General features: G+C 41.1%; 4 protein-coding genes and 1 pseudogene across 10 annotated transcripts; 3 read left to right on the top strand and 2 right to left on the bottom strand.

Moving 5' to 3' along the window:
* Nucleotides 1–7,780: 7,780 nt before the first annotated feature.
* On the top strand, nucleotides 7,781–7,899 carry LOC133384777 (5S ribosomal RNA; annotated as a pseudogene).
* A 1,731-nt stretch (nucleotides 7,900–9,630) lies between these two features.
* Nucleotides 9,631–27,063, top strand: QPCT (glutaminyl-peptide cyclotransferase). The gene is made up of 7 exons (XM_061624662.1): nucleotides 9,631–10,069; nucleotides 17,069–17,215; nucleotides 21,579–21,860; nucleotides 21,950–22,129; nucleotides 23,752–23,851; nucleotides 24,860–24,976; nucleotides 26,875–27,063. The coding sequence occupies exons 1-7, from the start codon at nucleotides 9,953–9,955 to the stop codon at nucleotides 27,018–27,020; spliced, it is 1,089 nt and encodes a 362-aa protein (XP_061480646.1). The 5' UTR covers nucleotides 9,631–9,952; the 3' UTR covers nucleotides 27,021–27,063.
* A 7,255-nt stretch (nucleotides 27,064–34,318) lies between these two features.
* On the bottom strand, nucleotides 34,319–60,539 carry SLC30A6 (solute carrier family 30 member 6). Of its 3 annotated transcripts, none has more exons than XM_061624672.1 (14): nucleotides 60,372–60,539; nucleotides 58,443–58,529; nucleotides 55,734–55,818; nucleotides 53,857–53,899; nucleotides 52,016–52,081; nucleotides 49,996–50,076; nucleotides 49,274–49,309; nucleotides 46,332–46,426; nucleotides 42,894–42,942; nucleotides 41,210–41,329; nucleotides 41,018–41,120; nucleotides 38,903–38,950; nucleotides 35,549–35,617; nucleotides 34,319–35,334 (listed from the first exon to the last, which is right to left on the bottom strand). In XM_061624672.1, exons 1-14 carry the CDS (start codon nucleotides 60,372–60,374, stop codon nucleotides 34,837–34,839), a joined length of 1,383 nt encoding a protein of 460 aa, XP_061480656.1. In that variant the 5' UTR covers nucleotides 60,375–60,539; the 3' UTR covers nucleotides 34,319–34,836. The 3 variants fall into 3 exon arrangements, with proteins under 3 accessions (XP_061480656.1, XP_061480658.1, XP_061480657.1); XM_061624674.1 differs by lacking the exon at nucleotides 60,372–60,539 and adding an exon at nucleotides 60,122–60,329; XM_061624673.1 differs by lacking the exon at nucleotides 60,372–60,539 and adding an exon at nucleotides 59,965–60,078.
* An 8,963-nt stretch (nucleotides 60,540–69,502) lies between these two features.
* SPAST (spastin) lies at nucleotides 69,503–110,403 on the bottom strand. Of its 4 annotated transcripts, none has more exons than XM_061624669.1 (17): nucleotides 109,776–110,402; nucleotides 106,361–106,444; nucleotides 104,167–104,250; nucleotides 96,940–97,035; nucleotides 92,323–92,510; nucleotides 89,517–89,650; nucleotides 89,099–89,192; nucleotides 87,387–87,461; nucleotides 85,657–85,728; nucleotides 80,945–81,020; nucleotides 80,457–80,548; nucleotides 79,868–79,947; nucleotides 78,347–78,389; nucleotides 76,008–76,087; nucleotides 75,723–75,793; nucleotides 74,150–74,190; nucleotides 69,503–70,680 (listed from the first exon to the last, which is right to left on the bottom strand). In XM_061624669.1, exons 1-17 carry the CDS (start codon nucleotides 110,170–110,172, stop codon nucleotides 70,558–70,560), a joined length of 1,830 nt encoding a protein of 609 aa, XP_061480653.1. In that variant the 5' UTR covers nucleotides 110,173–110,402; the 3' UTR covers nucleotides 69,503–70,557. The 4 variants fall into 4 exon arrangements, with proteins under 4 accessions (XP_061480653.1, XP_061480652.1, XP_061480654.1 ...); XM_061624668.1 differs by having other exon boundaries at nucleotides 106,361–106,447; nucleotides 109,776–110,401; XM_061624670.1 differs by lacking the exon at nucleotides 96,940–97,035 and having other exon boundaries at nucleotides 106,361–106,447; nucleotides 109,776–110,403.
* A 3,937-nt stretch (nucleotides 110,404–114,340) lies between these two features.
* On the top strand, nucleotides 114,341–123,418 carry DPY30 (dpy-30 histone methyltransferase complex regulatory subunit). Of its 2 annotated transcripts, none has more exons than XM_061624660.1 (5): nucleotides 114,341–114,629; nucleotides 115,482–115,548; nucleotides 115,642–115,695; nucleotides 116,399–116,541; nucleotides 123,239–123,418. In XM_061624660.1, exons 2-5 carry the CDS (start codon nucleotides 115,513–115,515, stop codon nucleotides 123,309–123,311), a joined length of 306 nt encoding a protein of 101 aa, XP_061480644.1. In that variant the 5' UTR covers nucleotides 114,341–114,629; nucleotides 115,482–115,512; the 3' UTR covers nucleotides 123,312–123,418. The 2 variants fall into 2 exon arrangements, with proteins under 2 accessions (XP_061480644.1, XP_061480645.1); XM_061624661.1 differs by lacking the exon at nucleotides 114,341–114,629 and adding an exon at nucleotides 114,654–114,849.
* The last annotated feature ends 20,761 nt before the right edge of the window (nucleotides 123,419–144,179 follow it).

The raw sequence follows: 144,179 nt of genomic DNA, 5'->3' as shown, positions 1-144,179 counted from the left end.
CCAACCCACAGTGCCTCTGTGTCACTAGGAGTTTCGCCCTCAGTTTATTGGCCTTCATCCAGCCCACCACCGAGTCCAGGCAGCGGTCAAGGGCTTGCATGGCCTCTCCCCGATTCAGATGTTACAGAGAAATAGATCTGGATATTGTCAGCATACTGCTGACAGCTTGCCCCAAATCTCCTGATGACCACTCCCAAGGGCATCATATAGATGTTAAACAGCATGGGGGACAAGATGGTACCCTGCGGCACCCCACAGCACAACTGTCAGGGGGCCAAAAGACAGTCATCCAATGCAATTCTCTGAGAGTGACCCTGGAGATAGGATCGGAAGCACTATAAAACAGTGCCTCCAATACCCATCTCATCAAGTCAGCCCAGAAGGATACCATGGTCAATGGTATCAAAAGCCACTGAGACATCAAGTAAGAATAACAGGATCGCGCTACCTCTGTCCTTCTTCCGATAAAGGTCATCCATCAGGGCGACCAAGGCCGATTCAGTCCCATAACCAGGCCTGAACCCAGACTGGAATGGGTCAAGATAATCTGTTTCATCCAAGAGTACTTGCAGTTGCTGCGCCACAACCCTCTCAATCACCTTCCCTAAAAAGGGTATTTACAACCTGTCAGTAGTTGTCACAAACCAATGGGTCCAGAGTGGGCTTTTTCAGGAGTGGTCGGATCACCGCCTCTTTCAGGGTGGCTGGAACCAATCCCGCCCGCAATGACATGTTGACCACACCCTGGATCCATTCAGTCAAGCCCCCTCAGTAAGCTTTTAAGTGGGCCTTCTTTGCCACCTTCACCGCCACACAGTAGGCACGGTTATTATATTTTACTCATGTCCAATCAGCCTCACAGCATGTCTTTCACCACCTGTGCTCTAGCTGTCATCCAGCCTGTTTCATTGCCCTTAGTTCACTGGTGTACCAAGGTGCAAACTGGGCTCCACAATGCTGGAGAGGGCACTCAGGGGCAACCTTGTTAAGAGCCCAACACGTCTCGTTGTTCCACAGCTTGACAACGGCTTCAACAGAGTCACCTGCTCTATCTACTGGGAACTCCGCCCAGGGCATTGAGAAATCCAGTGGATTCTATTAGTCTCTGGGGGTGGATCATCTTAATCTGTCCACCACCCCTGCAGGGAAGGATCAGAGCCATAAGTCTAAACTTCACCAGGAAGTTTGCTTCCCTTGCTGGTGTTCTTGCTGGAATAGTAAATGGTGGCTTTTGCTCTTCTGGTGGATGGATGGCACCAAAGCACCCTTTCCCCTTGCTTTGGCAATCCCAGGGCATCCGGAAGCTGGGACTGGATGTTCTTTCTGGCAGGGAGGGCGGAAAGCAAACTTCCTGTAGGTGTTCCTACTCTGGCCAACAGATGGGGCCAGGTTGGTCTTCCCTCGGCTGTGATGTTCTTCAATCCCAATGGCCCTTAGTTGATGACAAAGGCCGAAGTCTACTGCCCTTCAACTCTGCAATCCCAGGGCTAAGGTTTATGAAATCCTGGCTGGGAAGAGTCTGACTGGAAGAAAGGTTTGCAGGAACAGTTCCAGAAAGGTTTTGAGTCTGTTGCAGTATCAGTCTGTCTGCAGGATGAGCACGGATAGCATGGAGTAGATGGCTGGGAGATTAGGGCTTAAAGCAAGAAGTAGGTGTTTGGAATGTAGGTTCAGATGTACCAGCTGAATCTGAAGCAGAAACACTCGCAGGAAAAACTGATTACACAAAGAACTTCCTATGAAGATGAGCCAAAACTGGCCAATAAGGTTAGCACAGTTCCTACATGGTATCTGCATGCTTTGGCAGGGCAAACTGAAGGTTAAAGAGGGTAATGGGCTATTGCTCAGTGGTCGAGCATCTGTTTTGCATTCAGAGGGTCCTCCAATCAATCTCCAGCATCTGCAGGTAGGGGTGGAAAAGACCTCTGTCTGAAGTCCTGGAGATATGCTGCTTGTCAGTGTAAATAGTACTGAGATGAATAGACAATTGGTCTGACTCAGTATAAGGCAGCTTCCTATGTTTCTGTGTGATTTTATATGGGAACACAATGCAGGGAGGAATAGTGAACCCCTTTCCCTACCACTCTGCTCTCAATCCAAGATGAAGTGTCCTGCAGCTGCTATTCATATTTAAAAAACACAGGAAGCCCCTGAAAAGGATCCTCCATATCACATCTAACTGCAGCATCAGAAATCAATACAGAATGCAGATTCTCATATTCACCATGGGAGCACTGATCAATCATTTAATGCAATGCCTTTACATTTTCCTATAAAGCTCTGGAAAAAAGGATTAATGAAGAACAAGTTTACAGTGTGGCTACAAGGTAAAGAAATGTTATTGGAGCTCAGACATTGAAACTTGGGAGTGAGGTCTGCTGAATGATTACAAAGGTGGGTTACTGACAACACTGGTCTCAGACTCCAGCCTTGCAGGTGAGCACAAGATCTGAACAGGGTGGTTTATAACAAATGCTGTTGGAGGTCGCTGATTCACAGGGTTGCCATAAGTTGTAATCGACTTGAAGGCACATAACAACAACAAACATGGTGAACAAAGCAGCCAAATCCACAACAGGATGTTGATTCAGAACTACTTCACACAGCACAAGCAGCTTACCTGCAGCTTAGTTAAGGGCCTCCCTTCAATGTGATTGCTCTGATTTTTCCATTTTAAGCAGAATAACCTGCCTAGAAAGGAAACATCCAATTCCTCTTTCAGCTACTAGACATGATGGAATAAGACGATGTTTGTTTATAGGAATGCTGGATCAGATGTGCAGCATAATCTATGCTGTGGTGGTGCCAGTGGTAAAAAAAATCTCAGATCGAGGGCTGGCACCAGATTGTATAAGGCCCTTGGGCACCAGACTGCAGTGGGCCTTCAGCAGAGGCAGCACAGCATGCTGGCACGATAATGTGGCAACATGAGAAGGGGCGAGGGGTGTTGCCTGGGAGGGTGGCTCCCGCTGTGCAATCCATGCCAACATTGTGTTGTGGCATGCATGGTCCATAACTCTATGCTAGCATGGATCACAGAACGGAAGCTACATCTACCCATCCCCAGCAGCAGGGGCCCCTCTCAGCCACAGAGGCCCTTGGCCAGTGCCCAACTTGGCTGCCCTCTGGCACTGGGCCTGTTCAGATCCCTGTCTCAAAAAGCTGTTTCAGGTGATGCTCAGGCTGTTTAGTTCAGCCTGTTCCTACCTAAAGAAAAGAACCATCCGCAGCCTGTTGATTAATTTGCTAGGTATCTTATAGATAAAGTTAAATGTATTTGGGTTGACATGGAGATTTGGTGCTTGATAGCAGTAGCTGAATGGATCAAGTTCAGTGTCTGACTTTCATTAACTAAAAGATTGCACAGCATGGTTGGGGAGTCTGAGGCTGTCCAGATGGTATTGGACCCCAGCTTGCGAGATCCCTGACCATTAGCTGTAGTGGCTGGGGCTGATGGCTGTTCAAGTCCAACAACCTATTCAGTGTCACAGACGCTTCATCCCTGTTCTAAGGAAGTACAGGTTGGTGAGCTGGACCTTTACCTTGTGAAATCTGGTTTAGAGTAGCTGGTTTAGAGTAGCTGGGCCCTTGGATTACTGCAGATCAACCCAAACCCCAATCCATCATGCTGGAGGGGGTGGTGGATGAGCTGGAGATGTCCCATTGCCAAGTTCTGCCTAGATCCGCAGGCCTCTACTGGCAGGGAAGCCCTGTCAGCAAGGAATACCCCAATGGATCTTCCCAAATGGTGGTAGCCAGCAGAAACCCCTGAAATGGTGTTTCAGAGGCAGGATGGAACTGGTCCAGCACAGGATGTGCTGGATCCTGAGCCAGCCCTGCTGCCATCACATGACAGCAATGGGCCCAATCTAAGACACTTTACTGCACCAGCCTTCAAGCTGATTTAGCAAGGAAGCATTTTTTCCTGTCCCCCATCTTTCTCCCTAGCTGGCGCAAGTAGAGGAGCTGCTCCCTTATGCCCCACCACTGATGGCCAGGGGTTTAGATTGCCTCCCTAGGTCCAAACTTGGCATGATGTTGGGAGATCTGTAATTCCCCCCCCCCGGCTTTCATGATACAAGTTCAAAATATATATGAGAGTGGGGAGAGATTGGGTGCAGGGGGGGAGAAGAATCAGCCCTGTTTCATGTATATAAATTGTTCACCCCCTGAAGCTGCCTCACTGAGGAAAACATACAGGTATCAGTTTTGTGTTGCCCTGGGCTCCTGCTGGGAGGAAGTGCGGGATATATATATATAAATAAATAAATAAGCAAGCAAGCAAGCTTTCCCCTGTTGGATAAATAGCAGGTTCAGGGGGTATTTAGACTGAGAAAAGGGCATGCAGAAAAGGATTAAAATCCCCTTCCCCCAGCACCATGGTCCCAATTCAAACGAGTCTTGCTGATGCCTCTTTTGAACCTTTCAGGAGGGAAAAACAAACCCTGGAGATTCAGTCATGGATCTCTCTTGTCACATATGATTTGTTCATTTATTTAGATTTTATATCCTGCCTTTGATTACAAGAATCCCCAAGGCTGCTTATAATTTCATGAAAATACATAGACAAAAAGATCAGATTATCACAACTGAATACAAAATAACAGTGTGAAAAAACTGGGCAACCCTAAAAATAGTTTACCCCTAATATTATTGGCAGTTCCTTTAAAAAGAGATTATCTGAGAACACAAAAATCAACCTTTCCTTGAAAGACCATTAAGTAACCAGTACGTTATTTATTTAGTTTGTTAATCTGATGATTTATAATCTGTTTTGAATTTCAATGAATTATCAAAGCAGAGAACACTATTATAAAAGCAAAAGCAAAAATCCAAAGAAAACGTATCTTAACAGCTAGGAGAATAATAGAAACCCATGTAATACTAATCAGGCTTGGAAAAGCCTGCTTGAAAGAAAGACTGTCTAAATGTGCCAAGCTGTTGGAACTAGTAGATCTCAAGCAGTAATTAATTCCATGAACATGGGGTGTGCTTAAGGGAGTAGATGCTCCCTCGGGTATTTTGGACACCAGTTGTATAAGGCTTTAAACGTAAAATCCAGCACCTTGAATTTACCATGGAAATAAACTGGTAGACCACAGAGCTTCTGCAGAATTGATGTTATATACTCTGTGGGCTAACAGCCATCACCTATTTGGATGCTGCATTCTGGATCAACTGAAAATAATTCAGACACTTCATTGGCACCCCAAATATAGCATGTTGCAGTACTACAGTTGTGAAGTTATCGGGACATGTACAGCTATGGCAAGGTCTGTCCTGCTCTAGAAGGGACATCTCTGGTGTATCAGTCAAAGCTGATAAAATCTGTTCCTGGCCACAGCACAGTTTCCACCTGAAAATCCAGAAGGAGATCAGGATCCAGGAGCCCTCCCAAGCTGCATCCATTGCCCCCTCCCAACAGATGCCAGAACTAGCTTGAGATGCCTCACCTTACCTCCACACCATCAGGGAAGAACAGTGTTGCAGATGAGAAGCAGGTTGCCTGGGGAAACAACCCTAGCTTCCCAGCAGATGTGTCGCTGCTGCTGATGGGGAGGGGGAAGGGCGAGGTGGCATGGAGGTTGGTGTGGGTGTGGGTGCACTGAGGAAGCCAATCTAGTGCTCCTGCTGGTGCCCGTGCACTGTGACGACCTCCCCACCATCTTACCCCTTCCTCCAAATCAGCAGCAGCAGCACACCTACCAGGAAGCTAGCGTTCTGTCACACAGGGCAAATCATTTCTGTTGGAGATACCACCTATGCGGGACCAGCCCTTCCATTGACAAGGTGAAGCAATTGCCTCAGGCAGTAGATGCTGGGGTGCAGCAGGGGCAGCCCTTGCAGCCAGCCCTTCCCTTCTGTTGGAGACCAACAGAGCATGCATGCATGAATGCATTTATTTATTTATTTGGTCAGTCTTCCTGGGTAGAGAAGTGGTTGAGAAAACCAAGATATTAGTGTCACTGTGACTGGGCAGCACTCAAAAGCAAAAGGGTAGCAAAGACAGGAGCTCTTTATAAGGCAAGTTTAGCTTGATAGGGTAGGAGGGGTGATTGCTTGCCCACCCATGGGGGAAAATAGGATTCTTGGGTGTAGGCTGTTGCTGCTAGTATATGTCAGCATTTACATGGGTGTATTCATGTCAGTGGCTCAAATCCTTTTTGCTCAAAAACAGGAAAAGAAATGAATTGGGTGGCTATTTGACTTGTTCTGATAACACTGCTGTACTGTAGTTATGAGGTATAAATAAATAACCACAATAAAAGCTCTTAGAATACACTGCTTGCCTTTTCACAATTTTAATATTGCATTTGTCCAAGCATCAGCATTTGAACCTTGGTTGCTGTAAACCTTAAATCTCGTTTTGCATGCGTACACATGCAGACATACACAGCCATCTGAAATACCACACCTGATCTTACATCAAAAGTAGTTTTGCCAGCCTAAAATGATCAATTGATGGAATGCCTTTCGTAACATAAATGGTTTACAGCTCATGAAACGTCAGTTCTTTGCATGGATTAGGGCTGGCATGGGAGAAAAGCAGGGGTCTTGTGCCTTTAACAGCTGTGTGGTAGGTAGAAATTCAACTGGTTAAGCCTTTTCTAGTGTCGACATATAATTATGGGGAAAGCTTCACCTCTTGACATTCTGTCAGGCATCTTATCACATGTGTGTGGCCCCTGATTTATTTTTGGGTCTTCCATCTACAAAAGAGGATACAGAATTTGCATGTGACACAAAGTATGTGCATATTTTCCTCATTTTTTGAAAGTGCGGTGGAGAGTCCAATCCACATATAGTGAACTGGCCCCAGAAAAATCTTGTTGGCAGGCACCCCTAGAGACAGTCCAGAGCTATGTGTCCACTTTTTAAAGTGGAAGACACTATCCCACTGCCAGTGTTGACATAAGGTTCAACTGCTGGTCCAGTCAGCTTCTGTGCATGGAATGAGAGGGTGCCATCTTGTTCTTTGCCTCAGCCAGGCAGCAAAATATCGTAGACCTATGCCGATCACGCTTGCCATTTTGTTTCTTCCCAAGAAGAAAAAGAAAAGGCAACAGCAGTAGTGAAATAAGGGTTAGTTAAAAAGCAAAAGTATGGGCCCCCAGAAAAGTCAGAAAGTTTTGTACAGTCAACAAAGCTAGCTGACTTCACCTCTCTTTCCAAGTGCCTGGAAGCCAATGCCACAGGAGGATAGCCTGTAATGTGGAGATTTATGTTTAGAGTCATTCTCTCCCCCTGCCCTCCCTTCACATACTTCTCCCTTCTACTGCCTATCACATTTCACTTCCTGTCTTCCATGTCTATCTAGCTAACCATGACAGTTTCTAGCTTCTATGCCATGGACATCCTTGCCTTCCAATACAGTGTACCCTCTAAACTAGAGGATGCAGTATAGTGGAAACCCAGCATGTAAATGCCAGCAGATAACACAAGAAGAGCCTTGCTCAGTCAGGCCAAAGACCAATCTAGTCCAGCATCCTGTTTTCACTGTGGCTAACCAAATGCCTCTGGGAAGCCCACAATCAGGATCTTGAGTGCAAGAGCGCTCTCCCCACTTGTGATTCCCAGCAACTGGTATTCAGAAGTGTACTGTAGAACATAGCTATTATGGCTTGAAGCTACTGATAGCCTTATCCTCCATGAATTTGTCTAATCCTCTTTTAATGCCATCCAAGTGGTGGCCATCACTATCTTTTGTGGGAGCAAATTCTATAGTTTAACTATGTGCTGGATGAAGAAGCACTCTTATTTGTCTGTCCTTAATCTTTCAACCCATGGCCATACTACCCTGAACACACTCAATCTTGTCTGATCTCGGAAGCTAAGCAGGGTAAGGCCTGGTTAGTACTTGGATGGGAGACCGCCTAGGAATACCGGGTGCCATAGGCTTAGAGGAAGGCAAATACCTCTTACCGTGAAAACCCTATGAATATATATAAAAAAAGATTCATAGGGTGGCCATAAGTCATAATTGACTTGAAGACATATAACTTCATAACTTCAGCTTCATAGGATGGCTCCAAGGACTAGTATTTTGAGAGAGGGTGAAAAACTTTTCTTTCTCCACACCATACATAATTTTATGCTCCTTTTTCATGTTTCCTTTTACTTGCCTTTTCTCTAATTAAAATCCTCAAATGCTGTAACCTTTCTTCACATGGGAGTTCTTCCAACCATTTGACCATTTGGGCTGCCCTTTTGTGAACCTTTTCCATCTCTAAAGTATGTAATGAACTACTTTGTCCTCTGCCTCAGGTTGGCCTGCCAACAAATCTCTATCACCCATTATGCCTGGGTTGCCTCACCAAAGGAGGACCAGCTGCAAAGGGATCATCTGGCCTTCAGTGGAAGAAAGATAAGGAAGTTTGTGCGATGCGAGGCAGAACTGTCCTTCTATCCATGTGCCCTCCTGGTCCCAACCAGGCCCTTCTTACCAGCTTTGTTCCCTAAATCATAGGAATATAGGAATCTGCCTTATACTGAGTCAGGCCATCTAGTCCAGATGTGAGGAACATTTGGCCCTCCAGATGTTGCTGAACTATAGCTCCCATCATCCCCAGCAAGCATATCCAATGCCCAGGGATAATGGGAGTTGTAGTTCAGCAACATCTGGAGGACCAGAGGTTCTCTATACCTGATCTAGTCTGTTTAGCTCAGTATTCTCTACTCTATGCTGACTGTCAGTGATTCTCCAGGGTTTCAGGCAGGAGTCTCACCCAGCCCTACCTGGAGATGCTGGGGATAGAACCTGGGACTTTAAACATTCAGGGAATGTGCTCTGCCACTGAGCTATGGCTCAGAGAAAGGAACTAGACAGAGGCCACAATGCAACCCATCAAACAGATTCTTTTTCTTTGCAAAGACTTATGACACAATCCTATGTATATTTATTTGGAAGTAAGTCTCAGTATGTTCACAGAGGGTTACTCCTAGATACGTATGCGCAGCATTGCAGCCTTAGATAAGTGTATTAACAAGGCTCATGCAGAAGCTTAATGTAACCATAACAGTGCATTTTCTTTTTAAAGGACAATTAAATCAGGCTCTTAAGCTTTCTGTAGATTAAAATAAGGGGACTTTCAAAAGAAATCTGTAAACTCATGCTAGCCCTTGGGGGCTAAACTGAATAAAATGGCACTCTTATCAATAGAAATAAACAATATGCTTTGATTCTCTGCCACTTATTTATTTATTTTTATTATTTATTATTAAATTTATGAGTCGCCCATCTGGCTGGTTGTCCAGCCACTCTGGGCGACGTACAAGGTAAAAACAGTACATAAAACAATTAAAAAATTTAAAAGACAGTAAGAACCTAACCCACCCCAAAAGCCTGCCTGAAAAGCCAGGTCTTCAAATAAAAACAAAAATGCACAAAGTGGACCTCGCTGGGCATTTGCTGATGAAAAACGCCATCCTCTGTCTAGCAGTACTGCTGCCCTGTCTCTCTGGGGAAAGAGGAGAGGAAGCGAGGGAGGGGAGAGACCATCCTGCTGTGGCTGCTGCCCAAGGTTGAGGGATTAGTCATATGCTGTCCTCCTGATGTTGCTGACGTGGTGCCAGGGATAAAATTCACTTCCCTGAGGAAATGATAGGCGAAGCTGGATTGACTGTATATGTAATAAACATCTCTCTCTCTTTTCTGTAGACCGGGCAGACAGATAGGAAGCATAGAAGCCAAAGGCACCCGATTCCTTAAAGCAGATGCAAAGGTAGAGGCTGCTGAGGGAATCGCCTGCAGCCAGTCATTGCATGCCTGCTTGCCCAGCTGCGAGGTTGCACAGTCCTCCAGCACTGCCCCCTTTCCCCCCTCCTCCTCCTCCAGCCTAGTTCTTTAGCGCTGTCACTTATCTGCACAGAGAGAGATCTCCTCTTCAGTGAAAGAACTGGCAGCCTCAGTCCTTGCCACATCAGTAGGAGAGGAAACGGCTTCCGAAGAGGCATGGCCGGGGGAGGCTTCAAGGCTGCAGCATCCTTGTGCCTGGCCTGGGCCCTCTCCCTAGCTCTGGCCTCTTTCCCTCAGCTTGTGAGTGTCAGGGTGGACTGGACTCAGGAAAAGGTGGGTCCACGGCCTTCCTCTGCTTGCCTTTTTGCCTTTTGGGAGGGGGGATGCAGTGTGTAAAGGAAGGGAATGACAGGGAAGAAGAGAATTGGCGTGGGAAGAGGTCACAGGCCTCTCCGCTTGGGTTTGGGGAATGAAGGATTTAAAATAGTCACAATCATTTCTCCTTCCTTAATGGCAAAGCATTGGCGCAAATGTGCAGGAAGGGAAAGGACGATAATATGGGTACCTGGGAGGACTGAGCTCTGTGTAATGTTTTACTATTATTATGGCTTTTGCATTTCATTTTTTCTCTTATTGTGTGTGTTTCTATATGTGGATTTCTCAGAAGGGGGTTTGAATACCCTTAAGACAGATGATCTAGTGAAAAACAGCTGATCTGGTAGGGTGATATACAAGTAAATGCCACCTACTCATCCTAGTTATCTTGGCACGAAGCAGAGTTCTCAAGACACACAAAAAGATGGGTAGGAAGGACGACAAGAAAATGCACACTAGATACAGGCTCAGCGAATCAAAGCAGGGTATGGTCTGAAGGTGCATGATACACCAGCCTTTCTGAAGCTAAGCAGATCTTGGTCTGGGTGGTACCTCAATGGGACACTGCCCTGCTGTTTGTGTGCCTTGAGTACCATGATGGAAGAAAAGCAAGGTACAAATATACAAAATAAATAAAACAAAATACAACTTCAGTATCCTACAATGTATATGAAACAGCCCAATTCTTCATATTCTCAGAAGTCTCAATGAGTTCAATGGGAATTACTCCTAAGCCAGAATTGGGCACTTTGCAATAAGAGCACAAACTTGGTAGATAACAGATACCTCATGAATCTCAAATTAAGATAGGGAGGCATTTCTAATCTTCTCAAAATCTAAAATGGTGGTTGATTTTGTAACTAGGCAGGAGTTATAAGCAATGTGATATCTTGGGTTCTATGGATCAGATTATCATTATCTGTATTTCAAGATGCATGTTGATGGAGACAGACCCTTAAAGGGCAATCCTATACATGTCTGTTCTGAAGTAAGTCCTACTGAGTTCCATGAAGCTTTCTCCAAAGAAAGTGGGTATAGCAGGGGCCCTCAACCTTTTTGAGCCCAGGAGCACATTTTGAAATTGAAGTTGTTGTTGGCCCCACAAAATCCCCATGTCACAGAAGAAAAACTGGCAATGCTCAGAATCAATGGACAAAATACCTACATACTGCAAAACAAATAAAACATGAGGAGGGGAGCCAAAAGACAGGCACCTTCCACCACCTCTGCCAGCCCAACAACACAAGAAAAACCAAACTACCATTCAAAAAATAAAAAATTAGGAGAAGCAGGTGGCCTTAGTAGGCACCAAGAGGGTGTTTGGTGGTGTTATGGTGCCAACGGCCATCACGTTGGGGACCCATGTTGCATAGGATTGCTTATGTATTTTACAAAGCACGCTTTCCCCCCTATAATAACCATTATGAACCATTTTGGATAAGACTTCTAGAAGATACAGTGAGCTGTCATGAACTGTGGTTGTAGAAGGCCTGTTCCAGTCAGTTATGTGAGTGCAAAGCTCCATAATTAACACAAACTGCATTGTGTTTTGGGGAGGGACTCCGTGTAGCCAATTAGCATGTTTTGAAACTTCATACAAACTTAACGTATAAAGATTAACTTTAGACACATATGTACTGTTCTACTATATTAATGCATTACATTACATTCGAATAATGCTACATGTTTACTGTCTAGTTAGCATTCTTTCTGATGGCATAATGTAAATGTAAATTAGTCCCTTAGACTCTGAGATATCAGGCCTCCTGGGTACAATCCAAATCCTTTTGAAGGCACTGGGGAAATTTGTATTCTTTTTAACTATGGCGGACTATACGCCTAATACTAGTGTGTCACAAAAAGCCCAGATGTGTCTTTAAGCCTTGTGTTTTTAAGGACATCCAACTGTTTTCTCGCTCCCTAGTTTCTTGCAAAAACACAGTAAAATAGGGCCCCATGCGTACGGCAGGTTACGTTCCAGACCCCTGCCGAAAAGCGGAATTAATTCAATTGAATGGCGCCCAACACCCGAAAAATGCTGTAAAAGCGGAACAAGTGCCGTATGAGTGGGGCCTTACTCTAATTGAAAGCTGCCGTATTAGCGGGCTGCCGAAAAGCGGGCCACCGAAAAGCAGGGCCCTACTGTATTAGGAATCCTGTGGTAAAAAGGGGGAAATCCATGTTTAGGGTTGGACCATGCCCCAGGCTTGATTAACTCTCTTTAGAGCAATAACAGGGAACCTGTGGCTTTCCAGATGTTGTTGGACTCCAACTCCCATCATCCCCACCTAGCATGGCCAATGTTCAGGGAAAGGTGTAGTCCAGAACATCTGGAGGGCAAGTTCCCCAACCCAGATTTAGGGCTTCTGCAAGCAAGATAGCATTTGTAACCTCCTTATTACAAGATCATAGTCGAACCATAAATGTGGATTTCCTCCTTTTTACCACAGGGTTACTAATACTGTGCTTTTGCGATATCTTTGTCTTGAAATCTGTGACAATTATGGCCTACATTAACAGCTGTCCTCTTTGCTTGTTCTTTGGATCTAGATAGGTCATCCAGTTTAAGACAACCTAGAGCTTCCTAATACCAAAATATATTAAAATTAATGGCTGTGTCAGGTTGTGAAATTAAGGTGCGTACAAGGGGGGCACAGATTCAGTCTAGGATTTATGCCAAAGGAGGAAGAAAAATAACTTTTGGCACAGAATTTATCCTTGCAGAAGCAAATAAACATGATGTTTAAGCATACTGGAATTAATGTGTGTCAGTTCTAAGTGTCCATGCCTACACAGAAAGCTTGCAGTGTTCCAAGGTGAGAACCCAAGAGAGTCATGCTACAGCATATAACAGAGCCCTGATGTCATCTTTTTCAATGCAAGTAACTTTGGAGAGGGATTTAGAATGGAGCAGAAAGGATGCTTAAACCCTCTCCTGACAGCTGTTTCATTACTCAAAAGCCACCAAAGGTGTATTTTGAACCCAGCAAGGTGGGGGTGGGGGAGAGATGGGGGAATGATTTTAAAGTGGCAAAACTGCAGGCATGGAAAGGGTTAAGCAACACTCTTCACTCTCCCACACATCCTGCTTCTTTGCTCTAAAATCTCTCTTCTCTTCCCAAATCTTTTTTTAAAAACAAAACAGCCCAGCTATTATACACATTCAAGTGTGATGTGTAGTTACCCCCTGACTGAAGTTATAATGACCTTAGAAAAGGGTCATCAAGGGGACCAGATCAGGAGTCTTTAAAACCTTGAAGGGCGTACTGAAGGAAGACATGAATGGCTGGGTGTGACGAGCCAAGCCAGAAAGAATATTTAAAAGAAACCTGTATGTTTTCACAGCTTCCATTTGTCCTTTCTAAATAAACATTTCTTAAATTTCCTATAATTGTTACTTTTCTCTAACTCTAGGGAATTATGAAACCTTGCATTGCTTCCATCAAGACCAGTCACTGTTTCTGCTTGTGAAACAGTGACTAATGGCCAAGCCACATGTGATGCTCTGTTGTGTGTTTTCTCCCAACAGTGTTTTGCTATTGTTGTTTTAACAAGAAAGGAACTACTTCAATGGAGAGCAGGCTGGTTAGCAAATGAGGAAGAAGAGGGGCTTTATAGTTCTACACTTCCTTCTTCTTTTCCCTTTCTGGTTCTCTGGGCACTTCCAACTGATTTGCCTATTGAGCATTCATCCTGACTGGTTGCAGGGAGGTGAGACAGCAGTGGCTATTTCATGAGCATTCATCCTGATTGGTTTATGGGCCAGTTAGATGACATTGCATCCAACAAGTGTTACCCCACACTTTGCAGTGCATCACAAAATGACGGCACTTTTGGGAAAGCGGGTTTGTTGCACAAGACATCCCAATAGTAGTGCCTGGTGACTCCATGTCAGTGGAGCAGTGGAATCTACTCTGGGTTTTAGTATGAACTTTCAATGAGCTGTCCAAGGTGCTTCAGCATGACATGGAGCTACCAGCCAGCACTGCCTCCCAATCAACTATAATTGCGCAGCTTGAATTTGCCAGTATGTGACTGAATCCCATAAAAAAAAAAAAAAGCAACAGTCTAGGAGCGTGTTTTCCATTGATGCTATTTTTGGTTTTGGTTTTAAACAAACCCATAAGAAAGCCATGTAACTACATATAACAAGATGAATGATATAATGTGAATATAATATACTGCATGCACACACATCCTACCCTTCCACTCAAAAGGGGGCCTCGGGGTGTCTTACGAAGTAAAATTATAAAAGGGGTGGATCTTAAAACATTTTAAAGCTATCAAAACTACAGACGTGTATAACAGCAACAGTAAAAAGTTTGGCTTTAATGGACCTGCTTTTATTGTTCTAATCAGTGATCAACCCTAGTCATTCTATTTCTCAATTATCTATTGAACTTCCAAAGAAAATGTTTAGTTCTGCATTAGCGTGATTATAGCATTACTCTATTTTGTCTTATAATGGCAATGATTGGCTTTAGTAAGTGCTTGTTCTGTTCTATCAGGAAGATTGCTGTCATCCATGTCTTTTATTGATTTTCATGCCAAGTGTTATTTTATTTTTATTTCCTACAAGCACTCTAATCTCACTTTGGTTCATAGAGCCCTGCTGGCTAAGATGCATAATGCTTTCTATGATTCATACTTCAAGAAGGCTATAATTTAGGTATAATACTAAACAGATCATGCTAAACATTAAGAAAACAAGACGATGGAAATAAACAAATACCCCCCAGCCTTTTAGAGTCACCTTTTTGTTTATTTATTTATTAAATTTATTAGTCGCCCATCTGGCTGGTTGTCCAGCCACTCAGGGCGACGTACAAGATAAAAAAACAATACATTAAAACGTTAAAATTTAAAACCATAACAGTAAAAACCTAACCCACCCCAAAAGCCTGCCTGAAGAGCCAGGTCTTCAAGGCCCGGCGGAAGCTCATCATAGAAGGGGCATGGCGGAGATCATTTGGGAGAGAGTTCCACAGGGTGGGGGCCACTATTGAAACAGCCCTCTCTCTAGTCCTCACCAGTCTAGCTGTTTTAACCGATGGGATCGAGAGAAGGTCTTCTGAGGCTGATCTCGTTGAGCGGCATCCCTGATCTGGAAGGCTTCTCCACCAAACTATTTGCATAGCTTTGTACCTCTCAAATTATATTATGCATCTATACATGCACACTGAGGACCCACAAACAGGGATACTGAAATTATTGGGACACTTCCTCAAGAGCCAGAGCTTAAATTTGACACATGTGAGTTTCCAAGTCTACTCAATCATGATACAAATCTGAAAATGAGACACTTGCATATAACTGCAAAACAGGGAACTCACAGTATGTTCCAAAATGGCTAGGAAAGCTAGAAAGCAGACATTTGTAACAGACAGAGACAAAGATTCCCTAATTACAAGAATACGACATGATGTATACATTCCAATGTCTATTAGAACACACTGTGGTGTATTCACACTTTTCACAACATAGACATATGTGCATGCTTATTTGCCTCAGCAATATGCATAGCCTGATCATTTCCTTACCATCCTTCTTAACTTCCCCATATGCTATGACTTGGCCCCACCCTTGCCATACCATCGGCATTCCCTAATGTTGAAATTCTACTTAGCTTTCAGAGGTGCCAGATGAATTAGGACATTGTTGCACATGCACCACCCTTTAAAAGTCAGCCCATGGCTGGTGGTACTTGTGACACAGTGGAGCAAAGTAACAGGAAACGAATGTTTGTGCAAGTAATTAATCTACCAATAAGATCATCATTATTAGAGTTTATTATTTAAGATTGCCATACTTTGCATGACAGGCAGTTGGGAAAAAAATTGAGGACCAAAAGAGATGGACCACCAATCTTTGATTGGTGTTTTGATATTTATTCTCATGGTGATTTCTAACTTGAGTCAATCCCTTCATGTGTACCAAAATTTGCCATATGTGAAACTGATAGTCTTTGCAGAGAATGGTAAATTCACAGCCCACTTCATGCACAGCTATAGATATGGGGTGGGTGGGGGTGGGGACTTCCCTGTAGAGCAATGCTATGTGGCTCTGGAATATGTGTAAATAATTCTAGAATTGTATGGGTGGTACTGATTGTGTGGGTCTTTCCCGTGCAGTCATTGCCATCTCACCCAGAAGGAGGTGACTGGGTGGTGACTGGGTGGTGACTGGGTGGGACTGGGTCTGATATTCACACACTTACAGTTGCCATGTGGATTCATGCCATGAGGAAGCAGTTTCCACAAGGCTGTGGTGGGTGTGTAGGCAGACCACCTACGGGCAGTGTACACTCCATGCATTTAAAGTACATTTAAAGCACATGACTTTCCCAAAGAATCCTGAGAACTGTAGTTTGTTAAGGGTGCTGAGAACTGTAGCTCTGTGAGAGGTAAACTACAGTTCCCAGGATTCTCTGGAAGAAGCTATGTGTTTAACTATGCTTTGTAGGCAGCCTGGGATTGATTGTATGCAGCATTGTATCCTACGTTTTCTTGTATTTACACGTTTGCATGGCCTGTCTTTCTTGATACAGATATCCCAAAATCTGACACAATGGGTTGGATCCATATTTTTCTGTCCACAGAAGGTTTATGGTCCCATGAGAGATGTTGCTGGCAGAGGACAAAGAGAATTTTTGCTGATTTCCCCTAACCATGCAACCCCCAGGACCACCACCTATACCATTCTGGAGGATCCCCAACTCTCTCTCTACTGCTGAAAGCAAAGTCTGGATCCAACTCATTATATGTAGCCATTATTATCTGATTTGTTTCTATTCCCCCCCCATTGTTAGGTGCTTTGGATGATTAATTCACAAAAAGCAGGCAATGAGTATTTTTAATTAAAGAAAGAGTTCTTTCACTACTAGCAGTTAGAAAACATTATAGCCACATTTCCTATGGTAGCCCATTATCACAGTCTTGCCTCCGATTCCTTCCACAGTACTCCCACCGTCCAACCATTTTAAATGCAACTATCATCCGACAAGTTGCTGGGCACACAGATGTCAATCAAATGCGGCAAAATGACCTGCACCCGATACTGATTGAGAGATATCCAGGATCACCTGGCAGTTATGCTGTGCGTCAGGTGAGACAGAAAAGCTGAAAATGTAATCCATGCTGATGTCTGTAATAATCCTTCCCTTTTTGTTTTCCAGAACCATCTAACCCTCCATCTCCTAGTTCTAAGTATACTGGCTGGCACCAGTTTTCAGTAAATTGCTCCATATGATGGTCTGTTTTAACACCCTGATACAGTATATGTCACAGCTCACAACCAGAATCTCCCTCTTCGCTTCCAGCAGTGTAAGAGCCCTCTGACTCACTAGGAACACAGGAAGAGCCCTGCTGGATCCAGCCAAAGGTCAATCTAGTCCAACATTCTGTTCTCACAGTGGCCAACCAGATGGCTCAGAGAAGCCTGCAAGCAGGTCCTGAATGCAACAGTGCACTCCCACTTGTGATTCCCCCAGCAACTGGTATTCAGAGGCATACTGTCTCTGATCGTGGAGATAGAACTTAGCCATCCAAGCTTGTAGTCACTAAAAGCCTCTCCCCCTCTCTTTCTCTCAATATCCTTAATGCTGTAATCCTACTATCTCCAGTCTAGCACCAGTAACATAATATCCCAAACAATAAACTGGAAAGCGATTGTTTAGTCTTAGGGGGAATAAAGCCACACTGCTGTTTTCACCACCAGAAGAAACCTAGCAAACAGTGCTGAGTGAGGACAAATGTCAGTTTTGAAACCGCATTTCCTAAGATGGCAGGGCAGTTCAGTAAAGAGAGGGAACACTGAATTAGTGTGCTGTAGAAAACATGCGGTCATAGAGGAAAGACTTTTTTTTAATTACAGAATTAAAGGATGGAGGGAGGGAATTTTGTTCGGTATTATAAAAATACCAGAGAGAAATAAGAACTAATTTGGTTGGTCCTATTTCTTAGCAGAGATATAAAAACACAAGCAGCAGAGTGAGAATGTAACCAGCCCCACCTTTCTCTATATAAATAACAACAGACACAATCTTCTTAGGTAAAAGATAAAAACATTTACTCACAACCTCCTCATATGTTAGAAACATAGGCTGTAGCTTAGATGAAAGAAAATAGAAGTCTCAGTTCATTTTTGGTGTTTGGTATTGATGCTCTCAGCAGAGAGCATCATTTGCCATGCGGCCTCTCTCAATGGTGGGTTGATCAGCAATGGAGAATATTCAAAAAATCCTCCAGGACAAGGGAAGGAGGAAACCAGGTAACTAACCCCACCCATAAGGAAGTTACATCATGGTGAACAGGTACATGGGATATTTCCCAAATATCCCCCCCCAAGTGAACATGCAACATTTGCCTATTCCGACAAATTTTGTTATCATCACTAGTGACATCATAGATAAATCTAGCTAATAACAACTAATGTGCTACCTGGGGGAAGAGCTGTATTCTCCATCTACAAAAAAAATAGCTATATCGCATATTGGGAAAATCAGAAATTCAGTGTAAGTACATCTTTGAAGGAAGTTGCATGAAGTGGCACAGAGCATGTGACAACAACTGAGCATTTATCAATTGAATATGGTGAGGCATTTTGGTCCAGCTGGAACCTGAATACAGGTGAGTTTAATTATCTGCAATTGATGAAGGGGGGGTGCAGGGGGGAGAGGGAGCCTGTTTGAAAGAGTGTATCTTGCAGCTGGTTCTGTAGTTTCCTAGGAGATTTACTGGCAGATAGCCTAAACAAAGAAAACAGTGACAACTCTGGCACAGCAGCCATTAGGCATGTTCAGGCAAGAACCTGTACTGCTGTGGGAGAAGAACAATATCTGAAAGTAAAAACTTCCTGTTACATTACATTACAATATTACATTCTACAATTGACATGGAAATTGGGCTTGCCCGGAGGTAGGGGGGTTAGGGGTGTGTGTGTGTGTGTGTGTGAGTGTGTGTGTGTGAGAGAGAGAGAGAGAGAGAGAGAGAGAGAGATCAGTCCCCACCCTAAGATGGGTGATCTATTGCCTTGTAGAGGTTATAATATAACAGGGGTTTTCCCTCTTATATTTGATTTTATTTGTATTCTGTTGTTTTTTCAATAATCTCTGAGGTGTGTGCAAGGGTGACATCCCATCAAAAATGCTGCTCAGTCCTTGATCTGTTTAATTTTGGAGATGGCATTATACCAGGCACCTTCTCTGGACTTTGGACTTAAATGTGACTTTTGGGCAGAGCTTGGAAAAGTTACTTTTTTGAACTACAACTCCCATCAGCCCTAGGCAACCTGGCCACTGGATTAGGCTGATGGGAGCTGTAGTTCAAAAAAGTAACTTTTCCAAGCTCTGCTTTTGGGGGGTTTCTCCCCTAGTAAATGTACAGAGGGCCATATTGTTAATCTTCTGCTCATTGCCAGTAGTCTGTCTTATTTAATTACAGATTTTGAGGATTTTATTTTCGTAAGCATTGAATGGAAGATTTCTTATTTGTTGGTTTGATTTCACGGAAGTAACAATGTGTATCCTTCTGAATAAATAACTGTCCTTTAGTCACATCTCTTTTAATTTGTATGACATGATTCTTATGGATGAGTATCAGTGTGTCACATAGGATACTGGAGGGCCTGTTAAACCTTGATTCCAATGACATTAAATGTGCCACAGGGACCATTTCTAAGCAGATGAGAAATGTTGCTAAGGAAACATCAATGGGGGACAATTAAATGTCATTAACTGACAGTAGCTAGGGTCCAGAACTGATTGCCTTCTGTGTCAGACAGCACAGACTGTAGCCTACATGTGAGAGGAAAAGAAGGCAAGCCAGCCAAATACTCCATCTTCTTCACTTCACCATTGCCCCCAAGTGGATACCTTTATTTCTCTCCAGCTGCCCCCACTAAACAGCACTTTAACCTTCTGGACTTCAACTGGTCCAATGTACTTCCACTAAAGTGCAGTGTTATGATACATTGATGAGTGAATAACAAGGCCTCAGACCCAATTTTTCCAAAACAGACAATGGTTTTAATTAAGGTTTCAGTAAAGCAACAAGTTTTGAGAACATTACTTTTTGGGGGAGGGGGGGAGAAGCTACTTTTATAGTTTGGTAGTTACCTGTAAGATCAAATAAAAATTAAATAGAAATAAACATATCCAGCTATCCCTATTCTAGATGCTTCCCTGACCACAACAATATAAATGCTCATCTCTCAGTTCAGCTTCTAGGTCCCTTCATGGTCCTTTCCTCCTGTGGCACCCAGTGGTGCTCTTTAACACTTTTCTGTGTTCCAGCTCTCTTAAGTGTTTCAGCCCATTTTCCTATGAATTTTTCACCCTCTCATGCACTTGAGCCTTTAGGGATAGACAATGTGGAGCCCTCTAGGTGTTGCTATTGGCCATGCTGGCTGGGGCAGATGGAAGATGGAGTCCAACAACATCTGGAGGACACCACATTAGCTATCCCTACTTTAAAGCAAAAAGCAACCATTTTACAACCAAAACCCCAATACACAATAGCTGAAATTCCCTTTACTTCACACCTTCATAAGTATTCTTTACATTTCCAGCTGGATTTATTGAATGACAAATGTTCAATTCCTTCACACTTTTAAGGGCTTCCATGGCTTTTGCACTTAAGAACATGTAGGTGTGTGCGCACTCTTGTTCGGGGCTAGCCATAACTTTTTGGTTATTCAGAGTTGCCATAGCCTTTTGTCTGGCCCACTCACACACATGCCTCTCTGGTGCACCCTGTTCCTAGTTATCACTTGTGGTGGGAAGGAATAGAATCTCCAAAATGATGTTGCATGCGTATACAGTATCCTGTTGGCCTTCGGGAAGAGTTGTAGCTCAGTGGTAGAGCATTTGTATGGCATGCCGAAGATCCTAGGTTCAGTCCCTGACATCTCCAGGTAGGACTGGGCAAAGATTTATACCTTAAACCCTGGAAAGCCATAGCCAGTCAGTGTAGACAATACTGAGCTAGATGGACCATTAGGCTGAATCTGTATGAGGCAGCTTCCTATGTACCTAAGAGTTATTTTATAGGGGAATGGCTTTCTTAATAATGGAAAGGTGTGGTGTTTAGATTCTCACTCCAAAATTCGCCTCCTCTTATATAGCAACCCAATCTGAAGTAGAGCACATACACACCATGCTTCATCAACCAGTCCTTGGGCTTTCTTGTCACTAAGAAAAATGAAGTGTTGATAGGAAAGCCCTAGGTGTTAGTCATACTCACAGTAGACACATTAGAACCAATGGACTTGAGTTCATTTATTTTAATGAGTCTCATCTGAGTATGACTAACATTGGATATCACCCATGAATGGATATTCTTCCAGTGTTAAGTGGAGAATAGTAAGGTTTTCTAGGCAGTTTTCTAGCTTGTGCTGAGTTGATATATACAGTTTTGCTTGACAATAAGAAATGTTAATCCCCTTTGCCTTGTGGCTATATATATTTCAGCATATCAAGCACCGTTTGCAAGGACTACAGGCTGGATGGGTGGTTGAAGAACACACGTTTCAGAGTCATACTCCTTATGGATACCGCACATTTTCAAATATCATCAGCACCCTCAATCCCCTTGCCAAGCGCCATTTGGTGCTTGCTTGCCATTATGATTCAAAATACTTTCCACCACAGTTGGATGGCAAAGTGTTTGTTGGAGCCACTGACTCAGCTGTGCCCTGTGCTATGATGTTAGAATTGGCACGTTCCTTGGACAGACAGCTTCACTCTCTGAAGGTATTGAGTTTTCTCTGTATTTGGTGCTGCCTTCACCATGACCCTTGGCATGGTGTTTGACATTCCATTTTGTTTCCTTCATTCCACAGAAGACGAGCTCAAGTGCCAGGCCAGATCTCTCCCTGCAGCTCATTTTCTTTGATGGTGAAGAAGCCTTTGTTCGATGGTCCCCTTCAGATTCTCTGTATGGCTCTCGGCACTTGGCCCAGAAAATGGCATCTACACCTCATCCTCCAGGTGCCACACATACAAATCAGATTCAGGGCATTGTAAGTGAGAACTTTATGAAGAGAGAAGGAAGAGGGTGGGGCACATGCACTAAAGTAACTGACCTAGGCAACAGATCTGATTTGGGGGTGGTAGTGAAATATTTTGTCTGATACAGGTATCTCATTGGTGCAACTGACTGAAATATTTTGAAGCAGTACCAGAAAAAGCCTCTCAGAGAAGAATATGAGCTAAATAGAGGCAGAAAAGTATATTGCACTCTTTAGATGGATATGATTAAGGGATGTAGACCTCAGTTTAGTTTAAATTAGCATGACATATTGGTTCAGTCTAGCCAAAATTAAGCATTTTGAAGTCTCCTTGATTTTGAAGGGAGGCAGTTAAGTATGCAACTAACTCTCTCACTGGAATTAATTGAATGGCTTAAGCCCTTGTTTTGATTAGCAGTAAGCAGCTATTTGGCCCTATATGAGCAGCTGTTCACAATGGATGTCTAAAAATGTGAATGGGTGTGGTCACATTGCAGGATGTACAATATGGCCTAGCACAGAACCAGGGAGTTGCCATGGAAGCCCATGAATCTGTGCTCATTTTACAACCTCCCATGTTTCCAGCACTCATGCTTGTGAAGCCCCCAAAACACGTGCTCATCATTTGATCAATGCTCAGGGTTACTAGGAGGTTGTGAGAGTAGAATCTCAGAACCCACAATATAACAAAGGCAAGGCAAGTAAAACTAGGGACACACGGTTTTATGGAGTATGGGGCAGGGGGAATAAGACTGGTAACTCTAAGAGGGAGGATAACTGCATGCCGTTAAGATGACTCTTACACCTCATTGCTTGGGACCACCCATGGACCATTTCAGCTAAAAAAGGAATATCGGAGACAAGTTTCCTATTTCTTTGTTATATGTAACTGATTGCCATCATCTGGGCCATTCTATTTCTGAGGGCCGTATTGTAATTTTTCTTTCAACTGATCCTTGTATAAAGAAACATTATCACCTCCACTATTTATTCTAGTAGCCCAGGGGTTCCCAAACTATGGTCTGTGGACCACCAGTTGTCCATGAGATTCATTCAGAGGGTCTGTGGCATGTCTATAAAAATACAATGAAAAATCGTACAGTATCTAGCGTAGTGCATTACAATTGCTACAACAGGCAGAAAAATCATTAAGTGGTCTATGGGAAAAAAAGTTTGGGAACCAGTGTTCTAGCCATCAAAACAAGAAATTCTCAGTTCCTTAGAAGAATAAAGAGAAAGAAGTTAGACCTTCCATTCATTTTTACTAGCGTTTTCAGTAATCATGGTGTATTTGTTAAATAAATGAAATTTTGTGATAGTTGTTATTTATGTGTGAATGTTGACATGCCTAGATGCCTTAATTTTGTGACTGTTCAAAAACTCAGATGCACCACGGAAAGCTAATAGTCAATCCTGTCAGTGTTGACTCAGAAGTAAACCCTACTGAGCTCACTCAGAGTATGTATAGGACTACAGCCTTAATAGGATTGTCAGTGTATGGTCAATGAGCAGGACATTCATAAAATTTGTCTGGATCTGTCAGTGCTCACTGATTTTGGTCAGTCACTACAACATATCTATAGGGCTGTACAGGTGACATTTAAAAGGCTTATTTTTTTACTGATTCCTCATAGGATCTTTTTGTCTTACTGGATTTAATTGGAGCTCGGAACCCAACTTTTCCCATTTACTTTCTGAACACAGCTCGGTGGTTGGGGAGACTGGAAGCTATTGGTAAGATCAACTATGCAAAGCATAACAGCTTAAAAAATAGTTGTCATAGTAGGAGCTCTGAGCTCTGCTAGTTGTGTGTGCAGGAGTTAAATTCTTGACGTAGTTAAATCCTTGATGTTCTCAGCATTTTACAACTCTGTGTATGGCCATCATTTTTGCCTTGAGGCAGAATCTCAATGAGAAAAATCCTTTCTGATTACACTATTAACACATCAAATTGTAACTAGTCTCATATTTTATTTATTAAAATATTTATAACTCAAGTTGATCTCAGGGTGGGATGCAAGAATACATTTAAAATCAACCAATTCATTCATAAAAAAGCAGCTGAAACAATAAACCACCACCTTAAAACACAGAGCAGCTGATTCCCTTATCACAGTAGAGTTAACAATTCATAAATGCCTGAAGAAAACAGCCAGGTTCTGACTTTCTTTTTCAGCCATCCAGACCCCCCTCTTTTAAGTACATATTACCCAAATGGTTAACTGCTAACATGGCTACTAACTAGTCAACATTTAGCAATACTTTTTGGGAGAAGCCCAACCTGAGTAGTTGGGTTTTTTTTCTGGACTATGATTCCCCATCCCTGATTTACACGTGGCCTTAAGCTCCCATTAGCCCCAGCCAGCATGGCCAATAGTCAAGGATATTGAGAGTTGAAGCCTAACAACATCTAGAGGGCCACAGGTTCACTAACCCTGCAATGATAGCAATCATAGCAAATGGGACTGTACCATTCACAAGGTATTGTATGAAATTATGGGAGGAACTGTGTCAAAGTCAGCCTTCCCCATTCTTGCATCTTCAGATGTTATTAGACTGCCTTCCCCGTCATCTCTAGTTAGCATGGTCCATGGTCGGGGATGGTGTAGTCCAACAACATGTCAGGACCCCAGGGGTAGTGAAGGGTGATGAAAATGATGTATTCATCAGGCTTGGGGTCTTTGCGTTAAAAAAGTATCGCCATTCACTGACTAATTTTTTTTTTAATTAAAAAACCTGCAGAACAAAACCTTCATGATTTGGGTTTGCTAAAGAACTATGCTCCTGAAAGGACTTATTTCCGGAGTGACTTACGAAGACATCCAGTAGAGGATGACCATGTCCCGTTTTTACGAAGAGGTATGAAACCTTTTACAAAATGTTTTCTAGCTGGCATACAAGGACATACATTAAAGCAATGGAACAACATACATGCCAGGAAGTTAATTTTGTCCCCAGCCAAACAGTGTTGTAAACAATGAAGCAAGTGGGCTGACTTTTCAAGCATCGTGGATCCAAAATGAATCAAGTTACTTATTTTAGGGCCAGGTCACAGGAATGCCAAGCTTGGTGGTGATTACCTTTCCCTCCCTCCTCCCAACCCTTGGTGACCCCTGACTGTGGGAAGTGACTCAGGCAACCTGTGCACCACAGATGGAAGCTCCCAATTTTTAACATCACCACAAACCAACTCTGTGTGAGCTGGCAGTAAACATAAGGAAAGACCTGGGGGAGCAAGCCAAAGGCCTGTCTTGTCCAGCATCCTGCTCTCACAGTGGCCAACCAGATACCTATGGGAAGCCCACAAGAAGGTCCTAAGTGCAACAGTGCACTCCCTACTTGCGATTCCCAGCAACTGGTATTTAGTGGCGTACTGCCTCTGATGCTGCAAGTAGAACACAGCCATCCTGGCTAGTAGCCATTGATAGCCTTTGATGAGGCTAGGGTACAAAAGTTGGCACACAAGTCACACAAGCAGGAAACTACTTCAAACTGATAGTACCTTGTAATATTTACTTTGAGAGATAGCTGATCATTAAGTTGCTTTATGCTTCCTTAAACAAGGCGTTTCTGTTAATGTTTTGGTAACATGCACATTTATTTAAGCCTAAATCAAGTAATTAGTCTTAAGTCAATGATTATGTATCCATTATTCAGTAATTTACCAATCATTTGTTTTAATTGGCTGACAGCTCTGTTTGTAGGTATCTTTCTAGCAGCAATGGAAGATACTTAAGGAAGGAGGCTGTTATTAATACTTGCAGGTGTCAGCCTACATGGTATCCCTTTCATTCAGGGATGGCTAACATTTCTGGCCCTAAGGGCCACATTGCAACCTTCCAACTCCTCTGGCAGCTGTATGCTCTACAGCTGGCTAGCAGACACAAATGCCATATACATATCACATACCAGAGCAGGAGCACACATAGTATGCAGATCCACCCTTCCTTCGTCCACCACAGGATTAATCTGGTGAGCAGGGGGAGGGAGCAATGTCAGTCCAGATGGTAATGCCGGGACAGATGGGAGAGGCTTTATATAGGACCTATATAAATATAAAAGGAAGTGTGAATGAAACACTAGGTGATATGATGGAAGCCATTGTTTTCATGTGGTGATCCCCTGCACCTATAAAGTGAGAGTGGGCAAGGGGCATTGAACTTTACTTCCCCTCAGTCCATTGCTCCAAATGCTTCTCTCTATTCACAGCTCATTTCTGGCATCAAAGTCTGAAAGATAAGGACTTGGGGCAATTAGCAGAACAGATGTTAAGGCAGGGATCTATGGATAGCCATATTAACATTAAAATATAAACATATTCAGGGTTAACTAATGTTGTGATATTCTTGTTTATTCTGTTGTATAGGGGAAAACAGGGCTTGAAAGGTGGACTGAGTGTACAAGTGGATCCCACTGTGAAATGTTTAAATATTTAAAAAGCACTGGCCTAAAACCATAATTACCGAAGTCTCAGACCTTAACTTATTGCCCATTTAATTTTTTAACCTCTTACCAGTGAACTTTGGAATCACTTCTGATCTAAAACTCACTAGAAGAAATAAGTAGTTGCCTAGAATATAACACTACAGTGCCATCGATTTATATACCATGTAACACAGCCCGGAAGTAAAGTAATCCTTGGCTCCTACTGGGAAGAAGGGTGGGATATAAAATTAATAAATAAAAATTAAAAAATTAAACATGCAAACAAACAAGTTTGATAATGTCCTCAACATTTTGTTGTCTTTTCCCACCAGGGGTTCCAGTTCTACATCTGATCCCATCTCCTTTCCCTAGAGTGTGGCATACCATGGAAGACAATGAAGAAAATCTTGACATGCCTACCATTGACAACCTCATCAAAATTCTGCAAATGTTTGTGATGGAATATCTTAATCTGTGATGACCCACTTTTGGTACTCACTAAATGGCTGCTCTGTTTTAAATACTATTGCTAGTTCCTCTTTGGTTGCTTCCAAAGATAGGCTTTAGTATACTATAGGAATAACATATCCTGCTTTTTACTCTTTGCACCTTAGACGAAAACGGAAAGGAAATCCCTCAAGGCTTAACAGTACTATATATACACACATACATGAAGTATAAGGCAAATTATAGCTCTGTGAAAAAAGCATCCATTTATACCAAACTGTTCTAATAAAAGGAGAAACAAACATTAATTAAACACAATCTATCTTTCATTTGGGAAGAAATAAATGGAAAGTCTTAGTTTCATTATGCTACACAGTGATATTCAGTATTCCATAATTTTGGCTGCAGCAACATTCCAAAGAATTGAGAAAGCTCTATTTCCTTTAAAATCCAGATATAAGAATTTACAGCACACTTAACATGCAGTTCACTAGGATATATGCATAGAAGATAGAGAGGAATCTATACTTGTGGGTTATTTCTTTCAATATTCTGTAGTCCAGATGAAACTCATGAACTGTTCTAGTTTGAGGTTCCAATATAAATTTCCATCTACTGTGCCATAGCTTGTGTCTAAAAATGGATACTAGTGGGGTTTTTAAAGAGTCCCTGTGCCTGGATTACATATACAGTGGGAGAAATATGGCCTATATTAAATCATAATGTTAGCACATGATGCCCTGAATGTATGACCCTACAATCATTTGTTTAGTGAAGGGTCATCCCATTTCACTGTTACCTCCATAGGCGATTATTCAACAATGGAATTCAAGCTTGGAGGTAAATCATAGATGCAAGGATTGCTTGGTGCCTAACTGAATACTGCTAATTATATGAAGTCACCCTGAGTTTGAGTGTAGACATTTTCAGGCTCCATTTTTCTATCCTTTTGAAAGTACAACATATTCATCAATGTGGTATCTTGCTAATTTCATCTTGCAATACCATCTCATAACCGTGCTTTAGTTGTACCAGTGCAAAATAATGGTTTGGCTGCTATACCTAAAGCATCAACATCTGATTGGCTCGATCGATTGCCAATTCCCGTCCCCCTTCCCCATGAAAAATGGAAATGGACTGCCTTCAAGTTGATCCCGACTTATGGTGAATAAGGTTTTCATGGTAAGTGGTATTCAGAGGTGCTTTACCATTGCCTTCCTCTGAGGCTGAGAGGCAGTGACTGGCCCAACGTCATCCAGTGAGCTTCATGGCTGTGTGGGGATTCAAACCCTGGTCTCCCAGCTCGTAGTCCAACACCTTAACCACTACACCACACAGGCTCTCACACCACACATTCAATATTCCACCATTAAGATGCAGTGTCTGTCTCCACTGCACTCACTCCCTACCTCCTTCCTTCAATCTAGTTTATACAGCAGCCACTTCTCAGTACTTGGACCTGCTGGGGAACATAATGCCAAATCATATGAGGATTTATTGCTGTGCCAGGATGTCTGTAAATACACTTGAGCTCTAATATCTCAAATACACAAGCAATGTCTATAGAATTATATCCTAGAAAGTTGTTAACAGTGGGCTTTAATATATATGCTTGATCAGAAATAACCCTTTTCTACGGGAGTATACTTGTTTGAGTGACCATTTCAATTTTCAAAAATCTACCAGGTATGTGCTGGATAAATAGCGTTATCTTATGGTTGTTGGTAAATCTACCAGTTTGGTTGGTTGCTTTACACTACCAGTTATTCTGCAACAACAGTCCCTGGGAATTGCTTCAGATCATGCACTGCTTGGAGGAACATATGAGTGCGTCTAGCTTAATGCTATCTACATTAACTGGCAGCAGTTTCCCTGACACAGAGATCTTTCCTCTACCTACTCTTATCAGTGAGTTACTGAACTGTGATTTGAATTTGAACAATTCCAAATGCCTAGAAAAACCCCTTAGATATGCAGTTACCATTATGTTCCAATGACATGACTTTACTACTGGTGTTGGTATAAACACAGTATAGTCAGTCATAGAACTATAGAGTTGCTTTTCAATGTATCATAATACAAGCAAAACAAATGTTTTCTGAAATTATAAACTGATTAGCATCGTACAGTCAATGGTTACTATTTTTAACAGAAATAGTCATTTCTGTTCTTATCAACCAACATCATTTTGGCTCTTAAGTTTGATTTGTATCTAATTAATTAAAATTTAATGACCTGGATGTAGTCTTTAAACAGAGCACCATTTTTTTGTGTTTACATTTGGGTAAGTAAGCATCTTGAAGATTGTCACTGTATAATAAAATAAACACTTCTTAAGTCAGATGGAGCCTATTTTCTCCCTTGTGTTTAGGTTCCTAGAGTTATGCTTGTTTGAAGGGCCAAAATAATGTATTTTACTAGACCAGCCTCTATTGGCAATACAGACTTTACAGATAAAGAACTCTTAGTAGAATACAAGCAGCCACAAGGAATGTATGTTTTCAATTCCACCCATATCCAGTGAGTGACCCATTTTTATTTATTTATTTATTTGTTAAATTTTTATACCGCCCCACTAGCATAGCTCTCTGGGCGGTGTACAACAGAAAGTATATACAATAAAATCACATAAATCGGTACAAAAACATATATATAAAAATCCACAAATCTAAAACCAATTTGAACATATTAAACTAAAATGCCTGAGCAAAGAGAAAGGTTTTAACTTGGCGCCGAAAAGATAGCAATGTCGGCACCAAGCGCACCTCAACGGGAAGACTATTCCACAATTTGGGGGCCACCACTGAGAAGGCCCTGGTTCTTGTAACCATCCTCCAAGCCTCTCTATGAGTCGGAACTCGGAGGAAGGCCTTCGATATTGAACGTAGTGTACGGGCAGGTTCATATCGGGAGAGGCGTTCCAGGAGGTATTGTGGTCCTGCGCCGTATAAGGCTTTATAGGTTAAAACCAACACTTTGAATCTGGCCCGGAAACATATAGGTAGCCAGTGCAAACGGGCCAGAACAGGTGTTATATGTTCGGACAGCCTGGTCCTCGTTATCAGCCTGGCCACCGCGTTTTGCACAAGCTGTAGTTTCCGAACCGTCTTCAAAGGCAGCCCTACATAGAGCGCATTGCAGTAATCCAATCGAGAGGTTACCAGAGCATGGACAACTGAGGTGAGGTCCTCCCTGTCCAGATAGGGACGTAGCTGGGCTACCAACCGAAGTTGGTAGAACGCATTCCGTGCCACTGAGGCTACTTGAGCCTCGAGTGACAGGGAAGGATCTAAGAGTACTCCCAGACTACAAACCCGCTCCTTCAGGGGGAGTGTAACCCCATCCAGAACAGGGTGCATATCCACCATTTGATCAGAGAAATCACCCACCAACAGCATCTCAGTCTTGTCTGGATTTAGCCTCAGTTTATTAGCTCTCATCCAGTCCATTATCGCAGCCAGGCAACGGTTCAGCACATTGACAGCCTCACCTGAAGAAGATGAAAAGGAGAAATAGAGCTGCGTGTCATCAGCGTACTGGTGGCAGCGCACTCCAAAACTCCTGATGACCGCACTCAGCGGCTTCATGTAGATGTTAAAAAGCATGGGGGACAGAACTGACCCCTGCGGGACTCCACATTGGCGAGCCCATGGTGTCGAGCAATGCTCCCCAAGCACTACCTTCTGGAGACGACCCGCCAGGTAGGAGCGGAACCACTGCCAAGCAGTGCCCCCAACTCCCAACTCCACGAGCCTCTCCAGAAGGATACCATGGTCGATGGTATCAAAAGCTGCTGAGAGATCAAGGAGAATCAACAGAGTTACACTCCCTCCGTCCCTCTCCCGACATAAGTCATCGTACAGGGCGACCAAGGCTGTCTCGGTGCTAAAACCGGGCCTAAAACCCAGTTGAAATGGATCTAGATAATCAGTTTCATCCAATAGCACCTGGAGCTGGGCAGCAACCACTCGTTCCAAGATCTTGCCCAGGAATGGAACATTCGCTACTGGTCTGTAGCTATTAAGGTCTTCTGGGTCAAAGGAAGGTTTTTCCAGAAGTGGTCTCACTACTGCCTCTTTCAGACAGCTAGGGACCACTCCCTCTCATAAAGAGGCGTTTATCACTTCCCTGGCCCAGCCAGCTGTTCCATCCCTGCTAGCTTTTATTAGCCAGGAGGGGCAAGGATCTAGTGTAGAAGTGGTTGCACGCACCTGTCCAAGTACCTTGTCCACGTCCTCGAGCTGAGCCAACTGAAACTCATCCAATAAAACATGACAAGACTGTGCTCCGGATACCTCATTAGGATCAACTGCTGTAAACTGGGAGTCCAAGTCCCGGCGGATGCATAAGATCTTATTCTGGAAGTGCCCAGCAAATTCATTATTTATGTGCCTTCAAGTAGATTATGACTTATGGCGACCCTATGAATCAGTGACCTCCAAGAGCATCTGTCATGAACCACCCTATTCAGATCTTGTACATTCAGGTCTGTGGCTTCCTTTATGGAATCAATCCATCTCTTGTTTGGCCTTCCTCTTTTTCTACTCCCTGCTGTTTTTCCCAGCATTATTGTCTTTTTTAGTGAATCATGTCTTCTCATGATGTGTCCAAAGTATGACCTCAGTTTCATCATTTTATAGCTTCTAGTGATAGTTCTGGTTTAATTTGTTCTAACACCCAATTATTTGTTTTTTTCGCAGTCCATGGTATGCACAAAGCTCTCCTCCAACACCACGTTTCAAATGAGTTGATTTTTCTCTTAGCCGCTTTTTTCACCGTCCAACTCTCACATCCATACATAGATCAGGAATACCATAGTCTGAATGATCCTGACTTTAGTGTTCAGTGATACATTTTTGCATTTGAGGACTTTTTCTAGTTCTCTCATAGCTGCCCTCCCCAATCCAAGCCTTCTTCTGATTTCTTGACTATTGTTTCCATTTTAGTTAATGACTGTGCCGAGGTATTGATAATCCTTGACAAGTTCAATGTCCTCATTGTCAACTTTCAAGTTACATAGATCTTCTGTTGTCATTATTTTAGTCTTCACTTTTATATTTGTAGATGTAGTTGCCCACCAGCCTCTTTGACCTGGATGGGACGGGGCATCAAAGAAAGGTGCCCATATCACTGAACAACCAAGGAAAATGTGCAATGGCTCTGGTACAAGTTTGCTAGTCCACAGGGTATTGTGTGTTCATTTACCACTGAATGGCCATGTCTCATAACCAAAGTAACCAGATATCTGCCAGAGGGCTGGTCATAAAGGTACAGGGGAATGGGGAACAGGGGAACTAAAACCTCCACCACACCCAGGTCCTTCTTGCAGAAGGGTCCTCTGAATCACAAATGGGAGAGAGTATGAGCGGAAATGGCTACGTTTAGTCTTGGAGAGAAATTATACAGCCACAAGAGTGGTTGTATACTATAACCGGTGTGGATTTTTCACATTCTGCAATGTTGAATTGAAAATACCCCCTTGCCATTCTGCTGCTTTCCATAAGCTCATTTCAAAACAAAACTTACAATCCTGACCTCAGAAACGCTTAACAACCCTCTGTGGTACACAAAACACTCAGAGAATTCAGAGTTCAAAGTCTAAAATGAGGGGAGAAATCCAGACTCCTGTTGGGACTTTTTTCTGTCAGTGGTCTCATAGTTCATTTACATTAATTAAAAATCAGCCATGTTCACAAAATACCTGTAATCCTATTACTGACCTTGCCCCATACTCCAACCTTCATCTTCTGCAGTTTAAAATTTTAAAAAATGCATGGTTGATTTTTAATTAATTTAAGAAATTTAACATTGGTGTCTATGATAATGCAGGCAAGTTTAGTAAGAACCAACTGACAGTGTTATAAAAATCAGACTAACAGCTTTTTGGCTTGGCCAATTAAGGGGCCACAGCAAACGTTTATTCCACTTTCAACAGTCATGGCTTTTCCCAAAGAATCCTGAGAAGTGTAGTTTGCACCACTCACCATACGCTCAGAGGCATGTTACCAAATTCTTCCAAGCTACACAGGAAGTGGGTTGGACTGTGAAAGACCAACCCAAATTGTGTTTGCATTTTTACAAATTTGTAGGGCAGTACAGTATCTCAAAGAGGTCAGATATCCTGCTCCCCTGGTGCATTACTATAGGTGCCCAATTTCCCTACTTTTTAAGGTTTGAGAGAAATATCTGTTGGCTATAGATACATTCTTAAACATTCCTGCTGCAGCAATGTGGTTCCAAACATACTATTAGTATGACACGTGTGTGTGTGTGTGTGTGTGGTGTGTGTGTGTGTGTGAGAGAGAGAGAGACAGACAGAGACAGAGAGACATACTGGTCTTTTGTGGTGGAAGAAAAGTTGATGCTGGCCACCAAGTAGCCTTGATCACCTTCCCTAGCAGGTGAGGACTCGTTGAGGGAAAACTACTCGCAGTATATAATGCAAGCATAAGGTATACATATTTTAAATGGCAACAGCACCAAAGAAAAAGTATCACAATACTTATTAGCAAGACACATTAAAATGTTTTAAAAAGAGCCAGTGTGGTATAGTGGTTAAGGTGTTGGGACTACAACCTGGGAGACCAGGGTTCGAATCCCCACACAGCCATGAAGCTCACTGGGTGACCTTGGGCCAGTCACTGCCTCTCAACCTCAGAGGAAGGCAATAGTAAATCCCCTCTGAATACAGCTTACCATGAAAACCCTATACATAGGGTCGCCATAAGTCGGAATCAACTTGAAGGCAGTCTATCCCTTAAAAATATGTACTCTAATCAGTTACTGATCAAGCTACTTAACACCACTAATGAAAACCAGAGGGACCAACCTGTTGCTAGACCTTCCATTTAAGTCTCTTGATTGCTGTCATCCAGTGGTAACATTAATTTTAAAAATCAGTTGGAAACAGATTTTTAAAAAGGTATTTTCAACAGCATCCTGATATTTAAGGATTAATTTATGGATTCACCAAAGCATCCATCCCATACACAATGGTCCTACTCTGAACTCTTCAAATAGAATCAATAATAGTTTAAAATCAGTACCCTAAGATCAATACTTTGGTCAGCATGCTAACTGCTTCTGCTAGCGCAAGGATTTCCACTTGCACAATGAAACTTCTCCCTCCCCTCTCCCTGCATGTCCCCCATATCTGGTCCAGAGGGGTAGGGGAACCCCTAGAGTATATTTAGGGGGCACATGGGGGAAGTCCCATCACACAGCCAAAATTCCTTGCACTGGTGGAAGCACTTCCTTGGATACTGCCCTTTGGATACTGGCAAATAGTGTCAAACACAGATGACAAAAATAAAAACGAATCAGCAATAGTGAGTTGCTACCTCTTGTAAACCTGGCAGTCATATAAAATATTTATTGGATTTCAGGACCTCTGTTGGACCTCCAAATGCTCATTTTCATATGATACACACTGTTCCAATTAAGGAAAAATAACTTTTTAAAATGATCATATGATTACATCACAGGCAAAGAAATTTTAGAGAAATTTGCTAATAGACAGCACTCTCTTCATCATCATCATCAGGTTGAGAAAACAATACAGAATCTCACTCTCAAGCAAATTTGTTGTTTTTTGGAGTTCCATTAATATATAATGGAATCTTTTACGAAACCAGCAATAAAATATGAGTAAGCTCACTGCATGTAAAGTTACAACTTTTACAGTCAGGGAGCAATAACTGTATGAGATATTACATGAAACCATGACCACACATTTGCATGATTGGAAATATTTGATCCCAGTCATTTAGAAAATTCAAATAGTCTTGTAGAAAAAAGTGAACAATAAAATACCTGAAAAATAAACAATAAATATGGAAAATAGTTTATTAGGGCCTAGACTGACCACGAGGGCCAGTTCCATATCTGTGGGGGGCATTTATTAAACCAGTCCTGAATCCCTGGGTTGGCCCCATCCCAGGGACTCCAAATCCTTGAGTGAAGGTACTGCTGTAAGGTACTGCTCCATGGTTGAAGCCTAGTCTGTAGGGCCTTGTCTGAGTATTCAGGAGAATGACCGGATTCATATTTTTGCCTGGTGTGTTAAAAGAGAATTCTGGAGGTGGACTGTTTGGTTTAGCTGGAGTAGATGTAGCAGCGTTAGAGTTTTCTGCAGTCTTTAGAGGTGGCATTGGAATGATGTGATGGTCTGAAAGATTCAGCATATTGGTTGTAATAGGTCCAGAGGCCAAGGTAGGTCTGATCCAGTCATCTTTGAAAATCTGAACAGTCAATGTAGACACTAATGTATACAACCGATTGGTCACATGAGCAAGTACCATTTGTTCATTGGCATCTCTTCGAATTCTCACATGCACTGATCCAGCCTAGAAAGCAAGTAGAAAATAAGCTTATCACTCCCCTGTACATGAAGGTTGTAGGCTGTTTGGTCTGTGTGCGACAAATATACTTTAAAAAATATATAGTACATAATCTTTGTCTACATCAGAAACCATTGAATTTTACCTGTTGAGTGACATGATTAAAAACATACTTTATTTTAAGGACCAAAGTCATTATTGTTGGTGGTGTGATACATACCAGAGAACCAAATCCCAATGTCCAGAAGTGTTCGTTTCGAACTTCTAAGACACCATCCAGAGTAGAAACCTAATTCAAGACATACAATGTTACAAAAAAACAGTATTACATACTAATGTTTCTAATAGTTTATTCATAAAACCCCAAGGGCTGTGTTAATAGTAGTAGTAGTAGTAGTAGTAGTAGTAGTAGTAGTAGTAGTAGTAGTAGTAGTAGTAATAGTAGTAATAGTAGTAGTAGTTTATTACGGTCAAAGACCAGACTAAATACACTCAGGGTCAAATAATCATAAAACAGATAATTATGACAGGACACACATTTTTTGGATAAAAATAATCACTAAAAACCCAAACTCAGGTCTGTATTGGCAGTTGAGTTAATTGTGCTCTTCAGAGTGAAATAGCAGCAGCACAAAATCTCGCTACCTTAATTGTGACCTGCGAAATTTGGTCAGATAAAAGATATCCAACATGGAAAGCAGTGTCCCTGCCTGGGAGATTTTGTGTGATCAGGGTGATCAATGTGTGTCGGAGATCATTATAAAAACCACAGTCCAATAGAACATGTCCCACAGTCTCTACGGCACCCACTCCACAGGGGCATAATCGCTCGGCATAGGGGATTTTTTTAAATCTGCCATCTAAAAAGGCCGAGGGTAGTACATTAAACTTGGCCATCGTGAATCCTTTCCGGAGCCTCGGGGTAGGAAGGGAAGAAAAGTAACACACAGGGGTAAAGGGTCCAGGGCAAGGTATAACTCCAAAATTGGGCACTGGTCGAGAACAATGATTTTGGAGTTCAGTGTCGAGGATTCGTTGAGAGATTGCCTCCAGCGCCTTGGTATGGCCTAACAAAAGCACAGCAGTAGCCAAAAATCCTAGACTGGAAAGTTTCATAGTTAAAGTTTTCTTCCACCTCGACTGGAAGACATCTGACAGGACAAGAGGGGCCAGACCCACAGGTAGAAACAGGAGTTTTAACCAGTACTTAAACTTAAGTATCCATATAAAAATAATAATAATAATAATTTAATTTGTGGGTCGCCTATCTGGCCAATGGCCACTCTAGGCGACGTACAATTTAACAACAATACATTACATCATAATAAAATACATCATAAAATACAATATAACAATAAAAACAATAAAACAGTTCCAGTACAGAGTAGTAGGCTATTCGTCGTAAAAATTTAACCCTCCCCGTAAGTCCCAAAGGCCTGTCTGAAGAGCCAGGTCTTCAAAGCTTGGCGGAATACATTCAGGGAAGGGGCATGCCGAAGGTCATATGGGAGGGAGTTCCAGAGAGTGGGGGCCGCCACTGAAAATGCCCTCTCTCTTGTCCCCGCCAACCTAGCTGTTTTAGTTGGCGGGATTGAGAGAAGGTCCTGTGTGGCTGATCTTGTTGGGCGGCATGGTTGGTGGCGCTGGAGGCGCTCCATCAGGTAAACTGGGCCGAGACCGTATAGGGATTTAAAGGTTAATACCAACACCTTGAATTGGGCCCGGAAAATAACTGGGAGCCAGTGTAGGTCGAACAACACTGGGGTGATGTGTTCCCAGCGGCGACAGTTTGTAAGTAGTCGAGCCGCAGCATTTTGTATAAGTTGTAATTTCCAGACCGTTTTCAAGGGTAACCCCACGTACAGCGCATTACAGTAATCCAACCGAGAGGTGACCAGGGCATGTACCACCAGTGGGAGCTGATGAGCAGGAAGGTATGGCTGCAGTCTACGAATGAGGTGTAATTGATACCAAGCTGCCCGGCTCACTGCCGAAATCTGAGCCTCCATGGACAGCTTGGAATCAAGAACAACCCCAAGGCTGCGGACCTGGTCATTCAGGGGCAATTTCACCCCGTCGAACACCAGGTCAACATCTCCCAGCCTTCCCTTGTCTCCCACGAGTAACACCTCAGTCTTATCAGGATTCAGCTTCAGCCTGTTCCTTCCCATCCATCCACTCACAGATTCCAGGCACTTGGACATGGTCTCCACAGCAGACTCTGGTGAAGATTTAAACGAGAGATAGAGCTGAGTGTCATCTGCATATTGGTGACACTGCAGCCCAAATCTCCTGATGATTGTCCCCAGCGGCTTCATATAGATATTAAATAGCATGGGAGAGAGGATAGAGCCCTGTGGCACACCACAATTGAGAGGCCAAGGGTCTGAAACCTCCTCCCCCAATGCTACCTGTTGATGCCTGTCGGAAAGAAAGGAATGGAACCACCGTAGTACAGTGCCTCCTATTCCCAATTCCTCCAGGCGATGTAAAAGGATACTGTGGTCGACAGTATCAAAAGCCGCTGAGAGATCGAGGAGGACAAGAAAGGTGAATTCTCCCCTATCTAATGCCCTCCTCATATCATCAACTAGAGCAACCAATGCTGTTTCAGTTCCATGTCCAGTCCTGAAACCCGATTGGTATGGATCCAAATAATCCGTTTCATCTGTTTCATATACGGGCCTCTATCGAGGGAAGCCCAGTTTCCAGGCGAAGGTAGGCATTAGGGACGCAGGATGGAATACCCAAAATCATCCTCAGGAATTTGGTTTGGATCACTTCGTATGGTGTGTATTTATCATACACACTAATCTGGGAGCCGCATGTCATTTGTGAGATAACTTTGGCAACAAAGACTTGTATGACAGAGGGAACATGTTGCCCACCTTTGGTGAAAAAAAAGGACAGGAGAGCCTTAATGTTCCTCTGTGCATTAGTAATGACAGTTTTAGTTTGTAGTTGCCATGATCCCGTAGAATGGAAAGTTACTCCCAGGTACCTTAACGATGGTACTTGTTCAATTTGGCAGCCATTTCATGGTGTAGCCTCCATGAAATCAATGTGTCTTCTATGTCAACATGCATAAGATCAGAATGGAAGTCTATTTATACTTCCACCAATTGCAGTTTTCAAACAGCCGTTCCACTTACATATAGGTAGCGTTCAATACATTCCCATAAGATTTATCTGATCATTCTATTATATATTTTAATTTGTTAGTTCAATATTTACAAGTGAACTTTTTATTTTGTGGTTGAATAGATGCAATGCATATACAAAATAATATAAAATTAATAATATCAACAATGGGATCACTGGGAATGATGAAGAGATTTAAATTATGAGACATTCACACTGATGCTTTTTACCTATACAGATGCTGATTACCAAGTTCTAACAAAAAGCACCATGTTTTATATATACAGAAAACTGAGAGACCAATATTAGAAGCTAAGGAAATATTGCCCCTTCCACACATGCACGCACAGCACAGAAGCATTTCTTGTGCATTCACTGGGGCAGGCGTGGTCCTGGCCACTAGATGCAAATGTAGCATTTTAAACTAAATTACCTCTCTCAGAAGTTTATCTAGCTGTCCAATCACATGAGGTGGTGTTGTCTGGAAAAACAAAAAATCGTGAGTTGTGTTCAAAAACTGCCACAGATTTTTTAAAAAAATGTTTTTAAATCATTCAGCAATACAGAAGACCAGGTGTGGGAAACTTTTGGCCCTCCAGATGTTGCTGAACTACAACTCTCTTCATCCCTGGCCATTGGCCATGCTTGCTGGGGTTGATGGGAGCTGTAGTTCAGCAAGATCTGGAAGGCCAAAGGTTCCTCACACATGCAAAAGACAATCAACTGTGACAGTGCTGCTGAAATTTAAGCAATTGAAGTATCAAGTAACCAGCTGGCTAGTTGTTTTACAATCTGTGAGTGGGAATGGCTAACATATTAGAATTAAAATAAGTTTTTCTAAAAGAAGCACTGAGGAAGCAGCAGTTTCTGAACAGTGTCCTTGTTAATTTGCTGAATAAAAACATACCAAATTGCATAGAATGAGTTTTGATCAGTTTGTTCTTTCATGGCTCCAAGTTAATGTGTTACGTTTTTCTATCAATGCGATGTGCCACACTCTTTTGATACCACTGCTCCATTGTGAACTGATCAACAGACTTCCATTTTTTACTGAGTACCATACAGGCAGCCATGAGAAAAGGTGTGCCACTAAGCTTTGAGTTTTACTGGGATGTAGCATGTGCTGAGGATTAGAAGTGGCTCATTGGAAGGGGTAGAGCCACTTTGCTAGCTTCCCAGCAGGTGGGTTGCTGTTGCTTACCAGGAGGGAGAGGGGTGAGGTGGCAGGGAGGACAGTGCAATCGCACCAGCAGGAGCACCTGATTGCCTCCACCTGTGCATTTGCACCACACCAACCTCCTGTCCTAATAATCAACAGCAACCCACAGCCAGGAAGCTAGCATAGTGGCTCTGTCCCACCCAGTGAGCTGCTTCTGCTGTGGATGCACTACAGACTAGCAAGTGGGATGGCAAAAAAAAAAAAGTTAAGAGCGTATCCTCATATCTTCAGAGAAGTGTTCTTGCTCAGTGCTCTAGCTAGCTAGCTATGCACTCCTTCTAGGAGACGCCATTCAATCCCTTCCCCATCCTGGTTTTCTTTCCTAACTAACACTCAACATTCTGTGGCTGCCGGAGTCCATGAACATGCTCAGTTCTCATTAGACTCCCCACCCCCCAGTAGGCTTTTAAATATATATACAATTAAATATTTAAAAAATGTATTTATTTATAAAATGTGTAGCCTGCTTTTCACCAGATGGTCCCACAGCACTATTCTATGGTCTTAAAAGATATAATCATAAAAACAAATAAAAAATTACAACAATAGAGCACCCAAACTCCAGAAAAGACTAATTAGATCCTTCAAAGGTCTGGGGAAAGAAGACATTTTAACTAAACGATGGAAAGCCATCAGTGACAAATTCAATGCCATCTGCCCTCCTAGGAGGAATTCCAGAATTGGGCCACAATTACCAGGCAAGGCCTGTCTCGCATCCCAGCATGGCACACCACACTCACCACTGGGACTGTGAGCGAGGTCCCTTCAATTATCTGAGTGTGGGCTGGTTGATAAGGGGAGAGGTGCTCCATCTTGTATCCAGGCCCCATGTTATTTAGGGCTTTGTATATAAACAATAACATCATAAATTGAGCCTGGTAACATAGGCAGCCAGTGCAGATCTCACATAATAGGTGCAACATAGCTCCTCACTGGAGAACGTGTTAAAACTCTAGTGGCAACATTCTAAAACAGGTGCAGTTTCTGGACAGTCTTCCAGGACAGCGCTACAAAAAGCACATTACAGTAATCCAAACAGGCGTTTACTAGACCATGTAAAACTGTGGCCAGGTTATCTCGATCAGGAACATTTTTAGCATTTCATAAAGTGAGAGCCAAAATGTGTGCATTCTTTAAAAAGTGACAGATTCAAAACCAAAACTCAACACTGTCTATAACTGAAATTCTATGATATACTTATAATTGCATCAGATATAGTTTAAAATATAACTTTTGCCCTTTTTGCTTTTTTTTTCTGAATTCAGCAGGGGATGCCAATGTTGGCTATACTGAAAAATGCAATCACAAAGTCGCCTCTTACTGGCTCACCTGAAGCAATACTTTTCCACTGTAGACACTCATGGGATACATGGTACCAAATGTCATCAAGGCAATGGCTACAGCAGAGGCAGTATCAACAGCAAAATAATTACTGAAAGAAACATGTGTAACATTAGAGGGCTCACCTGTTTCCCAGTTTCAGTATCTATGAAAGGTTTTCTTAAATTCAAGTGAACTTACTTAATTTCAATTAGCATATACGTAATGCAAAGAGCTAAAGCCCCTGCAAGTTCAATCAAGATGAAAGGATTCATGCGTGGAAGAAAGATGCTGCTCAGTCCGGGAATTATACCACACAAACTAAAAGAAAGCAAGAAATAACATGGCAGTGGAAACATCAAGTTAAAAAGCAACACACCCTATTTATATGTACAGTGATAGCTCTCACAGCAGCCCTCTGCAGACAGGGAGCTGCGATTGGCCCAGTTGTGAGCCTTATTGTTCAATTATAGAGGGAAACAATATAAGGGACTGGAGCATATCCAAACGGCTTGTGACCATCTTCTGAAACAACATCAAGGGAAAAGCTGTTCAATTTTAATCACATGCATTTCCTCACAGCTTCTATAAAAGGTTTCAAAAAGGTTTTAGCTTTTTCAGTTACATGACGGCTATCCCAAGTATAACTTGTTTATTTAGTGGCACATGCCTTGCATTCAGATGATTCTTGATTCAGCCCTTGGCATCATTCTCCAGGATCAGGTAGCACATGATGGGAAACAGACCCATCTGAAATTCTGGAGAACTGCTGCTAGATGGTGTTGACAGAACTGGATTAGATGGACAAAGACCCTGCCCTACTACAAGGCTGTTTTTTTTATATGGAAGTGGGCAGGGTGAAGCATCTCATTTGCTCATATATGTATTTCAAGAAGCTAACACAAAGGCTGTCACCAGCCTCAAGAACTGATGACAGAATCAAAGTTAATCAGAGCATTTAGGTTCTGCTTGATTTTACACCCACTCACAAGACGCAAGGTATGGCAATCAGAGCAGAGTCAAATACTATCAAATCTCACAGATTCAAAACACTTTCACATTACTGTGACTGCAGGACAAATTGCCGGGGAGCTTCCTCAAATTTTAAAAAAAATATTCACACGAAACTTCCCTTCTCGGAGACAGTGGCTATGAACAAAAAAGGTAGGAAGACTGACACATCAGTAGATCAGACTCCCACTGCAAAAGAGCAGAGCTCCGAAACAAAATAGAAGTGATTCAGATATGGCAGCAAAGCCGAGGAATAAAAAGGAGTCATATCAGGAAATATAAAAGGGTTGTGTTTGTTCTCTCTCTCTCTCACGCACGCATGCACGCAGCCAAGCAGCAGAAACTGTCCAACTAACTTCAGAGAAGGATATTTCAAAATAATCTAGGAAGATTTAGCATAGGAAGGAACATGTGGTGCATACATTTCCGCTTCTATTTGAGCATTTTTAATTTACTTGCTACCTGAAACATTTTCCTGGAAACTTCCTCTCCAGAGACCGGTTGGAAGTCTAAGACAGCTGGTTTAGCAAGCATGTCAAGTTTCTAAACCATTACACAAAACTAGAGCAAACAGACCACCACAACTGAATACTTTAGCAAAACACAGGAATCGCCTTGCTTGTCTTCTAAACTGTGTGTCTCTCTACTAAATAACTAATTTTATAGGAAGGCCATTTTAGTAGGGAGAGTAGGGTGGCAGGTCAAAAGCACCCCATGTCTTGTCAAAGTGCACTATTAGCAAGGCCCATGGCCACATTATTCCTTCTGTATAACCCTTGCCTTTCACTTGCAGCTGGGAGAGGGGCAGACTTGGCCAAAGGCTGACAGTTGCTGATCCCTAATATATAAGTAGCATGCCATCCTTTTAACTTACCTTCTGCTGAGATCTGCAACATGTTCCTGAAGCCAGCTTGTACTTGCAGCTACAGAAAAAACAACACAGTACTGTGTAAGTCACATGGTACAACTTCAAGCAGGTACAGCTAGTATTTGTACTCTGCCAAAGGCGGCTTTAGAAACCCCTCCCAGGGACACTATTATTATGCCTAGGGTTGTGAATACTCTGTCAATAAAATACACAAGACACATTTTTAAAAAACTGCAAGTACAATCCCACATCAGGCCTGCATAAAGGGAATAGGAATATATGTATCCTTGCTCCAGGTCAACTCAGTTATTGTGCCAGCACAGCTATGGTATTCTTTCCACATCAGTACTCTTGATAGAGTTCTGATCCTGGCCAATATACAATGTTACACTGGTGCAAGTCAAGGTTCAGCTGCAGATATTTACTTATTTAAAAAACATTTTAAAATATTTCTAGGTTGCCTTTCTGAGCAATGGTCATACAAGGTGGCTTATAGCAATAAAAAAATACAAAAAGAGGAAACAAGCAATAGAAAAGCTAAAGCCATCAGAGCCATCAGAATAGCATAAAAAGATACTGGCATATTGTGTAAACCATCTTCCTGGTTGCCAGAAGAAACCTATGATTTCAATTCAAGAAAACCAATATGAGGGACATTCCAGTTAAAAGCGAATCCAGGGACCACAAACCATCTAATTCCCATACCTTACCAGATAAAAATGAACCTAAAGGGCACCACCCATGTAGGATGAGAGTTTGAAAATCCTATCAACCATAGAAAATATGTTTTAAAACATTTTCTCACATGTGACACTGCATCTGCAATCTATGCTATTCAATGCACTTGTCAGAAAATCTATGTCACGGGACAGAGACTGCCTTGGTTGCCCTGGTTTATGACCTACGCCAGGCATCAGATAGGGGAAGTGCATCCTTGTTGGTGCTGATGGATCTCTCAGCAGCTTTCGATACCATCAACCATGGGGCGTCTAGCTGAAAAGCGCCATTTTACAGCGGCTCCAGTCCTACCTGGCAGACAGGTCCCAGACAATGGTGCTGGGAGATTACTGTTTGACTCCCTGGCCGCTGGCCTGCAGGGCCCCACAGATTCCATTCTGTCTCCCATGCTCTTTAACATCTGTATGAAACCACTGGGAAATGTCATCCGGAGATTTGGAGTACAATGTCATCAATATGCTGATGACACACAATTCTATCTCTCCCTACCACCTGATTGCAAGGAGGGAATGTTCATCCTAAACCAGTGTCTGGAGGCTGTAAAGGGCTAGATGTGGGCTAACAAACTGAAACCTAATCCACACAAGACAGAAATGTTGCTGGTGTAGTGGAAAGCTGTGCCAGGGATACGGCTGCAACCTGTTCTGGATGGGGTCACACTCCCCTTGAAGGAACAGATCCAGTTTGGGAGTCCTCCTGGATCCTGCCCTGCTGCTTGAATATCAGGTGGCTGCGGTAGCCAGGAGTGCTTTTGGCACACTCAAACTGGTCTACAGCTGCCCCTATTCCTGGAAGTGGTTGACCTGGCTACAGTAACACATGCATTGGTGACACTGAAGCTTGATTACTGTAACACACTCTATGTGGGGTTGAGTTTGAAAATGGTTCGGAGATTGCAGTTGGTTCTAAATGTGGGAGCCAGAATGTTATCTGGACCACAGCATACAGATCATATCATCCCTGTGCTTTATTGACTCCACTGGCTCCCAACGTGTTTCCAGGCCCAAATCAAAGTGCTGTTTTTGACCTTTAAAGCCCTAACTGGCCTTGAACCAATGTATCTGAGGGACCGCTTATGCCTATATGTACCTGCCCATGATTTAAGATCAGCTGCCTCTGGTCTCCTCTGCATGCCTGGAATGGAAGATGTTAGACTGGCAGGCACATGGGAGAAGGTCTTTTCAGTCATGGCCCCCAACAAATACCCTACCCCAACAAACCTACTCTGCTCCCTTCTTGATGATGTTCTGGAGACTTCTGAAAAACATCTTGTTCCGGAGAGCCTTTGGGAGGAATTGAAGGTATAGCCTGAATCTGACTTTATTTTCCCTCCTTTTTAGCTTTATCTCTTTTGTCCCCTTTTAATATCACTCCCCTAGATTTCTTAACTGTATTTTATGTATTTGTATCTATTTTAATGTTTTTGTGTTTTTATTGTGTATGATTCTGTTGTGAGCCACCCTGAGGGCCCTATTTTCAGGCAGAAGGGCAGGATAATTTTTTTTAAAATAAATAAATAAAATGTGGGGGAAACTTATAGAATGGCTAAAATCACATAGGTGAACACCTTAGCAATATCAGAAAAAATTGGGGGTTCCCCTGGTTGAGCATTTCCTAGAATTTAATCATTCTCCTTCAGGTTTTGGGTTTTTGAAAAATTACGTACAGAAGATAACAACATCCTAAGAAAAGAGATGTCATGGATATTAGAATTAAAAACTTTGACTTTTTGTAGGTTTAATGTGGAATTACGAGTTTCCTTCCCTTTTATAGATAATAAAAATTTCAGCCGATTCCTCCTTTTTTTTACATAGTCATGTATAACTCCTTAATGGTCAAACAGAAACATCAATATCTCTACATTTTGCAATAAATAGACCTGGATGTCTTCAATTTACATCTTTTCAAAATGGAAATGGACGGCCTTCAAGTCGATTTCGACTTATGGCGACCCTATGAATTGGGTTTTCATGGTAAGTGGTATTCAGAGGTGGTTTACCATTGCCTTCCTCTGAGGCTGGGATGGCCCAAGGTCATCCAGTGAACTTCATGGCTGTGTGGGGATTTGAACCCTGGTCTCCCAGGCCGTAGTCCAACACGTTAAACACTAGTATTACAACTCTACAGGCAGTTTTAATTTCATTAATTTTTTCTGGATGAAACAATTGTATTTTAATCCTGTATTCTTCATTGACATTTACGATTACTTACTCTCATGTATTTAAATATAGTGTATTGTTTTTCTTGTAGCCCCTGATAAAGGTCAGCTTCTACATCTGAAACTGAATACTTAAAATGTACAGACCTTCCATAACTGTTTCTTATATAAATCATCATCTAGATGTAAAAAACTATTGTTCAGAGGCACCTACAAGTCCATTTGCCAGGAACAAGTGCCCCTGGTCTTCAGGCAGGTAATGACACCCAACAGCACACAGATCACCAGAACACAGCTCACGTTTGCAGTGCAATTTGGAGAACATAAGAATGAACAGGAACTTCTTTCAAGTATGAAAGACTCCTGATGTTCTTACCTTCTTCAGCACAAATAAGAGAACACTCCACCTTTCCACCAGGCACTCTACAATATTTGGGGGAGGGAAGGGGTTCAAGTGGCAGCCACAAATAATGGCAGCTAACAGGAAACGTTTGGGAACTCATGAATATTCACTCATTTTAGTTTTTCCACATTTATTCATTACGTACCTTCAGAGACATAAGCAAAAGGTTTATTCCTAATAGAAAGCATTGTAAACAGGTTGAAAGAGAGTGCCACAAAGGTACCAACCAACAATCGGCCCCTAAAGAGGAAAGGAATTGATTGTATGTAATTGACTCAACTTTATTTTATTTATTTATTAAATTTATTTCCCACCCTCTTCTTTATTTATTATTTTATATCCCACCCTTGTGCCCAGTAGGAGCCCAGAGAGGCAAACAAAAACACTAAAAGCAGTTTGAAACATATTAAAACAAAACATCTTTAAAAAACAACTTAAAAAAAAATCTTAAAAAGCAATTCCAGCACAGACGCAGACTGGGATAAGGTCACTTCCTAAAAGGCTTGTTCAAAGAGGAAGGTCTTCAACAGGCACCAAAAAGACAACAGAGATGGCACCTGTCTAATATTTAAGGGGAAGGAATTCCAAAGTGTTGGTGTCACAACACTAAAAATCCGCTTCCTATGTTGTGTGGATCGGACCTCCTGGTAAGATATGTGCAGGAGGCCCTCACTTGCAGAGCGCAGTGATCAACTGGGTATATAAGGGGCAAGACAATCTTTCAGGTGTCCTAGTCCCAAGCTGCATAGGGCTTTATACACCAAAAACAGAACCTTGAACTTGATCGAGCAGCTAACGGGCAGCCAGTGCAATTCTTTCAGCAGCAGTGTCACATGTTGGCGATACCCTGCTCCAGTGAGCAGTCATGCTGTCACATTTTGTGCCAGCTGCAGCTTCCGGACCAACCTCAAGGGCAGCCCCACATAGAGCACATTAAAGTAATCCAGCCTGGAGGTTACCAGCATATGGACAACAGTGGTCAGGCTATTCCGGTCCAGAAACAGCTGCAATAGTCTTATCAGCTGAAGCTGGTAAAAGGCACTCCTAGCCACTGAGGTGATATGGGCCTTCAGCAACGAAGATGGATCCAGGAGCACCCCTAGACTACAAACCTGCTCTTTCAGAGGAAATATGATCCCACTGAAAGCACGCAATTGACCCATTATCTGAACTTGGGAACCACCAACCTACAGGGCCTCGATCTTGCTAGAATTCAGGCTCAGTTTAATGGCTGTCATCCATCCCTCCATAGAGTCCAAGCACTGGCCCAGGGTTTGCATGGCCTCTCCCGATTCAGATGTTGCAGAGAGATAGAACTGGGTATCATCAATGTACTGCTGACTTCTTGCCCCAAATCTCCTGATGACCACTCCCAAGGGCATCATATAGATGTTAAACAGCATTGGGGACAAGATGGTACCCTGTGGCACCCCACAGCACAACCACCAGGGGGCCAAAAGACAATCACACAATCCTATTATTTGAAAACGACTCTGGATATAGGATTGGAATCACCGTAAAACAATGCCACTAATACCCATCTCACCAAGTCAACTCAAAAAGATACCATGGTCAATGGTATCAAAAGCCACGGAGATATCAGGTCATTCATCAGGGCAACTAAGGCCAATTCAGTTCCATAGCCAGGCCTGAACCCAGATTGGAAAGGGTCATCCAAAAGTACTCACAACTGCTCAGATTGTTTCATCCAAAAGTACTCACAACTACTGTGCCACAATCCTCTCAAGCACTTTCCCTAAAAGGGAGTATTTGCAACCGGGCAGTAGTTGTCACAAACCAATGGATCCAGGGTGGGCTTTTTGAGGAGTGGTAGGATCACCACTTCTTTCAGGGTAGCTGGGACCACTCCCTTCCACAACAATACATTGACCACACCCTGGATCCACTCAGTCATATCTCCTCCATAAGCTTTAATAACCCAAGAAGGGCAAGGGTCAAGAGAACATGTTGCTGGCCACATCGTTGCAAGCACCTTGTTCACATCATCAGGCCGCATCAACTGAAACTGATCTCAAGAAGTTGTGGCAGATGCTGTACTGGAAACCTCACTGAGGACTACAGTAGATGTAGATGGGGCATCAAGATTGCTGCGGAGGTGAGCAACTTTACCCTTGCAAACAATTCACAGTGGGTTTCATAGGGTCTAAAACTCCATTTCTTGGAGCTGATGTTAACAGAGCCCTGACAATATGAAAATGCTCCACTGGACAGCTTCTTGAGGATACTATGCAGGCAGAGAAGTGGGCCTTCTTCACCGCCCTCACCGTCACACAGTAGGTGTAGTTATGATGCATTTACTTGTGCACAATCAGCCTCAGAGCATGTCTTTTGCCACTTGTGCTCTAGCTATCATCCAGCCTGTTTCTCTGCTCTTAGTTCACGCTAGTGTACCAAGGTGCAAACCGGCTCCACAATGCCAGAAAGAGTGCACAGGGGCAACCATGTTAAGAGCTTGACACATCTCATTGTTCCACAGCATAACAAGGGTGTCAACAGGGTCACCTGCTCTATTTACTGGAAACTCCCCCAGGGTACTCAGGAATCCAGAGGATTCCAGTGGCTCTGGGGATGGACCATCTCAATCTGTCCAAGATAATATATTACCAAGTACAATTACTAGCTACGTTAGCCAGTTCTTTCCCCCCCCATACTCTGTTTATCATCCTGTTTTTCAGTGGTATTCCAATTAGTTTTTATATTTAACCAGCTTTTATTGAAAGAGAAAAGTAATTTCTTTAATCCTATCCTGATAGCTAAAATTTAAGACAGACATATACAATATATATTACAGTTCTCCTATATATCTGAGTTTTACATCCTCAGCAGAAAATTTATAACAATCTTTTAAAAAATATCCCCCCACTACTAACAATGCAAGTTAATCTATAACTACAAATACAATCCAGAGCCATTAAATTCAAATGGAGTTTTGCCAATGGCCTCAATATCATGTCAGCATAAGCTTTATTCATAGTTCTGTCCTATGCAAAATTAACACTGCATTAGTAATGTCACTTTATTCTAGAAATATTTGATTTAATACTTTTGCATATTAAAAGCACTTACGTGTGAATTTCTGGTTGTTCCAGAAACCGTTCCACACTACAAGACACAACAATAATAGTTTTACAGGAAACCGTTAACTTTTCTTTTAAGACATCTGTTACAGAGTAATACCTACTGGGCAGAGAAGGGAGGTACAGTGGAGGATGAAAAGTTAAATCCAAAGCCCTTCTGGGCTCATGCTGGCAGGGCAGAAAATGGGGACTTGTCAGTTTTTCTTCCTCCACTCCCTCAAGAACAGAAAATGCATAATTAATCTCAGGGCCTGTGTACTTATCCCCACCCCACTCCTGGACTGGTCAGGGGGAGGGCTCCAGATCCAGCAAATCCCATCTGTCCCTGACATGCCCCTGGAACTCCTGCCTTTTGCCCTCTCTGCTATTGGAGCACCAATGGCAGAAACAGAAACAGCCTTTGCTGCTGCTGCAGAGAGGACCCATGACTGGACCTCCCTCTCTGCGGGTGGCTCTTTCTCTGCCTACAAGAAGGATTCTCTGAAGACTCCTATGGCCCCAGGGACACTCTCAGGGACCAAAGGATCGCTACCTTAGTCATGCATCAGATTTATGTATTCCAGTAAAAAACAGGAGCATATCAAGATTGCTGTAAATAAATAATCATACCCATCACTTAGAACTACTGCTAAAAAAATTATCTTATAGCTCTTGAAAATTATTTAGTTCCCCTTGTTACATATCAGTCATAAGTGCAATCAATATTCCTACCTTTCTTTTAGTATAAAAAGTGCTCCAAGCTGTGCCAGAACTGTAGAAGCAAATACTGCTAGGACTTCAAATCTCTCAAACCTGAAATTTGAGATACAGAGTACATGCACTCTGGCCACATTCACATTGTACATTTATTCCACTATTAGTCCACTTTAAGTAGCCATGCCTTCCTCTATACTGTTTTAAAACATTTAAAAATCTACATGAACAGACAAGTATTGTCAGGCGGTAAATTCCCACCATATTCAGAGGAACTTGCTTCCAAGCAAGAAAGTCTTAAAAAGTAATTTATCAGGCTAATTATTCTATTTGCCATTTTTTTTCTAATTAAAAAAAAACAAGTAAAAGTGAGTGGCATTTGCTAGGAAGGATACAGAAGTTCTGTATGCTCAGGAATTACTTTATTATCTTTACCGCATATGGCCAACTTATATTCTTTGGAGCTATACAATTCTGCCGAAAATGCATTTTGCCACAAACTGGCTACCTCAAGAGAGTCATAAAGTAAGTACTTCAAAGTTATGGACTGTATGAGCCCAGGGACAGACATGCCATTAGATGCAAACACCAAACAGCAACATGTTAGAAAAATTCTGTCTTACATTTGCAAATATTTTCTCCTTTTTTTTTTTTGCAGGTGGTTCTATGAGCAAGGTTTTTACCACATCCAATTAAAATTTGGTAAGGTTGTCGGGTAAAATAGCTCCAGGACCACAGCTGGCCAACCCTGATCCAGAAAGAAGTGCAGGGGATGGAGGTTTATTCTGCAACACTAGCTGACCCCACCCCCTCAGGAGCAGTAAAGACTTCACAGATACTGAGTACATACACTGTGGCTACATTCACATTTGTACATTTATTCCACTGTTATTCCACTGTGAGGCAGCAATGGCTTCCCCTAAAGAATCCTGGGAAGTGTAGTTTGTGAAGGGTGCTGAGAGCTGTTAGGAGACTCCTATTCTCCTCAGAGAACTACAAGAGTGATTTAACAGTCAGTCCCTCTTCCCAGATAATTCTGGGAACTGTAGCTCTCTGAGGAGAATAGGAGTCTCCTAACAACTCTCAGCACCCTTCACCAACTACACTTCCCAGAATACTCTGGGGGAAGCCATGACTGTTTAAAGTGGAATAATAGTGAATGTGGCCTCAGACATAGCCAGGACAATATTCATAATAATAATAAATAATAAATTTAATAATAATAAATTTAATTTCTTCGTCGCCTATCTGGCCAATGGCTACTCTAGGTGACTTACAAAATTATTAAAATACAATTAATAAAATACAGTAATACAATAAAAACAATAGATCTGCAACATCAATATTAAAACTGGGTAGGAGGCATTACAATTATATCAATTAACCCTCCCCGGATACCCCGAAGGCCTGCTGAAAAAGCCAGGTCTTTAAGGCTTTCCGAAATACATTTAGGGAAGAGGCATGCCGGAGATCTTGTGGGAGGGAGTTCCAAAGAGTGGGGGCCGCCACTGAGAATGCCCTCTCTCTTGTACCCGCCAATCTGGCTGTTTTTGTTTTTGTTTTCATAAACTTTGAAAGAGCAATGTGACATAAAACAGTGAATCTCTAAATTTCTTTGCTCTGTAAGATAAACTGTGGGGAAATTATTTTCTCATAGATGGGTTAAAACTTGAGGAAGGCCTCCAGAGACCAAATAAAATGGCAGCAGAGCCAGATCTGATCTATGAGCCCACAGGCTGGCAATCCCTGTGCTAGCAGCCCCACATCTGAAGGAAACGTATACAGTATATTGGTCTCAAGCACTAATTTCTCAGGCAGAAACATGCTTACACACAATACTATTTTTGTATGTAAATTCCAGACTTCTTTACATATGGCTGAAGAGCACTGCACGGGTTTGCACATTTTCATAAACAGGCTTTGAAACAACTAAAAAAAGTATCCCTTAAATGTTTATTATTATTATTATTATTATCTCATTCTTAAGAACAAATCATTTTTTCAGGACATGAAATATCAACATATTACTTAAACTTACCCAAACGAATAGGCTGGACTGGGCTTCTTCATCATTACCCAGTAACTTATTAAGCATGTTATTAAGCTAAATTTAAAAAAGCAATGAAAATTCAAATAAGTAAAATCTAGCTATTAAAAACACAGTTTCACACACACTTGATTATAAATTTGCTCTGGCAATGCAATCCCATATAGGTTTGCAGAGATTTCAGTCCCACTATTCAAAAGGGCTCACTTCCTGGTAAATGTAGACAGATGTATCCAACCAGCTTGCTGACCCTCTGAAATTGGTGAACCCAATTAGTCACATCTATTGACTTCCATGGTCTACCATGAGTATGACTAACATTGGACACAACTCACAGTCTCAGTTAAGAATTGCAAAATGCTTGCCATTTATTTAGCAAGCTGAAAACCTTGCCTTCCAAACAAGCATGCAAGGAAGCTTACAGCTAAGGGAAAGAGACAAAACATACACAAGAAAGCAAATGTTAGAACTAGGGGTGGAGGACCACCAATCAGTCATTGGGACATCAGCAGGGTCAAAACAGGCAATGCAGATATGCATTTCAGGCCACTGCCTGAACAGGATGCTGGACTAGATGGGCCACTGATCCAGCAGGCATGTTCTTATTACAATCCCAGTGTGTGGTCCCTGTCAAAAAGGACTGGTCTTCATTGAAGGAAATAGTGTATTTCCTCTTCTTGGCACCAGTAATGCTGGCACTCTGGGGCAAATAAATAGGCAAAGGCTGCAGAGTCCTCTCAGGCGCAAATGTAATGCTACATATGGTATGGATCACAAAAACAGAAGACTTCCTATTTTTCTCAGAGGTGCCAGCAACTTATATTGGCCTTTCTTTGAGAATAGAAAAATGCAGCACATCAATGGAGCAGTGCAAGCAAGTGCTTGCAGTGAGGGACATGGGTTATGTATGGTTCCTAAATTCAACACACAACAGGCCCCATGCATAAGTTTGTGAACAGGAGAATTTCAGCAGGCATCTTTTATCCCATCTTAGCAAAAATGCTCAAGCAGAAACATCAAACCTGTTCTTAGAGCAACTCACCAGATACTCAGATGCCATTCATAAAAGGTTTATATTCATTTGCCATCAACAGGATTTAAGCATGCTTAACCATATCTTGATGGCATCCAGTATGACAAAACTGTATATTTTGTCTTGCTGGAAGCATCTGAACATGGGCTCTCTGGGAACACATTATTATTATCATTATCCCCCTCCCATCCTCCCAAAGTCCCAGGGCAGTAAACAATAAAAATACACAGAGTTTGAAAAACAAACCAAATATCCTCATGACTAATACATTTCAACGTATCTGGAAACAATGCCTGGATGAACAGGAATAGTTTTAATCCACCAAAACATTAATAATGAGGGGGACAGATGCACATCACCAGCAAGGGCCTCTCCTGCCAATTGTAAGGGTCAAGATGATTGATATTGGGGGAAGCAGTATTTTAGGTACTTCAGTCCCAGGACATTTAGGGCTTTGTACACTAGTACTATTATGAGATTGGGTGCGATATGGAAAGGTTTTATAAATTCATCTCAAATACAATGAAAACATATTTAGTTTGCAATCCTATACCCACTTACCCCACAGTAAACCCCACTGAACTCAATAGGACTTAACTTCTGAAGAAACATGTATAGGATTGCACTGTTAGCCTACTCATAAGCAGGATTTATCTTTAAATATAAATATATCTACTAAAATCTATTGTTTTAGATACTAAAGAAAGTATCATATACATTACATGGAAGTGTTACAAAGGGTGTAACAAAAAAAGAAGTGTTACAAAATAAGATCAAGGATATAAAAAGTAAAACATACCTGAAAAGATCAAAGATTGTTAGGTAGGTATATGCAGTTAAAGCTGTAGAAAAAAAGGTTTACACTTTATTCTCACATAAATACATAATAAAGAAGCTTCAAGGTTTCTTGCCTGCAAAAAAATATATAGGCTTACTTTCAAGGTTAAAATTTTAGTAAGCTTTTTGCTGTTACCTACATAAATCCATTTCTTCTAAAGATAATCCCTTTACAATAATAGTGGGGAACCTTTGGCCCTCCAAATATTGTTGGACTACAACTCCCATCACCCCGACCACTGGCCATGCTAGCTGAGTCTGATGAAGTTGGAGTCAAACAATATCTGTTTGGCTACAGGTCCCCACACCTGCTTTACAATCACAAGTCAAGTTGTCAAACAGTAGGTTGCAAAACACCTCAAGGGAACTGCAAGCCCTAGGATTCTGGGACTGATCCACTGCAGCTGGAACACAGCTGAAGTTGCAAGAAGCTACAGAAAGATCTACTCCTGGTGTCCCCAGTGTGGAACCTGTAGGCACCATGGTGCCCTCAGACACCTCGCTTGGCGTTTGCAAGGCCCCTGGCCCTCCAAACTTCATTATTTAAAAATGAGCATTTTGGCTTTTGGGGAGCTTCAGAGGAGGGTGCCTATTTCAGTGGGGTTCCTACTTTTTTTGTCTATGTTTATTTGTTTTAGGGTGTTTAAATGTTTTGCCTGTTTGGGGATGTCCTAAAGATCTCCAGATTTTTTCTGTGAAAAGGCCTGTGACAGTTTCTTATATTTCCAGATGTGTTCCTGGGCCCAAAAAGTTTGGGAATCTTGAGCAACATTATTCCTATCCTTCAAGCCAATGCCTAGTGCGTAAATGGGGAACCTGTAACCCTCCAGATGTTAGGAACAATGGAAGCTACCTTATACCAAGTCAGGCCACTCGTCTATCTAGCAGTGCCTCTCCAGGGTATCAGCCATGGCTCTCTTCCAGCCCAATCTGGAGATGCTGCAGATTGAATCTGGGACCTTTTGCATGCAAATGTGTGCTGTGTCACTGAGCCACAGCCCTTTCCTTTAACTCCCATCAGCCTCAAGACAGTATAACCCATAGGCCAAGAAGATGAGAGTTTTAATCAGTCCACCAACATCAGAAATGCCACTGGTTCCCCATCGCTGGCCTATAGCAGTGTGATGTGTCCTGTTGCCAGGAAACAAGGAGTGTACTACGTGCAGAGGAGTACCATATATGTTAGAATAATTTTATCTATTCACCCACAGATTTAACTTTTTTAAAAAAACCTAAATAAATTGTACCACTGCACAAACCACACAATGCAAGAATGGCGTGTTCATGCAAAACCTAAGAATAAAAATGGCAACCAAGGCAATAAAGCACACAAGGTCATGAACAGCTCTACTCTCAAGTAACAGTCATAATATCCCATTTGTGGTATCCTGATCCATGAACATTTCCAATGTGGGAAATATTCCCCTCTTTAAACTGGAAAATATTAAAGGCATGGAAATAGCCTGATCCAGAGATTCCTAGATACTTTCAGCACAAACAGTGCCAGTGTGATCAAGCAGCATTCATTGTACAGACGTGGCAATAAACTGTAAATAGACAAAGCCTTAGCAATTGTAGGATTATTCTGAATAAACCCCACCTGAAGAATACTCCAGGGGAGAAACTAGAAGAATGACTGCTCAAACTATTTAGAATACATTTTGGAAAAAGTACATGATGGATACCAATAGATATCACATGATGCTCATAGATCTAAAACTCATCCGACTATTGTATCAACTGCTTAATTCTGTTCACACAGAGGATACTGCTTCTTTATATTAGTACTAATATCAATTTACTATCCAGAAGCATGTAAGTGCAATAACGGAAACATACCTATACTGTTTGTAGAACTGCACCACATAAGCAGGCAACCAGTACACACTACGTTTATTGCACCAAACAGCAAGATCTTCCATGACTGTAAATGACAATGATTAAAGTGACTACTTAGCAAGATAATTACAGTAAAGCTGCAATGAAAATCTATAAACCTGCAACACATACGTACAATTTTGAATGAGCTTTTCATACCACCATCAGCTTTAACTTCCTTGCTGATCTCAGAGGCAGCACTGGGATATATTCTAGACAAATGTATTTACATTACATTGGACAATCATCCAAGGCTTCAAAAACAGTTTATGAAGCCATGGCTGCATGCTCCTCTCTCCTCTTGTATGCCACCTTCAGTGCATAGATTCTGGCTTGCATTAAGACAGAGTTCTGCTTTACATCCAAACTGGGAAATTTTGCTAATCAACCAAGAACAGAAGGCAGAACAGAAGGAGATGGGCAAGGGAGGAGCATGCAGCCAGGGTGCTTGTCCCTAGTTTTATAAAACCATGGAGATCTAGGAGACTCTCACCAGTTTAGAGGGCAGTATGCATAAAATTAAAACCAAACAAAATTAAACAAAGACAGGCAACTTGCACCATAAACATTGTTGAAAACATCCCAGAAATCTCAGCCAAAAATCCCTCTGAAACAGAACTGTCTATATCTTCCTAAAATATTGCAGAGTACGCTTTCAACAGTACAGAATTTCACCAGGAGGATACCACAGTAAAGCAGTCCCTGTTCCTTACTGCTATTAGCAAAACTTCATCTAATTAAGGCACTAAGAGCAAAACCAGACATTTGTGTCTTAATTATTACATGCTTTTTCATATTATCTGGTTTTTCAATATTTTTGCATTCATTCTTATATGATGTTTGCTACTTTAGGCTTCCATTTGAAAGGAAAAGCAGGGTACAAATAAAACAAATAAAAGAACTTGCCTATTTGGCTTTAAATGGGTAGTAGCTTTTTACATGAAACAGAGAATGTGGAAAAGAGCATAATTCACCCCTCCTCTTATATGCATTTCACTGCTATAAGCAGTTTTCTCCATACTGGCTTACATCTAGTATCACAGTTCAGTTGGGGGAAAACAGTTCAAAGCAGCGGAAAGCAGCGAGGTATACAGGAAGCTGCAGTATTCTGACCATTCATCTAGCATGGTACCCTCCAGATTTCATTTTCAACTGCCATCAGTCCCTGACAACACAGCTAATGGTCAGGGATGATGGGAATTGTAGTCCAGGATGTCTGGAGGGTACCACATTGGCTATCCTGGTCAACACTAACTAGTAGCAGCTCTTCAGAGTTTCAAAAACAAGTTTTCCCCAGCTTGACCTGGAGACTGAATCTGGGACCTTTTGCATGCAAAGCATGTGCTCTACCACTGACCACACTAATAGGAGAGGGGAAGAGTTTTGCTTCCCTCTACTGCATGCTCTGTTTAATATAAAAAAGGTAACACCTTCCTTCCACTGTTCTTTAGCCAAATGGCCAAGCATGTGTTTAATAAACCAGGATCTGGTTTGGGTCTCATGATATGGGCAAAGAGTACAATGGCTTAAATGAAATAAAAGAGGTAACAGAATAGTGAAAGATTAACTCTAAAGTTATTTGGCTTGTTTAAAGCCAAGCAAAAGAATATTTGCAAGACCTTTTCTCTCTTGGCTATGAAATATATTTAGATCCCTCTCTCCCAACTAATATTTAGCACTGCTTAGCACTAACAGTGTGCTAGGTGCTGTTCAAAACACAGAAATGACAGAGCTATTATCCAGTTTGTTGACAAGGTAGGGAAAAAATGAACTGGGCAAAAAGTAAGGAGAAGACGAAACATGTGAAACGGACAGCAGTTAAAGGACATATCATGTAAGTCCAAGCAAAGTTTTAGAGAAGCAGATTTTAAGGAGGGATTTGGAGAGGAAAGGAGCAGTATGGTGAAGCAGCAGGCACTGGAGATGGGTTGAAAGAAATCAGCTAATGGTACTCAGGAACCAGTTCACAAAGGAACATTAGCGTGATGCAGCTAATGTATAGAAATGGCCACAAACCATTTCTACAATCATTTTTCCAGCCATTGCAATAAAAAAACCCTGCAGGACAGAGATAACTAACGTTGTGCCTCCAGAAGTTGTTGGACTCCAACTCATCAGCCCCAGCCAGCATGGCAAATGGTCAGGGGTGGTGGAGAGTTGTAGTCCAATAATATCCCCAATGTAGGACATAGTCATATAGCCTGGGTCACGCTAATAAATGATGGCATCTGTGTAGCCAAAGAACAGCTGTAGCTACTCATATGTAGGGGGAAATGATAGCGTGAACCAGCCCCCCATGATACAGAGATCAGCAAGTGAACACCCTGGAGGCTTCAATCCTATACATACTTACCTGAGAGTAAGTCCCACTGAGCTAAATGGGTCTTACTTTTGAGTAGGCATATATAGGATTGCACTGTAGGAGAGAAGATCAATGACATAACCAAAGTAATGAGTTCGAATAGTAAAGAAAGCCGGCACAAAATCATTAATTAATGTCATATATTCTAATGAAAAATAATTTAAATTCAGAGTCCTATAAACAAATATATATTGGAATCTATTTTGCTATTTTTTAAAAAACAACACAGCAAGTTAACAGATATTTCTCTGAAAAGATGTATTACTGAATACACTGTTATTTTCTGTATTGTAAGATAAAAGTCTCACCCTTCGATCAGCGGCTACTGATCTAAATTCCTGTGTTAACTTGCCAAATAGAGATCTCTGTGATTTGCGAAATAAATGTATTGTCCCCTGCAAACAAAAAATAATAGTGATAATCTGTCAAATTCTTAATTACAGCCCATTTCTTCAATCATATTTCCATGAAATGAGCTTGATTTCTGAACACAGCTCTTTATTACAAAGAAAGTTGTTCCATCAATGTTACCCACTGTTGCAAATGAAAAGTGTGTGATAGCACAACACTTATGTAGGGAACAAGTGCAGTTAACACTGACTAGCGGGGGAAAGCCCCAAATTTGAAAAAAGTGAGGATATAGAACCTCATCCTGGTAATTCTTCAGGATATATTATATATAAACACAAGGCAGTTACAAGGGTTGCCACCTATTTGTGAGCAAGCTCATGTGCCTTTAAGAGCTGTATAACAGGTAGAAATGCAATAGATCAGTGGTTCCCAAACTTTTCTTCCCACAGACCACTTGAAGCTCTTGGCAGACCACTTAAATGATTTCTCTGCCTACTGTAGCAGCTCTAATGCACTGTGCTGGGACCATCAAGGGGCAAGCATTTCCACCTGCCTTGCCCCGCTCCTTTGCCTGGGCCTTATCAGAAAGAGCTGCAGACTGAGACATGCTGCTGCAGGGATGGGACTGTGCTGGGACCATCAAGGGGCATGCTTTTCCACCTGCTTTGCCCCCCACCCCTGCTCTTAGTGATGTTTTTCTGGGGACTGCCCTTTACCAGGAAGATGAATGCTTTTGGTTTGCTGCTCCTGTTTTTTTAGAGATATTAGGACTTTGTTAGTTTGATTTTTTTTTTTGTGGAAATTGTATTGTTTTTATTTGTATTTTGATTTGTGTGTAAGCCGCCTTGGGGACCTATTTGGCCGAAAGGCGGCCTAGAAATAAAATGTAACATAACATAACATGCTGTATGATTTTTAAATTTTTAAAGATGTATTTTTGCAGACACACTGTGGAACACCTGAAAGAAGTCTGGGGACCACCAGTGGTCCACGGACCAGTTTAGAAACCCCTACAACAGATTAAGTCCTCACTGTCACTGCATCCCACACTGAATTTTTAAGGCTCAATCCAATACATACTTACCTGGGAGTAGGACCCATTGTACCCAATGGAACTTACTTATGAAGAAACATGTACTGGATTGCAGCCTTAATAACTTCTATTTATCACATTTCCACCCCTCTCATCCTCTAAGGGCCTCAAGATTTTGAGATGGTTATATTAAGAGATGGTTACTTGGTCAGGGATATCCCTTAACTTTATAGCTGAAAAAGAGTTTGAACCCATATTTCCTTACTAAAATTGCCAACTGCTCCCCAAACCCAGCTCTTTTCTCTTCAACATAAATTTGATAAACATTTAATTATTACTAAAACGTTATACCCTGCCTTTCAAACAAGTTATCAGGGCAGTTTACAATACAATATTAAAAACCAGCAGGTGACACTTTTTAACGGTATGGAGCGAAATACAACTACCTTGCTAATTGCTGCAGTTCAAACTGCCATTAGAGGAACAGCTACACAGGCTGGTTCAAAAGCTGGCGACTTTACGCTTTGCTCCAAATCAAGCCCCATAACCACTGACACCATAGTGCCTTTGTGGAAAAAAAACTCACACTGCACAGAATTCTACCTTTAAAAGGTGACGTCAAGGTTAGCAACTACCCAATGAAGAGAGACAAAACCTTTTAGAATTGGGAAGCCAGAATGAGATTCTGAAAGGTCCCCAGCCAGAGGCAATCTCGCCCTGCACCCCATCGCTGGAACACTACAAATCTTATCTGCGCGTGCGCGCTAGCTGGCCTCACCAGCTGAGCCCAAGGCCTTAACCATCCTTCGTCCCTCACCCCGCTCCCCTTTGGGGTGAAAAGAAAGCGACTCACCATATTGAGGGACAAGTGGCTCCCCAAAGGGGCCGGAAAGGGCAGGCTCTTCCTGTCACCATGGAGATGAGGCGGAAGTCAAATTAGCTGACGTGTAATTGGCCGAGCCCAACATAGAGCAGGAACTGACGCTAAGGCTTCGTCCCCGCGCTGCCTCCGTCCTCCAGATGCCGCAGCGCCTCCGTCGGCGGGGTGGCAAGCGGGTAGAGGTGACTGCGCACGCGCAATCTCCGAATGAAGTACAATACAGTAACTGGGAAACCACAGAGGAGCCTTCTAAAGCGGGGAGTGTTGCTGCAGCTGTAAAGGTAAAAGTGTCCCTGCACTTGTAGCGCGAGTCGTTTCCGACTCCTAGGGTGACATCTTGCGACGTTTACTAGGCAGACCGTATATATGGGGTGGGATTGCCACTTCCTTCCCCGGCCTTTCTTTACCCCCCAGCATATGCTGGGTACTCATTTTATCGACCACGGATGGATGGAAGGCTGAGTGGACCTCGACCCCTTTTACCGGAGATTCGACTTCCTCCTTCCGTTGGAATCGAATCGCAGCTGTACTCAAGTCTAAATGGAGGTTAGCTGAGGATCTCCGTTGGCCCAGTTCAAACTTTGACTGATTTTTTTCCTAATACCATGACTCTCTCCCTGGGGTGCATTTTTAAACTTCCAATTAACTGCTGCTACAAACCGAAATGAACAAGGAAATCCCTACCCATACCTTACCCTCGGTAAATGCATTGTTGTTATAGGTAGACGGTGTGTATAAATATGCACAATAATAAATAATAAATTTTATTTTTCAGTCGCCTATCTGTCCGGGTTAGGGACACTCTAGGCGACGTACAACAAAATTAAAAACAATACATATAAATATCAGCATAACCAAATTTAAGCTAAAAAACCATCCTTCAATTCATAACAACATAAAATTAATCTGTCCCAATCTGGTAGGCCTGCCTGAATAGCCAGGAAAGCTGGACAAGGAGGGAGCATGTCTGAGATCAAAAGGGAGGGAGTTCCAAAGGGTGGGGGCCACAACAGAAAATGCCCTCTCTCTGGTCCGTACCAGCCTAGCTGGCTGATCTTGTCAGGCGGCATAGTCGATTCTGGAGACGTTCCTTCAGATATACTGGGCCGAAACTGTATAGGGTTTTAAAGGTCAACACCAACACCTTGAATTGGGCCCGGTAAACAACTGGTAGCCAGTGAAGATCTAATAACACTGGGGTGATATGATCCCAGCGGCGGCTATGCTTAATCAAGCGTGCCGCCGCATTTTGTACCAGCTGTAATTTCCGGACCGTTTTCAAGGGTAACCCCACGTAGAGCGCATTGCAGTAGTCTAAGCGAGAGGAGACCAGGGCATGTATCACTTGGGGGAGCAGATGAACAGGAAGGTAGGGTCGCAGTCTCTGTATCAGATGTAATTGATACCAAGCTGACCGGCTTACTGCTGTAATCTGAGCCTCCATGGACAGCTGGGAGTCAAGAATGACCCCAAGACTGCGGACCTGGTCCTTCCTATTCCTATTCCTATTGCATTCTTCTTGATATTGACTTGGAAATGGTTTTAAATCGTAGTTGTTGACTTGGAAATGGTTATTAATCACCACTTAGAAACTATGGTATTAAGTCCTGTACAATAAGTCCTGTACACATTAGAGTCTCTGTTCGTTAGAGAACTGGAGAAACGGGAGCAAAGGCAGCCTCCCCTTGTCCTGCTCTCAGTAAATGTCATCCACAGGGTGACCAAGGCTCACTTGGTTCCAAGGCCATGCCTGCACCCAGATTGGAATGGGTCTAGATATCATCCAACACTGCCTACAGCTGCCCCACCGCAACCCTCTACAACCCCTTTCGTAGAAGGTAGCCCAGGAAATATCAACTCTGGGTCGAACGGTATTAAATAATAAGTTACCCTAACCCTCCGTGGCGCAGAGTGGTAAGCGACGGTAACGTAGCCGAAGCTCTGCTCACGGCCAGAGTTCGATTCCAACAGAAGGAGGAAGTCGAATCTCCGGTAAAAGGGGTTGAGGTCCACTCAGCCTTCCATCCATCCGTGATCGGTAAAATGAGTACCTGGCATATGCTGGGGGGTAAAGAAAGGCCGGGGAAGGAACTGGCAATCCCATCCCATATATACGGTCTGCCTAGTAAACATCGCAAGACGTCACCCTAAGAGTCGGAAACGATTCGCACTGTAAGTGCGGGGACACCTTTACCTTTTTTTAACTAAACTTTGCATTGTAATCTATAGGGCATTTCCAAATATATGGGGAAAATCTGCGTGCTCTGCTTTACACCTCCAACAATTACTTGGTACCAAGAAATAAATCTTACTTAAGTTATACCGTGTTAAACTCCATTGACACTGAATTTCAAAGAAGCTGTTTTTAAAAACAATGGCTATCGAGCTTCATTAAACACAGGAATGGCCCAATAGTCCAATATACCCACTCTTTTCTGCTTGGTGATTATTCAACAGATTAATAGATTTGATCATAGTTAACTTAGTATTAATACTTATAGTAATAATGCCATCAATATATAACCAATAGTCATATGTACTGTTAATTACTATACAGGAACATTAGAAGATCCTGCTGGATCAGGCCAATGGCCTATCTAGTCCAGTATCCTGTTCTCACAGTGGCCAACCAGATGCCTATGGATGCTCTGTAAGCAGGATCCGAGGGAATAGCACTCTCTCCTCCTGCAGAAGTACTTTATTTTGTCTGTCCTGAATCCAGGCTCCAACATTCAGCTTCATTAGGGAAGAAAAACCTTTTTCTATCCCCTTACTCCATGCTATGCACAATTTTCATTCATTCATTGGCGATCACTTGTGGCCGAGTAAGATTGTCTTCCAAGATAAGGTCTTTTAACAGTGGGTCCGTAAGTAACTGTGGAGGCCAATTCTGGATCCACACAGCCTCCCACAGTGAGGACATAGGTTTCCAGATGGAAAATGGTCGCGATGAGGATTTGTTTTATACACTTCTATCAAGTTATCTCTTACTCGACAATAAATGTCCCTGTACCTCAAAACCGCTTTTTGGGGAAAGTAAGCTTTTCTACAATATTCAGTAAGTGGATTCAAATTTACTATACAATTATAAAATATTATTCTTCCTTTGTTCTTAACAAATGCGTGAACTTTGCCATAAAGGCAAACTCCCCTATTTTTTTCTATCCGCTCCTTTGTCATTGGCATTATTTGGAAGGGTCCATTTTGTTACCAATAGTATTCTTGCTGCTTTTCACCATACATGAAGTTAAGTGAGCCCTTGTTTTACTGAACTGTCGATATAATTTAATGGAAAAACAGTCTAGTGAATCTTGTATCCTGTTCCTTAAGTTATTCAACTTTAATTTTTATTTGAACAAGGATATTTTTAAAGATTTTTTAAAAGATGTTTTTAAATCTTTTAAAAATGTTTTTAACGTTGTTTTGTTTTAATGTATTTTAAGGTCTGTTTTTATGACGTTTTAAAGTGTTTTTAGCATTTCTGTTTGCCGTCCTGGGCTCCTGCTGGGAGGAAGGGCGGGATATAAATCAAATAATGAAATAAATATTTCCATGTATAACAATTCCCTCTCTTTTTGACATTTCCAACATGTTTTGTTTGGTTTTATTTACTATAACTGGGATTATATGCCGTCTTGTCATAGGAGGCTGTCTTATGCCAAGTCAGAGCATTGGTTCATCTAGCTCAATATTGTCTGCACTGACTGGCAGAGGCTATCCAAGGTTTCAGACAGGGAGTCTCTCCCAGCTCTGCCTGGAGATGTCAGGTATTGAACCTGGGAACTTCTACAAGCAAAACAGGTGCTCTACCACACAGCTACATCTTGTCAGGGTTGTGTAATGATTTCCCCTTATTTTATAATCATGCTTTGATCTTTCTCAGAATTTTTCCTTATGTCTTGTGCCCACTTGATTATAGTTGTTTTACTTGTTCAGGTTCTGCATTACATTTTAAAAAACAAGTTATATATTTTTGATAATCACTGCCATTAAATGCAAGACACACTAAGTGCTAATTCCAGTTGCTGTTATTTCAGGGAGGCAAGCAAGATTGTAATACAAACAGGTACTGTTGCATCAAATGGTGAAGAAATCCACTTATAGAGGCCCATGGGATAACACCGAGCTTTTCTCCTTGCTATTACTGTCTCTACAAATAAATATTAGGGACAGAAGGTGAAATCAGAACCATATTTCACTCTGGTGCCACACTTTGATGTTTGAGAAATAACTTTTTAACCAAGGCTGAACACAATTGTGCATACACCTCCCCCCTCAGAGCTATTACTGAAGAATTACACTATAAAGAATAGTACATACAAGACAAGTGTCCTCTTAGGTTTGGAAAGAAAGAAAACATGAATAACTGTTACTTAGATCCCTTTATGTGGTGAGGAGAGGTAAGGTTTATTATTACCTAAGAAACTAATTGAATGACACCTGCATCTATCTCCAGCATCCTTACCATGATCCCTATAGATCTCTACATAATTCTAATCCTTTCACATTTCAATTAAAAGGTTTAACAGACTAAGTTTGAGGGTTTGGTACTTACTTTTGAGTAAGCATGCATAGTATTAGCCTGCAGGTCTATGCACAACTTGAATAGGGGCTAGAACCCCAACATTTTTTTAAAAGCAAAGCCACGGGGGGGGGGTTAAAGTGGAACATGTAGAGGTGCTTAACCCTTTCCCTGTTTGCTAAATCAACACCCCAGCAGCTTATTCTGCTACTGCATTCCAAACACTTTGTGACTGACACAGTAGGAAAAAGGGAGGGCAGGTCAAAGTGGAGTAGATAAAGGGTTAATCACTACCCCATTCCCCAAAATGGTTTTGTACCTCAATAGAAATTATTTTCAAGCAGACGTGTTTAGGATTAGACTTCATAAACCTCCAGGCCAAAGTTTTAAAATCAGAAAACTTAAGAAGTTGTAATTTTAGCCCAGTTAAAATTAAATCTGAATACAAACATTTTAAACCTCCACTTCTCTTCAAAACCAAATCAATGCCGCTCTAATACATACTTTTCTATGTAAAGAGGGAATCACAGGAGGGGAAGCCTATTTCAAATATTTTAAGAATGGCACATTGGAAAGTAGTAAGCCCCTTAACACCTTGTAGATTTCTTAACCCAATTAGTATACACAATTGCTTAGAGCAGCCTTTCCCAACCAGTGTGCCTCCAGATGTTGTTGGACCACAACTCCCATCAGCCTCAGCCATTGGCAATGCTGGCTGAGGCTGATGGGAGTTGTGGTCCAACAACATCTGGAGGCACACTGGTTGGGATGCTTAGATAAGAAACTTGATTAAAAACCAGTTTTTCCTTTGTGACTTAAATCAATCCATGCTGGTCTTGGGCACGCTTAGGCTGAATGCAAAAGGCTCTTTTAAAATAAACCACTTTTAAGTCAGTGTTAAATCTGCAGGTATAGAAGTCTGTTAACAGTGTATTTAGATTTTTGCTACAATTACTGCAATCTGCTCCCAGCTGTAGAACAAGGCATTCAATGTATTGCTCTCAACCACCAAGAATTGGGGCAGGGGGAAGAGGAAAGCTTTTTCAGTCCAAGGGCATGATTCCAGTAATGGGTGTGCCCCCACTATACACTGCCTCATACTCAGCTGATCCATATAGACCAACTGATTTAAATCCTCATTGCAATGCCTTGATCAAGGAGGTTAAAGCCTACTTCTCAATTGATGCACTGGGGGTGTCTGCTCTCTATTAGCAATGGCAAGTGCTCTGTGATGGGGTAAAAATTAGGTCTAACCCTCCCCCTCCTGCCAGAATAGGGAAGAAAATTGTGCCCTCCCATTCTTCAGTTGAGGAGTAAGGTGAGTTTGGTTTTCATCCCTATTGCAGCATGCTGGATGGCTAGGTTAAACCACTCTGCCCAGACACTGTGATGATGAAAACAGCTGATTAAAGCAGATCAGTGGAATATGAAGGGATTCTTTGTGATCATGGGACATGGAAGTTTAAACCTCCCCACATGGAGCTGTGGGGTACCATGATGGAGATGAAAAATTAGGCTCTTTCCACTCCACAACCAATTCATCCAAATGAGCTGAGGAGTCAAAAGTGTGTGACTTCTATCCCTATCCCAGTACAAGACACAATACAAATGCAGATTAAGGCCATGGGCAGGATGTTCTTCTGGTAGAGGAACCTCATTGTGGCAAATGGTGCCTGAAAAATCTTGTGGCTAGGTTGATAGGGTATTTAGATAAAAATATTTAGAGCAGTGTTACATTTCACATCTGGCAGAAGAACAAAAGTAGGAGTTTAAGTTTATCCACGTTGCATCTGATGGGGGTTTGTTTTGCTTCTAGTATACAATAGTGGGTATTAAAGTAGTCACTCAAATTATTTTAACTTTTTATTCAGAATCTTTAACAAAATTGAGGTAACAAAAATTAAAAAGCTTGTATTACACATTTATTTAATTAGAACTTGCATTAGATTTTAGTATGGTTTCAAAAAAACCCAAATGGAAATATTCTTCAAAAACTTTCCATGATCTTGTATCACGTGATAACTATTAACAGCAAAGGTAATAGGCAACAGATTTGAAAGGCATGAAGCTGGACCTAGGGAAGTATTAAAAATGGCCATGAAGACAAATTGCAACATTTTATCAAGAAAAATCAAATTTACCGATCCAATGTGAACATTTTTCATACTTTTACACTTTTTCCCAATAAGATTTCAAATTTTGGTATCCAATAGCAATGTCTAATATTAAGAAAAATGTGTGTGGGGCAAGGGGAACCATCTGAGAATTCTCACAGAGCAACTATAATGTAGTCTTTCCACAGCTTTAAAAAACCCTGCTCAACATGAAGAAATGCTAGTTTTGATATTTTGGTTTTGGTTTTAAATTCAAAACATCTGCATCTCAAGGTCCTTTTTAAAGGATACTACTTTAGAAAAAATGAGGAAAAAGGTGCTGGCTAATAGCGTTTTGTGGGAACAAGTCAGTGTAACCTATACGTATGAATTTTGTTCTTTGCTATAAATAGCATAAGGCATCTCTTAGAAGAAGAGTCTAATACTTTACTGCTGTTTACTTTTACTTGCCTAGGGCTCCAGTACTCTAATGAATAATCTCTCAAATTGTCATACAATATTGCAATATGTACACTGCTTGACCAATAATCAAATCTAGTTTTATCTTGGACTGAACAAAGAGTTATTAGCAGGTTTCCACTAATGCCTTAATTTCTATCTAGAATATAAATAAAACTAGCAACTTTTTACTAAAAAGATTTGAAAACAAGCAAAGGACCAAATCATACTACTGAATCATGGGTGACAGCCAACTAAGTCATACTCAAAGTAGACCCATATAAATAAATAGACTTAATTTTAATAGGTCTGCTCTATGACTAACATTGGTTTGAGTGAAACTGCATCTGTTATGTCTGTATTTCTCTTGATAGAACAAAATTAAGACTATAAAACTGACACCATTATATTAATACTAGTTCCACACAATTGTGTCCCTCAGCCATCTTTTGAATTTGGTATGTGTTAAGACTTAATTTGTTTAACTGAACTTCAGGTGGTCTTTTAAAAAAGCACTTGAGTATAGAAGTCATAGGCTTGCCATTCCCACCATACACATGAAAACCAAACTTAATCCATTTGCATTCCTGTGGAACAACTTGAAATACACAGAACAGTCAAAACTATTACAGAGCACAAGAGGACATAAGGGAAAATACAAGGAGGACACACGGAGTTGCATTCCATTCAAGTAGGTAACCGGTGCTGAAGTCTTCCCAAAAGATGCTTCAAAAGCATTTCATCCAGTTTATTTGACAGTTCTCATTTGGAACCCATCTAGATCTCAGTATTGCTTGTTCAAACTGCATGAAAATTCTTGCCCATACTTCCTAGATATTGCCTTCAAAGGGCAATTTCTCAAGCAGCAACAAGTCATTTACTCCTAAGTAAAACTGCATGCTCTAGAATTAGCCAGGCACTGGATGCAAGCCTGAGCCCAGTTTGGGATACAGTTAGGAAGCTTAACACAAAAGATTTCAGCCTGTATTTATAACTACAGTGCCTAGGATCACCATACACGTTTCCAAGATGTGAACTATTTTGAACTTTTAAGATAGCATTTTTACTTATTTCTCTTACTGAGGTTTCTCAACCAAGTTATATTAGGAAAGTAAACCAAATATAAAAGCTCAATGCTCTAGGCAACCTTAATTTGGGCATTCAGGACAGGGTGATCCAATGGGTTTGCACAAGTAAAATCTTTCCAAAGGTTAAAACCATTATATTAGCTTACCATATTAAGACAGAATACAATTGGAGCCACTTTACACACAGTCATATATGTCATAACCACACCAGTATTTCCTCACAGTAAAACATGATGTAAGAAGAGCATAAATGTATCTATATAATGACTTGCTCATGGTACCTATTCAAAACAATTAATGCAATGAGGGGCATTGCACAGTATTTCCACCTTCAGACAATATAGCAAAGTGGCCCTGATCTCCTCTCTTATTCTATGAAATAAACTGTGATTATACGTATCACAGATTATCATCAATGATCCATAGCAAAAATATGCATGACAAATGATAGCTCAAATGCAAGCAATGCCACACATACTAAACTTTCAGTGCAAATTAGAGAAAAACATTTGTTGAAAAAAATCTAGAGGGCACTGAAGGCATCCAAATGCCAAATGTTTTTTCACCTCCCAGGAGTGAATCACAATTAGTTTACTCTGAAAGCTTCAGACAATAATGAAACTACCATGTCTAAATACAGTTTTTGTGCCTTAGCAAATCTTGTTAGTTTTTAACAATCACTATAGCTTTTAAAACTATTTAGATCTTCATGTGTGCCACTAGCACCGCATTGGACTTATGGCACAGTCTCTGCTATCAATGCCGATAGCTATCAATAACTAAAGATAAAGGGCTCTGTAGAAGTGCTAAAAGCTCATCAGCTGAAGATAGTTATACTTCAACTGCAAAAAGCAATATATTCCCAGAACAATTTTGGTGATCTCATTTCAACTCAATGTGGTCAAATTAAATCCTCCTTGGAACTAGAAAGCATAATTTAAAGACTGAGAATGAATGTGTACATTTATTCACAACAGAATTTCTATTTTTTCTTCGTTTCTATCCTCCCCACAATTGCCATCAAGTGATCAAAAATGGAGTCTCTTTTTATATTTATATGATGAAAATGTACAAAAGTCAGTTGTGTCCCTACAAACTGAAGCACATGAATATAAAAGTCTAATGCAATTAAACAAGTAACCACAGTCATGATTACCTGCATAGATTAGAAAATCACTAGAGAATAAACTTGTCTAGCTTTCAGTAATTGTAAATATAAAGTTAACACCAAAGAGAAATACTGCAGTTCGTTTCACAGTTAATATCTTTACCCTTACTTACTCTTAGTCTGCGAGTGTACAATATAAGAACAAGTATCCTACCACAGAAACTTTATATAAATACATTAGACAAGCATTGCAGAAAGTGAATCATGTATGATTGGCAACTTTAAGCCATTTGGTATTTTATTTGGTTGTACTGGTCATTACTGTTCTGCTATGAAAGAAAGCTTTCTAAGTTATTTTGTTGACTGTAGGTCCATCAGAACAAGGGGCAGCAGACTACTTGCTTTGTATCCCAGCATTCACAATGCTATCCTAACTGATACATAAGGAGTATTTTTATTTGGCACATTATTGGTACATAGTAAAAAAAAGAATCAGACTCTTACAATTAGTGATTAACAGGAACTAAGCAAAAGTAAATGTCATGAGCAATAAAAAGCTTTCCCAACTGATAATCTTACTGGAATACTTCAGCAACAAAATATACAAATTATATTCCCTACCATTGTTCGATTGCTAGAGTTCTTCCCCCATGTCATATTGTGCTCTATCTTACAGTGCCCTTTGGGCTCTGCAAATCCAGATGTTAAGATTTATGAGATGTTCATCAACTCATTTCTATTCATTTTTTTTCTTAAATCAGTCTCTTGTTTTAGTGCAGGTATTTAGAAATCTGTAAAGTCTTGTAAACACTGGTCATAATGCAGCAGCAGTTTGCATCAACTGTCCCTTGGTGGCAACATTCTTCCCTCCCTTTGACAAAGCTGCATATCAAACTGTTGTGTCTCCAAAGTCCTTGTTCCAGCGAATATAAGCTTCCAGGGTCTGAGGGCTAAGACTGCGTTTTATTTTCTTCAGGGACTCAGTGAAGTCTGACAATTTGATGTTCCTCATCTAGAAGCAAAGAAAGTTTTTTATTTTAACCACCTATTCACTGTGCCTGTTTTCTAAGTAGCATTTTGGACTAAACTGAAAATGAATCTAAAATGTGTTCATTTAGCTATTGAACTTACAAAAATCAGCATCATGGGGAAAAGGTCAACAGGCTGAACAAAATAAATCCCACCTTAATTCGAGATGATGTTAATACATATGAACAGAAGCCAAGCAAGAATCTCAGGCTGTTAATTATTTCTTCTCACTACTAACATTTGCTTAGCTTGAACAGTTAATGCATTTTTAACTTGCAGCATTATAGTCTTCTCTATGTTGGACTACAAATACTCAACGCTATGCAGGAAGTTGATTTGTTACACAAATACATTTGGGATCCTGAATTCTCAGGCTGCGGCATTTAAACATATAATAATATTTTTAGGCCGCCTATCTGGCTGAATAAACAGCCACTCTAGGCGGCGTACATAATTAAAATTTAAAATACACATATAAATACAATCATAACATATTCAATTTACCCACATCTGTACACTATAGAATTAAAATTAACTAGTGATTCTGTATGCCCGCTGAAACAGCCATGTTGTTAGTCCTTGGCGGAAGCCTACCAAAGAGGGGACATGGCGTAGGTCATATGGCAGAGAGTTCCAGAAGGTGGGGGCCACAACTGAGAATGCCCTCTCTCTGGTCCACACCAGTCTAGCTGTTAACATAAGAACATAAGAAGAGCCTGCTGGATCAGGCCAGTGGAAGGTCTTGAGAGGCTGATCTCGTCAGGCGGCATACATGGTGATGCTGGAGGCGCTCCTTTAGATACACTGGACCGAAACCGTGTAGGGCTTTAAAGGTTAACACCAACACCTTGAATTGGGATCGGTAAACAACTGGTAGCCAGTGCAGATCTTCAAGCACTGGGGTGATGTGATCCCGCCGGCGGCTATTCTTAATCAATCGTACCACCGCATTCTGTACCAGCTGTAATTTCCAGACTGTCTTCAAGGGTAGCCCAACGTAGAGCACATTACAGTAGTCTAAGCGAGAGGAGACCAGGGCATGCACTACCCACGGGAGCAGATGAACCGGAAGATAGGGTCGCAGCCTCTGTATCAGATGTAATTGATACCAAGCTGCCCGGCTCACTGCTGATACCTGAGCCTTCAAGGACAGCTGGGAGTCAAGAATGACCCCGAGGCTGCGAACCTGGTCCTTCAGGGGCAAACTAACCCCATTCAGCACCAGGTCAATATCTCCTAATCTTCTCTTGTCTCCCACCAGCAGTACCTCGGTCTTGTCAGGGTTCAGTTTCAGCCTGTTACCTCCCATCCATTCACTTACGGACTCCAGGCACTTGGAAATAGTCTCCACAGCCAACTCCGGTGAGGACTTAAATGAGAGAGAGAGCTGAGTGTCATCCGCATATTGGTGACACTGCAGCCCAAATCTCCTGATAGCCCCCAGCGGCTTTACATAGATGTTAAATAGCATGGGAGAGAGGATAGAGCCCTGTGGCACACCACAATTAAGAGGCCAAGGGTCTGAAACCTCTTCCCCCAATGCTACTCGTTGGTGCCTATCAGAGAGATAGGATCGGAACCACTTTAACACAGTGCCCCCAATTCCCATTCTCTCCAGGCGATCCAAAAGGATACCATGGTCGACGGTATCAAAAGCCGCAGAAAGATCCAGGAGGCTGAGGAATGAGTATTCACCCCTATCCAACGCCCTCCTCAAATCATCCACTAGAGCGACCAAGGCTGTTTCAGTTCCATATCCAGTCCTGAAGCCCGATTGGAATGGATCTAAATAATCTGCTTCCTCCAAGTGTGTCTGTAGCTGTTTGGCCACCACGCGTTCGATCACCTTGCCCAAAAATGGTAAATTGGAGACTGGGCAGAAGTTATTCAAATCTTGGGGATCCAAGGAGGGCTTTTTTAAGATGGGCTTTATTACCGCCTCCTTGAGGGCAGATTGCAGTGCCCCCTCTTCCAAGGAGGCATTTACCACCGCCTTGATCCCTTCGCTCAGTCTCTCTTTACAACTCACAATGAGCCATGTGGGGCAAGGATCAAACAAACAGGTGGTCGGTCTCACAGTAGGTGACTAGGTGGTCATACATCCTAAAGCAGATGTGGGGAGCCTACTTCAGCCTGCTGGATTTGAGCTTGGACAACCTTCCTGAAGCCTCATTCCAATGGCAGGCAGAACTTTTTGTAGAACAAAAAACCAAATTAGAAAAAATGCATGCCGTCCATTGTTACAAACATAAACCAGACACGTAGGCAAACAGCTCCTCCCTCTCTCTCTCACACACAGTCTCATACTCCAACACTCAGACATGCATACACACACACACACACACACACTTCCAGCCCTCTCCATTTCAGCTCTGGGGTGGCTGGAAAGATTCCTCTGCCTGCTCTTTAGAGAGAAGACAGAGGGATTTTATCTTCTGGTCTTAGCACTAAGCACCACAGTGCTAATACCTGAGGAAGAGTAAAAGGCAGCATTTCTCCCCACCCCAGCAATGGGATAGGTGGAAATGATTCCTTTCCTTCTTAAAGAACAGACAGAGGGCCTATCTCTAATAATAGCATTGTAGTGCTTAGCATTAAGATTGAAGATAGTAGATCCCCCTGATTGCCCTTTAAGATCTTATCGCCATCGATAAATGGAGCTGGATTATTGGCAGGCAGGGCTTGCTAGGATGGGCCTGGTGGGTCAAACTGAGGGACATAATGGGTTCAAGGTTACCCATTGTTATCCTAAAACCATGAAATTTTATATGGCACAGGAAAGGAATTAGACTTTTAGCATATGTTTATATTAATTTAGGATGGATAACACAGACATTGGGCTGGATCCAGAGCTGCACTCATCAGAGTTCCAGTTTTGCTGGAGGAAAGGGGCAGGGGATGATTTTGCTGATTCCTGCTTCCATCTGCATCCTCCTGTGATCTCTGGAAAGATACTCTGGAGGGCTTGGGCCCCCCTCTAACACAGGGTGGGAGGTGGCTCTGGGGACTGTTTCTTCTTTTTTTAAGTGGGGGAGAACTTTTGCTGGATCCTGGTTCCCTGCGCACATAGAAGGAGCCATTACATTCCCTGAGGGGCAAGTATGGATCTAATCCATGATTGAGATTTTTTCCCCCATGAAATATTTTCAGTTTTGTAGCCTTTTGTGAATTAGATACACAAACCAGACAATTCATTTTATAAAGTGAATTGTGGCAACAATAAGTATTAAAAGCTAGACAACTGTTTTGCTCTCAGGAACAACTCCAAAAGTATAGTAAACAGCACATTTACATAACCAGTGCAACAATAACAAAAACCACAGCTCTTCTCTCTACCTTTTCACAGTGAGATCTGACAGCAAGACAGTGATTCTATTTTATAAAAGTTGTGAAGAGAACAAAAAGCAGAGGTAAGTAGTTTGTTTGGAAAAGCAAATATTAGAATAGCATACCTCACTGGCAGCCATGTTCTTCACTTGCTCTGGTTTTAGCTCTATAAATTAAGGAAATCAAATGAGCATCAAAAGAAAGATATATCCAAAGTATCACTGTCTTATGTATTGGAAAGTTAAACTTGCTAAGAAATAGTCAAAGGCAACAGCAGCAATAATTCAATTCCATTACCTTTTCAGCCCCAAGCTGAAATATTTCTAAGGTTATATTGTAAAATTAATATTCCTAGAGGAGCATTAAAACAAGAAAGGGAGAAATGAATTTATGTATTTAAAAGCTGCACTTAATTCAATATTTTTTAGCATTTCAATACTGGATACTAAGCTTAGCTTTGTGGAGATGTATACCAGATATGGGAATAAAAGATTTGTTCTGGGCCGTATATACACATAGTATTTATACTTCTGAGCAAGACCTAAAGAGGTACCAAGGTTCACAGAAATTCCTTATGCAGGCGGTTGGTTAGCCAGTTTCACCTTCTGCCTGCAGCCCCTCATATACATTGAATGCTGCTCCAGAGGGTCCTTTACCCTCTAGGAGAGGCTTTTAAGGGATGGGTGTAAAAAAAAGGCCTGATGCATACACAGATCACTGCAACCACCTTTTTTGGATTCTGGTCACTTTGTATTGTTAGTTTAAACTTACATATCTAAAATCCCCTACTCCTTTACCCTGAAAAATACCAGACTCTGCCAGATAAACAGATGGAGCCTTCAACATTTTACCTTGGTTTTCTCTGACATCTTTGATATTAGAATGTACTTTGAATGCTCACCTCCCATATTTAAAAACATCAGTTGATCCACTACTGGTACTATACAGAGTAATCCGAGTGTATATCCCATTGAATTATTTGTAAATGTATTCTCACTGGCTTAGTTGATCATTCTGTGATACCAGTTTGGTTATGACAAATATTCCTGAATCGTGCTTTATGCCAGAGTGTCCAGGTGTTTGCTATGGCTAAGACGTTTTACCAGCTTTGGATAATTTAGAGCTGCATCCATTCTTACAAGATGTATAGAACATTCTCTTAAGTTTTACCAGGAAATAAATCACCTAAAACTTCATAGAAATGCTTCTCAATACAAGCAAATGAGAATGCTAGTCTAAATCTCAAAACTGTATCTGAAATGCCTTAGTGAAGATGTCATAAAACCTACTGCTTCATAGCATTGTCCACTAATAAAATGTGTAGTGACTATTCACTAACTGCATTTTGACACACTGCAGAAATCAAATGTATTTACTATGTGCTATATATTTGAGTACTTCCAATTTAATGCATGGGATCAAACTACAAAATTGTGAGGACTAACCAAGATTATGATGCATGGCTCTGTTGACACTGCTGTCCATGATAATGAGCACCACACTAATGCAGAAGTTATTCCATATTTTATACCACCATGTACATCATGTAATCTCCTCACAGTAAAGGGAATAATAAAAATGTTTGTCTAATGCTATCAATCTGCATCTAAAAAGCAATCTTTGAAAACAAGCTTTTAACCAATCAAACACAGAACAGGAAAGGGTTCAGGATCTCATTTTTTCTAAACACATGCTTACCTCGTATAGGGCCCAATGCTGCATCTTTTGCTAATGCTGTTAGGTCACTCCCTGAGTATCCCTCTGTCATTCTTTGTAAAGAGAAAGTGAACACAATTATGTCAATGGTGTTACGTCTGATGGATGCATCAAGTATTAATATTTATATAAAAAGTGAAACCAGCAAAACATTTGTGACACATACTCAAGAGAACTATTTTTAGAATCTCTGCTGATGAACAACAGCTGCAAATACCACCAGAGGCACACCAGCTACAATTAACAAGCAGCTAGAAAGTTACTCACCTAGCTAGCTGTGCCAACTCTTTTTGGGTTAATGGATTTCCTTGCTTGCTCAAGAGATTTTTTAGTAAAAGCAGCCGTGTCTGTAAGGCACAATGTTCATTATTCGTAACCATACAAAGAAATCTTATGTAGATTTATGCTATAAAAATAGTTGAAACAAACACATTAAATAGGCTGAGGAACAAGAATAATTGTTTTGCTTAAGAAAATGTTCTTTAAAGTTAGCCTAGCAACAGAGAGTTCAAAGACACCCCCACATGACATGATTATGATATCACTGCTCTGCTACCCATCAACTGTGCACATATTTGCATCTTATTAGACTGTCACTCTCTTTTCTGCCTTTTTAAAAAATTAACTTTGCCATGCCTGTCAGGCCTCAAAATCCTACATGTCTCCACATACGTGAAGACAGACAAGCAGATGCAGACATGCAAGTTTCTCCCCTCAAAAAGCCTGCTCTACCAAAGGCAATTTTATGGCCTATAAAAAGTGACATTGGATTAATCAAGAAAAGACTAGGGTGTAAATCTAGCTCAGTGACAGTAACTGGAGAAACAACCCATATCTTCCTTCCCATTATCAGAAAGATGAGGGCCAATAAACAGAGACTTAATCCAGATAAGGTAGTGGTTCTGCTGGTAGGTGGTTCATCTCCCCAGTTAATTGTTCACCCTGTTCTGAAGAGGGCTGTGTGATACCCCTGTAAATGTTGAACAGTAATTATGGTGTCAGTTTTGTAGCATAAATGTGGTAAGTAGAGTGAGTGAGAGGGGGGAGGGAAGTACATGGGTTGGAATGTTGAGGAATGCTGAGTTGTGATTGGCTGAGTGTCTGGGTGATTGAAGGTATAAATGAGAGAATGACAGTTGTTGGTTCTGGGTTTTTGAAGGGGTGGATTTGTGTTTAGGTGGGTAGTGAGGTAGGTTTTGGGACTAAGATATGTAAAGAGAAAACTATTATATGTAACCACATGCACATTGACTGAACTTAAAGTAATCTTGTTTATTCCTTGTGTTAATAAATAGTTTTGGTTTAACATCACGCTTGATCCTTGGCTGGAATATTACAGACCAGAAGGGTGGGCAGAGCAAATACAAAAGCTGGGAACAGCATCAATGGTGGCAGTGGTGAAGGGATAGTGTAACAGCAGTAGGTATCCAAAAGCAACCCAGGGCTGTAATCTTTAAAGGCAGAAAGATACAGGGGGAGTGTGGCCTGTAAGTGCACCCAGACAATACGTAACAATCTGTGGAGGAGACTAAGGCACAGTCTCAGGGCAGTACTGCGTTACAGAGTGTCAGGTGGCGGCGCCTAGTAGTGGGATTGTGAGAGACCTGTGCTGGGGCCAGTGTGAGAGATCCATTATGAGACCAGACCCAGAGTAGGGGTCTGACAGGCTGCATTCCCCCTTAAGGATTAGGTTTACAGTTGGAGAGCATTTCTAGATCTAGGGTCGTCACTATAAGTAGTTTCAGTAGCATGAATAGCCTTTATCAACTGCAGCCCTATCTGAATAGAGATAACCTTGTTACAGTTATCCATACTCTGGTAACTTCCTACTGGCGTTGCTGTGATGCCTTATACATTAGGATGCTTTTGATAATGGACCAAAAATGACTTAGGCTTCATTCACGCACATTCAGGAGTAAGTTGATACGGGATAATTGTCCTATCTGAGACAGAAGTGGGCGAGGCTTCCCCCCTCCCCATCAGTGGAGAAAGGAAACTGAAGCAAACCCTGCCTCCAGACTCTGATGGATGTCTTCCTCCTCTGAAGAAGAATAAAGTGAATAAATCTGAAGTTGCTGAATTTTCTGCTACATTTAAAAAAATACAGGTTTACTATCATAATGTATTAAGCAAAATAAAATGGAGAGAGTATTTCCTTATATCACTTATCCTGACTGAAGTGTTCAGAGCTTCCACCAAATTTGAAAATATAGTAATAGTAGAGAGGGAAGAAAAAACTGGTTATTAAGAGGTGTGCGAGAGAAAAGGAACTGAAAATATGAAAGAGGAATTATGCAGTTTTGGCAGTGACATGAAACCACAGACCTGGTTTCTCAAAGTTTAATAAGAAGTTGCCAGCATGTGATCAAGATTTTTCCTTCACGCATGTAGGCTTAGATTTTCAGAAATGTGAAAAGACAAGCTGATTGTGGTGGAAGGATGTATCCTATACTATATACTCTTTTAATAAACAGTGCTAATTGAGAATCCACATTTTTGGCAATTTGTTAAATATAGATTGAAATATTTCACATATCACCAACTGCACCCAAAACGGTCTAGCAGAAAGGAACTATTGTGTGAAAATGCAGTCACAAGCTACATACCTCTTCATTCGGTAAAGATACATACACTCGTTTGGTGAATCGCCTGAAAACATAAATATTGATACAGAAGCTCTCCATTAGGGAAGCAAGATATGGTAAACGCAGTTTCTCTGTATCATGCCAAAACTGAAGAACAATCACCACATTTGGAGGATAAGAAAATATAATTTCTGTAGTCAGAGGATAGTAAAGATAGCTACCTAAACTTGTACTTAAAAATTACACAAACTATGGTTTAAGAAGTGTGCTGCATTGTATAGATATATTTTGGCTTCAGTATATCTACTGTGAAATTAGAGAACTGTTTAATAGCCTCCAATTAAAACTGAGACTCCTGAAAAAATTCAAATTTTTATTAAATGAATCCGTTATAAATCAGGCTTAGTAAAAAAAAAAACCCTTTTTTAGAAAGCATGTCATTTGTACACAGAGTTGTCTTAGCAAATAAAGTACACAATATCCACACAGCTGAAAACCAAACAGAAACAAAATAAAATGTGCTTAAGTAGGAAATTCAGTTGATAAAAGACTGACCTTTAGCTCTCCCAGTCCTAATTATATAGCTACAATCGTTTTCCTATCTCTTAACAGTAAGTTTAAATACTATGAAACCCCTGCATCTGTTTTATTTGCTTTTACATGATTTTATACTGTTTTATTGATTTTAAATTTTAAGTTTATTGATTTTATTTTTGTTTTAATAGATATTCTTTGTATATTGTACACAGTGCAAACTGCTTAGGGATTTTAAAAATATTAAGCAGCATAGAAACATTTTTAAATAAAATAAATAAATTTGTACTACATACAAAAGTCTATTCTCTGCTAAAGAACTTTACTAGTGCCATCCCCATCACACTTCCTCCCATCATAATCTCAGGAGCACCACCTGGTGTGGTGAGTCATCCTAGAAAAAAGCCCCATGTTCACAAAGAAAGTTGCTAATGAAGTGTCATCATCCCCAGTCACCAAGATTTAACTGCTGGTATGCAAGATGGTGACCAAAAGGTACACAAAGTAGCTTGTGCCAGTCGCTTAGACTGGAGCAGAGTTCTGTTCATGAAAGGGTCACTCCCTGCATCTGCTACCAGAACAGGAGATTTGGGCCATTTTACTGCCTTTCTACAGCTCGAAAAGCCTGCTCCAGAGGACTGGAGGACCCTGCAGAGGATTGGGAGAACTATGTGGGAAGTGGCTAGGACAGGGGGGATTTAGAGAAAAAAATTGCATGCCCCCCTTTCCATTAGTGGGAGCCACCATTGGATCAAAGGACTTACTGTGAATGGAAAGGCACCTTTAGATCTAACTCCATGTCTCTTACATTATCAATTCAGCTACGTTGCCTTTAGTATGAAACCAGTTCAAAACCAGTAACACTGTACCCAAGCGTGCCTAAATTATTCTCTGAAATACTGGAACCTAACACATATGACTTATCAAGTTAAGGGTTCAAGAACAGCTGCAAGGTTAAATGCTAACTCTCATTATGTATGGCTATTACTAATATATGGTTTGAAGTACCTGAGAACAGCATCATCAAGCTCTTGCGGCCTGTTAGTTGCTCCCATTACAAGTATTCGGTCTTCTCCCGAAGACTGTACCTATTTTTTCCCATAAAGCAAAGTTTAAATGTTTAGAACTGAAATTGGAAAGTAGTACTACTATGAAATATTTATCTGAAAAAACTTAATACTATATATAGGGGGGAGGGGTTGGTCAAAACACTGACATAGCTTGTTGTTGTTATGTGCCTTCAAGTCGATTATGACTTATGGCGACCCTATGAATCAGCGACCTCCAAGAGCATCTGTCATGAACCACCCTGTTCAGATCTTGACTTTGCTTAGTTCCATATTATAAAAATGTGAACAACTTCATGGGTTTTGATGACTTCATGTTGTGTCAGTTCAACAGCGACTACTTTGAAGAACACCTGGGGTTCAACAAATAAATAGTTCATGTGTTTCTAATAAATTACCCATCCCTTCTTTCAGCTTGGCATCCACAAACCTGGTGGAACTTGGTAATAAAAAGGATGGATAATCTGCAGAATTTAAACATAATAAATCAACATCCATCATTATAGTATTGTACTAAGACTAATACTTACACCATCAAACTCTATTAAAAATTCTGTTTTTAAACGTCTACTAGCATCATGTTCGCCTTCTCTTCTTTCACATAACAGGCTATCCACTTCATCTAAAAAAATTAAGTGCCAGCATTAAAGAATTTGCTATAGTAAAAACATAAGTAAAATAATTTCTATTTTAATCAAAATCTATTACTTAAGAGCTGCCAAGTAAATTACTGACACATTTGGGCATGTACACCTGAAGTTAGTTTTCTTCAACTAACTTCTCCCTATCAGTACAGTAATACCGTGCTCTTCAATACAGATTGTCAGAGCACCTTCCAATATAAAATAGATTAAAATTAGGAATCTGGTACTGCACATGCTATTTAAATTCTAAAACTATTCAAATAAAATGAATAATAATATCACATGCAGCTTTCCTAAAAAAATAATTTGTTTCAAAAGTTTGTTTGAAACTGCCTTTCTTGCTTTTTTTTACTACAAAAATACGGATGATTTACCTATAAAAATTATAGAAGGCTGAAGTTCTCTGGCTACTGCAAAAAGAGCACGCACTAGTTTCTCCCCTTCACCAACCTGGAAAAGAAAAAAAAAGAATGTTAAAATATCTACTTGAGAAAAGCATAAATGTTTGTAACTATAGTTGATTCACATCCTTTTGATTTATATACTCTAATGGTCCTAAAAGTGCTACACTGGTGCCAGTGAGCTACCAGGTCCAACTGATGGTGTTAGTGCTAAAAGCTCTAAATGGCTTGGGACCCAATTATCTAAAAGAGCACCTTCCGCACTATCAACCATCTTGGACACTACAATCAGCAGGCGAGGCATTGTTGGTAGTGCTGCCATCAGAAGCTGCCAAATTGGTGATAGGACCTTTTTAGTGGTGGCTCCTCATTTATGGAATGCGCTCCCCAGTGAGGTGTGTCTGCCTCCATTGTTATTGACCTTCAGGAAGAATTTGAAACATTGCTGTGTACCAAGGCATTTGTTGGCTGAAGGGGACTGTTCCTGACAATCTGAAGATTACTGATAAAATAATGTTTTTAACTTGACTGTGTTTTAGAATGTTTTGAACTGTTTCTAGAATGCTTTTCTTTTTCTGTTATTGTTATGTGTACCACCCTGGGCTCCTTCAGGAGGAAAGGCAGGATATTAAATAAATAAATAAAATAAGTGCGCCATCACGGTGTAATTTATGTGGCTGCCAATAGATGGGGCTAGCCCTACAAGCTACAGCATGATAACAGTAAGGAAGAGGCAGCAAGGATTGGAGAAGGAGAGGAGGCTAAAGCTGAGGCAGAGGAGGAAAGGCAGGTGTCAGTGGCAAAGTAACAAATAGGATGAGGAGGGGAACAGGGACTGAAGGAGGAGAGTAAGCTGAGGCAGAGGCTAACGGGAAATCGGAATCTGAGAGGAGGAAGGACATGCGGGGAGAAGCAACACGGATAGCTGCATTTGCTATTAAAGAAGTCATGCGGAGCGGCTTGCAAGGCCTCAGTTTGGCTGTGTGTGCCTATTCCCTCCTAGGAACAAGGACACACAGCCAAAGCAAGCTGCTCCTTTTCTCCCCAAGCATGTGGGGGAGGGAAAACTTTTACTTCACCCTCCCCCTCCCCAATGCTTGGAGAGGGAACATTAACCAGGACTGACTTTCCCCCACATCATCTAAAGCAAGGGAGATTAATCCAGGTTAATTCAGGTGCATGAGAGAGCTCCCTCCAGGTAGCTCTCTCGTATCCCTGAACCTCTTGCTAAACAGGACTGACATCTCCCCACATCAGCTGATGCAAAGGGGTATCAATCTAGCTGGATTCAGGTATGCAAGAGTGCTCCCTGCAGGGAACTCTCTTGTTCACCCAAACATGCTGTTTTGCTGGATTTGGAGTCCTGAAGTCTGGACTTCAAAGCACCTCACAGGCAACAACATGCTGCTAAAAGAAAGGTTTGCTTGAGTGAATGTGAAAGAGTTCCTTCCAAGGAGCTCTCTTGTGCACCCAAATCAAGCTGGATTGGATGGTGGCAGGCAGGCATAAAGGGAGGACAGGAGTTGGCTTTGGGGAAGGGTAAAGCAGATCGGTGGAGAGGAAGTGGTGGTTGGGAGGTGGATGGTAGGTGGGTTTGGCAAGCAAAGCAAGCAGGGGCATAGCCCCTAGTAATTAAATATATGAACAAGGCCAACTTAACTGAATTCTAATTCATCATTTTTGACACCAACTCTGTACTGGTACTTGTGATATCCATCTTCTTGCACAAAAACCTAAACATTTGGATCTTAAGACAATCAATCAATTTAAGGAAGTTCATGGAAGGAAAACGTCTGGCCCCTTATTCCCCTGTACCCCTCTGGAGAGTGAGGAGGCCCTCCTAAACAATGTGGGAGGGGGAATGGCTGGGGAATGAGGAATTGCCCAAATATTGCCCCCAAAATGGACAGAGTACATTCAGTTTGGGGGCAATGCCCCCCGCAGGCCCTCATGCCACATCTTACATCATTTAGGAGGTTTCCCCCAAACCTTACAGAGAGGCTTTTTGGGGGTGAAGGTAGCTTGGGGGGGCAACTGAGAAACTGTCCTTCTGTTAAAATACTTAGGATGCAAGCCAATGACCATCATAAGTTTCAACTAGTTCCAGTGAAATTTATGTGTTTGCCTCTATACAGTTATACACCTATTTGTTTATATTAACAATAATTGTAATTACAAACTTTTCACTGCATTGAACATTTCATTGCCAAATGTTCCTTAAAAAACCAGGTTCCATGACTTTTGAATTCATTACTCTGTCTACAAGTTATACACTAGCTTTTATTTGATTTGATATTTTTATTCTGCATTTGTTTAAAAAACAACAATAAAACACAATGATCGCAATAACATAGTAAATGCACATCACAAGAGAAACATAGCATCAACAGTAAAACAGACAGCAGTAGCATAAAAAGTAAAACCAACTCTAATAAGAAACCAAGAGAAATACAGCATCCTCTACCAAAGGATTCTCTTAGAAAGGCATTTTTTAAAAAACAGGTGGACTTCCTTGGGGAGGGTTTTTGACTTGGCTTTTCTACCTCATTAACAAGAACTGGAGATACTTGAGATGACAAAACTGAGAAGCGAGGAGAACCGAGGAGAGAACAGTTTGAGATATCAAACACTGAAGAGTGAAAAACTGGAATGATGGAGATGGAAGGACTAAGACAGCCATATCAGAGAGCTAAAGGTAGTATTAAAGGCATAACTGCCCATGAAATATACTAGGTATCAGCAATTGGTACCCTACTTGCTCATTCCGGCTCCCTAAAAAGGAATTACCTGCTTTCCACTGCTGCTAATTCACTTCCCCTGTCCTCTCAAGACTCCTTGAGGAAGGAGGAGATAAAAGGATACTCACATGTTCTTCTGTTTCAACCTCCATCCACAGATGTATCTGCTTGTCTATCTACTTCTCTCCTTTTCAGAGAAACAGTATGGGTAAAGTAGCAAAGGGGCACTAGAATAAGAAATCTCTTCTTTCACACACTTCCCCATCTTACAACTTTCCTAATATGCTCCCCAGTAGAAGAGAGGAGGAAGGTGGCAGTGAGGCATGCAACTTGTTTTTACATTCATATTTGTTCCTCATCTGACAGTCAAACTACATTACAGCCACTCATGTCTAAAAAACTAGTGTGAAAATTAAACAAAAAACAGCCACCGAAAGCTGTGATCTTGAGCAGAACACTAGTGAGGAAGAAACCCTAATGTAGGCTGCCATATCTTGAGTGGAAAAATGGCAGAAGGCAAAAGGCTTAAGCAACTCTTCCTCCGCTGGTACTCTACTCAAGAGCTGCCTCTCCTCACTGCTTTTCAAAACAGTACAAGTACAAATATGTCTCGTTATTCCAAATTGGGAAACAACTCTCAGGGGCAAAAGGAAAGGATGACAGTTGGATACATAAGAAAAAAGGTCTCTTCTTATAATTTGCCAGCTCTGAAAAGTAAAAAGGAGCAGTGGCAAAGGTATGCCATCTTTCCTTGCCTCTCCAAGCCATTTCCCAACTCAGGAAAGCAAAGTTGTACAGTACAGCAGGTGTGGGGAACCTTTGGCTCTCCAGATGCTGCTAAACTACAAGTCCCTGGCCACTGGCCATGCTTGCTGGGGCTCAGTTGTAGTTCAGCAACATCTGGAAGGTCAAAGGTTCCCCACCCCTGTTGTAAGGTAATGCCAATGACACAAGAAAGACAAGTTATTTCCCACTGACCTCAGCTGTTACTGTGTAAATGAATGTAGGAAGCTGCCTTATACTGAGTCAGACCATTGGTCCATCAAAGTCAGTATTGCCTGCACTGACTGACAGCAAGTCTCCAAGGTTTCAGACAGGGAATCTCTCCTAGCCCTATCTGGACAAGCCGGGGACTGAACCAAGGACCTTCTGCATGCAAAGCAGATGCTCTACCACTGAGCTACCGCCCTTCCTGGGGGACATCAGCAGGCCACATTCTTGTGTACAGGGGTTCTGCACTCCTTCCACTTAAAAGATCAACTGTTATTGTCATCTCTAGTTTAAAAAAGGACTTGCAAGTTTTTGTAATGCTTCAGAAACCTTAACACACTCTTTGAGGAGAAAACATTGGGAGAGGAAAGAGATTTCAGAGCACCCTTTCCTCAGTTCTCCCATCAACAATGTTTCATTAGCCAGACAGCAGCAAAAACTACAAGATCCAATTGGCAAGCTGAAGGGAAAATGTGTTACTTTAAATGCCTCTTCATTAACCCTGAAGTTCAAATCAGATCCTATTCCAATAACAGAAAGAGCTAGAGCAGAAAACCGTGTGCATGTTAATTTCACAGGTGCATTTCCCCTCAAGAAGAAATTGATGATAACTAATAGAATCAACATAAGAAGGGACACTGATGAAATAAGTATCATGCATACTAATTTATGATTTTAGAAAAAGACCATCTTCCTGCACTGTGATGGTTTCCAAAACAGCTTAAGGGTCAAGCTGAAGGCAGGCATGTATGTGTGTTACATCGAAAATCTTCCGCTTTAGCTCAAAAAAATTTTCAGGGCCCAGAATCCTAAAAGTACAGAACAATAGAATCTGTCCAGATAAAGGCAGGCAACAATTTCCAGTGTTGTAGAGCCCAACTCTGTGTTTTGAGGACAAACCACAAAATCAAGGATATTTTCTTAAGAGCACAACTAGAACATACAATAGTTACTTACGTATTTTGATGTTAGACTTGCAGCACTTATGTTAAAGAAGGTTGAATTTGATTCTGCAGCCACTGCTTTGGCCTTGAATAGAAAATGCCAAATGAGAGTTACAGCATACAGGGCTTATAGTATTCTTACTTAATGTGTAAGAAACACTAAAGTACAATTAAGGAAAATCCAAATAGTCTATCAACAATTTCACAAAATATTACCTGTAATTCTGTCTGACACATCTGCTAAGGTAATCAACTGAATTTTCAAATGCTCCATTTCTTGATATGTATACTTATCCATAAGAACCACATACAGCTAATCTGAGGCTATCACTATTGCACTGTGATCTTCATATATAATCTGTGAACCAATTTCCTCTATTGGATTAGAGTTAACCTGAGTTGATGAAGAGAGTTTTTCCACTTCATTTTTCAGTTTCATTTGTAAAATGTTAGGAAATAAACAGAAATGGACACTATTTTGCAAATCCTGATCTGCTAAACATACTACATGGAAGTACCACAATACAATGTATTGTACAAGTAACTTTTTGAACATGCCAGTGTACTGAAGACCCAACATTACTTATTTTCATAAAGGTACACAGCTCATTTCTACTTTTAAGAAGGAATATGCATGTTAGTACCAAATTCACTTAAAATCTTAAATATAAAAAAGTAATGTAAGAATATGTTTTGAAAATATTAATTTGCCTTGCTTCATTCTGAAAAAAAAAAGCCGTTTCAGGCATACAGCATCAGCCTGAATTGAAACCTTGTTTCACAGCCAGCCAATCACAATGTAATGAAATAATGCCCAATTCAGAGGTTCTGTTTTAGCTAGAATTATAGGCAAAAATTATGACTTGCCTAATTCAGCATCACCTGTGTGTGTCCACACACAAAAATCACAGAACTGGAAGGGGTCTATGAGTCCAGCCCCCTACTCAATGCAGGAATCCAAGTTAAAGCATACCCAACGGGTGGCTGTCCAGCTGCCTCTTGAATACCTCCAGTGTTGGAGAGCCTACCACCTTCCTAGGTAAATAAAGCACTATTTACACACACAAATTCTAAAGAGCTCTCATAAAAATGAAAAAGTAGCCCAGTTTGACCAGACAAATAGTCCATCAAAGCCAGCACCCTGTTTCCCACAGCAGCCAATTGGATGCCTCTGCAAAACCCATAAACAGACATGAAAGTGACAGGACTCCCACAGTTGCCTCTCAGCAACTGGTATTCAACTGAGCACTACCTCTAAACTTGGAGGTTCCATGTAGTCACCATAATTAGTAGCCATTTTACCCCCCCCATGTATTTAATCCCCTTTTTAAAGTCATATCAGTGCCTGCCACATCTTGTAGTAGCAAATTCCACACATTAAATTTGTGTGCAGTACTTTTGCCTGTCCTGACTCTGCTGCTTACCAATTTCACTGGATGATCATGAATTATTGAAAGTTATTTATCCACTTTCTCCACACAAAGCATAATTTTATAAACTTTCATTTCTAAACTATGTTTTCTCAACTAAAAAGCCCCAAATGCTTTAGCAATCTTTCCACATAAGATGTTGTGAAGTTCTCACTTAGCATGTTTCCAGCCAGAGTAATTCCAGCCCAATATTAAAATATTCTGCTATTTCAAATAGATTAACCAACATCATCCTTTCATAAAAATATAATTGAATTGTAGAAACTTCTCATAAATCTTAGTTGAACATGCTAGAGTAAGGGAGATTTCTCACCAGCATCGTCTTTCCATTTCCTGGCGGGCCAAACAACAATAATCCACGTGCAGGAGCCCTAAGCCCTGTAAATAACTAAAGGAATAGCTGAGTTACACACTGTTTTGTGACTCCAAACACTCATGTGGCTATATACAATTTGGTAGTATCAACACATACATTTAATACTGATGTTTATAAAAGATAAAACTATCCAAAAGACTGGTCAACCCAACTCATTATTTTCCACTTGATGTCAGCTGTAAGTTAACACAGGGAAAGAGCAGGGAGGAGGGATGATCTAAGTAGGCCACATCAAAGAATAGAGTAGAGGACAGACTGACTACCAAGTTTAAGCGTTAGTAGAAATGATTTGTATCTAGACTGCACTTGGACAAGTTTAATCAAATATTCTAAGCTGGACCACTCATTTTCAAACCACCAATTCCAGTATACTGCTCTCTCTCATCTACTGTCAGACCACTTCTACATTTATCTTACAAAACGTGTATTCGATATTGTATCATCAGCTAGCCACTCAGCAGAAGGAAGGAGACACAAAGAAACAGTTCCTCCAACATGCGATTCGGACCACCTATCCAGAAAGATACTATGGTTGATGGCATCAAAAGTCACTGAAAGGCCCAAGCAAATCAACAGGGCACATGCGCTCTCTCAGGAAAGGTCACCTCACAGGGTGACCAAGAACAGTTTCTGTCCCAAAGCAAGACCTAAAGCCTAACTGAATAGCTCAAGAAAGTCAATTTAATCCAAAAATATATGATGTTGGCCAGTCTTCACTCTCTCTCAAGCACCTTGCCTAGGAACTGTTGACATTTTCACAGGCCCAGATTAGGTTTCTTCAGAACACTGTGCTGTGTTATACAGAGTTGTAGTGGGAGGGGGATATTTCCTGAAACCAGATGAAGGAATCTTGCACTAGTGGAGTTCCACCGGTGCAAGATTTCTCTGCTCAGTTCTGGTTATTACCCCCCTCCCACTGCAGCCCTGTACAACACAGCCCACAATATTCACTAGTCTCCTCATCAAACCTCAGGAGAGGGTAACGGGGCTGCAATGGGGACAAAAATTGGTTTGCAAGCTACCTTCTGCTCTCACATACTGTAGGTTGTATCCAATAGCTATCATGTTCTTGATTTGACATTAGATGCTTGATCTTAACAAGACATTCATTGTGTTTGCTACATAATAGTTTTGAACTTATGTTGTGTCAGTACAACTGCATAGATTTAACTTTATAGTATTTCAATCTATATTTATTGGCATCTGAAGGTGTGTGTAATCAGAAGGTCTTTGGAGCCTCATGCTCCCCCCTTTCTTTCCTGTGAGATTATACTTTGGCTGTCATCTTCACTCTTGATCACTCCAACAAACAACTATATTTTTAATGTGTTTTAGAGTTGATTTAAAATTTTAATTGTGTTTTAGAATTTTTAAACTGTTTTTAGGATGTTTTTCTTTTTGTTAAATTGTTTTGTTTTAAGTTTGCCGCCCTGGGTTCCTTTGGGAGGAAGGAATTAAATAAATTGAATAAATAAATAAAATAAATAGAAGCATCCCCAAATTACAAACCTGTTCTTTCAGGGTCATACAATGCTATCAAAGCAGGCAAGTTGTGAATGAGAAGTATTAACATAAATAAAATACAATTTACCACAGAGCAGGAGCCTCTAAGGTGCAATATAAAAACTGACAGAAATCCAATAGCTTACCTCGGGTCTAAGTGAAGGAAGGATAACAATTTCTTGCAGCGCCTGCTTAGCCAGCTCCTGCCCAGCAATATCATCAAATTTGACAGATGGCCCACTAACAGATACAGAATACCAATTAGTCCAACAATAGACATTTCATTCCTCTGGAATGCAGCTGGCTAGTTTCACACCCATCATCTCAGCTATTTAAGAAGCCCATTACCTTATGAAATTATCCATTTATATTAAATGCTTCATTTCCTAGGAGAACATCTGTATATTTTATCTATCCCTCTGAAATAAACTCTACTATAAACTCATACAGAAAAATTAATATGGTTTGCATTACTTGCCCTATAAAAACATCCCTGGCTTTTCCTAAAAGGCAATCCCCAAAATTACCCAGTCTTTATTAACGCCAAACACTGCTGTTACTTACCTGTCTACTATTTCATTGAGTATAAGATTAGCAAGATTACTATCCACATTTCTAAAAATCTTTGCGTCTTTCTTTTTTCGCACGGCGGTTGTAGGAGTAGAAGGCTTGTTGGCTCTATTATTTTTTGGAGTAGTCTGAAGAAACAATTTTTTAAAAAATATTTCAATATTGGTTGAAAACAGAACTAGGTAGCCGGTAGGCAACCTTCCCTTCAGCAAAGGGCCTAATGAGGAAAGGGGGAAATTACCTCATCCCCTAAATCCAATTCTTTGTCCCCTTCTAGAATTCTTTAGGTAGCGTGGAGGGGAATGTCTGCCCACAGAATCTAAAAAATCCTTCAATGGGAGCAAATTTCTATTGAGGGAACGACTTCTCCGCCAGTCCCAATTAACTGCCCCCAAAGAAGGGACAGACTCCTGATACTTTAAGGATCCTAGAAGTTGGGGAGAGTTGACTCTGGAGAATATGCACCCATCAGGCCCTAGGCTAAAAGTGAAACATACTTCCCCTCAGTCTAATGGCCTCCCAGTACACTGAAGGTTTAGCCCTGTGCTCTGCCCATGTATTGCCACAGAACCCAAGGGAAGCACACAAGGCGGCCCAGTTTTCTAATTTTGGTTTTTTAAACTCAACATTTTTCTGTGCATCTGAAATGTAGAAATCACCTATCTAGGTAGTGCTGTTCTACTATCATATTGGTCAGCACAAGCCTGTACACCTAACTGTAGCCCCACTGAGGTGTGTCTAGTGACATCATTGTTTTCTTTTAGAAAACAAAGATGCATCTTCTCCTATAGAACTTTTGGATGAGAGAAACTGTGTGATGTAATTTATTATTAGTTTGACGTCACCACTTTTAATGAGTTGTATGGAAATAATTGGTTTAATCTTTTATGCCGTATAGTGATTGTTGTAAACCATCTTGTGGACTTTTGGTGAAGGGCAGCATATATGTTTTGGCCACAGCTGGAAACAGAATGCTACTTAAGATGGACTTTTGACCTGATACAACAGCTCTTTTAAAATTAACAGCTAATAAGAATATTGGAAATTGTTACACAGAAAATGACTGTAAGGTAGGTGATCACAGCAACACATTAATTTTTTTCCCTCTGAAGAGAACCATGTGTAGTTTCCAAATTCAGTGTACATTTATTATGTTCAAAGACTATTGTTTGGATCCAACAGCACTACTGCACATGTGGAAGATACTTCTCATACAGAGTACCCTTTCACTGCAGTTCCTCATGCCACATCCCGCAACATTCTAGACAATCTCTCAACCCTCAGGAGTGGCTTTCTGGAAAGGGTGCAGTGGGGTGTAGAAGAGAGGCAGCACAGGAAAGCCCTGTTGCATAATGTTCTGTTTGTGGATGCAAGTCTCTGTGACAATTAAGCAGATTCACCTAACTGTAGATACTAGAATGTGAAAAACAAGATAATATTTGGAGTAAGCCTAATTTATCCAGAAAGATTTTGACAAATCATAAGAACAAGGACGCAGCATCACACCAAAAAAGGTCTAAAGTGACCAGCATGCTGTTTCCCAGAAGATGCCTCCAAGAAGCCCATAAGGCAATGACCCTCTCCCATAATTTCTCCCCAACAACTGGTGTTCTGTGGCATATTGATTCTGAATCTGGAGGTTGCACAGCTATTATGGCTGACAGAGATACCCATTATGAATTTGTCTAATTCCCTTTAAAGACATCTAAAGCCAGTGGCCATTGCCACATCTTTTAATGCTAAATCCCATAAATTGTGGAATGAATTTAAATAATTATCTACTCTATGCATAACTGTACAAACCTCTCTCAAGTTCCCCCGTCACACACTTTAGCATCTCTTTGTAGAGAAGATGCTCCAACCCCTTGATAATGTTGGTTGCCCTTTTCAATCTGAAATCCTGAGATGGAGTAATCACAATAGTACATAGTATTCCAAAGGCATCTGCACCATAGCTTTGTATGAAAGCAGAATGATACTGGCTGATTTAGTGTCAATCCCTTTCCTAATAATCCCTTGTAAGGAAATTGCATTATCACTACTGACACACATTTTGTTGATGTTTTTCTTTTATTGTCCATCACATTCCCAAGTTATCTTTCCTGGTTATTCACCATCAGTTAAGACCAATCAGTTAAAAGGTTAGGCATTTTAACTCAACATGCAGCATATCTAGAGGCCCAAGACTCTTGAGAACTCTTCACTAGGATTTCCTTTTTTGGCAGTTAATTTCAGAATTCCCCCTAAATAGTAGATGGGAAAAAATGAACTTAAGACTGCCAAGACTTAAGACTGTAATAGCCAAGGTGGGGAAGGACTGGTTTGATATTGACAATGATGACTATTGTATAGGCACAGGTTTCAATATGTTGCGGCAGCCCCTAAAGAGACTTCTGCAGGTTTCTGACACACTTTAGACTGAACTGAAGAAAATCTAATATTTTCAGGAAGATGATAAAGGCCAATTCAACAACTGTATAGACACCTGTTCTAGATGCCTGTTTGCAAGCACTTAAATCACCAATGAAGCCATCCCTCACACCATACTCTGGGAGCCATTTTGCAACTGGGAAAATCAGACAGGATTAGAATTACTTGTTGCCAACTTTTAACACATGGTTTCAATCAAAACAGCTAGAACAATAGAAGTTGCACTTTCCTTTAGAAGCCCTTTTGTAATTAAAAGACCTGAGCTTTGAAATAAAGGTTATTGCCATGTAATGCCTCTATTATGAACTGTGACTTTTCTATTATAAAGACAAACTGGCAAATAAGCAGCATGTGGAATCTACCACCTTACCTTCTGAGTTGAAGTTACAGGAACAGTTCCCTGTCTAGGTACAGAAAAATTGGATATTCCACTATTACTAGGTGTCCTTTGGTGCCCTGAAAGGCCCACGGATCCAGCTTTTGCCACAGATTTTGACCGAGGAAGGGAGTTACTAGTTTGAGTCAATGGGTCCTTCTTTTTTGGAACAGTTCCACTTTCTACAAAAAGAAAGACACAGATATGTCAGTATAGGGTATAGTCAAAACAGCTAGTTGCACATCACCAGCTATCTATTTAAAAATAATGAGTGACATCTTGATTAAATGTACTGCTTTACAGCATTTTCTTCAAGTGGAGCCATATTCACAAATACCACCTATGTTCAACAATGTTTGTTAATAGTAAATTAAAAACATGTTTTTTTGGCAGAAAATTTATGTCCACATTAATATCACTCCTGCACCACCACAGACTTAGATGAATTGTTAAAATTACTCTTTTAACAACTGGTAGTTTAGACACTACTGGTCATACAGTTGCATATTATCACAATTAATACTGCTGCAAAAAACCTTTCTGGTCTTTAGCGTCTTATAAATAAAATTCATTCACGTGGCACACATAAACTGTAATTACTGCTAGAGTTATCATATAACTGCTAGGCATTTATAAAGCACTTTAGAATATTCAGAACTCTATAAGAAAGATTACAAATTTTATAAGGCTTAGAGCAAGTTACGTTAGCACTATCTACATCTGCAGATGGAGAGTGGCGAGACTGACTTGCCTAACCCATCTAAAAATTAACAGAAGAGGCAAAATCTGAATCGGGGACTCAGTCTCTTAGGCTGCAATCCAACACACATCTACTCAGAAGTAAGCTCCATTGGGTTCAATGGGATATACTCCCAGGTAAGTGTATATCGGATTGTAGTCTTAGCCACTACATTATACCATTATGAAGCAAGACATCTCTGCAGCATCCAAACAGTACCCAGTTTTTAGAATAGGAAGATGCACCCAATATTTCAGCTGGATATGGCTAACGTCAGGGAAGACAAGCACACACACAAGCCATTCACTTCTAGGAACGAACCATATCAGCAACAGCACAACTATCCATATCAATACAGAAATTCTGAATGATTATAGTTCATCTATTTCACTGATTTGTATATCCCTATCTGAACTGTTTTATAATGCTGCATACTTAACTGAAAATAAACCTGAAATTCAGATTTTAAAAATTCAGCCTGTCATCACGCTTTAGCCAATATAATGATTTTATTTTATCTGAGGGAAATGGACTAACATATGATGTAGCATGCTTTATCTTTACTATGTCACATTTTAGTCATCTCTACTAAGCCACATTTTAGTCACTTTAGATTCCAGTGTAAAAACTGTGGATGCAAAGCAGTAACAACACTTCCAAATTCTTCTTAGAATGCCTGATTTGCTCTCCACTTATTTAAAAGTTTGTACCATACTTCACATTTTCAAACATGCCAAACGTTTAGAGCAGTTCATAAAACATTAAATACAATAAAGAAAATAATGACCAATAAAATAACAGGAGCAAACGAAACTGCTGATATTAAAAACAAACAATTTTAAAAACCCAGGAAAAGCAAAAATTCTTTGTCCTGTTTGTCACAGTTCTTAGCACCATAGGCATGTGGGCGTCTCTGAGGAGAGAATTCTACAAGCAGGGCACCACAACAACAGTCACCACTGTCTTCACCTTACCTGGCAAAAGTGTCTAGAGGAGGGCCTCAGACACTGCTATTAATATCCAGGCAAATTGATATGGAAAATGATAGTCCCTACGGTAATCAGGTCACAAACCACGTAGACTTTGAAGCTGATCAGAAGCCAATGACGTTCTTTAGCATTATGTTCCTGGTCTTAGCTAGTAATGTAGTAACCCAAATGAACTTCCGAAGGCAGCTCCAAATACAATGCATTGTAGTTGTCTATTTGGGAGGCCACTACAGCATGGATAACCATGAACAGGCTATTTTTATGTTGAAGAAGTTGCAACTGGCACATCAATCTTAGCTGCTGAAAGGCACCCCATGCCACTAGTGCCACAAAGCTGGAACAATGAGAACTTCCCCAATAAATAAACCTGCAGAACGGAGTGCACCTCCATTAAGAACTGATTGAACACCATTTCTCTAGACAAGCCACCTTCTAACATTAGCTAAATCCTGACAAGATTGAACTTCAGTCTGTTGGGTCTCATATAGTCCACTAATGATTCCAATGGACAATTAAGCACTTCCACCACCCTGCCTAAATCCATTGTCAAGGACAGACAGAATGTGCATACTGGAAACATCAAACTCCAAAACTCCGATGACTTCACCCAAATGCTTCAAGTGGGTATCAAATAGAACAAAAAGGAACCCTGCAGAACCACCTAACCAAGCAATTCCATGGGATCAAGCAGTAGCCCTCCTTCAGCATTATCTTCTCGAACTGGCCCTCCAGCTAAGAGTGAAACTACCATCATACCAGGGCCTCAATTCCCAAACCAGACGGCCTATCCAGGAGGAGGATACCAAGACTGATTGTACCAACCCTTCTGAGAGATACAGAATAATTGAAAATTGCATTTTCTTTGCCCTTCTTCTAGTACAGATCAACCCTTGGAGCAACCAAGGCATTTTGTGCCAAAACCAGGTCTGATACCAGATTGAAATGGATCCTGATAATCAGTTTTATCCAAGAGTGACTGAAAATGCTTGGCAACCACCACTCAAGCATTTTGCCCAAGGAGGAGATATTTGGGCAATAATACAGTCCTTGAGGTCCAGGGAGTGTTTATTCAGAAGCAATCTTGTAACTGTCACTTTCAAAGCAATTAGGACAACTCCTTCTAGTACACAAGTATTTTTTACCCACTGAATCCAGCCTTAAGCCAAGGAGAAGACGGGTTAAGGAGGCATGCGGTAGGCTCCATCCCTCCAACCACCTTGTCTATAACCTCACCCTGCAATATCTGTTTAACTCATCCCACAACACTAGACTAGAATGTATTCCAGGCATATGCTGACTGAACTGCAAAACTATAGATACCAATTCTAGACAGATATGAGCATCTACATCCTTGATATGTACAGCAATGTCACAGCAAGCTTTCAAGATTCTATGATGTCACCCTGTGGGCCAAACCGAAGTAGGCTGTGAACTATTCAGAAAAGGCCTGCTGGGCAGTATAAAGGAGAGAATGATGAGATTTGCACCACTTGTATTCTAGTTTTCTCCTAACTTACTTCAGTGCCATAGCTCATTGGAAAACCAGAGAGCGGACTGGGTTCCATGAAGTGGACAAAAGCACTTAGACATAACCCTTACCCAAGTATCCCCCCCCCAAATATGACTAAGAAAGACCAGTTTTTCCTAAGCTTTAACAGCTCCTTGACGCCATCAAGAAGATATTGCCGAATCCCAAATACCAGCACTTATTTAAATTATTAACCAAAAATCTTCCTCTAAGTGGAATGAAATTATATTGTCACCTTTAAAAATGTAATTAAAACGTCAGATATCTGGCCATTTTTGGATATGCTCTGTTAATGAGACAAGCAAAAATACACATAAGACTGGTAGTATTTCAAAGCCTCATTTAGGAATGATAAACAAGAATGAAGATAATTTCTTGCCCAATTCTCACAATTTTTTTTTAAGCTGAGGACCCATCTACCCCAATCTTTGGGAATTCTCATCTGAAATACCAGATTTCTAAAACAAAAATATTAAGAAACCACACATGTGTTTTAACTTAATTGTACTTTGCACAGTATTTGCATCTATTTGAAAGCATTTCTCTTACAAAGAGTGGAAATAATTAAGGTACCAATTACAAAATTAGTAGGAACTTGGGGCAAAGAAGCTACCCAATTGAATAAGATTACCAATTGATAATATACATTTCACGACCTGCAGTTTTAAGTTCACTTTTCCTTTAGTACATATTTTAAGAATGCTAGATCACAATCATTCCCCCACATACATGACTGAAATCAACTTTCAAACATAGCTCTCCTTGTTAAAACAATTAACCTTCCCATACATACAGCCTTTGCCTGTAATTCTAAGCATACTTTCTAATATCAAGCAGCAAACAAGCAATTACCTCTAACAGGAAGTATAATATAATAGGAAGTATAACGAAATATTGTGCGTCCTTGATTTAAACAGAATATAGAATTCAAAACAATCCAATACAGATGTGCCATATATCCTACACTAGTATACCTAACAGCCTATAAAATCTACCAGCTTATTGTTCCTGATATTGTATTCCAAAGATTAAAAATGCAGATTTTTCTCTTCAAAATATTAAAACTGCATTTTAAAGGCATTAAACATTTTTAGAATTAATGCCTTGCCTTAGCAAACATTTCATTTAAAAATATGGCAATGTTTAAATGAGTACAAGGAAAGGAGTCCAACAAGAACAATGTTAAGAAAATTTTGAAGATAGAATGCACTTATATAAAACCTTTAAATAGTAGCATTTTAAAAATAGATTAGGAGCAGGCAAATTAGCACTGCATATTTTGTTTGTTTTATATATACACTAGATATTGATAGACATCCCCCTAATTAATTAGGTGCTGGTAAAACCAAACCCACCTGACTGGAGATGTCCATTGCGGCATACCAGGTTAGTACTGTCACTACTGACTTCCATTTGCAGCTTGGGGATTTGCTTAACTGCCTGCATCTTCTCTATGCAACAAAACAGAGAGGTGGGGAAGGACAAATAAAGAACAAAAAATGAACCCATGAAAAGTTACATACACCAATCACACCAAAATGACTTTGCCTTCAATTGACTTGAAATGGATTAAAGTTATAAAGCATGCATCTAATGTTAACTATATTATGAAATTACAAGAACCTCTAAAAGATGGCATACTATTATGAAACATTTGTGAACTGCAATCAATAACCAAGTTAGTCAGAAGTAACAATGAAAAAGTTTGATGGAAACCATTCCGTGCATATGCAAAGACCATGGGAAAAAAGGAGGTTTGTAGGTGAGATGTCTATAACCAGTTGGTGCAAGTTGCAGCCAGATCTTATCCTTATCTTAAACTTTGCTGATGGGTGTTTGCGTATAATTATTACTTCATATTTGATAGTTAATGCTATGACACAAAATGTTTCTGCTGATTACAAGCTGCTAGACAATTCTTCTGTCAGTGAGAATGAGGAGGAACCCTCTTTTCTGATGAAGTTAAATTATTAGTATCTATAAATATCACTACATAATTAATTACCAAATATTTTAACAGAAGAAACAACACTCAAAGGGGTGTAGCATTACTGTACAATTACATATGGGGCAGAGTGAAGAAGCCTTTCTGCCACTTCAAAAGTATGATGTAATGAGAAATATTGAAAGAAATAATATTGCTTCAATTCCACAACGCCACCCTTATGCTAATCATTATCTGTAACCTTTTTGAAGGAACTTAGTCTCTCTCAAACTAAATAACCTCCTAAATTTGACTGGTCACAACAGCCTCCAGCATCCACACTTAACTTATGTGGGGATATCCACCTTAATTGATTTTAGAAAGAGGGGCCAACACCCATTTTCTTGTAGAAAAAGCAGAGCTGGACCTAGCAGAGTTGCCATTCTGCAAATGGAAGGGACTGATCCAGCAGAAGTCAAGCTGAAAGAAAGGTAGAGAAGCTATTTTGTCTTTCCCCTGCAGTCCCCAGTGCCACCTCCTATGTTGTTCCAGGATGGCTTGCCGCACGGAGAGCAGCTTTTCAGGGGGCAACAGGGGAAAGGAGGAACTGGGGAAAATAATCTCCCTTTCTGTGCCAGTGTACACTGTGCCAGTGTGGTGTATTGGTTATGGTGCTGGACTATGACCTGGGAGACCAGGGTTCGAATCCCCACACAGCCATGAAGCTCGCTGGGTGACCATGGGCCACTCACTGCCTCTCAGCCTCAGAGGGAGGCAATGGTAAACCCCCTCTGAATACCGCTTACCATGAAAACCCTATTCATCGGGTTGCCATAAGTCGGAATCGACTTGAAGGCAGTACATTTACATTTTTCTGTTCCTCTAGGTGAGCATCATGTGAATGAAACTCTACTGCATGCAAGTCTGCATCCAACCCACACAGGACATAAAAACAACTACTGTTAAAAACACAATAGTTTTTCAATGCAATTTTGGCTCACAAAATGTATTGTTTAGTTACTGCTCTCACCATCTTAGCACACACATTCCATTTCCTTTCTACAGAGATGTCCTGTCCTACCTTTCTGATTCCATTAATTATGTCTATTTGTATTCTCCCACCAAAGGATTAATAAAACATGTTTTTAACTAGAAAGGGTCTTTAATGAAAACCCAACACAGTTTGTCACATATGAATTAAAAATGCAGACTCTTAAAATCTCAAAGACGGTCAAAGATCAAAGAAAAAAGATGCCTACCATCCCATCCCAGAAAAAATGACGTTCTAACTCTCTATAGGCTCTTTCTTGTTATCCACTTGTCTTCCGTCAAAAAAATGACACCAACTGATCATTTCATCATACCTCAAGAGACAGACCTATATGGACTCCTACTGGGAGGAAGGGTGGGATATAAATCTAATAAATAATAAATAAATAAAAAAGGCCTACAACCAAAACATCTGGCCAGTTATTTCTAAACTGTGTTAAATTACCGTATATTCCGGCGTATAAGACGACTTTTTAACCCAGGAAAATCTTCTCAAAAGTCGGGGGTCGTCTTATACGCTGGGTGCTGAAAAAGAGCAGGAAAATTAAGTCAAAAAATGGTGGACAATAACGAAGCGGCAATGGCGGGCGGGGGTAGAGCCGTTTGTGCTGCAGCCGCGGGGCCGATAAGCAAGGTCGCGGCGCAGAAAATCAATAAAGGAACGGCTAGGTAAAAAAGGCAAAAAAGCCGCCGCCGCTAAGGAAGCAGGAGGAGGCAGCCGCAGCCGCCGTATGCAGGAACCGTTGCGGCGCGAAACTGTCAGGCAGCGAGGCTCAAGGCAGTCCGAGATAAAAGCCGCAAAGGGAGAGAGAGAGCCGCAGCCGCAGACTCTCAATGAAATATTCCCGGGACGGGGGAGACTCAAACAGCCAGGAACGGGAGGGAAATAACGACGGGAGCTGCAGCCGCAAGCTCCCGCTGGGAATAGAGAGAACCGCAGCCGCAGTCCCTCTGATGGCCATTGGATGAAAGGCTGGGAAAATCAACGGCCCGGGCAACAGGGAACCCCCCCCCAAGGGAACTCCCCAGAAATGGAAAACACGACGTTAGATACAAGACAGAGGGAAGGGAACACTTGGTAAACACACAGTCACAAAACCTCCACACTCTGTCAAACAAATACAGCAACAAAAAACACAGAAAACTTAGCTAAGCTATGCTATAGGATCTCAATCTTGTTCGTACGAAGGCAAGAATGAACTGGAGAGTGGGAGGGGCCTGACGCCCCTAGTCTTGACTTCAAAGACATTCTTGCCTTCGCACGATAGGCTTTGTATACAACAACCAGCCAATCGCCGGTAAGGTACATAGCTTGCATGTCATAAGCAGGGGTAGTCTTATACGGCGAGTATATCCCAAACTCTATATTTTAACTGGAAAAGTTGGGGGTCGTCTTATACGCCCAGTCGTCTTATACGCTGGAATATACGGTATATGCTTCCTTTGCCCTTTGTTTTCACACTTGGGGAACAAAAGGCTGTTCCTGTTAGGTGATTCACTAATAGGCAAAAAAACCTTGCAGTTTGCAAACATGTATCTATACCCAACAAATAATTCTATCAAACTTTAGAAAATGGGGAAATTGGGCAGCTATAGCGAATGCACCAGGTGAGCAGGAGACCTGACCTCCTCTCTGAGATATTGTACTGCTCTACAAATTCGTAAAAATACAAACACAATTTGGGTTGGTCTTTCACTGTCCAATCCACTTGCTATGTAGCTTGAAGAATTTTGTAGCTTGGAAGAATTTTGTGAAGAATCTGTTGGCTATAGGTATGTTCTCAGACCGCAAGGGTTTTTTGGCCATTAGTGAATGTCTCTGCTTTTTAATCCAGGAGGTAAGAAATGGCATCCTGTACAAGTTTGCTGAGAATGGATTGATCATTTGCATGCTTATTGAGTTCAGTGGGATTTACTGCCCTGCAATCATGCTTATGATAGGTGAAGCAGGGGGGATCACAGGGGGGAAGGAGGGAGATGGGAGCAGGCAGGACCTTCATCTTACCTGCATTTAACCTCAGCTTATTTGTCCTTATCCATTCCAGAACTACCCCCAGACATTGGTTTAGGGTTTCAATAGCCTCCCTGATATCCAAAGATGGAAAAGAACCAAAGCTGCATGTCAGCAACATTCTGGTGATGCTGCAGCCTGAACTCTGGATAACTTCCCCCACAGTTTAATGTGGATGTTAAAAAGCACCAGGGGGGGGGGGCAATACAAAGATCTGTGGCACTCTACAAACCAAAAGACCATGGGATAGAGCAAGAGTCCCCCAGCACTACCATCTGAGAACACCCAGTGAGGAACAACTAGAACCGCTCCAAAAACAGCATCACATAAGCCCAACCCCCAACAGACGATCCAGAAGGATACCATGGTCAATGGTATCAAAAGCTGTTGAGAGGTCCAGGAAAGCTAATGGGGTAGCATCCTCCTCCCATCTATTATCCTGCATAAGTCATCCACGGGGTGACCAAAACTATTTCCATCCCATAGCTGGACCTGAAGCCAGACAAGTTAAAACCATTGCTAGTAGGCCAACAGGAACTCATCTCACCAATTTTTAAAGAGCTTTGCTGGCTTCCAGATTGTTTCCAAGCACAATTCAAAGAGTTGTTGCTTGATCTTAAAAATGCTATATAGCTTAGTACCTGGATAATCATGGGAATACCTTCTGCCACAAAAAACTGCCTGCACACTAAGATCTTCCTCAGATGGCTCTAATCCAAGTGCCCTTGCCATCTGAAATGATGTGGGTGGCTATGGAAAATAGGGCCTTTTTTGTTGTGGTGCTGATGTGGTGCTATTGGAACTGTTTGGCCAGGGAAACTTGCCTGGTACCTACATGAATGACCTTGCTATTTTTCCAGGATTTTTTCCTGATGTATTTGCTTTTTATGCTGCCTTTTATAGTTTTTATGACTGCCATGAAAATTTTGAATTGAAGGGCAGACAGCATTTTTAAAAATAAATTGTATGTTGAGATTCAAGAGCTTTGAATACTATTGATGCTCGATGTTCATGCATGAGCGACTGCAACACGACAAGTACTATATTCCCCGAATAGGGAAATGGACTAATTCACATGTTGTTAAAAAAAAAAACCACCCTCTTGCCAACACCTCCTACCCAATAGTTGCATTCCATACTCCAAAGAGGTGACATGTGATTTCAACCAGCTGTTTTATATCACACAATGTTTTCAGGAACAGCACCAGAAACAGGTAACAAAACCAAACTGCAATGCACATTTTGAGGGAATGCCAAAGGATGAATATTATTAGTTCCAGAATTTCAGCCAGTTACTTGTGAAATATTAATAATAATAAAATAATAATAATAATATTTAATTTGTTTGTCGCCTATCTGGCAATTAGCCACTCTAGGCGACGTACATTAAAAAAGATAAAATACAATAATTTCAGATGCAATTACTATGAAGCTATCAACAGCTCCCCAAAATTAAATGTGGATTGTTTCCATTTCACCAAGTTCCAAGCAGACTTCTGCTGTTTATAAACATATATAAAAACATATATAAGGTGCGTTAAGCATCATAATCTAAGTCAAAATCATTGATATATATTCACATAATATAGTACATAATTAAAATAAACCATTTTCAGGCTTTTATATAACCTATTAGGCTATAAGCATATGTACATAACAGGAGTGTAAGTCCCATTAAATTTAGCAAGTCTACTGAATATATATGCATAAGAGCAGGCTTTAAAGGTGTTTTCTGGCCTAGGAATCTTAATATAGACTAATTCTAAGGGGTAACCATGTTAAGTTTGCTGTAACAAAACAAAAGCAAAGAGTCCTATAGCACCTTAAGGACTTGACCAAGTGCCACCACGACTCTATGTTACTCTAAGCCCCCATTCTCAAGAAGAAAACAGCAAGAATAATTTGGAGCCTTCAAAAATAATCAATGCAGTGGTGAAGAAAGGTCTCCCCCACCTACTAGATTTAGGTGGCTGGAAACACTGGCAGGGGAGGGAGAAGAAGTGATGTAGGAGAATGAATGACTGATCAAGAAGCTCCAGCTTCAAAGGACTGACAATTAATCTGGACTCCTCATATGTAAAAAAGCTTACGTTAACAGAGAACATACTACAGCTATACAATTTAAAGTTTTCCTTTTTACTATGCTCTCTTGAAAAACACTGCATGTTGTGAATGACCATGGAACAGCATTAGTTTGTTTTAAAAGTGTGACTCAATCATCAACTATAATGCTTTACTTAATTGTAAGTGTTTACATTTACCATGCGTTATTGCAATATAAAAATGTGACATGCAGTCAGTTGTATGTATCTCTTACACCAAGAGCAGTCTCAGCAGACTGCTGGCTTGCGTGGAGGTATACCAGAAGGTGAGGAGGCTCCTTAACATTTTTCCCTATGGCTGTTTTTTCTGCTTGAAGTCAGCAGCAGGATGTAATTTTTAGCAGAAAAATAGACTGAACGGAAGGATTTAGTAGCCTCTTTCAATGCCATTGCTCCACACTAACTTGTAGCCTCCTAAGGCTGGTTTTGCTTACACAAACACTGCCTAGTTTTCCTTCAAGAATGGGAAACTGTACATTCACTAAAATTTACAAGAGACTTTAAAAATATATTTATTTCAAGTGGAACACTCATTTCGTAGAAGTCAGGGTCATTTAGAGAAAGCCAGATATATGCATTCCAGTCACCGAAATAAAACCCAAGCAAGTACACTAAAATGGATGTAGAAGATATGCAAAATTTTAGCACTTTTCAATATATGTGGAAAATTTAAGTCTGGGTCTGAAAGCTGAAACCTATATATGTTTATTTGAAAGTAAGCCCCAGTAAGTTCAATGTGACTTACTCCATGCCAGTTAAGTGTGGCTAGAATTTTAGCCTTACCTTTTTACTTATAGTTAGAGGTACACTGGGCTACAAATCGGACAGTTTTTACTCTTTGAACTCATGCATGTCTTCGGTTGCATCCTTTCTTCTGTTAGTCAACTAAATCTGTCAAGTAGCTAAACAAGTAGGCCAACACAATAGAAGTTCATTGAGTAACTGCTATCAAAAGTTTATCTGCTTCCCTCAATGTGCAAGTTTAAGGAGAATTGCTGTTCATACTCATAATCAGCTGTCAGTGACAAATGAACTGTCTGAGCTCCTGATATATTTTAGAAATACAAAGTTGTGAACTGATAGATTATCCTATAATATGGAGTTCATCAGTCTGTTCAGCAATTTATCACTTTCATTAATGCTTCATTTGTAGTTTGAAATTTGTTTCATTTTAACTTCCTGCCAACATCTCTTTCCATGTCCTCCAATGCTAAGCTGCCCCCCACTAAGTTTACTTATACTAAACCAAATTTTCAGAGAGAAGCCTGAAGTCCAGCATTGTCATGCTACATATCTCATCCTTCATCTTATATATATTTCTGTATCTGTGTCACAGTGGATACATAGGCTCTATGAAATTAATATCGAATACTGAGATGCCCTTTTCAAAAAATAACAAACAAACTCTCTCCATCGTTAATAAAAGGCTCTTAAATATATGCATTGTATCACTATCATTTCCACAGTTTTCCAAAATAACAATATTAAATAATACCTAACAGCTGCAAACGGTCCTTGGCCATTGCCAAATTTGTCATCATTTTAGACTGGAGACGGCGAGCTCTTTCACAATGATCTCCTTAAAAAGAAAGTTAAATATTCACATTCAGACATAGTGAAAAAAGCAATGTCTCTCCCACACCACACCAAAAGGATATAAAGTAAACATTAAAATTACAACCTACTTAAAATATACATGTATCTAGAAGTAAATGACATAGCAAGAAGCCTCCATGATGTTTTGCATGGTTACCTAACGTTACAAGTCTGTACATGCTCTTCTCTCTTTAGCGACATTTGCACATATGAGGAAAGGATGCCAATGAGCTCAGTAGTAAAAGCATGTACAGACCAGTTATATTTTCCCACAATATGCAATTAGACTGTTCCCTGTTCATATTTTCTATTTCCTATTAACATTTCAAGCTGCTAACATAGAACTAGCAATAGTATTATGGGTCTTTCTGGAAAATGGTATAATTCAAATTACAGATATATAAACTGATGGAAAGATCATACAAAGGTAAGTCTGTCCACTGGGTAAATCTCAAATTTTAGCCCTACAAGTCTATAAAAAGCAACAAAAAAACTGGGAAGATTAGCAATTGTATATTACAATTTTAATATATTAGTTCTCTAGTTTCCAGATCTGATGCCTCCTTGCATCAAAATTAAACACATATTTGAAGTTTTCATCTTGCTTTTAAAAGCAACATCAGAAATGTTAGTGCCAGGGTATCAAGATTAACTTGAGCCAAAAATCTAATGGAACTTTCATTTTGCCCTCTGAAAAGGGAACATAAGCTATCATCAGAAATACTCGGTGGAACCACAACCATTACAAAACAAAAACCAAATTGTATTTACATATTAAAAATAAAGGCTGAGCTAAAAATAACTGTTGAACCAAATAAACTATCCTGCTTCAGAGCAAACTATTAGCATGTGAATATATTATCTTGGAAGGATTTTTATTTATTCTCTCATTTCCACAGGTATCTGCACTCTGTACTTTCAAAGAGCTAAATGGCAACAGACAAGATGGAGGCCTAATGTAGAAAAAGGACATCTGGGCACTATGGAATACCTTCCCCATACTTTGATTCACAATAAAACTTATTTCTGAATTCTGACATGAAGACTGATATATACACAGTACTTTGAGCAAGTTCCACATGGACAGGCTGCGTTTGTGGTGGCTAGGGTGCAGTGAGTCAGGCAGTACAGAGTACTGCAGGCTCTCAGTGTTACAAACAGTCTCTATAGACTAAGGCTGCAAGTGTGGTCACCTAAACCAGGGGTGGTAACCTGTGGCTCTCTAGAAGTGATTGGACTAGCTCCTGTTAGCCCCAGAACCTATGGGCAATGGTCAGGGATGGTGGAAATTGCAGTACAGCAACAACTGGAGGGCCACAGGTTTCCCATCTCAAATTTAAGATCCCATCCAGGTATCAATCCTAAACTTGCTCCATCCGACTCTGAAGTCAGTATTCAACATGAATTGGCACAGAATCAGTTTAGGCCCTGATGTGCCAATCAGATGCCCAGTTGTTTATTGGCCTGAACCAGAATTAATCCAGTACCAATTAAATTGCAACTGAATCCTTTTATTATTAATTAGCAAATGGAAAGCAGAAAAAACCCTACTGGTTTGAATATTTCCAAGAGATTTTATTTCAAGTATAATTAGGTGTTAGCAATTAAGGCAGTGCACTGAATTCAATGACATTGGCCTTGTTTGCACATCACATTAAACTAATGTTGATATGAGCAAGCAGCATACTAGTACATGCTGCTGAATTTTCAGGCACTTTGTTCCTCCTGCCAGGAAACAAGCTATGATCTGGCTTAGTGTTATGTCTGAACCCAGGCTCATAGTTCATTGTGCTCCAAACACACCACAAGCTGTAATGATAAACCAGACTAGATTATTTTCTAACACTGCAGCAGAAGCAAAGTAGAAGCAAAGCACCAGTGATTAATCTCAAGGAAGTCACTTCAAGGAAACCCAAGAACCTGATAATATGGCTATGAAACAGTGAAGATACTTAACTGAGAGAAACCAGATTTTTTTAATTCTACAAAAAAAAATTTACAAGCTAGTTTTGCTAGTTTCACTTGCTTCCTCCATTTATCCACTTAAAATTTCAAAATATGCTCACAATTTCACATGCACAAGGTTGGCCTACCTTGACCAGTAACTAGAACAGCTATTCCTTTCTCCAGTTCTTCAATCCCCTTTCTGTACCATTCAACAGCTTGTTCCTTTTGTCCTGCTGAGAAAAAGTTGGATGCATACTTTTCTTTATGAAGAATGGTCAGAACTACAGACATTATTCAGAGCCTATGGGAGACATTCAGTGATGTCTGCCTGCTTGTACAATGGAACTTTCGGTTTCTTCTCTTCAGCTCCCAATGCACTCCCAAGATCTTCTTCAGAGGGTCCCCCAAAGCCCTCAAAGTCTGGCTTGGAGGGCTGCAAGTGGGTAAGAGAAGAAGCCAGGCTGTATTAACAAGCAGACAACTGCTCATGCTATATTGGATCTCACACTATGTAACCGCACTGCAGTATACAAAAATGGACAGATCTACTCAAAGAGGCATCTTTACATTAAAAGGTCTTGTGGCACCCAGATACCTTTCTATCACCCAGTTTAAAACATCAAAAATTTGTTTCCTAGTGTTAAGTTTGTTCAAAAAGCAACTTAATGACAATATGTGCAGGAAAATTAGCTACGCATAAAAAGTTGTTGTGGGACTGCATAAATATATGGCATTTATATGGCACTTTTAATTGCTCAGAGTGCTTCATATACATTATCTCAGCAATCCGTACAGCAACCCTACAAGAAAGTCAACAGTATCCCTGTATGCAGATAGAAAGCCTGCGGTTTGACTAAGACCATCTAGAAAGTTCATGACTGATGTGACATTTGAACTGAAACCTTACGGTTCAGAACTCACATTGACATGATACCGCTCAGACTCCCTTCCAGCTATATTTACTTTAAAGAAATGAAGAAACAACAAAGTATTTCAACAGAAAGAGAATCCAGATCATAAGAGGAAATGAGAAGCCAAGAATTCACAGTGGCTTGCTTTTAATTAGCTCAGTTTAAACAGTAACAGATCATCCAGAAATCAAATAATCAAAGTCAGAAAGTGACATTTCAACCCTATACAGGAATACTATTTTATTTATTTTTTATTTGTTTCATTTTTAAACCGCCCATAGCGAATAGATCTCAACAGGCATACATATCAGGTGAACTACCACAAAGCACCTTTAAAACTAAGAGCTCCAGACAAACTAAGCCACCTGCTAGAGGAGAAAAGCATATTCGAGCAGGGCAATTCCCAGTGCAATAAGTGAGAGTTCCTTCCAAGCAATCAGTCAGATCCTGAACTGAGCAAACCATGTTAACATGTTGGCACAGTTGGCAGATACAGTCCATAAAATTTTGCATGTGAAGATGCAGTTAGAGAGTTATGCTAGGGGTCAGAAAAACCCAGGTTCATCTCCACTCAGAGTCAGCCATGAAGCTTACTAGGTAACCTTGGGTCATCCATTCTCTCAGCCTAACCTATCTGACAGTTATTGTGAGGATAATGGGAAGGGGAGACAACTATGCAAACACTACCCTAAGCTCCCTAGAAGAAGGGTAAGATAAAAAATATAGCATATTGAAACATCTTATGCCTAATAAGGGCAAATCTGATTTCCCAAAGGAATCACAGATATCGTTTTTATGTGATTGGGCACTAAAGCAGAAACCAAGCCATCTTCCATAGATTTGCCAAACTCTGTGTTGAATTTATTCATCTATTTCCTTGATGCTGCTGTGCAAATGAAATGAAATTAAACAACTCAGAAACTTTAAGATTATACACAGTTCTCATACAACAGCCAACAGGCAAGCCCCTCTAGGATACTGCTTGTTTCTACACATCAGAATTTCCAGGAAGGCTTAGGGAAATCAAATAAACTTGCAGCACCGCAACTGCTAAGTAATGAAACTGAAAGGGAAACTTGGAAAAAGTCATACAAACTTTGTTTCGAAAACAATTGAACACAAGGTTCAAATTTACCATTAAGTCCTAAAAATAACATAAACCCTAACTCCTGTTTTTAATACATATGTTGGCAGCCCAATACTGTTTGTTCAGAATTAAGCAATGCTGAATTACAGTTTGGTGGCAAGAGCATGTTTAATATGTAAAAGACTCCAGATTCAATCCCTGGCATCTCCAATTAAAAATTATCTTAGGTAGCAGGGGTCGGAAAGACCTCTACCCGAGACCTGGCACTGGGCCAGACCAACCACTGATCTAATTCAGTATAAAGCAGCTTCAACTTATGTTGAACTTATTTTCTTTAAGTATGTTTGGGACTGCGGCATTAGAATTCCCCCCCCCACTCTTATTTTAATGCATGATCAAATAAGTAGATGGTGAATAGTATGGCGACATAGTTGATGTTGACTATTTTGTGTACTGCTGTTGTTTCCATTTTGTACCAGCTACTTTGCTGTACAGTCACAGCAATTGTTGCTGTCATCACAAATTGTTGCTGGTTGATGGCATTTAAAAGAATCAAGATTTCTACACAAGATTTTTTTAAAAAAAAATGGTTATCAATGGCTTATCTTTAATCAAAGAATCAGCCCAGCAACCTTTTAGCTTTAAAACATCTGAACTCTCACAATCTCTCACAAGACTAGCAGCTAATGTTAAGTCATAGTACTGTGAACCATAACAATAAAAAGCCCCCAGAACACATCAATCTATACATATTATTTTTGTCCCTAAGCATCACCAACCCCTGAAATAATCTTAACATTTTAGAAACTAGAGTTTGATATGCAGTCCAGACAAGATAACAGAAGAACCCGGTGGTGGTGTATGGTGAGCCCTACAAGTACAAGCCGAACTCAGAGAACAAAGAGACTAAGCGGGTAGCACAAAGTCTCTTTCAGATTCACAGCAAAGCCTCCCTCACACAGACTCCACCCACAGATCCTTCATGTCAGTACCCTCCACACATAGACAGTTGCTTCCTCTTATTTGATGAATGTATTACTAGAGGCTTTTCACTTTGGGAGGAGCAATTACACCCTTCGAAGTCCCCCCTCCTTAAAGTCTGTATATAATTGCTTAGGCGTACTGAGCCTAAAGACGCATTAACAGCCAACACTCAGTACTCTAACCTAAGTACGCTGAGAGAAGGAACTGAAAAACACTCTTCAGTCGCCTCGATGGTGAGTGCAACTAAGTGACAACAGCGCAGTCTGAAGCAATTTATTCGCTTCAAGTAAAAGGAAGATGCGCTACTAACCGCATCTGCTGCTACTTCACCTGCGGTCTTGACTCGTCCGACCGTGGGGGGTGGGGGGCAGGCACTAACTGGATTGTGCATATCACGAGCATTGAGGGCAATGGTAAGCGGATGCTTTCCCCCCTCATCTCCTACTTGTGCCTGCCAACATCACACCCTTTCCCCTTCCCTCATAGCTATTCCCGCCATCACCCCCCTGTCCCACAACACAACCGGCTCCTCTGCTGCTCCCTTTTCTGCCGCAGCCATTTCGCCTCCCGCAGGCTTACCCGTCTCGTCTTCATCAATGCGCAGTGCCGCGGAGATGCATTCGAAGGCGCGCTTGTGACAAGCTCGCACCGTCTCGGCAGCGTCCCCGGGCCCGGCCCTGTTGGTGCCTTTGGCCGCTGCCATGACCACCCCGCCACGGGAGAGGCGCTCACAGAGCCAGGCGAAGAGCAGCCCGAGCTGGAAGGCCAGGAAGCGGAGCAGGGCGAAGACGGCGAAGAGCGGGTACGAGAAGTAGAAGAGATTCCGCTTGTGAGGAGAAGCCACCGCCGCCTGCTGGTGGTGTTGGACCGAAGGCGCCGACCCGGCCGCGGATGAAGAGGAGGTTCCGGCGGCCCGAGTCGGGGAACTGGAGGCGGCTAAGCCCTTTTTCTTCCCTCTCCCGCCCGGAGAATTCATTCACCACCGCCGTCGCCATAACCCGCTGCCAGGGACTGACAACAACCACCCGCGCGGGCCTGCCATAGCCGAGGCTACGCCCCTTCGTCTCAGTCCCGCAATCAAACAGATACACACAAGCGCACACACAAGGAAATCTGCGCAGCGACCCTTCCTGAATAAAGAGTACCGTAATAGCCTTTTGCTGGCCTGACCGCTGTTGTTAATTTGCGCCTGCGCGAATGAGTGAAGCGACAATAGGGGGCGTGGTCGGTACAACAGCCGGTAGGAAAAGAAGGCGAGTCGAACCGGAGACTACCAATCCCATCGCGCAATGCTTCTCTTCACACAATTAACAGAGAATAGTGGTTGGTCGTATGCATAAAAACCGGTGCTGAGATTTATTTCTTCTCCTTCTCTCTAGATTGCACCCTCATTGTGTGAAAGCGGTGCACTCTGGGCAATGTAGTCAATAGGGAACACATTGCGTAATGGGAGTTTCGCTTGCTTGATCTTAGTCTTTTGTCAGCATGTCAAGACAAGAACGGAGGTCTGTTATCACATTCACTATACCAACCCCATCTCAGGATCTATAATTCATTCTACATATGCTTAAGACCCATAAGCGAACTTGTAATATTGTTTATTGTACCATTTTTATTCATCGTAATAAAATAATTAAAATAAATTAAAATAATAACAAGGGGGGAGAGAAGGGAGGTCTTCTGCAGATCTCCACAATCGCTATATTCCAAGTGTGCCACAAATTGTATATTAAAGTTATAAATCGCTTTGAACTCTGTAATTTCTGAGTAAGCACGTTTAGGATTGCATTTACCAATCAGGCTTTTTTTCTTCTTTCTCCTCCATCGCTAAAAGGGAGAGCCAATATTCCAAGAACAAACGGCTATATGTTTAGGACTAAACTGAGACTGAGACATGTAACACTTGTAGTGAAAGGGAAAAAAACAGTCTCAGTTTAGTCCAAAACATATGGCAGTTTGTTCTTGGAATATAATGAGACACATAATGAGAAGACATGATTCACTAGAAAAGACAATAATGCTGGGAAAAATAGAAGGGAGAAGAAAAAGAGGAAGACCAAACAAGAGATGGATTGATTCCATAAAGGAAGCCACAGACCTGAGTTTACAAAATCTGAATAGGGTGGTTTATAACAGATGGTATTGAAGGTTGCTGATTCATAGGATCTCCATAAGTCATAGTCAGCTTGAAGGCACATAACATAAACAAGTGTTACATTAACAAATCTAGGAAGTGTGTGGTATTGTCAGTTACTGTTGGGAATGGTCCTGTACTTACCTTGTACGCATTTGAGCTTTACATATAAATGTTACTGGCAGTGACTCCAGTACTTCCTGACCTTATGGCTCCACTGTTTACAATATTCTTCTCTAAATCCATCATGTGTAATGTATCAAAGCAGTCTGCCAACCAAAAATACATTTCACACAATTTATGGTCTTTAGTCCGCAAAAGCTTATGCTACAATCAGCCTGTTAGGCTGCAATCCTAAGAACACTTACTAATGAGGGAATAAGCCCTATTGAACTTACTGATGTTTAGGATTACACTGTTAGTTTTCAAGGTACCACAAACTTCATTGCTGTTTTTGTCACACTGACTAGCATGGTTATCCTTGTGGCATTTGATATTGGGTCTGACACACAAAGCAACCCAGGGCCAATATTAATTCATATACACAAGTTCATTAATTATATAAGAGACTGCTTTATATCTGTTGCTTCTGCAGAACAAACATCACCTACAATGGAAATGCTGGAGAGAAAGGCTTTTGCCACAAAATATATATTTTAAGATGAACATTCTCCTCATGTGGAAATGCTGCTAGAACTCCAATTTGAACCGAAATATCCCTGAAGAATGTTAGGAGTACTAGAATCTTTGACATATCATTTCAGAAATTAAACCAAGGTTGTTTGAAATAATAGGCATTGAATTACATTCTATACAAGCAAGAAGCATGGCATTAAGATACATCGATGACCTTGTTTATGTTTTCAAATAAAGGATGCATTTATGTATTTATTTTATATCCCGCCCTTCCTCCCAGCAGCAGCCCAGCTCCTCCCAGCAGGAGTTTGTTTAAAACAAGAACTATCTAGAAGACCTGTTCAGTATTCCAGCATCACCTGGATCATAAGTGCAAACTATGCCACCATATCTTCCAATATAATTTCCCATGTAGTACTTATAGAATGCAATCCTCTGAAGAATTAGTCATTCTCAAACCTATTTATTTCAATGGGCACTGTGATGCCCCTGTATTTTGATAACTGTAAATATGGTAAGTGCGGGTTTATTAAAGTATATATGGTAAGTGGATTGAGTTAGAGGGGGGAGTACATGGGCTAGAATGCTGGAGAATGCTGTATGATGATTGGCTGAGGTTCTGAGTGGCTGAAGGTATAAATGAGAGGGTGACAGTTGAGGGACCGTGGTCGGTTGGTTGTGGCGTTTGGGTTGATTGGAGTTCTGTTGGTTGTGGGCTGGATTGTATTAGGCTGGTATTGAGGCAGATTATATATGACTGGAAACATAAAGAGTGACACTATATGAAACCATATGCTTGTTAAATACACCTTAAGTAATCTTGTTATTTCTTGGTGTTTATAAATAAATATTTTTCTTGGTTTACCAAAAGCCTGATCCTTGGCTGGGGCTTGCACAGACCAGAAGGGTGGGCGGGGTATTTACCAAGGCAGAGAAACAGTATCAAATGGTGGCAGCGGTATCATCAAGTATCCAGGGCAATCCAGGGCTGTATGCTTTATTGGCACAAAGATACAGGGGGGTTGTGGCCTGCAAGTGCGCCCAGACACAAACTAACAATAAGTCAGAAGGGGACTAAGGCAAAGTCCTAAGGCAATATTGTGAAACAGGGAGTGGCTGGTGGTGCTGCCTAGCAGTGGGATCTTGCGGGATCTGTGCTAGAGCTGGTGAGAGAACAAATAAAAACCAGGATCCTGACTGGAGGGACCTTACAGGAGGTGGAAGCAGGTGGGATCCTGACAGGCCCATCAATAACTGCATAGGATCAGACAGCAATTTATTTGTATGAAAGCTGACTCCTAGAATGCCTTATTCATTTTCATGTCACAAATCGTAATTATAAGCATTCTGAAGAAAAACAGACATTTCAATTTGGATTTCCCCCCAAATATAATTTCTATCTATCAAAATTATGCTGCCAAGGAAAGGCAATCAGTTTGCTCTTTATGACCTCAACTTCATAGGTTAAATTGGTGGCTTCTCTGTACAGCACCTTTGGAATTCATGTGCTGAGGTACATGGCCCAGTTTCTTTTAAACAAAAGGTGTTAGTGAAGTTGTGTTAACCCCTCCTGGATCGTCACCTTGTAGTGGTGAGTGGACTTGTGTGTTCCAATGAACCCTGTGAGCGAAGTCGTCAGGAGACATGTACTCCCAGCAGGGTCACCCATGGCAGGAAGGTCAAGGGAGAGGAACCAGACAAAGAACAATCCAAGAATGTCCTCAACAGCAGAACAGGCGGAGGATAACAAGATTTCCAATCGTCATGGTACCCATACCATTGGTTCAAAGCCTTTTTCTGTCAAGATTGTGTGTTGATCGTTGTGTACTGATCTCTCCACATAAAACAAATTCACACACAGGTATCTTCCAAAACAAAAGTCCCGTGGCGATGGGCGAATGGCAACGGGGGCAGGACTGTGAAATCCAGAAGACCCTAGTCATGGACCGTCACATGGGTTGTGGATACGGACCCACTGTTAAAGACTTTATTTTGGAAGACAATCTTACTCTGTCACAAGTGATCGCCAATGAATAAATTCGACCCAGCTTTTAAAGGGCGCTGGTTGCTGCTACCATCTGCGGTTTTATTGCTTTATTACGCTTTATGCACATAACTGTTGGTTTGTAAGCCATACTGAGTGCTAACTGATAGAAAGACAAGTTATTAAATAGAATGAAGCAATCGATTATCCAAATACAAACTTGGAATGATTGATCTGAGTTACTTAGGTGAAAATGAAAAGTATTCCTATTATCATCATTTCACATGGAGTAGGATGGAAACTGACAACCAAGTCTGGGAGATGAGTTCGTCGCGACATTTGTTGCTGACCTACAAATTAAAGCCGTCCGCAAGAGAAAAAGCAGCTGTGACGCATGCGCGAAAGGTCTTGTCTTTTCCAACTATCCATTGTCCACTCCTTCTCCTTGAAGAGCTAGTGAGGAGCGAGGGGCCCTTATTATTACGCAGGCGTACTAGACTAAATCACTACGGCCTGTGAAGCGCGACATTTCTCCTCTTCCTCATTTACGGCACAACACTGTACGACAACCAAGTTCCCTGTTTACGACTTGTACCGTGGGTTGTTTCGCTCGTTGCTCCGCGACGGGTCGTTTGTTGCTCTTTTCATCCTCGAACCAAGGCGGCTTGGCTAAGTGAAGGTGAGAGCGAGCTGCGAGTCGAGCCTAGCGGCCTTCCCCCATTTTGACGCCTTAGGCCGAGGGATGGCCTGGGCCGTCTGCTCCCTCGGCTCTTCTGTTGCTTGGGCTCCGGTCTCATTCCGGTAGCCCTAATTAGGCTGCGCGCGCCTAAAAGTAGCCGTCACGCGTCCTTTGGGCCAGGAGGGTCGGTTGACAACGCAACTTTTAAAAAAGCAGGCAGGCAAGTCGGTTGTTTGTGCTAACGCGGACTGTTTGGGCTGCTTCTCGATTGTATGGATAAAGCGTTCGTTAGGGCATGTAGGCGGCGATTCCAGGCATGCTTACCTGGGGGTAAGACGCATTAGAATCAGTGGGACTTACTCTTGAGTAAACGGGCAAAGGCTTCATGGGTAATCTTTCCACAGGGATGGGAATCTGTGAAGCCCTCCAAACGTTGTTGGTCTTCCATCATCCCTATCCATTGGTCATGCATGCTGTGAATGATGGGAGTTGAAGGTCATCAACATCTGAAGTGCCAACAGTTCCCTGTCTCCGTTTTGGCTTTAGATTATCCTGTTTTCCCCATCCATCCTTCATTTTTCTGGCTCTTCCCAGGTCGTTTTGGTAATTATTTTAAGCAGAAAGGTCAATTTCTAACATTTAACACCTTGAACTTAAGGAATCTTCTTTTAAAACGAAAAAAATATAGTTACAAAGATCTCTAACAAAACAAGATCTGAGCTGAATCATACCAAAAGGCACTTGGAAGTTGTTAGTACACAAATATTTGAGCTGCCAGCCGTGCTTTGTTTTATCAGTTTCTAAAACTGGTCATAGCTTAATCAGTACTCTCTTGTGTTTTTTCTCTTCAAGACTACTTTGTATTTGCTAACTTGTACACATCATGGAGACAGAACAGGTTATGGAGGGCCAGCCACAGGTACTGTCACAACCCCCAAAGATACTCCCTTTAATGTTCCTGGGTTTTGTTTTTTTAAAATAAATTATTCATTTTAAAAAATTTATTTTACAGTTGCAGGTTCCAGAAAATCCTCATGCAGAATATGGTCTTACAGAAAATGTAGAGGTAACTAAGATTATCGTTAGCGTTAACTATTCACTGTTGAAATTGGCCCCATCTTGGCACTCTCCCAAAGAGTTTAATTTGCTTAAGTTGTTCAGTCGTAGAACTGAGTGAAGCTAGTGAGAGGGGCACTGAGCCAGCACTCTGTTAGGGTACCTTGTCTAGTATGGCTGCATAGTCTTAAGTATTTATTATGAATATGGCTGAACTAGTACTACTAAGAATGAGAGAGATTCATATCGGCTTTTCTAAAAGCCTTTGATCTGGCATTACAAAGACTTGAGCATTGGTTCATTGAATATGAAAATCCTTACATCAATATTCAGATTGATGTTAATGTATTGAATGTTTTTGTATATTTGTGTTTCATTTTGGTCAATTCAAATATCTTTGAATTCACTGCCCAGGAAACTAAAACCATATCTTGGCAGTTTTGCTGTAAATATGTAAAATCAGACCATGAAATAGCAATGGCCTTTCCTTGGAGTCATATTAAGCAATCACACTTTTCAAGGAAAAAAACAAAAGTTTGTACTTGGGGTTCTACATGATTTGTTGGAGAAAACATACTTACCTTACTGAATAAATAGCATGCTGTGATCTTTGGTGAATTTTTCGATGGGCTAATTCTGACATACATGATTTTATATTTTTAACTAAAACACTGGATTGCTATCTTCATATAGTATATGTTTATATTTTCAAGCGAATAGTGGAAAATGAAAAGGCAAGCGCAGAGAAAACATCAAAGCAGAAAGTAGATCTTCAGTCGTTACCTACACGTGCCTATTTGGATCAGACAGTTGTCCCTATCTTACTACAAGGTCTTGCAGTGCTTGCAAAGGAGAGGTAAGGAACTTTTTTTAACTTGCATGATTTTATTCTTAATGACCCTCATGAATTTCTACTTATAAACATTATATAGGGCTAGTTCTTACAATAGTAAATGGGAAATGTATGTATGAGCTGTATCATTTCAGGCAACTGGGGGCAGGGAGACTTATGCAAATGAAATATTCATACTAACTAATCGTTTCCACATAAATAAACTAACATATTTACAATATAAGCAGGAACATCACATTTCCCGCCACCCTTAAAATAACAGCAAAGTATTATTCCTGCTCTAGGATTCATACGACGCGTTAATTAAAAAAATAAGTCTCTTAGGGGAAAATGTCTTTTCACACCCACGTCTGGCTCACGTCACTGCAGTCCCGGCCACGTGCCTTGAAAGTCCATCGGCCAATACATTGTCCTTGCCTTTTATGAACTTGAAGTCCACCTGGTAATCTTGTAAAGCCCAGGACCACCTCTGCAACATGGTGTTATTATTTCTCATAGTCTGTAACCATAGCAATGCTCGATGCTCCGTTGTCACTGTAAATCTTCGTCCCCACACGTATGGGCGCAGCTTGCTCAGTCCCCACACGACCGCTAGGCACTCCTTTTGGACCGACGAATAATTCTTCTCCCTCGATGTCAGCTTGCGACTAAGATACGCCACAGGATGTCTGGTGCCTCCCCTCTCTTGCAGCGACTCCCAGCACTAGGTCCAACGCATCCGTGGCCACGATAAATGGTTGCTTGAAATTTGGTGCTATCAATACAGGCCCTTGGCACAAGGTTTGCTTTAGAAGGTCAAAAGCCTTTTGACATTCATCCGTCCACACCACACGCTCAGCACACGTTTTTCTTGTTAGCTCATGCAAAGGGGTTGCTATTTCCCAAAAATCTTTTATAAATTTACGGTAGAAACCAGCCACACCTAAAAATGCCCTAACTTGCTTCTTAGTTAAGGGGATGGGCCATGATTGTATTGCCTCAACTTTGCTCCATAAGGGGGTTATTTTCCCACTCCCCACCTTATGTCCTAAATAGACCACTTCATTCAAACCAAACAGGCATTTCTTGGCTTTTATAGTTAGCCCTGCTTTCTTAAATGCCTCTAATACTGCTGTCAGGTGTTGGACATGCTCAGGCACTGACTTGCTGAAAATGGCCACATCATCTATATAGGCCACAGCAAAATCTGACATGCCTCACAACACAGTGTTAATTAGTCTCTGAAAAGAACTTGGTGAGTTCCTTAGTCCCATGGGTAAAGTCACAAACTCATATAACCCATCTGGTGTACTGAAGGCAGTTTTGGCTCTGGATTGCTCGTCGTAATTCCATCTGCCAAAATCCTTTACACAAATCTATGGTAGAGGTAATGGTTGCTGCTCCCAATAGCTCTAACATTGCTCCACCCTAAGCATAGGATACGCATCTGGGACAGTAATTTTATTGATTAATCGATAATCAATACAAAACCTCGTGGTTCCATCTTTTTTCGGAACCAGTACAATACTTGAGGCCCAGGGACTGATGGATTCCCTGATCACCCCTAGTTCCAACATGTCTTCAACCTCTTTTCTAATCTCATTCAAAACTTTCCCATTCACACGGTATGGAACAGATCTGATTGGGGCATGATTTCCAGTATCAATGGAATGTCTGGCTATACTGGTTCGGCCAGGTTTGTTGCTGAAGAGATCCCCATAATTTTTTAAAACTCTTAGAATCTCTTTCTTGACTTCTTCCTCCACCTCCTCCGACCATTCCAATTGATCTACCCCTCCTTTTGCTTTGCTTTCCTGTATCAAATCTGGAAGTACAGGACCACTACCTTCAGGGAACAAGGTAACCTGTAAAACTTTAACATCCCTGCTGTGATATGGGTTGAGCATATTCACATGCACCACCTTCTGTTTGACTGGTTCACATTCATTCTCTCAGCAGGCATCCACAGTCTGTACAATATCCCATTCTCACACACAATTTGATTCCTCAGTTTGTCAGTAAAGGGAATCCTTTGTGTGAGTGCTTGGCCCTTCATTTGCTTCAAACTTTCATCCTTATCCAGCTCTTCTCTGAACTGCTCTGCCTCTGCAGTAGAGACCATTCGAAACAGTGTGTCTCTCTTAGCAGGCCTGCTAGGGGTTGCTATGGCGACCTCAGTCTCAACCACAGATTCTACCCTGCTTTGTTCAGAGCTGGCTAAAATGGCTTCTGCTCCTTTGTTCATTTGGTTTCGGGTCACAACATATATGTTTTCTTGTGCCCCCATAACATCTCTTCCCAGTATCACTGGTTCTTGTTTTGGGGCATTAATACCCACTTTACAGATCTCCTCCTTTCCTCTCCACTTTAATTTTATCAGGGCCATGGGTATACTTTCTGGTTCACCCCTCACTCCTTGGATTGTCACCGTTTCCTGAGGTAATATTTCCTCAGATTTTATCAAATCTGGCCTCAGTAACGTCTGAGCGGCACCAGTATCCAACAATGCCCAATAATTTGCCCCTTGCACACTCACTTCTTCCCTCAGACTCGAATCAAAGTCTTGTACATTTGTCCAGTTTATCTGGCAGAACTGAACTTTCTTTGTTTCTAACTCCCTTGGTTCTGTTTTCACTGCCCTTCCCTGAGCAGGATTACCAATGGGGTTGGCAACCTCACATTGGAAACGTAGGTGCCCCGGTCTACCACATTTATAACAATTTCTCCTCCATTTTGGGGTACACAGATCCACTCTGGGGTGTCCTGTGCCCTTCAGATTTTATTGGAGGGCTCACTCGCTGTGGTATCACATCCTTTCTGCCACCATTATATGGTCTGGGTTTAAACTCTCTCGATGTTTTGCTCACCCAACCAGTTCTGTTTGAGGCAAAGTGATCTGCCATCTCTGCTGCCTCTTGAACAGATTTAGGGGAACGGTCTTTGACAAGGAGCCTTATTTTTGGTGGTAACTGATGGTGTAGTTGGTCCAGTATCATGAGGCTTTTCACCTCTTCCACTGACTGAGCTTTTGCACTCCCCATCCACTTTCCAAATGTGTCCACCAATTTTGCTCCCAGTTCAACAAAAGACCTTCCTGCTTGGATCTGGCAGTTTCGAAATAACTTCCTGAAATAGTCAGGTCCCAGCCTGAATCTTTTGTACACTGCCTCTTTAAACTCGGCATATGTGACAGGCCTGTCTGAGTGGAAATATTGGTATACCTCTGCCAATTCCCCTTTGATCAAATTTGATAAATATTGCATATATTTATCCTCCGGTAGCCCCCACATCTGAGCTGCCTTTTCGAAGGTGTTGAGGTAAATTTGTGGATCTTGTCCAGGTTCAAACACCGCAAAATCTTTTGGTGTAACCTTTATCATTGTTTCATTTCTGTATTTTCTTGTTTCATCCGACTGAAAGTTCTCTCTTTCAAATTTTAACTTTTCCACTTGTATTTCAGCATCCACTCTCATTCTTTCAGTATCCATTCTCATTCTCTCAATTTCCAATCCCGCTGTTTTTCTTTCTCCTCAGTCTCCATCCTCCCTCTTTCAGCATCCATTCTCAACTTTTCAGTTCCCAACTCACGTTCCCATCTTAACTTCTCTCTTAAATACTCTATATAAGCGGGACTGCTTGCGTACCCTTCTGGGTTCTCTTCTCTGACAGGTTGTTTTTGTTGGACAGATGTGAATGCTATCAATGCTACTCGCAATTCATCTATACCTTTACCCTCGTGAGGTAAATTGAATGTTATGCACTTCTCCACCAGCTCCTCTCTTTTCATCTTTATATATTCAGCCATGTTTTTAGGAGTTCACTCACACTTTGCCACACACTCTTTGCCAGTCACTCTCACAAGTAATCTTTGTTTGTTATTTCTTTTAGCCACACCACTTTTAGGGACTCTCTGTTGTTCGTATCCCACCGCTACAGCCACCACATGTGACGTCCTTCCCCAGCACCACCTGTGAAGCTCTCACTTGTGGCTACCAGCAGACAGGAACGTCAGGTTTATTCTTACCCTTTACAGCACTAGCACCGATCTCAAAAGATCCCCCTGCTAGGCCTTACTACCCAACACTCTGTATCTCTTATAACCTTTAGACTGTGCCTTAGTCTCTGCCGGGCTATCTCGATACCTTGTGTCTATGGGTGTAGGTAATTCCCAACCCCCCCTGCAGCCTCTTGCACTGAAGCATACAGCCCTGGGTTTCTCTGTGGGACTGGATACACTTTCCTCCGATCCGCCGCTGCCACCATTCGATACAAACTGTTCAGACTTGGTTACTTTGCTATTCCCCCTGGTATGTGTATCCCAGCTGAAGGAATCAGGCTTTTGTTTAACCAAGAAATATTTATTAAGAATTAGAAATAACAAGATTACTTAAGGAATGTTTCACAAGCGTATGGTTTCATCTATATTCTGTTATGTACTTTACTTCTTACTAATTGCCTCAGAACTCCGACTCACACTCAACAACACCACCAAACACCATCCACCTCCTCAATTCACCTTACAATTCACCTCCCAATTCACCACCCAGATTCAGCTGTCATTCTTCCATTTATACTCCCAGCCATTCAAACGCTCAGCCAATCATCCAGCATTCTACTGCTCATGTACTCCCCCTCTTCTTTCACTCCACTTACCATATGTCTTCTATATAACCAGCACTTGCCATATTTACAATATAAGCAGGAACATCACAGAAGGGTAGGCTGCAACCTTTCTACTGGATATGCTATTTTTCTATGCTGAAGGTCCTTTTCGTATGGAGAGTTCATTCATGTAGGCTGCACCTGCATTTTGAACCGGAATAGTCCTGACATATATTTTCCACCTCTTTTGCTGTGAGAACTAGAGCAGGGGCTCCCAAACTGTGGTCCGTGAGCTTTATTCAGATGGTTCGCAGTTTGTCCACATTAAATATTCATATTGATTTTTCATTGTATTTTATTGCTTGGTTTATTTTTATGTTGTATTTTATCACATTAGTTAGAATTCTGTGGATTGTAAATTGTAATACAATATAAGAAATAAAAAGCAATAAAAATGCAATTAAAATCATAAAAGCATGTAGCACAGAACATTACAATTGCTACAACAGATAGAAAAAGCATTAAGTGGTCCACCAAGACCCTCAGCAATTTTCAGTTAGAAAAACGTTTGGGAACTGCTGAACTGAACTGTAATGTGTGTGTGAAATGTGAAGAATGGGAGTACTTTCCAAAGACCTAATTTTACACAAACTCTGAGAGTAGTTAGGCTGGCTGTGGCGGTCACCCATAATTTGATAAACACTATGGATTGTATGGTGTACATGATTATCCAGTTTCATTTTAGAGAGAGCAAAAGCTGAAATTGGGAAAGAACTGAAAAGAGCTGTTAATAACTAGGGTGGAGATCAAGACTGACCTATAGCAAACAATGCAATCTGATTTGACACAGCATAAGATCACTATGGTCTGCAGGGGAGGGCCTCCTGCAGATACCATCTTATCAGGAGATCCATTCCGCACAACATAGGAAATGGACCTTTAGTGTTGTGGCACCTACTCTTTGGAATTCCATCCCCCTAAATATTAGGCACTATTTCTGTTATCTTTTCAGCGCCTACTGAAGACCTTCCTCTTTCAACAAGCCTTTTAAGTTGAGACCTTATCCCAGTCTGCATCTGTGTTGGAATTGCTTTTTAATATGTTTTTAAACCTTTTTTTTTAAAGATGGTTTCAAAGCTTTTTCTAAAAAATGATGTTTTAAAGATGTTTTGTTTTAATATATTTTAAGTTCTGTTTTTATGATGTTTTAAAGATTTTTTAGTGCTTCTGGGCTCCTAGTGGGAGGAAGGGTGGGATATAAATTAAATAAATCAAGAATAATAAACATTCATTCTCCTTATAATTTTTTTCCGGTAGCTTAAACTGCTACTGGATCACTATTTCTCTTCTCCTTTTTACAGAGAAAGCTGTGTAGGAAAATAGAGTGGTGGTCTAATATAGGAGCTCTACAGCCAAGCATTCTCCCATCTATTTATCTTTTCTCCCCTTGTCCATATGTCTAGAGAAGTAAAAAAGTAGTTTTCTCTTTCTTGCTTTCTCCCTTCCCCAAACAAGAGAGAGCTGGGATAGACAGTAAGAAAATTTAAGCACTTTCCCCTCATTTTTCAAGTGAAACAACAGCTATTGTCATAAAACAACTTAATTTCTGTGCTGTTGACTGGAACAGTATGGCTAAAGGAATTAATGCCCATTCTCAGAATTTAACACTTTCTCCAAGTTAAAACAAAAAAGCAAATTAAATTAACAGCTGCAAAAAATTGTCATTCTGTGCTGTTTTGGAATTTAGCCTATAATAGATGAAATTAGACAAAAGTAGTGATGACATATGAAACTGAAATTCTTACTCAGATTTATAAATAGCAAGTGTTTTCATTTAAGCACAATCTTAACCATGTCTACTCAGAACTAAGCTAATTTGAATTCACTGGGGCTTATTCCCAGGTAAGTGGAGTTAGGATTGCAGCCTTGATGTATTTAAAAAAAGGTTTGGTAATCCCAGACAATACTCAAGTACTTTTCATGTTTTTTAAATCTACATACTTAAGGGTTCCTTCCCTGAAATTTCTTCTGTGTGGCTAATGTTGATAATTTAATTGAAGTTAAATAATTCTTGAGCTGATAGCTATGAACAAAACTATTTTTCTCTTTTGCTTTTCAGACCACCAAATCCTATTGAATTCCTTGCAGCATACCTGTTAAAAAATAAGGCACAGTTTGAGGATCGAAATTAATCTCATCCTAAGAGGACCATTTGACTGTTCAGCATATATGCTAAATATCCATGAATCATTGTCTGGTGTACCAGTTCTACAAAACAAAAAATCTTATTTACGCACCATTTCTTTAGCTCTATATTTATTTATTAAATTTATATCCAGTCCTTCCTCCCAAAGGAGCCCAGGGGAGCAGTTACACCAGGGGCACAGCACCACTATGTCAGCAGAATGGACACTGTGTCCTGTACATGCTCAGCCTTAGAGGGAAGGGGAAAATGCACAACACAAACAAAAAAACAAAAAACAGGTGAGTCCACAGCATCTGTGGAATCGCCACTAATGCCCACAACGGGGGATTGCTAGTAGCAACATCCACATGCTATCAAAACATGAGAAAGCTAATTATCAATTTATGGGGCATGTCTCCTGCTCCTGCTTCACAACATGCACAATACCACAGCACCCCCATTTCATTAGCCCCACAGACACAGCCAGCAATGACCCTGCTACTGTCAGTCCTCAGGCAACTGTAAAGGTACAGTTGGAATCCCCTTATGCTCTCCACAAATGCTGTTTTGGAACACAACACACCCATATGGTGAGGGAAATATACCCCCACAACACAGCACCAACAAAGCTCTTTAGGCTATACATAGAAGGCCTGCACTGAGGCCTCTTGTAGCAAGGGTTCAAGATGTACCCAGGCAGGAAAAACTGTGTCAAGCAGCCAAGAGGAGGGACCACGATATGCAGCAAGGGCAGACACAATCATACACTGACAGAGGCAGCCTCCAGTGACTTGAGGTTGGGAGACAGCTGTCAGGACTTAGAGCCCATAAAGGGGATGGAGGAATGGCCCCACTCACCTTACATACAGCAGTCATGTCAGAGGCAAAAGAGAGGGAGCTCCCAGGGCTCAGACCCACACTACAAATACCACGGAGCTGTTGCCTAACCACTCACCCACAGCAGCAGACAGGCATCAGGGATAGCGTTTGTCTTCCTGCACCCAACCTTAGCACCTAGTCATAAACTTCAGGGGCAGCAGGAGGAGCCCTAGCAAGGTGGAACAAATTACATTCTACATGCAGGAGACTCCAGATTGTACAACCCCATACTAAGAAGAATGTAGGGGGTGGGCACATGCAAGCACACATGGGCCAATTAGGAGTGCTGCCTGGACTGTAGCCTGGCTACTGTATAGGTCAGTTAGCCCTTTTGGCCCTCACATCCCCCTGGCAACGCATGTGTCCATCTGCACACCTGCTATTTTGTATTCTAGGCCAACCCTGCCAGGTCCTATCGCAGCAAATTTCATTGCCCGTCTTCTGGTTTCTTCCCACCAAACTGCCTCATGCACCCATCAGCAGAACCCCAAAGCCTCTCCTTCATGTTCCAGGGAATGAGCAGAAACAGGGCCACTGCCCTGTAACCAATTGAGCTCCGTACAATTTCTCCCTGCCTCTTCCCTGTTAAGTCCTGCCCTGAGGCTAGCTGAAGCCAGATGATACTAGGATGGGGGGGGGGTCCCTAGCAACAAAGACACAATGTGGCAATATAAAAGCTATTTATTAAACAGGATTGGAATGGAATCGCCATTGAGTTATGGTATATAAATTCCTGAAAGAGTATACTGAGAATGGAAAAAGAATAATATATGGCATGATCTATCATCCGAGTTGTGATCTTCCTGTGGTGTTTATATACTGGCAATAGTGTGTTGTGCTTGGATGTTGAGTTCTATAATATCTGATGCTGTGCCATGATAACTTGGGCAGGGTAGAAGTGGGGATTCTATATTTTCGTTTCCCTTCTCGCATTGAAATTAATGGAAAGGACGTTGTACTGGGGCTGGTGTAAAATTGCTTTCTCAGTGGGGACATAACCTTGGTCTGGAGAAGTAGTGGATACCATACAAGTGAGGTCCTTTCTTGTTCTGATCCTATCCTGCCAATGACTTCACCCCATTTTGGTGGTTCTGTTGATGTATCTGACATGGTGATAGTGTATCTGATATTCCACCAGCACAGCAGAGCTTCCACCAAATGCTAGAGCCCCTCAACCAGCAGATAGGATTGGGCCCTTAACAAAGCACCCTACATTTTTATTTCCTTGTTTTCAACTTGTATTTAAGCAAAGGTGCCCCAGAATAAAGTCTTGAGACTTCACAGTGGGTTCAGGTGGGAAATCTGGGGCTCTCCAGATGCTGTTGAACTCCGACTCCCATCTCCCTATATAGCATAGCCAATGGTCAGACTGAAGGGAATTGTAGTCCAACAACATATGGAGGTCCATAGGTCCCCATGTCCAGTTTAAATCATTCTAACAGTGCGTTCCTATACATACTTACTCAGAAGTAATGGGACTTGCTCCCAGGTAAATTAATCTGGCAGCAGGTCACATAGAATTCAATGAGACTTACTTCTGAGTAGATGTAACATATTAACCTGGGTTGTGTGGAATATGTCACTTGTCTCAAACGAGTAAAGAGCAAAACATATTGTTCTAAATATGATATCCAATAGGTTCTGCTTAAAACAGCTTTGTAGATTATAACTTGTTTTTAGTGAAAATAGCCTAGTATGTAGTACTATGTACTAAAACATATTGTCTCAAAGGTCTGCTGTCTTGCACTGCAGATGGTTGCAGGTAGTTTGCTACAGTTGCCACTGAACTTTCCCAAGACAGTATACAGTATTGAATTTAAAAGATATACATACATACTTGTACACACACATGTATAACAGGCATTTAGAAATGTTCCTCTCATGAGACTATAGCAATGAACAGCAATCTCCATTAAACTGATATTTGGATTTAACAGTTTCAACTTGTTGACTCCATTGGGATTTAAAATGTTTAAAAGCGCTGTAGTTAATGGTGAGGACAAGTCTTACTGTTATGTGTGGCTTGATCACATTGCTGTCTTCTCGATCTCTGGTACCTCTTGGAAGATGGTCATACCTCAATGATAAACTACATACTTTCCATGCAAGTATGTTCTGCCATCTCCAAAAGGATCTCAGATACCAGATACCCAGGTTAAAAATTTTCTTTGCATGTGGCCCTAGAAACCCAGTTATTGGAGATAACACTGGGCTAGTATAATTCACCTACTAAGAATCAAGTACCGTTGGACTTAGTGAGATTTATTTGTGAATAAATATGCATAGAACTGGCCTGAAGTGCTAACCCTCCCCCAATTATTATTATTACCCACTCTTCCTCCTGGAACAAGCCCAGGGCAGCAAACACAAACACTAAAAGCACTCTAAAGCATCTTAAAAATGAAAACTTTAAAACATTAAAACAAAACATCTTAAAAAACATTAAAACAAAACATCTTTTTAAAAAACAGCTTAAAAAGCAATTCCAATACAGATGCAGCCTGGGATAAGGTCTCTGCTTAAAAGGATTGTTGGAGGAGCAAGGTCTTCAGTAGGCGCAGAAACGATAAGAGATGGTGCCTGTTTAATATTAAAGGGGAGGGAATTCCAAAGTGTCAGTGCCACAACCCTAAAGGTCCACTTCCTATGTTGTGCAGAACGGACCTCTTGATAAGATGGTATCTGCAGGAGGCCCTCACCTGCAAAGCGCAGTGATTGACTGGGTGTATAAGGGGTTAGACGATCTTTCAGATATCCTGGTTCCAAGCTGCATAAGGCTTTGTACACCAAAACCAGAACCTTGAACTTGACCCAGGAGCTAATGGACCGGCAGTGCAATTCTTTCAGCAGTAGGGTAACATGTTGGTGATATCCTGCCCCAGTAAGTTGTGCCACTGCATTTTGCACCAGCTGCAGCTTCCAGACCAACCTCAAGAATGGCCTCACGAGTATGCGTAAACAAGCATAAGAATATTATGCAATAATATACATAGTTGTTGCTGGCTAGACAGTTATTTGAAGTGTGAGTTAATATGTTTTTTTTATATAATAATTTTTATTCAAATTTTCATAAAACAAAACAAAGTCATAAAACATTCCAAGACAAAAAAACAAAACAAAACAAAAATGATTAAACAAAAAAATAAAATGTTGACTTCCCATTTGTCGCAGATCAGTTATAGGTCTACAATATATAACAATCCTGTCTCTTAAATTATATTATAAAATCACTTTCCTCCAGTAGTTATCTTAATTAATCATCAAATCTCATAAACATTACTTTATTCTTTCCACAAAAAGTCAAAGAGAGGTTTCAATTCTTTAAGAAATATATCAATTTTTCTCCAAATAAACATGTCGATTAATCCATCTCGTTAATAATAATAATAATCTTGTCATAACCATAGTCCAAATAAACGTATCGATTAATCCATCTCATCAAATCTGTTAGGTCCAATAATTTCAATAGCCATTATTCCATTATCAATATTAATTCCATCTTCCATCTTCAATAGTCCTGTTGTCCAGTAATTTCAGTGTCCAATCTTCCATTATCAGTATTCCATAATAATCTTGCTGTCATTGCCATAGTCATATAATAAGAGTCTGATGGGAATTTCCTCTATTCCAAATATTTTCTTGCCATCGATTCTGAATAAGTTGCTGAAATATTGTTGTAAAGTCATATCTCTGTTCTTCTTTTTTACGAAATGCACTGGCTCATCTCTTGAGAGTTTTTCCATTGTCACATGGCTGCAGTTAATTCCATAGATTTTCTTTATATCAAGCTCCATCACGTCATTCCAGTCCAGAAAATTATCCAAGCCATTGATAACTTTATCTCTAATATCTTCATTAATTTCTTCAGAGACAACGTTAAATTCCAAACAGTAGATTTTATTTCTAATATCCATAAACTCCAGATCCTTTTCCAATTCCACATTTGTTCCAATCTCCAGGGCTTGTATCTTCCCTTTATTTTTTCTTTTCTCATCTCTGATCTCATTCTCCTCTCTCACAGGATCCCCTGTTTCTTTAAGCTCCTGCGTCATTTTGCTCAGTTCAATTTTCAGCTCCTTACTGCCCTGTCGCAGGGTTTGTTTCGTTATCTCAATCTCATTCATTATTTTCTGAAACATAATTACTTCCAGATTCTCAGCCACTTTCTTGACTGCCATTCTTAAAACCACGAAAACAAAACAAAAATAAAGAAGAACCACTTCTTATTTCAGCAACAATTGGGTTAATATTCCAGGCTTGATGACATCACAGTATAAACAGAGCAGCCTGCCTTATCTCTCTATGTTCAAGAATACAAAACAAATTTAGTTCCCAGCATCAAAACAGTTAGTGGCGTCGTGAAGAAGCAGATTCGTCAAAATAAAATAGACCAAAAAGAGAATAGTCCCAGACAATATAATGTTCCAAAGTTCATATTTTTTATTTTTTTCTCCTCGGAATAGAAATCCCTCTTCTGTTTATATCTTTAGAATGCACTTCCAGGATAGCTTTTTGCAATAGAAACAGAGATAAGCTATTAATTTCGTGAATAACAGAGAAGAGTTATAGCTCACCCAGAAGTTCTTTAAAGCTGATTCATTTGACAAATCTCTTTTTGCTGCAACAATTTAAACCAAGTAAAAAAAAATAGAAAGAAGGGTGCTTGCCTGTTAGTACGTTTTCTCTTTGAAGAAAAGATAAATGTGTCGCATTATCAGATAGAGCTTGTTCGGAAGTCCGTCCGGCATTGCTGGCTGAACCTTCTCTCATAAATTAATGAAATCCAGTCCTCCCAACAAAAACAGGCTTTTGAGGTTGATCTCTACGTTTCTCCCTGCCCGGGAGAAATTTTATCAGTCAAAAAGAATGTTCTGACTGATTTATATCTGAATAAGCTTCTTCTGAGGCGGGAGCCCGTCTCAAAAAGCAGGCACAAGCGCAGTCACCCTTCCCGGAAGTCGTGAGTTAATATGTTTTTAATATATTTGAAGCATGAAAAGCACATGCAGAAGCCTTGTTCTCAACTCACTGTTGGTGAAAGGCCCATTAAACAGTTTTTTAAATAATCGCATTACTTACCAGATCCAAAGAATAACTAGGACCATTGTTGCCCAGTGGATTGATCTAGCAGACCTAGCTTAAAGCTCTTCAAAATAGGAACAGTAATTATTTCACTCTTATTTGTGAATAATAAAATCTGCAACACAAAAATTGGTACATGAATAAGTGTGTATGAAACTCAGCTGCTACAAGTTCTGTTGAAATAAATGGTCTTTGTGCTTGCAGAGCATTTGGGCAAAGGAAGCAACTCACATAGACCATTACAGGCATCATTACCTAGACTGCAATGGACAGAAGCTGTTGTAAGTACTTTAACAGCTTTGTACCGTAATATTAATGAACAGCTATCTAATATTCATTTATTTTGGTATTTGTAGGCTGCCTTTCAGGGTTAACCCTCCCAAGGTGGCTAACCATTTAAAATTTTATTATACCAAATTACAATCCATAGGACCACAATCTAAAAATATAACAGTATGATGACCGCAGTGATAGTATAAATATAATAGCAGCAGTTCAACAATATCAGTAACAGTAAAGACAACATAAACAATATACATACAAAAACCAGGCAGCAAATAATAAAACATTAAAAACAGTGAAATGCAGAGCGTTAAAATGTCAATTAAATCAATTTTTTAAACAAAAAGTCTTCAAAGTCCATTTACAGGTTGTTGGGGCCAAATGCACCTGCTTAGGGAGGAAGCTTCCTAAGCAGGGGACCGATCACCACTGTTCAGTTTAGTAAAAAGTAAATCTTGAGTACTCTGTTCTAACTGAAGATTCTTTGTTAATTAAATGCATTGCTAAATATTATGATTTTGAATTTAAAATAAAGCCCTAAAGGTGTCTACTGATGGAAAAAATGAGGTGATTATATTTAAATAAATCTGCCTACGATATATGCCTTTTGGTGATATTGAAGGAGATTCCATTTAATAAATGGAAATGGAAATAGCCTGCCTTCATGTCAATACCAGCTTATGGTGACCCTATGAATAGGGTTTTCATGGTAAGTGGTACTCAGAGGTGGTTTACCATTGCCTTCCTCTGAGGCTGAGAAGCAGTGACTGGCCCAAGGTCACCCAGTGAGCTTCATGGCTGTGTGAGGATTCGAACCCTGGTCTCCCAGGTCGTAGTCCAACACTCTAAGGCACTACACCACACTGGCTCTCTTAATAAATGAAACCAGCATTAATTTTTAGAAGGTCATTTTATTGCCCCTCCCTAATGCCTTATAGCTGTTAGGAACCTCTGGTCACTCTAGATGTTGCTGAACACTCCCATGTGTGCTAGCAAGAATGGCCAATGGCCAAGGATAATGGGAGTTGTAGTTCAGCAACATCTGAAGGGCTAAAGGTTCTCCACACTTATCTTACAACACAACCTCACCAGAACCATGTTATTGTTATGTGCCTTCAAGTCGATTACGACTTATGGTGACCCTATGAATCAGTGACCTCCAAGAGCATATGTCATGAACCACCCTGTTCAGATCTTGTAAGTTCAGGTCTGTGGCTTCCTTTATGGAATCAATCCATCTCTTGTTTGGCCTTCCTCCTTTTCTACTCCCTTCTGTTTTTCCCAGCATTATTATCTTTTCTAATGAATCATGTCTTCTCATTATGTGTCCAAAGTAGGGTCACCTCTGTTTCATCATTTTAGCTTCTAGTGACAGTTCTGGTTTAATTTGTTCTAACACCCAATTATTTGTATTTTCCAAAGTCCATGGTATGCGCAAAGCTCTCCTCCACAACACCACATTTCAAATGAGTTGATTTTTCTCTTATCCGCTTTTTTCCACTGTCCAACTGTCACCAGAACCTTATTAGTCTCAATACCCTTATCTTTAAAACTCCAGTGATGAATAAATGATTACTTTATAAACTTGTACCCCAAAACATAATGCAGCCTTTTTGAAAAACATTGTTACCTATGTTCTATGCAGGATTTGGTTTATTGGTTTATGGTATTCAATCATCATGCATGTTTCATACTTTTCAGTATTACATAGCATACCATATGATGAACTCTTCTGCTATCTGTTGTCATTTTACCTTAAAGCTCAGCTTTATTCAGCAGATAAACTATTTTCTAATTATAGCTATTTATTTTTATGCTTTTGTGTTCTGAGATGTTGCCACCATGTTCTGCTCTTATTTCTTCTTAAGACACTCAGTACTGCAGGCAGAACAGCAGCCAGGAGAGGGAACCCTTGAGAAAAAGATGTAGGCCATTTTGCTGAAATGATGCAGAACTAGGATTAAATGTTTTTAGAGTGTGTTTCTGTCATCTATAGTCCAAAATGTAAACCCTAGTTTAAAAATAGCCACACTTTTGTGTCACATTAATATAGAAAATTACAGGGTAAAAAGCAACAATAATATACAATATGAGTCAGCCCTACCATTAGGTAGACTGAGGCAACTATCTCAGGCAGGTGATTATGGGTGTCATGAAAGGGAAGCAAATGGTTGGTTATTTCATTTATTATTATTACATTTATATTCCCAGGGAGAGGAATATTTTCTCTCAAGTGCCAAAATAACTTGAATACTATGGAGCCTGACTTGGAGCAGGGCTAGAATTCACTATTTCACCCTAGGCAGCAACATATCTTTAAGCTGATCCTGAATAAAAACAAACTTAAAAAAAAAGAGGATGGCAGCACAGAAAAAAAAGTATGTATAGGGTGAGTCAAACCCAGCTAACTTTCAAAGGTGGACTGAAACAGAAAACAAAAAATAGAACTGAAATATTTTACCTATTTGTGAAAGACTACCAGGGAAGAAGTTGAATGAACAGCTCTAGGAAGACAGTTCCACATAAGTGAGGCTGATATGGAACGGGCCATACTCTTTGAGGAGCCTGACCTTGCCTCCAAGGAATAGGGTTTCATCAGAAGATCTTAAGTGCTAGTGAGGAGAGGGTCTCATATGGGAGGATATAAGAAGAGCCTGCTGGATCAGGCCGATGGTCCATCAAGCCCAGTATCCTGTTCTAATAGTTGCCCATGGGAAACCCACAAGTAGGACCTGAGTGCAAGAACACTCTCCCTTCCTGCGGTTTCCAGAACCTGGTATTTGGAAGCATACTGCCTCCGCCTATGGAGGCAGAGCATAGCTGTCATGGCTAGAAGCCACAGATAGCCTTTTTCTCCATGAATTTGTCTAATCTTTTAAAGCCTTCCAAGTTGATGGTCATCACTGCCTTTTGTAGGAGCGAATTCCACAGTTTAATTATGTGGTTTTTGGTTCAGAATCTTCCAACATGCAGTTTCATTGGATGTCCAGGAGTTCTAGTGCTATGAGAAAAGCTTTTCTCTATTCACTTTCTCCATCCCATGCATAATTTTATACACTTTCATCATATCACCCTTTGACTTGCCTTTTGTAAAAACTAAGGCTGTGGGTACATCAGTCGCTTCCAAAGCAGAATGGTTTTTCTGGCTGTGTTTTGAAGCAACTCTACCCTTGGCTGGACACACCTCCCTTCCACACTTCTGGCTTCAGATCTTTCAGGACTGCCCACAGCAAAGTGTGTCATTCACTGTCTCTGCCTGAGCCTACAGCAAAGAGTTTCCATTGGCCACACCTTGAGGGGCAACAGGTTGATCTACTAATCAGTTGTAAAATCTGTATGAAGCTGAATTTTAAAAAATGCACTCAAGCTGATACAACTAGGTTTTAAAGTAAAAGGGGGCAGAGTATGACTAGCGTCATGTGTCCCCATTTTCAGAAAATAGAGGAAGCTTCACTGGAACCGGCATAACAATAAGGGTATCCCTAATCTAAGAAGCCCCAAATGCTCATAGAGAAGTTGCTCCATTCCTTTGATCATTTTGGTTGCTCTTTTCTGAACCTTTTCCAGTTCTACAGTATCCTTTCTGAGGTAAGGTGACCAGAACTGTACACAGTATTCTAAATGTGGCTGCTCTATAGCTTTATATAATGGCATTATGATATCAGTTTTACTTTCAATACCTTTCCTAATGATCCTTAGCATGGAATTTGCCTTTTTTGCAGCTGCTACACACTGGGTAACATCTTCATCGAGCTATCCACTATGACCCCAAGGTCTCATTTCTGGTCAGTTACCAACAGACCCCATGAGCGTATATGTGAAATTAAGATGTTTTGCTCCAATTGCATAACTTTACACTTGTTTACATTGAATTGCATTTGCCATTTTACTGCCTTTTCACTCAGTTTGGAGAGGTCCTTTTGGAGCTCTTCCCAAGCCCTGAACAATTAAGTATAATCAGTGAACTTGGCCATTTCACTGCTCATGCCTAACTCTAAATTGTTTATGAACAAGTTCAAAGCACAGGTCCCAATACCAATCCTGGGGGGATTCTAAATCCCTCCATTGGGAGAACTGTCCATTTATTCCTACTGCCTGGTTCCTGCTACTTAATCAATTCATGATCCACAAGAGGACCTTTCCTCTTATTCCATGACTGCTAAGTTTACTCAGGAGTCTTTGGTGAGATAACTTGTCGAAAGGTTTTTGCAAACCGGATCACCTCTATATTCTTGTCGACTCTAATAAAGATAGGCTCATTCTTCTATGTGCTTGGCTATTTTGTCTTTAACAATACTTTCTACCAGTTTTCCTGGGACAGATGTTAAACTAACTAATTTCTGGGATCCCCCCAGATCCCTTTCTAAATATTGGCCTTACGTTGGCCACTTTCCAGTCCTCAGGTATGGAGGCAGATCTGAGAGACAAGTTACGTATTTTTGTTAGAAGATCAGCAATCTCACATTTGAGATCTCTGAGAACTCGGGGGGGGGGAATGCCATCCAAGCCCAGCAATTTGTCCATTTCTATTTTATCTATTAAACCTAGAACTTCATCTCTCGTCACCACTATTTCCCTCAATTCCTCAGATTCCCTTCCTGCAAAGGTGGAGATATTCCTAGAGATCTCAAGATTGAGAGACCTTCTGAAATAGAATGGTATGTGGAACCAGGGGCTACGGTAAGTAAGGGAGACTGGTGAAAAACAGATGTCCCAATTTGGACGAGCAGAAGCGCTTTCCAGGCAAACCCACCTCTGAATACAACCCACATACATTTAAGCTTTACCTGCTTTTTTGTGGGTCTTGAGTCATGTGCCTGGGAGAGAGGACTCAGAGCCAAGTGGGGAGATTTGAGGGGCCCCCAGTTAGTGTAGTGACGGGTAGAGGGAGATATGGGGTTGTGAGGAGGGCTTGCCAGGTAAGGGGAATGCGGCCTAGGCAGTTAACGGCTGTGCCTTGTTCCAGTCCTCCCCACACCCGCAGGTTTGTTGGTTGCCCTATCAGCCAGCTCTCAGACCTCTGGATGCTGCTCCTAAATGCCAGATCGGTGCATAGTAAGATCTCCCTAATTCATGATTTAATTGTGGATGAGGCAGCCGATCTGGCATGTATAACCAAGACCTGGGTGGGTGAGCAAGGAGGAGTCAGTCTCTCCCAGCTATGTCCACCAGGGTACCTGGTCCAGCATCAGGGTAGACCTGAGGGTCAGGGAGGGGGGGTTGCTGTGGTCTATAGGAGCTCCATCTTCCTCTGCAAGCACCCTGTCCATGTGACTACTGGTCTGGAGTGTTTGCACCTTATGTTGGGTCAGCAGGACAGACTGGGGATTCTGTTGGTGTACTGCCCACCAGGCTGCCCAACAGACTCCCTAGCTGAGCTGACAGAGGTGGTCTCAGGTGTACTGTTGAGATCCCCCAAACTGTTGGTTCTGGGGGACGTCAACATCCATGCCGAGGCCACCTTATCCAGGGCGGCTCAGGATTTCATGGTCTCCATGACAACCATGGGACTGTTCCACTATGCCATTGGCCCAACACATGTAGCAGGGCATACTCTAGATTTGGTTTTTGCAACTGGACATGGAGTTGGTGATCTGAATGTGGGGGGCCTTACATCAGTCCCTCTGTCATGGACAGATCACTGTTTGCTGAAGTTTAGACTTACAGTGGCTTTTCCCCTCTGCAAGGGTAGGGGACCTATTAAGTTGGTCCACCCCCAGAGACTAATGGATCCGGATGGTTTCCAAAGGGCTCTGGGGAGTTTTCCGCCTGATAGGGCTGGAGCTCCTGTCGAAACCCTGGCTGAACTGTGGAATACAGAAATTACCCGGGTGGTTGACATGATTGCTCCTGAGCGCCATCTCCTGTGTAGAGCTCGTACGGCCCCATGGTCTACCCCAGAGCTAAGAGCGATGAAACAATATAGGAGATGGCTTGAGTGCAGATGGAGATGAACTCCTAGTGGATGCAATTATACACTGGTAAGTGCCTATGGTAAGCTGTATTTAGGGGCAGTAAGGGCAGCAAAAAACACAATAGTTTGCTGCCACTATCAAATCATCAATCTGCCACCCAGCGGAGCTCTTCAGAATTGTCCGGGGGCTATTACACTCTGGCCCCAGGGACATGGTAGAACCATCTGAGGCCCGCTGTAATGAATTTGCTAGGCACTTCCAGGATAAAATCTTTAGCATCCGCCAGAACTTAGACTCCAGTGTTATAGCAGGTGAATCAAGCGAGGCATCCACAGCACAGCCTTGTCCCGATTTCTTGGATGAGTTTCAGTTGGTACAGCTTGAGGATGTTGACAAGGTGCTTGGACAGGTTCGTGCAACCACTTCTGTGCTGGATCCTTGCCCTTCTTGGATAATAAAAGCGAGCAGGGATGGAACAGCTGGCTGGGCCAGGGAAGTGATTAATGCCTCTCTGCAAGAGGGGGTGGTCCCTGGCTGCCTGAAAGAGGCGGTAGTGAGACCACTCCTGAAGAGACCCTCCCTGGACCCAGAAAATCTTAATAACTATAGGCCGGTAGCAAAAGTTCCATTCCTGGGCAAGGTCCTTGAACAAGTGGTTGTGGGCCAGCTCCAGACACTCTTGGATGAGACCGATTATCTGGATCTATTTCAATCGGGTTTCAGGCCTGGTTTTGGCATCTGAAACAACCTTGGTCGCCCTGTATGATGACCTTTGTTGGGAGAGAGACAGGGGGAGTGTGACTGTGTTGATTCTCCTTGATCTCTCAGCGGCTTTCGATACCATCGACCATGGTATCCTTCTGGGGAGACTGGCTGAGTTGGGAGTGGGAGGTACTGCATTGCGGTGGTTCCACTCCTACTTGGCAGGTCGCCTCCAGAAGGTGGTGCTTGGGGAACATTGTTTGGCACCCTGGACTCTCCAGTGTGGGGTTCCGCTGGGGTCAGTTCTGTCCCCCATGCTGTTCAACATCTACATGAAACCGTTGGGTGTGGCCATCCGGAGCTTTACAGTGTGTTGCCATCAGTATGCTGATGACACACAGCTCTGTTTCTCCTTTTCATCTTCTTCAGGTGAGGCTGTCAATGTGCTGAACCAGTGCCTGGTTGCGAGAATGGACTGGATGAGGGCTAATAAACTGAGGCTCAATCCAGACAAGACTGAAATGCTGCTATTGGGTGGTTCTTCTGACCAGATGGTAGATGTCCAACCTGTCCTGGATGGGGTTACACTCCCCCTGAAGGAGCAGGACCATAGCTTGGGGGTTCTCCTAGAACCATCTCTCACTTGAGGCTCAGGTAGCCTGGGTAGCACGGAGTGCCTTCTACCAACTTCGGTTGGTGGCCCAGCTATGGCCCTATCTGGACAGGGATAACCTGGCTTCAGTTGTCCATGGTCTGGTAACCTCCAGATTAGATTACTGCAATGCACTCTATGTGGGGCTGCCTTTGAAGACGGTTTGGAAACTGCAGCTTGTGCAAAATGCTGCGGCCAGATTGGTAACAGGGCCCAGACGGTCCGAACATATAAAACCAATTCTGGCCCACTTGCATTGGCTGCCTGTATGTTTCCGAGCTCGATTCAAGGTGCTGGTTTTGACCTATAAAGCCTTACACAGCTTGGGACCACAATACCTGATGGAACGCCTCTCCCGATACGAACCCACCCATACACTACATTCAAGATAAAAGGCCCTCCTCCAGGTGCCTACTCCGAGGGAAGCTGGGAGGCTGGCTGCAAGGGAGAGGGCCTTCTCAGTGGTGGCCCCCAAATTATGGAATAATCTACTTGATGAGATGCGCCTGGTGCCAACACTTATCTTTTCGGCACCAGGTCAAGACTTTCCTCTTCTCCCAGGCATTTTAGCGTGTTTTTTAAATTGTTTTAAATTTTTTAATTGTGTTTTAAATTGTTTTAAAAAAATGTGTTTTAAAATTTGTATATTTGTTTTAATGTTTTTAGTTACTGTAAACTGCACAGAGAGCTTCGGCTATGGGGCGGTATATAAATACAATAAATAAATAAATAAATAAATAAACATAGCACCATATTTTCAAAGAAGAAATTTGACAGGTAACAAGCTCAAGGGGTTTCAATCTAAAAATAGAGACAAGGTTCACAACAGCAGAAAGGGAGGGAAATGATGGCAGGGTTAACCCTTCCGCTATTACAGTTACTTCAGCTACATGTACTTCAGTTTAGTTAGGAAGATTTGAAGCAAGAATACATGAAAGTACCCTGGTTGGGTGCATCTCTCCACTGTAAGTACAGAGACTCCACACATCTTAGAAATTAGAGGGAAGGGTTTCAAAGTGGTTTTCTAGACTATGTTGAGCCTTTATATCTTTTTCTATAAATGAAGCAATGAGTCAAAGGATATTGCTTCTATCAGCCTTTATCCCGGGAACTTCCCATTGTACCCCATGAAACACTGGGACTGGAAGCTGGCACATCATCTATAACACATTAAGAAGTTGTTGGCTTGGGCCTGACAACCATTATGCAGCAAAGTTTCCAAACAATTCAGGGGCATGACCTTTTGAGATCGAACTGGTACTTCAGAGACCAAACTTCTTAACATCCATGCCAATCTTCAGTTCAGCTGCCATGCACCATCAGCATTCCAATAATTCAGCTGTCATTCATGTCAATGTTGCTTAGTATATGATGTGTCACCTGTTATCCGGGAAGGACAGATGGGAGAACAAATAAATCAAAGTTGTACATTACAAAATGGCTGGTTGGGTAGTTCTTTGGAGAGAAGCCTGAAGCAAGAAAACAATCCAGACTGTCATGGAAACAAGAAAGTTGAGCAACTCTGAAAGGGGTTTGTTTTTCTGATACAACATTATGCATTCAAAATGCAGTTGCATTTTTATTATTCTACCATGGTTACCAATGCTAGGCTGTATGATGAATTCTTGCAACTAACTGAACTAATAAACTAATAGAACTCATAAAGCAGAGGGTTTGAGAGGCTTAGCTTGTTCCTAGCCCTTGAAAACAAGTGTGGGGATTGTGTTGGGGAACCATACTTGAAATGCCACATTTTGTCTTGAGCATGCACACCAGCTTTCACTCTGATGTCTCAGTCTTCAAAGGCCTATTGCAATCAGGTCTGCATTTTTGAAAAAGGAGTACAGTATGTACTAAGCCCATCAATGCTAGCCCAAGGCACTGTGTTGCCTGAAGCAAAGCCTGTGTAGCATCCCATTCCTGCTAGGGCCAATGCTTTACAAATTCTTCCTGCATAATGCTAACACCAATTCCTCCTTTCACCTATCCTCCCCACCCTGTGCCACCAAAAACAGGTCAGTTCAGCCTGCTGCTTGGCAGAGCCAGCCCAGTGCCCTAGCCTAGCTGGACAACAGTACTGGGCTTACTTTCCTTTGGATGAGAGAGTTCTGGAGATTTGTGATGCGGAATAGAAAGGGAGATGCCACCTAGGGAAGTGCATCCCTTTAATAACCAGTCATGACCTTCCCCGTGATCTCTCTAACTTTGAAGCAGAAGATACTTCAGAGCTATGGGGTTTCCTGAGAGGAGGGAAAGAATCCTTTTCAAATCTGCTGGCGGTCTTCTCTAGCCAGGCTTAATCAAGTAATTCCCATTTATCTTCTTTATGAATCTACTATGTTAAGGAATCAAGATAAAGCAAGAAAGAAATGGTAGGTTGTGTTAAAGTAAACTGTCATCAATACGGTATAACTAATCCTAACCCTTGATATAGATCCTAAAATCAGTTTTCAGTTAACTCACATATAAACACAAAGCATCTGTTGGCATGCCAAGGCAGAGCTTCCCCACACCAAATGGAGGCAAAAGCATACTCAAAACTAGCTATTTGATGTTGTTTCTGGAGCAGTGGGGCTGATATGGGGCAAAGGAAGTGACCAATCAAAGGTCCTAGACTTTTCATGTTCCTCACTTATATACAGATGGTGATGCTTAACACATTATTTAGTTTATTGAGGTAACTTTAAAAAGTGTTTTAAGGGGATGACTCCCTTCATCACTGTCGGAATGGTGGAAAAATCCCTTTCTAGGGGGATGCTTCTGGTGTTACTGGCTTTCCCCTTGTTTACTGTGTGGAGTGCACAGATGGGATTTCTTAAAGGGAAGGAAAAATGGGGGGGGGAGCTATCTCTTCCATTGCATGGTGCCCTTAAATTTTATTCATTCATTCAGTGACTTATCTTTGGGCTGGATGTATATTTACTATTGGTGGTTTTATTAATGCTGTGAGTTTTACAGAAAGTTTTGTATTGTTTTATATTGTGTTATAATTGGAATTGTATTTTATGTGTTATTATGTAAGCCCCCTTGAGTTTTACTCATAAGGATGGCCTATAAATATTTAAAATTTTTAAAAATCTACAATTACATAAGTAGAATGCACTCCTACAAGGAAGCAGATCCATTACCACTCATCATATCCCTAGAGAGAGGCCTCTGCCACTAACATTAGCCAAATTACAAATCTGCCTATTCTACCTTTGGATCATCAAAAATTATCTCTCTCTCTCACTCACACACACACACCACTCATCTCAAACTCCACCCTTTCAAGACACATCCATAATCATTAAGGGACATTAGAATTCTTGTGTGAAATCCCAAACTTTCATCAAATTTTAAGTCAAAGGGGAAGGGCTGTAGCACAGTGGTAGAGCGTTGCTTACAGAAGGGCCCAGGTTCAGTCATCTCCAGGTACACCTTTGAGAGATCCCTGTCTGAAACCCTGGAGAGCTGCTACCAGTCAGTGTGGACAAGACTAAGATAGATGGGGCAATGTTTTGACTTGGTAAATTCCAGCTTCCTATGTATCCATGTAAGGCAAAACCTTAAACAGATGAAGATAGAACCCTTCACATTAATCACCACAGGACAAACTCATAACATCATTGATATGTCACCATAGCTATCTCCAAAAATTAAAAATGTTGCAGACCCCACTCCCTGATTTTGCACACATTATTAAGTGAAAGCAAATAAATGCAAAGTATTGTGATTTGCAAATTTTGTAATTTTATAACAGTGGCTCTCAAACTTTGTCAAAGAAATTCTACTTAAGATAGATAATTGAGCAAGTGCAATTGAAGGCAAAACAGTAAAAAAATTGAAAGTAATTCAGGGCCCAGATTTAACTTAACCCTTGCTGTCCCTGCGACTGTAGCTCCAGGGAAGCTATAGGCCTGTGAAAGACAGGGAGCTAACCACTACAATATACACACCTAAACATCATCCATCCAAACAAGTTGGGTGATGCAAGGCTTCCCACTAGCCCTTGTTTCAAAAGAAGGGTTTGGACCAGAATGGCATTCCATCTCTTTACCCACAGCTCCTCCAGACAACTTGTTCATTGAGCATTCATTCCGATTTGCGGGCATAGAGCTTCCACAAAGGTTATTCTACACCTGCTCTGTACTGAACATTCATTCCGATTTGTTTGCTGGGAGGTTATATGTCATCTGTCAATCCATTTGTTATCACACGCTTTTTAGAAAATTTCTTCAACACTTTCCTGACTACAAAAAGTTTGGGTTTTTTTTAAAGTGGATTTGTTGCACCAGAGAGTTTTAATCCACCTTAATTGCACAAACCTATATTTCCAGGACACAATTAAATCTGCCCTGCAAACAATCAGAGCACATAAAAAAAATGGCCAAGTACTGCCAGTGACAAATAATGCACCTCTCATAGCAATTGTTTGTGCCTTCTATAGATTCCTGGAATGGACAAAGCAGCATAGCTTTATGATGATTATACAATGTGGATATCTTGTTGCAGATTCAAGTGGAGACACAGCAGAATTTGAGAGAGAGAGAGAGAGTTAAGTTTTATGTTCAATACGCAGAAGCATCATCCTTAAGCCTTCTAATTTCTCAGAGAGTTTTAGCAACCCTTAGCTGTGATAAGTGAAAATTGCTGTTTGTAGCACTGTGCCTTTGTGTCTTGCCCTATTTCCAATGTGCAGGCCCCAATGACATTTTTTAAATTAAATTAAATTAAAAGCCCGTTTTGCAGAGGGCAGTGGGAGAAAGAATGTTTATTTTGTAACAGGATTCTGAATGTGTGTGTGTGTATGTGTGTTTGCACACATAATATATTTTCTTGGTAAACAATAAATTTTGCAAAATGTGTGGCAAAAATGAAGTCATACTAAAAACAGCATGTTCCAATACAACCACAAAACTACAAGTTAGAGCAAGCTATTAGTACAGTTAGATCATAGGTTGCAGCAAGGCACTTGAAAAGCCAGTTCTGAAGATTTTTGCTGAACAGCAAAAACCCATTTCTCTGCTGAGTCTCAAACAATCCATCTTCCATTATATCTGATTATCCTAAACATCTAATTGACACTGTGTGGTGATAAAAATGACATGAAATAGTAACAGTAACTGTTGACTAACTTTAGGCCACAGCTTCAAAGAACCAAGGCAGAATGAGAGGTGAAATGACAATATGTATACTGCAAACCTATCCATGTCTACTTAGAAGCCCCATTGAGTTCAATGTAAATTATTCCCAAGTGTGTACCAGGGGTGTGTGTGTGCATGTACCAGGGGTGTGTGTGTATGTGTAAACTCTACCAACTTTAGGGCTGACATAGTTTAGAGTCTGTTTTAGGGGATGTATCAAGGGAACAAGGGGGTTGTGTCAGTCACATATACTCCCTCCCTCCTTGACTATCATTAAATCTGCATCTGATTAAGTTTGATATTAGTAACAACGAAGGAAAAGACCCAGATGTAATAAAGACACAATAGCTTGTGAAAATGAAAGCATAAATTAAATGTGCAAGAAAAAGTGTAATATCATACTCCTCCAATAATTGTTGCTATGTGCCTTCAAGTCGACTACGACTTATGGCGACCCTATGAATCAGCGACCTCCAAGAGCATCTGTCATGAACCACCCTGTTCAGATCTTGTAAGTTCAGGTCTGTGGCTTCCTTTATGGAATCAATCCATCTCTTGTTTGGCCTTCCTCTTTTTCTACTCCCTTCTGTTTTCCCCAGCATTATTATATTTTCTAGTGAATCATGTCTTCTCACGATGCGTTCAAAGTATGATAACCTCAGTTTCATCATTTTAGCTTCTAGTGACAGGTCTGGTTTAATTTGTTCTAACACCCAATTATTTGTCTTTTTCGCAGTGCATGGTATGCGCAAAGCTCTCCTCCAGCACCACATTTCAAATGAGTTGATTTTTCTCTTATCCACCTTATTCACTGTCCAACTTTCACATCCATACATAGATATATTTTCCTTTTTTATTTTGTCTTGTAGATTTATAAGTTGTTTGTAAATCTGTGCTGTTTTCTTCATTTAAAGAAGACAAAATTTTATAAAAAGGTGGGGTTGGGTCACTTTATACTAATCTTGTCTGTGATATTAAACTATTCACTCTTCAATCATTTCTGCCACTCCTTTCTTTCTGTGAAATCCCATGCATTTTTATTGAGAAGAAAGTCCCACCGTGTGATGGAGAATTTTCTCCTTTGGGATCTTTGACTGGGGGTCCTTGAAAAAATTTGAAGACACAGGCTTGAAGCAAAAAGGTAGTCCTTTATTCTTTACAAGCATATGCAGGGTCAGCCTCCCAGAGAGTCTGGTGAGGACTGCAAAGAGGCACAGTCTGCATGGCTCTTTTGTACAGTACTAAATACACATGTGACATTAGTTCACCAATCCCACAAGTTCTTTCCCTCATAACATAACAGTTCCTCCCTTCTGCAATATTTCCAACCAACCGGATAACTTTATTAAAACGAGCACAAGTATATTCATAATTGGAAGACACCTCCTCTTCCATTATTCTACTGTCTTCTTTGACTAATGTCAATCTTTCCCCTTGATTAATATTTCCAATATTTCCCTTGTCGCCTTGACCGATGTTATCACTATTCTGCTGTCTCACTTTACTAATGGTTTTTGGGCCAGTTCAGACCAGTTTTCTACCATACACTTCATGCGTATCTGGTACTTTCATGGTTCTTGATCGGCCAAGCTGACCCAAGATTTTACAACATGTTCCTTAACAATACCAGGCTAGGTTTGGCTCACTCAGGGTGACTGGAAGTTCATGAGCACCACAGTTTTATTAGTTTACTATAGGGGTTTTTATTTCTTATATTTTCTTAGATATCCCATTCCCAACTTAAAAATACATAGCTGAAGAGATATAGTTATGATTACAGTGCTGGGCTTAGGACTGAAGGCTACACAGTCAAGGAAACGCTGGTGATCCTATGCCATCCACTATCTCCCAGTCCCAGGGAAAGAGAAAAAGCAAACCACCTCAAAATACCTTTTTACCATGAAAACTCACAAAGTTGTATTTTACTTATTAAAACTGCAATTGAAGACACTGGGTTATTTTAGAAATCAGTATTAACCTCAATGTTTCTCTCATTTCTAACTTTGATACTTGTTACAAAGCTTTTCCCCTAGTCGGCATCATTGCTCTACACTAGAATCGCTAAAATCAGTTTCTCAGGATCAAACAGTTCAAAATTATCAATCATAGATTATATGCTTATTTGCTCACAAACGATATACTCATTAAAGCCCATCTTTACCATGGAAAGATCTAAGCAGTCCATCCATCCAACTAACCAGCACATCCAGCACTTGTTACATTCTTATCACATGTGT

This window comes from Rhineura floridana, chromosome 4, assembly GCF_030035675.1.
Source record: "Rhineura floridana isolate rRhiFlo1 chromosome 4, rRhiFlo1.hap2, whole genome shotgun sequence".
Lineage (NCBI taxonomy): Eukaryota > Metazoa > Chordata > Lepidosauria > Squamata > Rhineuridae > Rhineura > Rhineura floridana.
The sequence above is the reverse complement of the archived record's forward strand: the minus strand, read 5'-3'. Positions and strand labels throughout refer to the sequence as shown.

What these genes read in the sequence shown, in the direction of transcription:
- SLC30A6 (XM_061624672.1), bottom strand. An exon ending in GAACAACCAGAAATTCACAC is followed by an intron (nt 46,427 to 49,273) that starts GTAAGTGCTTTT and finishes TTTCCTCTTTAG; the next exon opens with GGGCCGATTGTTGGTTGGTA. An exon ending in TTTTGCTTATGTCTCTGAAG is followed by an intron (nt 42,943 to 46,331) that starts GTACGTAATGAA and finishes TTTTTTCTGTAG; the next exon opens with CTGCAAGTACAAGCTGGCTT.
- DPY30 (XM_061624660.1), top strand. Translation starts at nt 115,513, where the DNA reads ATGGAGACAGAACAGGTTATGGAGGGCCAGCCACAG. An exon ending in TTATGGAGGGCCAGCCACAG is followed by an intron (nt 115,549 to 115,641) that starts GTACTGTCACAA and finishes TTTATTTTACAG; the next exon opens with TTGCAGGTTCCAGAAAATCC. An exon ending in GTCTTACAGAAAATGTAGAG is followed by an intron (nt 115,696 to 116,398) that starts GTAACTAAGATT and finishes TATATTTTCAAG; the next exon opens with CGAATAGTGGAAAATGAAAA.
- SPAST (XM_061624668.1), bottom strand. Translation starts at nt 110,172, where the DNA reads ATGAATTCTCCGGGCGGGAGAGGGAAGAAAAAGGGCTTAGCCGCCTCC. An exon ending in CATTGATGAAGACGAGACGG is followed by an intron (nt 106,448 to 109,775) that starts GTAAGCCTGCGG and finishes ACTTTTTCTCAG; the next exon opens with CAGGACAAAAGGAACAAGCT. An exon ending in TTTTAATAGAGTTTGATGGT is followed by an intron (nt 79,948 to 80,456) that starts GTAAGTATTAGT and finishes GGGAAAAAATAG; the next exon opens with GTACAGTCTTCGGGAGAAGA.
- QPCT (XM_061624662.1), top strand. Translation starts at nt 9,953, where the DNA reads ATGGCCGGGGGAGGCTTCAAGGCTGCAGCATCCTTGTGCCTGGCCTGG. An exon ending in GACAGCTTCACTCTCTGAAG is followed by an intron (nt 21,861 to 21,949) that starts GTATTGAGTTTT and finishes TTCATTCCACAG; the next exon opens with AAGACGAGCTCAAGTGCCAG. An exon ending in GGGGAGACTGGAAGCTATTG is followed by an intron (nt 23,852 to 24,859) that starts GTAAGATCAACT and finishes AAAAACCTGCAG; the next exon opens with AACAAAACCTTCATGATTTG.